At 49.9% G+C, this 127,779-nt stretch overlaps 20 protein-coding genes across 20 annotated transcripts; 8 read left to right on the top strand and 12 right to left on the bottom strand.

Annotated features, from left to right (window-relative positions):
* Nucleotides 1-9,920: 9,920 nt before the first annotated feature.
* EI90DRAFT_3086803 (uncharacterized protein) lies at nt 9,921-10,662 on the top strand (the record flags this gene model as incomplete). Its single annotated transcript, XM_039062211.1, has 2 exons — nt 9,921-10,283; nt 10,337-10,662. Coding segments are annotated over 2 exons (579 nt in total), but the record flags the coding sequence as incomplete, so codon positions are not given.
* Nucleotides 10,663-12,054: 1,392 nt separating this feature from the next.
* On the bottom strand, nt 12,055-13,734 carry EI90DRAFT_3086796 (uncharacterized protein). The gene is made up of 6 exons (XM_039062210.1): nt 13,683-13,734; nt 13,272-13,566; nt 13,048-13,147; nt 12,898-12,968; nt 12,767-12,822; nt 12,055-12,552 (listed from the first exon to the last, which is right to left on the bottom strand). The coding sequence occupies exons 2-6, from the start codon at nt 13,422-13,424 to the stop codon at nt 12,297-12,299; spliced, it is 636 nt and encodes a 211-aa protein (XP_038909116.1). The 5' UTR covers nt 13,425-13,566; nt 13,683-13,734; the 3' UTR covers nt 12,055-12,296.
* A 3,006-nt stretch (nt 13,735-16,740) lies between these two features.
* Nucleotides 16,741-18,471, bottom strand: EI90DRAFT_3086789 (uncharacterized protein). The gene is made up of 6 exons (XM_039062209.1): nt 17,906-18,471; nt 17,698-17,780; nt 17,553-17,643; nt 17,443-17,475; nt 17,355-17,384; nt 16,741-17,277 (listed from the first exon to the last, which is right to left on the bottom strand). Exons 1-6 carry the CDS (start codon nt 18,056-18,058, stop codon nt 17,020-17,022), a joined length of 648 nt encoding a protein of 215 aa, XP_038909115.1. The 5' UTR covers nt 18,059-18,471; the 3' UTR covers nt 16,741-17,019.
* Nucleotides 18,472-21,754: 3,283 nt separating this feature from the next.
* EI90DRAFT_3021643 (uncharacterized protein) lies at nt 21,755-23,108 on the bottom strand (the record flags this gene model as incomplete). Its single annotated transcript, XM_039057684.1, has 5 exons — nt 21,755-22,206; nt 22,358-22,413; nt 22,479-22,707; nt 22,749-22,886; nt 23,042-23,108. 5 exons carry the CDS (start codon nt 23,106-23,108, stop codon nt 21,755-21,757), a joined length of 942 nt encoding a protein of 313 aa, XP_038909114.1.
* A 1,605-nt stretch (nt 23,109-24,713) lies between these two features.
* On the top strand, nt 24,714-26,069 carry EI90DRAFT_3086780 (uncharacterized protein; the record flags this gene model as incomplete). Its single annotated transcript, XM_039062208.1, has 1 exon — nt 24,714-26,069. A coding segment is annotated over exon 1 (1,109 nt), but the record flags the coding sequence as incomplete, so codon positions are not given.
* A 934-nt stretch (nt 26,070-27,003) lies between these two features.
* Nucleotides 27,004-27,763, bottom strand: EI90DRAFT_3086777 (uncharacterized protein). The gene is made up of 2 exons (XM_039062207.1): nt 27,675-27,763; nt 27,004-27,607 (listed from the first exon to the last, which is right to left on the bottom strand). The coding sequence occupies exon 2, from the start codon at nt 27,563-27,565 to the stop codon at nt 27,086-27,088; it is 480 nt and encodes a 159-aa protein (XP_038909112.1). The 5' UTR covers nt 27,566-27,607; nt 27,675-27,763; the 3' UTR covers nt 27,004-27,085.
* A 3,492-nt stretch (nt 27,764-31,255) lies between these two features.
* EI90DRAFT_3086771 (uncharacterized protein) lies at nt 31,256-32,303 on the bottom strand. Its single transcript, XM_039062206.1, has 5 exons — nt 32,144-32,303; nt 31,857-32,060; nt 31,641-31,723; nt 31,467-31,557; nt 31,256-31,379 (listed from the first exon to the last, which is right to left on the bottom strand). The coding sequence occupies exons 2-5, from the start codon at nt 32,007-32,009 to the stop codon at nt 31,308-31,310; spliced, it is 399 nt and encodes a 132-aa protein (XP_038909111.1). The 5' UTR covers nt 32,010-32,060; nt 32,144-32,303; the 3' UTR covers nt 31,256-31,307.
* Nucleotides 32,304-32,699: 396 nt separating this feature from the next.
* EI90DRAFT_3158943 (uncharacterized protein) lies at nt 32,700-34,035 on the top strand (the record flags this gene model as incomplete). The annotated part of the gene is made up of 9 exons (XM_039066207.1): nt 32,700-32,720; nt 32,789-32,817; nt 32,878-33,015; nt 33,091-33,113; nt 33,169-33,186; nt 33,259-33,345; nt 33,447-33,711; nt 33,786-33,852; nt 33,926-34,035. 9 exons carry the CDS (start codon nt 32,700-32,702, stop codon nt 33,992-33,994), a joined length of 717 nt encoding a protein of 238 aa, XP_038909110.1. The 3' UTR covers nt 33,995-34,035.
* Nucleotides 34,036-35,006: 971 nt separating this feature from the next.
* On the bottom strand, nt 35,007-36,404 carry EI90DRAFT_3134546 (uncharacterized protein; the record flags this gene model as incomplete). The annotated part of the gene is made up of 1 exon (XM_039064676.1): nt 35,007-36,404. One exon carries the CDS (start codon nt 36,402-36,404, stop codon nt 35,007-35,009), a length of 1,398 nt encoding a protein of 465 aa, XP_038909109.1.
* Nucleotides 36,405-49,841: 13,437 nt separating this feature from the next.
* Nucleotides 49,842-50,907, top strand: EI90DRAFT_3134542 (uncharacterized protein; the record flags this gene model as incomplete). The annotated part of the gene is made up of 2 exons (XM_039064675.1): nt 49,842-50,819; nt 50,878-50,907. 2 exons carry the CDS (start codon nt 49,842-49,844, stop codon nt 50,905-50,907), a joined length of 1,008 nt encoding a protein of 335 aa, XP_038909108.1.
* A 14,318-nt stretch (nt 50,908-65,225) lies between these two features.
* Nucleotides 65,226-66,248, bottom strand: EI90DRAFT_3086753 (uncharacterized protein). Its single transcript, XM_039062205.1, has one exon. The coding sequence runs from the start codon at nt 66,146-66,148 to the stop codon at nt 65,630-65,632; it is 519 nt and encodes a 172-aa protein (XP_038909107.1). The 5' UTR covers nt 66,149-66,248; the 3' UTR covers nt 65,226-65,629.
* A 151-nt stretch (nt 66,249-66,399) lies between these two features.
* On the bottom strand, nt 66,400-68,309 carry EI90DRAFT_3086752 (uncharacterized protein). Its single transcript, XM_039062204.1, has one exon. It carries the CDS (start codon nt 68,137-68,139, stop codon nt 66,589-66,591), a length of 1,551 nt encoding a protein of 516 aa, XP_038909106.1. The 5' UTR covers nt 68,140-68,309; the 3' UTR covers nt 66,400-66,588.
* A 2,045-nt stretch (nt 68,310-70,354) lies between these two features.
* Nucleotides 70,355-72,177, top strand: EI90DRAFT_287665 (uncharacterized protein). The gene is made up of 4 exons (XM_039053886.1): nt 70,355-70,423; nt 70,656-70,746; nt 70,804-70,851; nt 71,198-72,177. The coding sequence occupies exons 2-4, from the start codon at nt 70,682-70,684 to the stop codon at nt 71,739-71,741; spliced, it is 657 nt and encodes a 218-aa protein (XP_038909105.1). The 5' UTR covers nt 70,355-70,423; nt 70,656-70,681; the 3' UTR covers nt 71,742-72,177.
* A 1,149-nt stretch (nt 72,178-73,326) lies between these two features.
* Nucleotides 73,327-77,423, bottom strand: EI90DRAFT_3021635 (uncharacterized protein; the record flags this gene model as incomplete). The annotated part of the gene is made up of 4 exons (XM_039057683.1): nt 73,327-76,812; nt 76,875-77,025; nt 77,079-77,218; nt 77,274-77,423. The coding sequence occupies 4 exons, from the start codon at nt 77,421-77,423 to the stop codon at nt 73,327-73,329; spliced, it is 3,927 nt and encodes a 1,308-aa protein (XP_038909104.1).
* A 2,741-nt stretch (nt 77,424-80,164) lies between these two features.
* On the bottom strand, nt 80,165-84,360 carry EI90DRAFT_287362 (uncharacterized protein). Its single transcript, XM_039053865.1, has 6 exons — nt 84,233-84,360; nt 84,037-84,176; nt 83,956-83,984; nt 83,834-83,866; nt 82,185-83,771; nt 80,165-82,130 (listed from the first exon to the last, which is right to left on the bottom strand). Exons 2-6 carry the CDS (start codon nt 84,086-84,088, stop codon nt 80,616-80,618), a joined length of 3,216 nt encoding a protein of 1,071 aa, XP_038909103.1. The 5' UTR covers nt 84,089-84,176; nt 84,233-84,360; the 3' UTR covers nt 80,165-80,615.
* A 533-nt stretch (nt 84,361-84,893) lies between these two features.
* Nucleotides 84,894-85,493, top strand: EI90DRAFT_3086740 (uncharacterized protein; the record flags this gene model as incomplete). The annotated part of the gene is made up of 3 exons (XM_039062203.1): nt 84,894-84,918; nt 84,941-85,199; nt 85,221-85,493. Coding segments are annotated over 2 exons (258 nt in total), but the record flags the coding sequence as incomplete, so codon positions are not given.
* A 4,673-nt stretch (nt 85,494-90,166) lies between these two features.
* Nucleotides 90,167-91,786, top strand: EI90DRAFT_3134536 (uncharacterized protein; the record flags this gene model as incomplete). The annotated part of the gene is made up of 2 exons (XM_039064674.1): nt 90,167-90,765; nt 90,826-91,786. The coding sequence occupies 2 exons, from the start codon at nt 90,167-90,169 to the stop codon at nt 91,784-91,786; spliced, it is 1,560 nt and encodes a 519-aa protein (XP_038909101.1).
* A 1,333-nt stretch (nt 91,787-93,119) lies between these two features.
* Nucleotides 93,120-93,725, top strand: EI90DRAFT_3086727 (uncharacterized protein; the record flags this gene model as incomplete). Its single annotated transcript, XM_039062202.1, has 1 exon — nt 93,120-93,725. A coding segment is annotated over exon 1 (277 nt), but the record flags the coding sequence as incomplete, so codon positions are not given.
* Nucleotides 93,726-94,918: 1,193 nt separating this feature from the next.
* On the bottom strand, nt 94,919-98,701 carry EI90DRAFT_3134535 (uncharacterized protein; the record flags this gene model as incomplete). Its single annotated transcript, XM_039064673.1, has 5 exons — nt 94,919-96,442; nt 96,499-98,088; nt 98,151-98,301; nt 98,356-98,495; nt 98,552-98,701. The coding sequence occupies 5 exons, from the start codon at nt 98,699-98,701 to the stop codon at nt 94,919-94,921; spliced, it is 3,555 nt and encodes a 1,184-aa protein (XP_038909099.1).
* A 24,220-nt stretch (nt 98,702-122,921) lies between these two features.
* EI90DRAFT_3134529 (uncharacterized protein) lies at nt 122,922-123,832 on the bottom strand (the record flags this gene model as incomplete). The annotated part of the gene is made up of 3 exons (XM_039064672.1): nt 122,922-123,274; nt 123,312-123,420; nt 123,599-123,832. 3 exons carry the CDS (start codon nt 123,830-123,832, stop codon nt 122,922-122,924), a joined length of 696 nt encoding a protein of 231 aa, XP_038909098.1.
* Between the last annotated feature and the right edge of the window lie 3,947 nt (nt 123,833-127,779).

Below are 127,779 nucleotides of genomic sequence, written 5' to 3'. Positions count from 1 at the left end.
TCGGACTTTCAACCCCGCCTCCGTAACCTCCGTAAGCTCCGCAACCCCGAGCTTCGCGGATCGCCTTCGGCACCCTCGCCGCTTGTAATGTATTTCTCGCGTTTTCCCCCTCATCCCTATTTGGACTACTGCTTCTTCCTATTCTAGCCAGTTAGTCATCATCCCCACTTCCCCTCATCTCCTGCCCCTCGGGCCTCGCCCTCCCTATCCTTTCGGACGTATCACAGGTCCTGCCTTATGACCTTCGGTACCGCTCCGCTCCTTCTACCCTTTGTTCCCGTTCGGACGTCTTCGTTCCGATTCGGTTACCCTTTGTTCTCCTTGTGCTTTTGCCCCTTCCATTATATATATCGGCGCTTGTACATACTCGTTTTGGTTTAGTCCGAAATCGACCTGAAATGCCCCCTAGAGACTTCCTGCTCACCTACTGTGAAATTAAGGACCAAATGGACAAACAGCAATGGCACAGCGCTCCGCTTGAGTCGCTGAGGCCAAGGTCCCTCCACGCTAAGTCTCCGATTCCACTCCGGAGTCGTCTGTTTCCGCCCGGTTCTAACATTGAGGATGTAGTTTGATGTCTCTGGAAATGTTTCCAGAATTTCATAAGGCCCTATGTATAAGGGCTTTAGTTTTCCTGCCCTCCCTTTGGGTAGGTTCAGCTTATCCGTGGATAAGTATGCAAGCTCGCTGTCAGAGACCAGACTTGAGACGAAAGAATGTCTCCGTAACGGAGGGCTTCGGCCTCAGCGACTTCTGCCAGGAGCGCTGTGCCTAGTGACGTCCGTGCCCTAACTTACTGACTGGCAATTAGAACCTAGGGGGAACTCTAGTTGATTTTTCTACTGGGGCATAACCTATGTACAAGTGGGATATATATATGGTTACAGCGGAGACGGTTCCGCAATTGGCGGAGCCGAACGGAGCGGAGCTAACGGGGTTTAACCATTAGCCAACTGAATATTACCGACGAGTCGGTTCACAGGGTTAGCGGAAAGGCAGGCGATAACCCAGAAATGGAAAGGAGGGATAAGCCCAAAGGTGGACTCTGCAGGGCAGGCGAGTGTATTGCTCAGCGGAGGCGGGGGTGCGCTAGCGGACGTCGGAGCTGTCCGGAAGTCTTCGGGGCTCCGTACTTAGGGAGGCGTAGGTAATAAATTGGAATGGGGGGGTGGTGACCATCGAGGGGTACCGAGAGGATTGCGGAATAACGGGGACTCCGAGGTTAGTGAGGGAGGAGCGGAGTTGGAAGGAGGAATCGGAGGGACCGGAAGTCGATGGCCGGGGATGGATATGACACTCGCCTTTTCTCAAAGGCGGGTCCGGGCGTCTTTTCTTATTCGCCTGGATTGTTTGAGCAGCGCGATTGTGTATTATCGCGTCGTGTGCTGCCATGAGGTTTTCCTTCGCTTTTTGGGCAAAGTCATTTACTCCCAGGTAGTCCGAGAGTGGTGCTGTTAGGCACATCTTTAGCATATGGCTGTAGATTAATTTGAACGGGGCAAATCCTGTCGATGTGTTCGAGCTCGCATTGATCGCGAATTCCGCCATCGACAGTTTCGCTGCCCAGTCGCGTTGGTCTGGTCTAAACCATCATGTGTAGTATTTGTACTACTTTTTGTATCATTCTTTCCACTTGGCCGTCGCCTTGCAGGTGGAATGCAGTTGTGAATTTCAACTGCACACCGAGTATTCGGTGTAATTCGTGCCAAAATTTTGACGTGAATTTCGAGTCTCGATCTGATATGATCGAGTGTGGTAGACCATGGAGTCTTACAACTTCACGAAGAAATACGAATGCTAGTTCTAGTGCATTCATTGTTGTCTTTATTGGAATTAGGTGGACGTTGGACGTCAACCTACAAATGATTACCCAGAGGTAATCATATCCCAAGCTTGTTGGGAATGGACCTGTGAAGTCCATGGCTATTGACAACCATGGTGTCTCTGGGTCGGGAGTGGGTGAAGCATTCCGGGATTTCTCCTGGTGCTTTTCTTTGTCATTTGACAAGTTCCGCAAGACCTACAGAACTTGTGGGTATCCTTCCTCATCGACTTCCACCAGAAGTGTCGACGGAGGGTTTCCACTGTTTTCTTGGATCCTAGGTGTCCAAGTGTTTTGTGGATGTTCTCGAGGATTATTCCTCAAATGGACTTCCTTTCGTAGTTCCCTTTCGGGACTACTATTTGGGTCGTTCCTCCTCCAAGTCGGGTTATCAGCCATCTTTTATGGAGAAGTTTTTGAAATTTCCCGGGTTCTCTAGGATTTCCTGGTGGATCTGGCTTTCGAGTATCCAGATTTTATTGCCTCAATGAGGTCTTTCTCTTTGAATTGTTTTCGAAGGTTCTCTTCTGGAATTATGATTTCTTCCAGATTTTGGGCGCTCCCCCCTAGAGTTTCCTCTAGGTTATCGCTCCCCCTAGAGCTTCCTCTAGGGTATTTCTCATGCGTATCGCTGCGAGTCTCTTTCTCTCTGAGTTTTTACTCAGGGTACTGCTTAGTAGCAGTTCTTCGTATTCCTCGATTCTGTCGGGATAATGTCTTCTGCATTTTTGTCCAGGTGGATGTCCGCTGACACATAGTCGTCGAAATGCAGATCCTCGTCCGTTGACAAGTCGTAGTATCGTGAGAGTGCATCTGCCACTTTGTTCTTGTGGCCTTCCACGTATTTTATTTCGCAATTGAAGCTTGCAAAAAAGGCTTGCCATCTCAGGTGTCTACCTGAGTTGTGGTTTTTCGCTTTGAAATATTCCAAAGCTTTGTGGTCTGTGATTACTGTGAATTCACGGCCTCCCATGAGGTCGTCTTGCCATCTCATGAGTGCTTCAAGGACACCCAGTGCCTCGAGCTCGTAGGCGAAGTACCTATGTTGTGTGTTGGTGAACTTTTTGGACATGAATGCAGCCGGGCGGCAAGTCTGCCACCTTTTGCCTTGTCCAATTAATGCACCCATGCCTGCTGGGCATGCATCTGTTATGACCCAGACGTGGAGTTTGGTCCTCTCTTCTTCTGAGAGGCTTTCTGGTGGGTTCCACTGGACAGGCTTCAGGATCGGAGCCCTGCATGCTAGACGTTTGATCTCGTCGAAGCATTTCTGGTGGAGTGGTGTCCACCTGAATGTCTGCTTGTTTGAGCAGATTGTTTGCAGTGGTCCTGTGTAACCGCTGACATTTGGCATGAATATCGATAGATATTCTACCATTCCCAGGAATCTTAGGGCTCCTGTGTGGTCTACTGGCTCTCGCCAGTTGCGGATTTTTTCCATTTTATCCGCTTGAGCGTGGATGCCCTGTTCGTCCACACAGCTTCCTAGAACGTCTAGGATTGGGGCAAATGGCTGGAATTTTTCCGGCTTATGTAGAATTTCGCCCCTTTTAGGCGAGTGAACAACCACAATAGTGCTTTATTGTGGTTTTCCACCGAGCTTGTGCTGGTGAATATATCGTCGAACCAGACATGTAGGCGTCTGCCTACTTCTCCTCGTAGTTCCCAGGTCAGTGCACGCTGGAAGGTGCAGGGAGCGTTGCAGTCTCCTTGCTGCATCGTGTTCGAGTTGTACGTCCCATGGGGCATAGAGAATGTCATCCTATGGACGTCGTCTGGGTCCACGCGTATTTGTTCGTACACGTCCGACATATCGATCTTGGATCGGTATGTTGCTCTGGCGACTGATTCTTGGATCAGTCGCATGTCTGGCATTGGTGTGACGTTGAGGATCGTGTTTGAGTTATGATTCCTCGCGTCTATTACCATGCGCAAAGATCCATCTGCTTTGCAGATGCACAGTAGCGGGCATGCTCACTCGCTGTTTGCAGGATACCACCATCCTGCTTTTACATAGCGATCTATTTTGGTCGCTAGTGCTTCCTGCAGTGCTGCAGGACATCTCGGGGTGTTTTCCCGAAATTTCTTGTTCGGATCCTTCAACGGGATTCGATGGTTCACCTCCCTCAAGGGAGGCATTTCTAATGGTGCTGGTGCCATTACGGTTTCGAATTTTTCTCTCCACCACTCCCTGAGTGTTTCGAACTCGGGGTTGTTCATGGAGAGACTGTCAGGGCATGCTGCCGCCGCCACCGCTGCCACCACCTCCTTTTCCTTTTGTCTCATCCCCTCATTCTCTCTTCTTTCCTTCTTCTCTTTTTCTATCTTTATACAGATGACCTCTCTTTCTTTCCTACCCTTGTAGCACGGATGTGTCCGACGCTGAGCACCCCATAGGGGCACCGCAATGCCGGATGCGCCGCGCACTTCTACTTGTACTTCCCCTCCAACACTCGGGATCGACCGCGGAACCACCCGCGGTAACCCGGCTTCGTCCGAGGGTGACGTGGCAACCCCACGTGACCCATTCACACATGTATATAAACTAAGCCGAAGCAGGACCGAAGAAGTAACCTTCTTCTCATTTCCCGCTTCAGGCAAGTACCCTAGTTTAGTCTGGCTTCCCACCCTAATAACATTACATTTCCCGCTTCAGCCTAAGAAGCCACACAGGGATGTAAGCCCGAGTAAGGGCTATCCACTATACGGTCTCACCGCCCCGCCGCCGTCCGGGCCGCTAGCGCCGAGCGTTACGCTGCTACCTCTGCCTTCCTCGAGCCATCCCTGACAGAGACCTTCCAGGTGTGGTACGTCTGGAAGTTCTAGTCCTTCCGGACTAGGATTGGGCCAACCTTCAGGGTATTTTCTTTTGATTACCCTGAGGTGTGTTTCAATCCCGCCTCCCTGTCAGGGGGCTTCTTTTTTGGTTGTTCTCAAGCTCTTGCTCGAGTTTTCCATCCATGTGATCTCGTCACACGGTCTTCACTTATTCCAAGGGTGTCTATGTTACCCTTGTTCACTGTTTGTTAGAACGTGCGGATTCGGACGACTCCGGAATGGAATCGGAGACTTAGCATGGAAGGACCTTGGCCTCAGCGACTCAGGCGGAGCGCTGTGCCATTGCTGGTTGTCCTAGGGGTCCCTAATTTCGGATCTAGCAGAGGGAAAGTCTCTTGGGGGAATTCATGTCAATTTCGGACTGAGGTTACAAGTTACTAGGTACATTGTATATAAGGTGGGGTCCGGAATCAAAAGGAACAAGGGTAGGACGAAAGGAGACAAAGGGAGATGGAAAGAGTAACAACTCCGAGGGTCAAGTGTTTGACTCAATGGTGTTTCCCAAAGGAGGAATGAAGGGCCAAGGCCCAAGAAGGAAGGAAGGAGGATGGGAGTCGGGAATGGCTAGCTGACTGAATAGAAAGGAAGCAGCAGCCCAAATAGGAATGAGGGAGAATAGCGGAATTGAAATGGACAATGCAATAGTTGCAAGGTCCGGAGTAAGTCCGGAAAGTCCGAACTCGGAGGTTAAACTCCGGAATATTGGCAAAGGTAATTAAATGGAATGAGCTAACCAATACAATGGGTATAAGCGGAGGTGGGGTCAAAGTCCGAGGTCGGAGCTAAGACCGGAGGTTCCGGAGACGAGACGTGAACGGGATACCGGAGCGGAGGTCCGGAGTCGGGAGCATAGGGTTTGCGTACTCGTCTGGAAGGTGTCGAGGTTGGGGTCGGACCCGGAATGTTCCGGAGTCGGACCGAAGGTGGTGTTGGAGCCGGAGGTGGGGTAACCTCTTGGGAGTCGGCAAGGAGAAAGTGACGGAAGGGAAGTAGGGCTCCGGAAGTCGGAGTTCGGAGTTCCAGGAGCCCGGAGTGGAGGTCGGGATTGTATGGATATGACACCGTTCTCACTTTGTGAGACCGGAAGTCTAAGCTTACCTGGTTTTTGTTGAACCAGGGGGCGCCGAAGATGGTGTCGTATCTGTCGATGTTGATTACATCGAAGTAGTGTTTTTCTACGTGGCCGTTGATCTCAACGTCCACGTTTGTTCCGAACAGGATCTGTGATCTTGTTCCTTTCATCCCCATTTGAAGGACAACTGGGTTCTCCAATTGGAGAATTGGGATGTGGACCGCGCGGACAAAGTCCGGCGATAAAGCGTCCGTTTCGGCTCCACTATCGAATAGCGCATAGGCTTTTATGCCTGCTATTTTTATGTGAGCTGTTAGCGTTCTCTTCGTTGAGAGCAGTCTGTTTGCAGGGTATTTTCCCGCGTCTTTTGAGATGCGGAATTTCGCATCAAACAAGGGGGACTGGGTTTCGATGGACTTTTGGTCCTTCTTCCCTTTGTCCTTGTTTTCCTTGGGTACTTTGGTGTATTTCCCCAAGGTGTCTTTTCTTGGTGCTTCCACCAAGGCTTCGGCGACTTTTTCGTCTGCCATGTTTTCTAGCTGGCGTGCTACAGCCAGTTTGATTTTGTAATTTATGTCATCGTGGTCGACGACTGACATTGGGCCCATCCTTATGGTCCCAACGTTGACTTCCTCACCCTCTGAGTCAGGTGAGTATTGAGGTCCTTCGTATGGGTCCTCTACTTCAAAGCTTGATGCTTCGGAGTCACCAGGGTTGTTCTCTGGTTTCTCATCTGATGAGCTTTTCGACTCTTCATCCGTTGAGGTCACGATCTCCATGGCAGCTATGCGCCTTGGTTTTTCATCGCTTGTTACATTGTGTCTTGGGCAATCTTTCGTTTGCCCTATTTTGCCGCATTTGCCGCAAATTGGAATTGACTTTTGGTCAGTTTTCCTCGAGTTTTTCGAGGATGTATCCTCTTTCCATCTGGGTTTCAGCTCTTCAGCCTTCTTTCCTGATGGGAGGGCTCTACCGTGGCTCATGGTTGCCATGGTAGTTGTTCGGGTATAGTAACCTGATTTGTAGGCTGAAGACATCTTCAGCCCGTCGATTATCTCGTCTACATGAGATATTGCTTTTAACATCTCCTCATTTGAGGAGAAGTCTGCTCTGATTCTATCATGAGCAATCATTTCCCTCTTCCATTCGAGGGGAATGTAGTTTAGGAATCTGGCGTTGAAGGACGCCTGGTCTGGTGGCGTCACCATCTGGGACGCTGCTTTGGACAGTTCTAGGTAGAACTGTTTTAGGCCTTTTTCCGCTTCATATTTGACGTTGCAGTACTTCTTTGTCGCATTCAGCGCGGCAGAGGCTTTAATGAAAGTTCTCATCAATATGTTGAGAACTTCGAGGAACATGCCCTCGTCTCCTCTGAGGAGAGTTTCGTCTCGGAGTCTAATTCCAAGGTCGAACGTGGGCCCCCCTAATCCACAAATCAAGCAGTCCAGGTGGACTTCGTCGAATTGGGGACCTTTGCATCCTCGCGAGGCGAGGAATCCCAGTAGTTCTGTGAACCACTGCCAGAACGATTCCATGTCGTTCTCCCCTGACCATTTCTTGTCAGGGAATGCCAGCCCATTCTTTAGGGCTTCAGGCTTCACTCCTTCCGGGTAGGGAGTGAGTATTCTCACTTCGGCCATTCTTATGGCCTTTTCGTACCATTTCTCCAGGTACTCTTCTTGCTCCCCTGCCTTTGCGGGGTCGCTATCCAATGGAGATCTCTCCTTTGGGGGGTTTTTGCTGGGGGAAATCTTCCTTGCAGCATTTCTTTGGTTTCAGGCGAATTCGCCTGAAGTTGTATTTGTATTCTCTCATTGTTTTGAGAGGGTGCAATTGAGTTACCTCTCTGTTCGAGAGGTCCGTCATAAGTGGATGTTTGGCCAAACCTTTGGTACGTGCCAATTCTCCTCCTAATCTCTGAACGATGCCTTCTTTCGGCATCGTCTTCTCCTATCCTTGGGAGAAGGATCTCCTTAGCGTCTCTGTCAAGTCACTGATGATATTCCAGTGTGCTTTCACTGGTGGTTCTTTTCATGAATTTTTCACGAGTTCTATTTATGTCCTGGACCGTGGTCCAGGGGTGTTTATTTGTTTCCTCACTCTTCTGTGAGAAATTTATTTCCTTCAGCAAGTTTGTTTGTTCGCTGATTTTTTCAGTCAATGCATCGATTGCGTTGGCCATTCTTTCTAGAGTTATCTCTAGACGAGCCGTACTATTATGGTTCGTTTCCTCGATCTTTTTTTGGATCGAGTTTATCGCGTTTATTATGCGTGATTCCTGGTTTTCCAGGAGGAAGTTTGGTTGGGCGAGCAGAGACTCTCCCCAGTTGACATTTCCGCTTCTGGGGGTTCCAGAATGGGTTCTTGGAGTGAACACTCCACACTCGCTTTGTTTAGGCGAGGCCGTTGCGGAGGGTGCTTCCCTTTCATAGAGGGGTCTGTTCGCTGGTTTTTCCTTACTTTTGCGTAAGGCTTCCTCAGCAAACTCCCTCATTTCAGTTCGCCTCCTCTTCATTATCTCGGAGACCTCCTCCGAGGTTGGCAACCTTGCCTTGTCTGGCATGGTGTGTGGGAGTGTAAACAGCGGAAGTTCTTTTGGAGCTTCCGCGCTCTGGGAGATCCTGCTCTCAGGGCGTATCTTCGCACCTTCTCGGGCTTTTAGCCTGAGAAGAAGTTGGTCTTCACTTTCCGTCCTCCATTCAGACGGAACCTGGAACAAGTCCAGTAGTTTTTTGGATAGCCGACACAGGGGCTCTTCCCTTTGTTTCCCTTTGTCTGCCTTTGGGGCTTGACTTGGGGACGTGAGGGGGACTCCAGGGGATAGTGGGGCCCTGGAGTTTCCTGCAACTCTATCCGATCAGCTTTTTGGGCTGATCGTTTGGCGCTTACGCGTTTTTCATGCAAGTCGATCACCTCGTGAGGAGGTGAGGGATCTTCCCCAGCTTGGGTTAGATCGGTATTTCATGGAGTTCTGGGGGTATTTGGCCCCGCACTTACTCCACGTAAGTTTCTAAAACCTTCAGGGACCAGCCCTGAGGTGGTTGCTAATGCCGGATCATGTTGATTGTTAGACACTGATCCGGGGTCGGCACCGAAGGTCGCCGATGCGGGCCGCTATTGGCCGCGATGGCCGCGATGCCTCAGACAAGGCCCAAGGGTAGGGCATTTGGCCTCAGCAACTCTAAAGGGAGTGCTGTGCCCCCTAGCTGTCTCTTGGCCCTCATTTCGGACTCACTGGGGTTGCCTTGTTGGGGTCAGGACTTAGGGGTCGTGGTCACATCGATATTAGAGCTGAGGTACTATAATGTAGTATACAGGATATATATATGAAGATAGAATGAATAGAAGCGGACCCGGGCCGAAGGCCGAAGGGTCCGGAAGCAAATAGGAACAAAGAGCGGGTTTGGCCGCGCAGTGGCCGGCAATGACCGAGGGTCAAAACAAACAATAACAGATAAATAAAAGAAGGGGTGTAGGGCCGCGATAGCGGCGATGGTATCATAGCAGAGGAGGCGATGTCGCAGAGTCACGCTAGGTTGGTGCCAGAGGCGGACTCAGGGCAGGGAGGTCGGTGTGGCTGTGGGGGAGTCGGCCAGGTGCAGGGGAGCCTAGGGGCAAGCGGGGAAGTGAGCAGGGAGTCCTCATGGAGGATAGGGCTGAGGTCGGGGCTCGCGCTCGCGCTCGCATAGCGGGAATGGGCTCGGGCGGCATCGGGACGGGCGGCTAACGGGCTGGGATGCATGGTCGTGACATTGATCCTCGTCGTCGTCTGACGACAGCTTTTGGTTTGAATCTCCCATGATGGGAGATTGCGGTTTCTTAATGAACCGCTCATTTCTTTTTAGTGTCGCTGCAGATGCGACTTTGCCCTTGCAGGCGTGTTTAGGCGCCATAGGCGCTTCCGAGTCAGATGTTAAGATTATGTAGTTGTTGTGGGTTGTGTTGTAAAACACACCTCATACACTTAAAAAAGTGTGAGGTCTTTGGGTAGCTCAGCACACAAAGCCGTAAGTGATACAAGTATGTGTATTTTACGGTGGTGTGTAAGCAGTTACCCGGAGGTTTCCGCTTACCCACGTGACTATATGTATCTAATTTACATATGACTCGGGGTTCGGGGCTATTGCCCTGACAGACCCACTGGCATGACTCGCTATTCTCATCTTCTCATTTGTTTGTAATTCAGCTGATTCGGAGTGCTTCTTCTCTATCACTGGGGACACAAAGAACCCCGCACGCAATCGACTATCTGTTGAGAAGATGGTGAAAATCTCATCTATCAAACTAGACCTCAACCACCAACATGCAGTCGATGGTTCACATAGGAAGAGAATCCGTCGTTCATTCGGACTTGCTCCTTCCACTAGCGACCGTGACCCCTCTGGGGGCCATTTGGAGCCCGAGCATGGACATCCCTCCTGCATTCCTGATGACATAAACCATGGCTACCATCCTTTCCGTGCCAATCTTCTTCAAGACCTCACCAGTGACTACAATGCAGAACAATCTGAAATGAATTTTGCGCGGAGTCTACCATCAAGATCCCCCCAAGTAAGTTATATTTTCCATTCCTCCCAAAGTATCTATTTACAGCCTGCCGTTAGGGTGTAAGTTTGCAGGGGAAAAGGGTACGAGATATTTTCAACTTGACGCGAGATTCAATGTGGGACCTTTACTGGATCCAGGGTGAGCGGAACTTAGTGCTAGAAACAGAGATGGAAGACCTCTTAACACGAGAGAGGAACTTAGACCTAGATGGGAGCTTAGAGACGGTGGCAGGGTGGAATGTTTGCGGTGACACGTTAAGCGCTTGTAGCTAAATCCGTTAGTCCGTTATAAGTCCGTTAGTTCAGACCTGACGGACCGAGACACCCAGTCCGGACTCAATCTGACTCAGAGTCCCCGTGACCACGAGTCTGACTTGGTCTTGTGCAACACTGTTTGAGACAATGGCACAAACACAGGGAAAACAGCCCACGGGCCTGCACCACCGTTGGGCCACTTGTCACTTTGGACCCAGAACTGCCTAGCATTTGTGTTAGTACCGATCCCATGACGTAAGCAAAACGTAATAGAGGCTGGTCATCTGAAGCTTATAAGAACTGTCTGCGAGAGGGGAGAGCAGCTTGTCGGGGAGGTGCCGTGCTACTGGGCAATCGGATGATACAGCATGCAACAGGCATCACGAAGCGCCGAGGCCAGGTGCACCTCTGCTCAATCCCATAGTGGTAGAGGCAACCTAAGACTAGCAACTTGCAGTAATGCCTTCACGGCGGAACCCCGGAGAGTTCCGCTCTACAATTAGTTGCCTGTTTCTTTAACCCCTCTCCCTTCCTTCGATCTACGGCTGCTTCCTTTGGAACGATCGGCACTGATGATCGATAGAGCGCGCCCTTGACCAGATCTCATCTGTCCGTAAAGTGAACAGCGGCAGACGTCCAGGTTGTTATCAACGCAGGCACCACCGAATCGGTGGATATGGTCGGACGGCCATCCCATCGCAAGGAGCTAGTCACTACCGTTTTGCAGCCAAGTAGCACCCTACCATCCATTCAGTCAGCCCTCTTATTCTGAGTGTTGCTGTAAGTTGTTTCTACCCACCTGTTGGCTAAGGCGGGACTTCGCTTGCCGTCTTAGGGTTCAGTAGAAGTGATCCATCACCATTTGGGGCGCCGTCAACGAAAGTCGGTCTACAAAAAGTGAACGAGCTTGTGTTTATTCGGCCATTGGGGACTTAAGGTGGTGGATTGACGAACCCTCAACATTCAATGCACACCTCTGGTTACACCTTTGGGGGGGGGGGGCGTCCCGTGATTGAGCCTAACGCTGCGATGACGTTTGGAAATGGCCAAAGTTCACTGCGGTCTCACATAGTCCCACTTGCTGCAAATGTCACCACAGAGTCTGGTCTTAAAGCGAGATGTTTCTGTTTGTCGGCTTATCTCCCCTACCTCCAGGTGGTGTGAATTTAGCCTCTATCCGTTCTTATCTCTCGCCTACCGGATGATGTTTCTGCCTGCCCCAACCGCTTCGCTACGCTCATGATGCATGTTGACTCTCCATTCTGCATGTCCTGCGCTCTGGGGAAGGATGTTGGTGGGCCCCACTCAGAGCTTGCCATCACCCATTCCCGAAATTACTCGCGAGCAAAGTGGACGGCGATCCATCCACCCCCTGGTCCAAATCATATACAAAACGGTCCAATGAATGTTGCCTTCACCTCAAATCCACAAGCCTTGCTGCTCCTTCAAGGCTACTGCCTCCTGTGAATGATTATGTTGGTCTTGCTTTGTGCTGTCAAACTTTTCATGAGCCTGTTATTCCCCATCCCTTCAATAAGTGGCATTCCCACGCTCTGCTGTTGACGATCGAGAATGAGTTGCCCCTCGGTCAAAGGAAATCGGAAAATCGGTCGACAAGTATCAATGGATCAAATACCACCCACTTCCGGTGAAAACAAGACAAGAGAAAAGAAAAATTAATAAAGGGGCACAAGCAAAACACATCGCTGCCCTAAGTCTGAATGACACAGTGCAGGGTTCATTGCGAGCAACACAGTTTACTTCAGTTACCACAATGAATGAGATTAAAAGTGATGTCCCCGCCACCCTTAACAGTCCGAACGAGGATAGCTACCACCGCGGCTAGTGCAGAGACCGCTCCAATAACAATACCGACTATAGCTCCTGTGGAAAGAGGGCTGCTGTGTGAAGGAGGTGGAGATGAGGATGAGGATGAGGATGAAGATGTAGATGTAGATGTAGATGTAGATGAGGATGAGGATGAGGATGTAGATGTAGATGTAGATGACGGAGGCGAACTGGAAGTGGTGCTTATGTATGAGCTGGATGCAAAATGGGTTGTGGATGAGCTTGTTGTGGTAGTCACAGACTATTTCAAACGCAAGAAAGGCGGGAAACCCAACGGTGTAAGCCCCATCGAAGAAAACGAAGCTGAGAACTACTAACCAACAGGGATTGAAGAGAAAGCGAAGAAATCTAGAGGACAGATCGTTAAAAATGCTGTGGCTTCACCGGCCCCGGGTCTTAATACGCACGGAAGCAATCGCGAGAGTATCAGTTGGGTTCGGCTATGGTATCGAGTTAGAAAAAAAAACGCTTTGTCAGACAACGGCGGGAAAGTGGGACACGTGTAGCTTGCGAACCAGGACTATATATGTAGGGCTTGTCACACTCGACCCGGCAGCGTCAGTTAGAAATATGTACACCCCGCGTCCTGCACAATGATTGACATAGCTAGCGATGCGAGTAGCATAAGTATGGTATCCGATTGTGGATATCATCCGGGATGATACCAGGACCCATCACGCACAAGCTCAGATCGGCTACCGAGCCTTGATACACCGCCAATATCTTGCTACCTGGTAGCAATAAAACTTGAACCGTAACGGGGGTCTGCACCAGAGAACAAAACGTGTTGCGTGCCACCGGTTTGGGACACGGTAATGCGCCCATACGGTATATGGTTTGGAAGAGCCAGAGTCAGTCGAACTCCCTGCAGCCGACACACGGGACTCACGACACAGCCTGTCCAGGAAATTGGGAAGTAAAGGTTATCCGTAATCCCATCCGGCGCACTTGGGTAAGTCATTGAACACGCCAAACTAACCCAAGCGCTGGCCGCGAAGAGAAGGGCGCGAAGGGCCCAGAGGAAGAACAAGTGTTTCGCCATCGGTGTGTTTGTTATTTGCTTGCCCCTGAGGGGGATGATAGTTAAAGTCCACAACAGAAGTTATGGAGGTGGGGGGGGGGGAGGAAAGTCAAGGGCAGGCAGCGCAAAGTTGAAGGGGAAAGACGTTCTTGAAGATTCCAAAATTCAAATCCAGCACATTCTCAGACACTAGAATGGCGCCGCCCTGACCTTGGAAGCGAGGAGCAAGAGCCAGCTTCCAGACATTTTAGGAAACATCTAGTTAATTCTGTGTTGATAACCTGCGGCCTCGCGATGATCGTGGCAGTTCCATCTATACACCGGGGGATGGAGGTGGTCACTGCATGAGAAGTAAGGAAAATGTCGGGTCAATGGGATGGCTCAGGATTTGTACGCGCCGCTCGATTTGGATGAATTGCCCCGAAGACCATGTAATCATCCGACATTGAAGCGCCCACTGATTTTCTAAATAGTCAATTAGCTGGGCCATTCATCCAATTCGGACGCACGTCGTTTTTTTTGACGCTTGCTGTATTGCCAGTAAATTGATCATCCAACGTCTCACTGCAGGTCCACTCTCGGGCATCAACTGAGGGGAAATGTGCGATTACTTATATTAGGGAGTTCAACAGACCAGAAGCAGGGAACATGCACCGCTTTGCGTTCGGACGCTTTGGGAAACCTCTGGCTGCCGAGCCAGTCCCCCTTCCAGCGATAGGCTGAGGCAGCCTCCGTATGGCATATATATAGTTTCTGGTGAGAGATTTACATATGTACTGTCACGCGCGCGCGCGGAAATGTATCATAAGTACTTTCGTTCCACGTTAAGCAGGACTCCTGCCTCTATGACAAATAAATAATATATAGAGTTCCACGTGTGGAAGCACTGTCAGAAAAATAAAAAAACACAAGCCACAGGGGGGTTGATTCATCAAGCTACTGGCGTCATGCTACTCTCAAACAGGGCAACTCGAGAACCAGCCTCGAAATTCGACTTGGACCACATCCCATTATCAGAGTCTGGGATTGAGAGCAAACGCACTGTGAAGGCGTCTGACACCGCGCTCAATTTGAGTTATGCAATTCACAAGACTCATCCCCCGCCTTGCGTTCCTCCCATGCTCCGGTCGATCCGATATATTGCATATCACCACCACCACCTGTGGTTTGTGTTCTCAAATCCCCTCTGGCTCATGCGCTTGCAATATCCCCGTCATTCGTTACAAGACCATATATGTGTCCCACTTCCACTCCGGTAATCTGTGTGGCACATGAGTTCGTTACGGGTCCCTCCTTGAAGCGCTCATTCTGACCCCTGGGTTTTCGGGCTCGGAGTGGGTTGCTATGCACCAGCTGTTTGCTAAAGCAAGTCTTCAGTCTTCGCTTGCCGTCTTAGAACATGTCAGGGTTCAGTAGAAGTGATCCATTACCATTTGGGGCGCCGTCAACGAAAGTCGGTCTACGAAGAGCGAAATCCAATGCACACCTGGTTACATCTTTGGGGACGTCCCGTGATTGAGCCTAACGCTGCGATGACGTTTGGAAATGACTACGGTCTCATATGGTCACTGTAGTACTGCCGTTTTCCATTCAATAGTCCACGTGACGAATTTCGGTTCCGCGCTCGCTCGTTGCGCGAAGGCAAGCCCGGCAAAGAACAGCTCATATCTCTGCAACCAGATGAGCTAGGGACTTGTGGTTTCTTTTAAAATGCATGTATTTTACTCCTACAGATTAATTAGCCACCGATAATCCTAATTCTCGTTTTTTATAAATTCACATTTGTCACAATCCCCCCCATTTTTCTCAACAACGGCTGGATGGAAAGAGGTGAAAATTAGGCAGTAGGTAGTTCTTGTAAATATCTCGAACCCATTTTTTTTTCTAATTGATAGGACTTTTTCTCGTTTCTTAATCAGGTTATGTGCCATTCCGGTGACTCACACAGTCCCCCCCACTTTCCTCAACAACTACTGAGTGAAACAGGATAAAAGTCACGCAGTGAGTAGTTCTTCCATATGTCTCAAACACCTTTTTTTTTCTAATTGATAAGATTTTTTTTCGTTTTTTAATTAGGGTGGGTGTTCAAGACCATGCTCAATGTAGCTTGACACTGTCCCCCCTGATTTCCTCGACAACGGGAGGGTGCAGTGCAGTGAAAGTCAGACAGTAAGTTCTTCTGGTATTTATCTCAAACCCATTTTTTTTTTTTAATCGATAGGATTTTTTTTCGTTTTTTAACTTTCATCCCATTCCACCATCCATTGTTGAGGAAAAGCCATCAAACCTGAGGTGAGCCCGCAATGAAGACAGAACCCAATTAAAAAACGAAAAAAAATCCTATCGATTAGAAAAAAAAAAAAGGGTTTGAGATAAATACCAGAAGAACTTACTGTCTGACTTTCACTGCGCTGCACCCTCCCGTTGTCGAGGAAATCAGGGGGGACGGTGTCAAGCTACATTGAGCATGGTCTTGAACACCCACCCTAATTAAAAAACGAAAAAAATCTTATCAATCAGAAAAAAAAAATGTGTTTGAGACATATGGAAGAACTACTCACTGCGCGACTTTTATCCTGTTTCACTCAGTAGTTGTTGAGGAAAGTGGGGGGGACTGTGTGAGTCACCGGAATGGCACATAACCTGATTAAGAAACGAGAAAAAGTCCTATCAATTAGAAAAAAAATGGGTTCGAGATATTTACAAGAACTACCTACTGCCTAATTTTCACCTCTTTCCATCCAGCCGTTGTTGAGAAAAATGGGGGGGATTGTGACAAATGTGAATTTATAAAAAACGAGAATTAGGATTATCGGTGGCTAATTAATCTGTAGGAGTAAAATACATGCATTTTAAAAGAAACCGCAAGTCCCTAGCTCATCTGGTTGCAGAGATATGAGCTGTTCTTCGCCGGGCTTGCCTTCGCGCAACGAGCGAGCGCGGAACCGAAATTCGTCACGTGGACTATTGAATGGAAAACGGCAGTATAACGACCGTTAGTTCATTCCCACGGCCTCCGGGAGTTGCCGGAGGCAACTAATCAATTCAATCCAGTGCGACATGCGACGAACTTATGGTTAGTACAGTATGCTGACTCTTCATTCTGCATGTCCTGCGCTCCGGGGACGGATGTAGGCGGACCCCCACCCAGAGCTTGCCATCACCCATTCCCGAAAATACTTGCGAGCAAGGTGGATGACATCATCGGCGATCCGTCCAACCCCCTGGTCGAAATCATAAATACAAAACGGTTTAAAGATGTTGCCTTCACCTCAAATCCACGAGCTTCGCCGCTCCTTCAAGGCTACTGCCTCCAGTAAATGATTATGTTGGTCTTGCCTTGTGACATGTTGTTCGTATTGATGTCCCCTCCCCCATCCCTTCAATAAGTGGCATCCCTACGCTCTGCTATTGACGATCGAGAATGAGTTGCCCTCGGTCAAGAAATCGGAAAATCGTTCGACAAGTACCAATGGACCGAATACCACCTACCTTCGGTCAGAATAAAATGAGAGAAAAATAAGAGGCAAGAAAAATAAAGGGGCACATGCAAAATACATCGCTACCCTAAGTCCGAATGACACAGTCCAGGGTCCATGCGAGCAACGCAGTTACTTCAGTTGCCACAATGAATGAGATTTAAAGTGATGTCCCCGCCATTCTTAACATTCCGAATGATAGCTATCACCGCGGCTAGTGCAGATACCCCTCCAACAATACCGACTATAACTCCGGTGGAAAGAGAGCTGCTGTGTGAAGGTGATGGAGATGGAGAGGTAGATGACGGAGGTGAACTGGAAGTGGTGTTTGTATCTGAGCTGGATGGAAAAGGGGTTGTGAACGAGCGTGTTGTCGTGGTCTCGCTGGTCACAGGCTATTTCAAACGTGAGAAAGGTGGGGAACCCAACGGTGTAAACTCCATCGAAGAAAACGAAGCTGAGAGCTACTAACCGATGGGGGTCGAGGAGAAGGCGAAGAAATCTAGAGGACGAATCGTTAAAATGCTGTGGCTTCACCCGCCCCGGGTCTTCATACGCACGGAAGCAATCGCGGAAGTATCAGTTGGGTTCGGCTATGGTATCGAGTTAGAGAGAGAAAAAACGTCTTGTCAGACAAGGCGCGAATGTGGGACATGTGCAGCTTACGAACCCGGACTAGATATGTTGAGCTTGTCAGACTCGACCCGTCAGCGTCAGTTAGAAATATGTACACCTCGCGTCCTGTAAAACCATAGACATTGCTAGCGATGCGAGTAGCATAAGTACCCGGAATGATACTAGGACCCATCACGCACAAGCGAATATTGGGTGCCGAGCCTTGATACACCATCAATATCTTACTCCCTGGTAGCAATAAAACTTGGACCGTAATGGGGGTCTGCACCAGAAAAACAAAACGTGTTGCGTGCCACCGGTTCGGGACACGGTAACGCGCCCATACGGTGTATGGTTTGAAAGAGCCAGGGTCATTTGAACTCCCCGAAGCCGAGACATGCAACTCACGACACAGCCTGTCCAGGAGATTGGGAAATCAACGTCATCCGTAATCCCATCCGCCACACTTGGGCAGTCCATCGAACACGCCAAACTAACCCGAGCGCTGGTCGCGAAGAAAAGGGCACGAAGGGCCCAGAGAAAGAACAAGTGTTTCGCCATCGGCGTTTTTGTTCTCTGCTTGCCCCTGAGGGGGTAAAGTCCGCAACAGAAGTTATGGAGGTGAGGAGGTAAAGTCAAGGGCTGGCAGCACAAAGTTGGGGGTACGTTCTTGAGGGTTCCAAATTCAAATCTAACTATTCTCAGCCATCGTAATGGCACTGCCCTGATTTTTCAAGTAATGTAATTGCTCATAAACGTCTTAGAAAACATCGATCTTGATAACCGCCGACCGGCGGTCTCGCAATGATCGTAGCAGTTCCATCTATACACCAGGGGATGGCCACTACATGATAAGGGACATTGGTCGGTAACGTTGGGTTAATGGGATGCTCGAGATTTGTACGAGCTGCTGTCCCTCGGGCTTGCCTCGAACTGGGGCCGGCGTCAAAGACAAAAAACCACGCCGATTTGGATGAATGGCCCAGAAGACCATGTGATCATCTGACATAGCGTCAGCGCACTAATTTCCTAAATAGTCAATTATGTAGCTGGGATATTCATCCAAATCGGGCGCACGTTTTTTGTTTTGACGCTTGCTGTAATATTACCAGTAGTTGATCATTTGTTCAACATCTCACTCTCGGGCATTAACTGACGGGAAATGTGCGATTAGCGAGTTCAACAGACCAGAAGTTCTGAGCAGAGAACACGCACGGCTTTGCATCTGGATTCTATATATTATTACGAAGTCATAGAGGCTGGAGTCCTGCCTACATCTGGATGCTGGCTGCGGAGCCAGTCCCTTCCGCTGACGTATGGAGATGACTCTTACATACTGTAATCCACAAAATTACTGCGCGCGCAGAAACGAAATGAAATGCAGTACGTATTTTCGTTTCATCATGTGAAAACACTGTCAAACCAGGCTACAATTGTTACAAGTCTTCCCCTTGGCCGAGCTTGCAGCGCCTTCGGCGTGAAGTGACGACGCGCAACTCCACGACGCGCTTTCCCACGTAAAAAAAGAGGAACCCCCACTGTAAACAAATGCCTCGCAAGCTCGGCCAAACACTCAAGCCACACCTTATCAGAGAGATGAAGGACACCTTATTTATCTCGACCCCTGCCCTTGGCGCTCTCAAGCCTGTAGGTTAAATATCCAGAATAAACAACTACAACAACAACACTCAAGGGACAGGAGCAGCGTGGGCAACTCGAGACGCAAGCACTGACTGACTACGAGGAATTAACCAGCCTCGAAATTCGACTTAAACCACACCCAACTGGGATTGAGATAGGCCTGCTGATAGTCTCGGTCTACTGGACTGAACAACATTGTTCTCGCATTAAAATCTATCCATCCATCAAGCAGTACTTTACGCTTTGATTTAATTCTGAAATCTGCATCCGCACATCACCTACTTGTTATACATCTATTCTTTAACGTCACGACAGAGGCGACTAGTCCGACTATCCCCCACAAGCCCAAGCAGGTCAAGTCTTCCAAACAATAAAGGCTACCGCGACGTAATTGCAGCCGTGCCTCCAACAGCGTACCTGCGAATAAGTCCTGCGGGAGTGCTAGAGCTAGAAAGTAGAGGGAGTGGATGTAAAGCTTATCCTGGAATTGCGGATCTATGCGGTGAACTTGTGATAGCGATTGTTGCGCCACTTGGTTTGCTATTCACAGACTATTTAAAGCGCGAGAAAATTAAAAGTGGGGAGCCCACTGGCGTAAACTTTATCGAAATCTTCGCCGAAGACGGGGTCGAGGACTACTGGCCACAGACGAGGGTGAAGCGATGTTCGTGGTAACCAGCTGAGATTCATACCGTCACGTACGTTATCGAGCAGATAGACGCTAACCGAGAGCGAAGCGAGTGAACTAACTCTTAACATCCGGATTCAGTCATTGTATCAGGGAGAACGGCGCAAACGCGAGGCGATCGGAACGAAGTATGCTGTGATATTGGTACTAGCGCTGATCCCACTGTCGTGCGACGTAAGCAAGACGTAATAGAGGCTGGTCACCTGCCTAAGCAAGGCCATGTGTACTGACTTGGAAGGTAGAATAATCAATGCACAAAGTGATAGGGGGCGTTTGGCAGCGAGTTAGTACTCACCAACATCCTATTGTCATCCTGAACCTAACACGGGATCGTAACACACCACAGACTACAAAGGTGTTGCACGGGTACCGATTCGAGACACAGTAGTGTGCCCATACAGTTATGGTTTCGACAAGTTGGCGCCAGTCGAACTCGACCCTGCGGTCAATGCATGGACAGGACTCCCAGAACACTTGGAACCAGACTCCAAACGTAATCTCTTCAGGGAGGGCTCATCGTACGCGCCCGAATACAGAGCATGAAAAGATGGGCAGAAAGGGCCCGGGGGAAGGATAAGAGCTTTGATATCGCTATGTCCGCCTGCTTTGTTCATTGCTCACTTCTGTGGGGCAATGCGATAGACAGACCCAGCAAAACGAAGGCTGTGGATGGGGGACCGGGCGGGGGGGGGACCGAGATGCAGCTTGTAGGAGTATGGCGTTTACGCGGTTTCTAGTGTCCGATTAGTAAAGAAGTGTTTTTATGTATGGATTTCGAAAATCAAATTCAACGGATACTATGCACGAGTAAAGAAGCGGCCTCATTGCAAGGAGTGCGGTTGATGAAAGTCGAAACTCCACCGATCAGGGAGCGTGCGATCGGCAAATGCAATATATATATAGACTAGAACATTTGGGCGAGGAACAAGAACCCGGCTCCAATTTGCGCCGGCGCTCGAACCCCGCGCAAATGAAACGCTGTATGTCATTCGTTGGGCTCAAGGGTAACATGCGGCAAGATATTGAAGTTCTCCGAGAACTGTCTGTCAGAGGGGACTCAAGCCAGGGGACAGCAACTCGTCAAGGTACTAGTGCCATGCTACGCTCAAGCAGGTACAGTATTGCGAAACGCTGAAGCTAGTGTACCTTTGCCAATCCCAGAGTGGTCCATGGAAGCATTGAATGACCGTTCACTTCTCCGAACTGAGCGAATCCAGTTCCTTTCTTCCTTGCTTACATACTCGGGAGATTCTGTCCTTTAGATGGTTCATTTCTGTTTGAATCGAAAAATGCCACCCATGATGGAAACACATGGAGTCGAGTCTGGCGTAGTCTGGTTGGTATACGGGTGTCAGTGGTTCTCGAGTGGGAGTAGCTACGACTAAGCGCCGGACATGCACAATATCAACTTTAATAGACAAATAGATTCGGCCAACTCGACTACACCGATCAGACGAGTGGCACGTGAGTCAGGAACAACCTTCTAATTTGAGCAAATCAGACTCTCGCTTTCCCCTTGCTATCAGTACTTTTCTCTGGTGCAGCGATTCATTCTCATTGCCTTTAAAGTTTATAGTGTTGCTCCGTTCTGAACGGTCTCCCAGTGAACACCATCCCACACGCTCAAGTTCAAAGTTGACATCATTTGATTCACTGATAGCACGGCGGCGGCGTCGTATATGATATCCGACAGGCACGGTTACGTACTACTTAAATTAAACCATCCATTGACATTCCATCATGATTCATCCGTCCGCCGAAAGGGGCCGGCTCATGGCACTTGCTCTGGCACTCGTTCCTTGCTCAAGAGTTCTGGTCTATTGAACTTGCTGGCGGACCAACTTTTCTGTCAACGACATAGACTCCTTTACAAAGAGGGCTGCTGCTTTGTTCGTAGTGTTCAACAATGAACCGAATTTGACTAAGTGCTATCTTCTTTCGTTATGTAATACGGGAGTTTGTTCGCGGGGATCTGCCACTGTCAGGATGGAATTTGATTTTCGTTTGAGAAAGCCTTTAATCTCTCCTACCTCCATAACGTTTCTTTGGCTGCCGAGTCCTGACGGTGACAAGCAAAGAACAAAGCTACTGGACACAGCAATGGCAAGGCTTCCTTCCTCGCCCTGGGCCCTTCGCTCCCTTCTTTTTGCGCTCTGTGCTCGGATTAGTTTAGCGTATACGGTGTACACCCCGAGCACAGTGGAAGTGATTACGGACGGACTCCATTTCCATGCCCCTTGCACCGTGAGTCCTGCGTATCGACCCCTCAGGATCAGTTTGACTAATCCTAATACTTTCGAATCGTATCTTGTATGGGCGCATTGCTGTCTCCCGAACCGGTCGCGTGCGTCGCGTTTGTGTCCTTTGGTACAGATTCCCGCTACCATCCAATTGGTTATTAAGGTTCGTGGGAGGCGCCTCCGCCTATTTGTTCCGTTTTCGCGCCGCTGTCTAAAATGATTTTTTTTTTCTCATAGCTGGATCTGGATCTTGGATGTTCACCGCCAGCTCCGCGCTCGGTCAGCTCTCACCTGGCCAATCCCCAGGCAGAACATTGTTGACGTATGATCCTTTTCCTATCAGACGACTACGTGTGTAGACATAGACACAGCAACCACAACTAGTACAAGCTCGTCGCGCACATCCACGCACCTTTTTCCTTCCAGCACACACTCCTCACATACTAGCACCTTCATCTCTTCTTCCACCACAACAACCCCACAACCCGTGCTTCCAGGGCCTCCAACTTTCACCAGCACCTCCTCCAGTTCAATTCCGTCACCTTCGAACCACAAATCCACTCCCGCAGGACTTATAGCGGGTGCTACTGTAGGAGGGATTGCTGCGCTAGGCTTGTTGGCAACCTCCCTTGTTGGGCTTGCTAAGAGGGGTGCTCAGGGGGGACTCGAGGGCCTTACGGACCACGAAGTTGGCCCTTCTGCTCTCTTTCAGGATCCCCCAGGACCCGAACCCACACTTCCTCAACCTGTGAGTGCCGGAGCAGCATTCCTCCGCCCTGGTCAGAATGATCGTATTTCACCTGCTCGGGGACTGCGCTCCCTTCGAGGTCAACCAACTAATCCCCAGCCGGCGTCGACGCTACCGTCCAGTCCTTCCCCCAGTATCACTTCACCCACTCAGGCTACACTTCCCGGTCAGGGTCAACCATCTGATTTCCAATCTGCTCCGACGACGGCATCGAGTCCGGCACCTACCGTAGACCAACAGCATGGCCCTTCTCAGGTTTCCGCTATGCTTCAGCTCCCTCGAAGTATACTTCATGGCACTCGGGATAAGCTCAAGGATACTCGTGATATGCTCCATGCTCCTCGTGATATGCTCCATGCTCCTCGCGATATGCTTCAGCACACTCGTGAGATGCTTCAGGCTCCTCGTGGTATGCTCCAAGAGACCCGCGATACGCTTCGGGATGCCCGTGGTGTACTTCGGGCACCTCAGAGCATGCTTCAGGATACTCGTGATATGCTTCAAGATGCCCGTCATAGTATGCTTCAGGATACTCGCGATATGCTTCAGGATGCCCGTGGTATGCTTCAGGCGCCTCATAGTGTGCTTCAGGATGCCCGTGATACGCTTCAAGATGCCCGCCATATGCTTCAAGTCCCCCATGACATGCTTCAGGACGCTCGTGATACGCTTCAGGATGCCCGCCATATGCTTCAAGTCCCCCATGACATGCTTCAGGACGCTCGTGATAAGCTTCACGATGCCCCTGATATGCTTCAAATCCCTCGCGACTTCCTTGAGGACACTCGCGATACGCTTCGAGGTGCCCATGACAAGCTCCAAGATGCTCGCGATACACTCGCTCATAATGTACTTCAAGATGCCCGTAAGACGCTCCAAGTCCCTCACGACATGCTTCAGGGCACTCGTGATACGCTTCGAGACGTCTATGATACGCTTCAAGATGCCCGCGATACGCTTCCAGTCCCTCGCGATATGCTTCAGGACACTCATAATGTGCTTCAAGGCGCACTCCAAGCCTCTCGCGACATGCTTCAGGACGGTCGTGATAAGCTTCATGATGCCCCTGAAATGCTGCAAGTCCCTCACGACGTCATTGAGGACACTCACGATACGCTTCGAGGTGCCCGCGACAAGCTCCAAGATGCTCATGATACGCTCGCTCATAATGTGCTTCAAGATGCCCATAAGACGCTCCAAATCCCTCACGACATCATTGAGGACACTCACGATACGCTTCGAGGTGCCCGCGACAAGCTCCAAGATGCTCGTGATACGCTCGCTCATAATGTTCTTCAAGATGCTCATAAGACGCTCCAAGTCCCTCACGACTTGCTTCAGGGCACTCGTGATACGCTTCAGGACACTCATTATGTGCTTCAAGATGCGCTCCAAGTCTCTCGCGACATGCTTCAGGATGCTCGTGATAAGCTTCATAATTCCCCTGATATGCTTCGAGTCCCTCACGATATCCTTGAGGACACTCGCGATACGCTTCGAGATGCCCGTGACACGGCCTTCCAAGATGCTCGTGATACGCTCGCTTATAATGTGCTTCAAGACGCCCGTAATACGCTCCAAGTCCCTCGCGACATGCTTCAGGGCACTCGTGATACGCTTCGAGACGTCTATGATACGCTTCAAGATACCCGTGATACGCTTCCAGTCCCTCGCGATATGCTTCAGGACACTCATAATGTGCTTCAAGATGCGCTCCAGGTCTCTCGCGACATGCTTCAGGACACTCGTGATAAGCTTCATGATGCCTCTGATATGCTTCAAGTCCCTCACGACATCCTTGAAGACACTCGCGATGCGCTTCGAGATGCACGTGACATGGCCCTCCATGATACGCTCGTTCACAATGTGCTTCAAGACGCCCGTAATACGCTCCAAGTCCCTCGCGACATGCTTCAGGACACTCGTAATACGCTTCAAGACGTCGTCCATGATGGGCTTCAAGTCCCTCGCGACATGCTTCAGGATGCTCACGATACGCTTCGAGATGCCCGTGACACGCTCCAAGATGCGCTCGAAGTCACTCCCGGCATACTTCAGGATACTCGTGATACGCTTCGAGATGCCAGAGGCGCGCTTCCAGTTCCTCGCGACATGCTTCAGGACGCTCGCGACACACTTGAAGATGCCCGTGACACGCTCCAAGATGCTCGTGATACACTAGAAGATGCTCGTGATATGCTTGAAGTCCCTCCCAGCATACTTCAGGATACGCTTCGAGATGCTGGAGATGCGCTTCAAATCCCTCGCGATATGCTTCAGGACGCTCGCAATGCGCTTCGAGAGGTCCCTCGCGACGTACTTCAGGACACTCGTGATACGCTTCATGATGCCCGTGATATGCTCCACGTCCCTCGCAACATGCTTCAGGATGCTCGCGATACGCTTCGAGAGGTCCCTCACGACGTGCTTCAGGACACTCGTGACGTGCTTCACGATACCCGTGATATGCTCCAAGTCCCTCACGACATGCTTCGGGACGCTCGCGATACGCTTCGAGATGTCCGTGATACGCTCGAAGTCCCCCACGGCATACTTCAGGATACTCGTGATACGCTTCGTGATGCCGGAGATACGCTCCAAGTCCCTCGCGACATGCTTCAGGACACTCGTGATACGCTTCAAGATGTCGTCCATGATGGGCTTCAAGTCCCTCGCGACATGCTTCAGGATGCTCGCGGTACGCTTCGAGATGCCCGTGACACGCTCCAAGATGCTCGTGATACGCTTGAAGTCCCTCCCAGCATACTTCAGGATACGCTTCGAGATGCTGGAGATGCGCTTCAAATCCCTCGCGACATGCTCCAGGACACTCGTGATACGCTTCAAGACGTCGTCCATGATGGGCTCCAAGTCACTCGCGACATGCTTCAGGACACTCGCGATACCCTTCAAGATGTCGTCCGTGATGTGCTTCAAGTCCCTCGCGACATACTTCAGGACATTGGTGATACGGTTCAAGATTCCCGTGATACGCCACAAGAAGTCCCTCGCGATAATTAGGACGTTGGTGATACGTTTTCAAGATTCCCGCGATATGCTTCAAGTCCCTTACGGTATGCTTTAGGATTTTTGTGACATGCTTATGGACCTACTTCAGGTTCCTGTTAAAGTGGCACAACCGAGGTCTAAGCAGCGCGATATCGACGTTCAGTGAGATATCGTGCTCTTAGTAAAATTCTTGTTATCTATATATATATATCTGGGTGGGGTGCTGTACATAATGATCACAACGTGGAAAAAGAACAAAGGCAAAGCAAACACAAAGCTGTGAGCAGTAAGTACAACGTGCATGAAGTTACCCGTGAGCATTTGGCGTCGGACTGCAAGCTCTAACGGTTTCCTCCTGCTACGACGAACGACGGTGATGGCAGGACGCTCGGTACTCCCGGGTTGGATGATGCTCCTCTGGATCTGGAAGCTCCCAATGCGACGGAGCCACACGATCTGCCGTCATATATATCGTCCACGGAGTGGTGACAGTGTCACAACGGGAGTTTAATTAGCGTTGACTCAGGTACTCAGTTTTAACCTAGCCCCAGGCCTGGGTATGGATTCCCTCAACCAGTGGACGCGGAAGCAACCCAACCTGATGAGGATACTAGCACTTCACCTACTTGAGGCACCGTGCCCCCCCGTCGGAATCAACCACAGCCTGCTTCGACGCCAGCGTTGGGTTCTCCTCCCAGTAGCACTTCGCCTGCAGCTCCTCCCCGTGAGGATCCCCAGCCTGCTTTTGACGTTAGCACCAAGTCCTCCATCCCAGTAGTAGGCGTGGGATTAACCCCATGATTCCTAGCCTGCTTCGACGCCAGTGTCGGGTCCTCGTTCCATAGGCAGGTGACCAGCCTCTCTTTAACGGGAAGAGATCATTCCAGCGTTTCAGATCATTCCGAGTGACCAGATAGATATATATGAAAGTGCAAGGGCAAGCGTACCACACAGGAGGGCTAGAATGGATTATCTGAAGTATAATAAAGTATAGTCGTGATGCTTTTCCAAATCCTTTGCTTGGGTTTCTTGCCTCTAAAGTAATTTGGCCCAAGGGGACTGATGCGTGTTAAACTATTTCTAATCTCTTCATGGGTTGTCCTTGATATGTTTCCTTTTTTTGTGTTCTTGGAGGGCTCGCCCGCATCACACATCCTAGTTCCTACCGTAGACCCCGAAAGTCTGTTTGACTGCATGCATCATTTCCAAATCGGAGGTGTTGGGTACTCGTATATATACTTACTACAAGACAAGAGGAGTAATTACATGTTAAAACGAAAGGACGGCGGTACTGGCAGCAATGTCGTCCGCTCGATCTTCGATCCTCCTTCCATCCCGTTGTCTTGGTCCTCAGACAGCTGATCAACCATCGCGTTCGCCTCCGCCTCCTCCTCCGCGGTTCCCCCGGCGTCCGTCCTGCTGGTATCTTCCACGCGTGTGGCTGGAGCCAGGATTGGCCCCAACAGGGCAACCAGCGAGCGAGTTGCCTCGCTGATCTCGGCGAGCGAGCCTGCGATGTGCGCAACCAAACGCCCCATTTCTGCCTCCTCCTGAGGCACCCCCGATCCCTCAGACTCCATCCTTACTCGTTTCCTCGCAGGCACGGGCGACTCCATCTCCACGCGTTTGTTTGGGCGCACGCAGCGTACCCTCGCCCCCCTACACACCATACATGACGTGGATCTTCCGGAAGCCGGGACGCACCTCAGGCCGCGCGAGATACATCGGGCACACGGGGGCATCTTTGCCGGCGCTGTCGGTAGCACCGACGCGACAGAGTTGTGCTATGACCAAACGATCAGCTTCCTCATTCCTGATCCCCTGGTGATGTTGGTAAAACGCCCTATTCACCTGCCTTGCCGCAGCTGCCTTTTCCTCTCGCTCCCTCCGCTTCCGCTCCTCGGCAGCTCGTCGCGCTGCCGCCGCTTCCTCCCGCTTCCTCTGCTCTTCCGCCTTCCTCTCCTGTCGGCGTCGCTTGCGCTCCACCAACTTTGCGACCCCGAGTGACTCCTCGTCCTCGGAGTCTTCGACCAGTTGGTCACCAGACCAAGTTGATAGATCAAGGGTGGGCGACATTGTCGTTGGAATGATCCAAGTGGTTGAAGTCGCGTTTGAACGGGGGAACTAAAAAAAACCGTTTTCGGGTTTCGCCGAAGATTTCGTTTTAGGCCTTTAAGGGTTCAGGCCTAATGAAGTGCTTACGGTTGGGGACGATGTTGTTCCGTTCCCCCGTTCGCCCCGTGCCTCAAGTGTCCATCTAATTATATCAATGGGGTAGAGGTAAAAGGCTGCCTTTACAACTACTCCAAGGTGTATATAAAATCTCGGCACAAACAAATAAATAGACAACAGCAAATCGCTATAATGGGAATCGCGACACAAACAATGAATCTATTTCTTCGCTCGTTCTTGGGGCTTACTGAAATCGGGATGGTCGTCTGATTCAGCCAAATCATTGTCGTAGGTAGAAGAGAGATTCACAAAGGAAGTATCGGGCTCTGAACTGGTCGCAGCGTGTTTAGATCCTGCCGTAACAGAAGGAGCCACACTAGTGGAGGCAATCGGTTCGGATGGCTCTGCGGCGGTCTGCTTGGGATTCATCTGCCGATTAAACAGGCTGTGTTTTTTAGTGTTCCCAAGAGAGCTGAGAGGATCGGGCGAGTGAAGATTACCCAAGTCCTTGAGGTCAAATTGAAGTACATTGGAGTGTGTGTCTCGATATCAGAATCGAAACGGGAAATTGAATGACGCGATGGATTTTGTCAGTTAAATGTATTGGATCGTTGATAAAACTAACCGCAGTGTCGAAGGAACAGGCAGTCAAGGTGAACGCGCGGATTTCAACTGCAGAAATGTTACCAGTAATGTCGAAGATGACGTTGATCTCGGAATCGGGATGCATGCTTTCCTCCGGTTGACCCGTGAACATACACTTCGAAGGGGACGGCGAGAGCATCAGTGATATCCGTTGCTGAGATAAGTTAGTAATGAGGACAAGACAGTAGGAAGGAACCTATGAGTAGCTCGCTGTGCAGTCGACCATTCCTTAAATCAGGAACTGTGTTCACCCAGCAAAATTGGCACGTAAGGTCAGAGCCTGAGCCATGTTGGAGGGGGATGCGAAGACGAAGAACGAACGAGCATTTAAGGTGTACACATCCTGATAGGGTTATCGCAGACTTTGCGGGAAACCTAAGTGACTCAAGAACTGGAAACGGTACTAAACGCGGATCCAGCTGCGCGAAGCCATTGCACAACGCATGTGAGTGAGGATGATTGGAGCGACGGAAGAGGATGATATCTAGTGACAGAATCCAAGCAGCCTGGAGGAAGTTACACTAGAGATCAGCGGTCCGAGAGCGGTCCAATGAGACAGGTTCGAAACCGGGAAACGACTTGCACCCGAACGATAATGAAGTGAGAGAAAGACCAACACGATATTGAAACCGAACGACTCATGTGGAATGGTTTAGAGTGCATAGGCGCGCGCGTTGGACATCGACATCTCTGTCATAGCTAAAAACTCTCCGCTTTTCCAGAAACACCGATCGGGATTAATCGATTAAGAACGCGAAGGTGAAACATGGTGTTAACGTAACCAGGAAACGTGCATGCGATCGTGCATGCGACAGTCAGAGGGGCCACATAAAAGGTCAAGGCCGGGGGGCGGCATGTGAAGAAGTTGCGCAAACCGGATGAGTTGGATAACGCATGTGATGAAATAACCATTTTTGGTCGTTTTTAAACTGTAACGCAGCTCTTTTTTAGACCCAATTACTTGTAAAACCACCTCAGCAAAGTATGTAGTTACTTAGCACTGAGAGCAACTCAATTCCTGACATTGTCATTGTCCAATTATGTGAGTAATGTGCAAACCGAACATTAAGGTAATGATGTGAGCACATGATTCAAGAGCCGACGGCAATCGCAGACAGTACTGGCACGGTTAAGTAGACCGTGTAACGCTGGTACCAAACACACACACCAGGGAAGGACAGGCGATTATGTGAGCCAAAAAAAAACTAGCCAAAAAAAGGTAAAAAAGAAACAGTAAAGAATGACAGTATATTGAAGAACAACTAACTGGTGGAGAAATGAGAAAAATGGGGTCGGACAAGCATCAGTGGGGCCAAAATAACCACCACCCAACCCTCCTTCCAACCGAAATAATAAAAGAAGTCCCAGGAGAAACAACATGAATACATAAGTATCATTTTTTCCCCCTTCCAACCTATCAACCTATCAACCCTTATACCTCAGGTAACCCACTGTAGCTCCCCTGCACAGTGTGATCGACCGGACCGGGTCTCACCTGTCCCTGCCCTTCATATCCAGCCGGTTGATCTGACACTCCAGCACCAGCACCACCAGCGCCATGACGAGGCTGACCACTGCCCACCGCGGCGTTCAATCTCTCCTCAGGATTGAGTGGAATGCTAGGCGGAGGACTCGACGCTATCGTCGGGGGTTGACTATGACGGGGGAACGTCGTCCCAGTGGGTGAAGTGTTATCATTGAGGAACGCTACTCCAATCGCCGCTCCTGCATCCGCTGGTTGATGTTGAGGGAATCCAGACCCATAGCCTCCTGCAACCCCAGCAGCTCCAACCCCAGCTGCATTCCAACCCTCCGCACTACCACCGCTCGTTGGACGATATGCCTGTGGGTTATACGCCCCGGTCGTAACGGGAGCATACGGATCCAAAGGAGCAGCATACAATCCTGGAGTCCCGACCGATCCGCCATTACCACCGCCAACGTTCCCACCCGTACCGGGAGGGACTCGAAGGATAGGGGCGGGATCACCTTGTTGATCCATGTAGTCTTCAAGATTATCTTGGTTCTTCTTCTTAATAAGGAGGGCGATGAGGGATCCCACAATAACAAGTGCAACGGCACCTCCGGCGGAAGCACCCGCTATAAGTCCTACGTGGGAAGAGCCGCCGCCCGAAGATGTCGTAGTTGAACTGGAAGAGGAGCTTGTAGAAGTGCTGGACCCTGGAGGAATGGATCGTGTGGGCACTGATTGAGATGTACTCCTACCAGGAGCGGAAGAAGAAGAAGTGGGTGAGGAACCTGTGTTCGAAGGAAATGGGTTTGTGTATGTAGGTGATGAGCTTGTGGTTGGGGTTGTCGTGCTATCGGGTGACGTCGTCTCGGGCGTCGTCGTCTGGCTGTTCACAGACTATTTGAAGTGCAGCATGGAACAGAAAACCCAACGGTGTGAGCTCAGCTATATTCTTTTCGCCAGAAACGGGGCTGAGAACCACTGACCTCAGAAGAAACTGAAGCGACGCTGTTCACTGAAAGAATGGAGACAGATTGTAGCGAAAGCTAAGGGCCAGATCGTCAGAATGTTATCTATCCCTTCATCCACACTGGGACTGGGGAACGGAATACGCACCAAAGCAATGTCCGAAGTCGAGATCACCCGGGTACTCTAATGAGAGAATGACCGATAACGTCAACAAGGTTTCACCCAAGCTATTGGCCAAAAAAAAATAGGCTAACCGGGGGAAAAGTTGGCGATGAAGTTGAACTCAGACTTAGATTAGGCTACAGCATCGTGATAAAAAAAAAAACAAGTTTATCAGATAACTGCACAAGAACGGGACAAACAAGTAGGAAGTGCTGCTAACGAACCTTGACTACGTATGAGATACTTGTCGCTTTCAACCCTGCAGAGTCTATCAAGACAAAGTACACCGTTACACCTGCACCATTATGGATGGTGCTGTTGTGCGATATGACATGGAATAAGTAAGATGTGCGGCTATGGGCATCACCCCAAAGTGATAACAGAGCTGATTAACGCACAAGTAGACCGTTGACGCTGAACCACTATAACTCGTCAACAATGTGTTGGTATCTTTATCCCAAAATTGGATCGTAACGGGAGGCTAAACCAGAGCACAACACGAACGTGTTGGGAATTCCGAAAACACAGCAATATGCGCACGCACCGTATGGATTGGAAAAGTGAGATCAGTCGAACTCGTCCCGCAAGGTTGATGACACAAGTAGAACACTCACGGTGCACGCCGTCCAGGAGGTTTGGAACTGGACTTCATCTGTAATCCCCTGCGACGTACTTGGGGTGTAGAGCGTACATGCTAAACTGACCCGAGCACAGAGAGCGAGCAAAAGAGCACGAAGCGCCCAGGGAAAGGAAAAGATCCTTGCCATCACTTTTGTCCACACACCCTTTACTCGCCTCTGTCAGGCAAATATGATAAACTATGCGGAAGAAGGGAGGTTAGGTTAGGTTAGGCGGGGGAGGTTGGAGAAGGGAAAAGCGCGGAGGGGGCAAGATAACTCACGGCAAGCGAGGCGGAAGGGAAGGATGCGGATGGTCGCCGAAAAAGGAAGTACTATTCAACTCGGAAGAAGAGCCCTTGTACCTTGGCACGAGGTTACATAATGGTATTGTGGCTGTAGGGCGCTTCTCATTTGTTCCACGTATCCCAGAACTAGTCAGGTCCACCAACCGCATCTTGTGCCGCTGAATCAGCACCCCAGGCTTAACCCTGAATTTCTGATTATTTTCTTCGTTGTCTGCTCTCACTTGTGTGATTTGAAAATGGGGCTGTGTTCATGCTAAAAATGGCAATTGTATCAAAATGGGTTCACTGCCACTGCAATTCAATCCCAATCCCCATACTGAATTGTCCCTGACCTTGGCGAAACATCTTCCCACCCATCAAACAAGCCGGGGATTCAAATCCGAACCCGCACGCGGAACGAGGAGGCTGTGGGACGTACTAGATTGCTCTTGAAGTTAGACAAACACTGCCAGTCCCTTTACCGAACGGAAGCAAGTCCAGTCAATCAACCAGAAGAAGTGCCATCAAGAACGAGATCACTTTGACTTGATTGATGAGCACTATCATTCGAGAGGTATATTTCGTTTCCTGGCTCAACGTGCTTGAGAACCCACTGTCAGCGTGCTCAGTGTCAACTTGTAGATCGCTCCAGGATTGGTTACCTTTTCTAGGTGAGATAGTCTACGTTTCAGCCTGTGTTGCTGGCGCTTGAACCCCCCATTCCCTTCAAGGCCTTTTCGTCGTTTTGGAGCCCCCATTGGTGGACGCTCGACAGCTATTAGATTGAGCTCGGGAGATGTTTTCTTGATTGCGTCTACGCAACTTGACCAGGCTACCAAGGAAACGATTGAGAGTTTGGGAAAGGTCAAGTACGTGTCCTGATTCGCATGAGAGGGCTATCGATCGCTATTGACACTCAACGTCGAAACGGACGTTATTCGTAGATACATCATAGCCATTGACGCTGGTGTGTTGTCTGTTATTCTTTGAAATTGAAATGAATACGATTGAGTTTTTTCAAGAGCACACTATTTTCGTCGGTGCGTCATCGCTCCTTCGCACCGCCTTACATTAGGCCTATTAGACCACCCTTGGTCTCCCTTTAAAACTAGAATCGTACCAAAATGCCTACCCAGAGGCGAAACTAATAGGCGTCGAAACCCTCGACAAGCGGAAACCTCACCTCCGCTGGGACCATCGTAAGTCAACCATTTACCTATCCCTTCGCCAAATAAAACGAAATCCTTACACACATCTCTTAAAACTCCCCACCATGCAACACTCTCGATCATATTATAAGTATACACCTCCAACAATCCACCTCCCTTTAGCCAACTTCCTCCCGACATCTCCACCCAATTCTTCCCTTCTTTCATCAACAAGGATCTAGCCATCCTCCACAAACCATCACGCACGCTCCTCGTAGCAGACCTCCTTTGGAACCTCCCCGCTGGAGAACAGAACGGTTTACCCACCGACTACGAGAATTGGTTCCATAGCCTCATGAGCCCCGGAACAAGATTTCAACGAGCGTTTCTTTGGCTTGCTTCGATCAAGGATGGAAAGTAAGAATCAAATAATTAATTAATTAATTAGCAGAGCTTAGACTAACGAGCGCCTTTTTTTTTACACCGTACAGAGCCATGAGCCGAGATGCGAAAGTCGTTGATGGCTGGGATTTCAATAGGATAATACCATGTCATGGAGTGAGTAAATTGTTAGCTAAAGTACCGTTTGCTGGATATGTGGATTGATGCGAATGTTCGTTGATCATGACAGGACGTCATCGAGACAGGAGGGAAGGAAGCGTGGCGGTCGACGTATACCGGTTTTTTGAAGGGAACATAGTGACAGTCGGTTTTTAATCGGGAACCAGAATTAGAAATGGGGGAGAGAGAGAGAGAAAATAAAAGGAACGCCTTGGTTGGATTTTCTTTTCTTCTTTCTCAACTTTCGAACATGAATATACTATGTACATACTGTCCAGTAACAATCCCAAGAAGGGTTTAATTTTTACAATCATTCGGTGTTATGACAGGAAAAGTGGGCCTAGCTCGGAGTAACATCGATATCGCGCACGCATGGAGAAGCGACGGCTCAACACTTAAGTTGTATCGGGGGGGTTATTCATGGGGTTCTAAAAAAAGATTGGCTGCCTGAACGCGAGAAATCCCATACCGTAATCCACAGCTTCTAGTTGGAGACGCCTCCAGAAGATCCTTAGTAAAGGGGGGAAATAAATCTAGCGCCGTGCCCTCTCGCGTTCATTGTGATTTCAGCCTTTGAGAAGCCCGCCGTTCGGATGGAAAGCAGTTTAAGTAAGCAGTTAGGGAGTTATGCTCTACGGGGGACAAGGTACACTTAAAGATGTGGGAGATCTAAATCTGGCCGACTCGCAGCGAAATAAGCAGGAACTCCAGCAACTTGATGCTCTCCTTCGCTTATGGCAATGAATAAGGCAATCCTGGTCGAATGCCCCTTTGCGGGTCATAGACCCGTCCTGCGTCCTCAATCTCTAAAGAGCTGAGGCCCTTCAAAATGACCTTCTTCTGATATCAGCGATTGCACTGTGCTAGTTCCGTAACAAACCGTGCCGTTGACGTGGTTATCAACAGCAAAGTCGATTTGAGGGGAAAAGCGAAGATAGGAGATTCTTAGTCCAAGCCGAAATGTAGGGGAACCCCTGAGATGGAAACCTCTGCTGCTGGGAATGGCTGTTGACTTGGATGAAATTCCTCTTCCAACTTGATGTATAAGCACAGTTACAAGAAGGCGATCAGCAGTCTACAATCATTAACATTGAGCGTTATGTGGTAACTCGTGAAGGTGTTGGCATCTCGCGCACGATGAAACCACGCGCTCAACGCTGAACCAGAAGGGTGTGGGGATATCCATTCATGTGGTTTAAAAAGATTGGCGGGCCGAAGCGGCGAAATGTTGTATCAGGGCCCCAAACAACCACTCTGGCTGGGAATGCTTCCGGAAGATCCATAGTAAGGGGAGATAGATCCAACGCGTCCTGCATTTCTATGCGGATCCTGATTTCAACCATTGAGAGACGCGGTCGGAGGGCAAGCAGTTCAACGATGCAATTAGAAATGCGTTCAACTGCTTGAGGATCAGGTCTTAGATAGATCGAGAACATTATTCTCTGGAGATTGGGGCAGTGATATGCCGAGAGATGTGGGAGATCTGGACCTGGCGGTTTCGCAATTGAAAGTAGGGATTCCAGCATCCTAATACTCTCGTCCACTGTGACGTAAACTCCTAGGCATTCCAGCGCGTGACAGTGAACAAGGTAATCCCGCGGTAGGTTAGATGCTCTAACCTCTAAGGAGACGAGGCCCTTCAGAATATCCTTCTTTATTGTGTTATCGAGTGAAGAGAGGCAATATAGGTGTTTGAGACGCGGGGCCACGATGGGAAAGGAAACCCTCCCACCACGGAGGATGAGATTCTCAAGCTGGGGAAATGAATAAGGTAAAATGTCCAGGTTTTGGGAAGTCACAGGCTCTAATTCCAGAGTCTTCAAAGGCTCAACATCGCGTAGGAGATTGGTGATATTCTTTTCGTTCAACGACACCGATAGATGTTCCATCACGGAATTCAAAGTGAATGCTGGAAGGTATCGACTCGGGGCATAAAGTTTGAGATAGCGAAAGTGCTTTGGTAAGCCCAAATCCAGGTTTTGGTGAGGAGGCTGTGGGGACCAGTGGAGCGCAGGATCCAAAGCTATCGCTGCATCCCTCAGCGATTTCAGTTCGTTGGGAAGTGGGATCCAGTCGTTTGGAAGGCGAAAGTCGTAATCGATGATGTACAAGGAGGTGCAACGATTAAGATGGGGTGTTGCGATCTCCTTGACACGTCTGCGAAACTCCGGACTGGGACATCTCTTGCCGCCCGTGAAGTTCACCATTAGTTCCAGGTGCACATCTTTGGATCTCTTCAAGCACTCTGAAAACCGCTGCAACCTCCCTTCTTCACTCCCACCTTCGGATCTAATGATGGATGTTGCCCATAGTCGAGGTTCGCTCAGTGCCACGAAGCGCCAGAAGTGGCAAGTCTTTGTTATCACATGAGCCACGGTGCAGCCATCAGAAGAATAGTGCCCATTCCAGTCGGCTTTCAAGGTAACGAATATTTCCCGCAAGAGTTCTACAGGCAAATCATTGATATGGAAATATTTGCGGTTCTCCAAGCTGATCTCATCCTTCGAGTCCTCCGAGTGTGTTGGGATTGCTTGGTGATTGGGTTCCATGGGAACTGACAGGAGACGACTTTGGCAACGAGGAACGCTGTGCGGCGGGACTGTCGCGCCTCGGGTCGGTTCTGGACTTCAGGACGGGTGATGACTTGAATAATATTGTTGAGGGGAAACTAATTCAGTTTGCCCAAAAAAGGGTTCACTCTGGCCACTCCATACATAACGAAATCCTCGCTCCATTTCTGAACTAGAGTGCGTGCCTTCGCACGCGCTGACCTGCACTGCTTTTCAACACCCTAGTCAGTTGTACAGAAAAAAGTGAACCATGATTAAATCATTATTCCACACAAAAAGAGTGCATAGATGTTCTATGCTCAGGAGAGATCCCGAATCATGGCATCGGGCTATGTCAAGTGTGTGGAGACAATAGCGGAAGTGTTCCGGATAATAGGAAACAAATAGGAAAATGGGGAGCAGAAAGAGGACATCAGGACAGCGACTTGGGGAGGGGACAAGTGTACAAATGAGGATAAGACAAGCGCACTGAAAATTGGTCAATAGTATCGACTAATAAATCTCCTTCCCTTGCCCAAAGCGCCCATGCGGCAGGGCAAGCGGGGGTGCAGCAGCAGTGGGGGGGTTGGACCAAGAGCTGCGCAGTTGGGCATGTGTCTGCTGCATCCCTTCAAGAATGGGCTGCATCGCAGGCTGACATGCCAATTCATGAGTACGACACAGTATTTTAGCAGATGCAGGCTGTGGCTGTGTCATCGGACGCAGCCTAGCACGATGAGTAAGGCAGGTAGAGGTGCAGATACAAGTAAGGGGAATTTTGGCCAGGTAAGCGCTGGGCACGCATTCAGGTGTGCTTGGACTAAGTGCTGACATTGCGAAGGGCAGAGTTCTTCATATTAACTCCTGAAGTAGTTGGGCATTTACCCCTAAACTCGGTACGTGGATAGATCTAATTCTCCTCTACCAAAAGAGCCCAAAATCAAGCCTCAGAGATTCATAGGTGACGCTCACGTTGGGTTTTGCCAATCTCACTGGATTTTCAGCATGACTCACTTGATTTGTCTACCAATTGTACGTTATAAATATAAAAGTCACAAGGTCATGAAACCTAAATGGAAAATGAACATGTCAGCACAAGTGGCAGAAATGGCGTAATTTCACCTGGATGGCTGTGCAGGTAATACAATGCGGAATACAACACGTAAGCAAAAGTGGCACGTTTTACATAATTATGGGGGAGGCAGAGTGACCTGCAGTGCAGGTAATACCCCTGATGCGGCAGTTGGGATTTCCCCAGGATCCTTGTAGGGAATGGATGTGTGGTGATGCATGCTGTGCACGCTTTCTTTATTCATTGTTTATTACTCTTTATTTCTCGATGTAAACAATGTATATAAATTGCGGGGAAGGGTGAAACAGGTTTTCACTCTTCTCCTCCCCTGTTGAAATTACAGCTCTATACTGCCTAATTCCTGACAGCTTGAGGATAGCAGGAGTCAACACCAAGGTCGGAACCTCAACCGACCTTACAATCCTCTTGTTGTGTAGTGCTAAACTTGAACCTATCGCTGAATCAAACTGAAGGACTAATGCACACCAACAAAGTAGCGCCGTGACAGTGTAAGCGGTGTGCTTACATAAGTAGTCTGATGGATATATATACCCGTCCAAGTTTTGTTAGTTAGAACCTCTTGTATTTACCCCGTAAATCAAGCCCTCTTGGACCTGTGACTCTCTCAGTGACCTAGTGAGTTCATTAATCCTTAAGGACTTAGCCATCGGCGACAGCCGATCTTGAGGTTCCTCACATTTTTTCACATCCCTACACTCTTGATTTACCTTGTGTCAGGGCCCGGCCCTCGTTCTGTGACGGGCCCAGGGGGGTCCTCCTAGTCGCTGGGGTATCTAGTCCCAGTCCAAGATCTCTGAACTCACTGAGGGGGCTAGCCCCAGCCTTCACAGGAAATGAGTTGCTGCGCATTTAGGGAGAAGGTAGTTACACTTGCCTTCACAGGAAATGAGTTGAGAAGAAGGGTAACCTTCTCAACCTCCTGTGAAGCTGCTACAAATGGGAGTTGGGAACTATACAGTCTTCGGCTCTTTGCCGACTTTCCATAATTGGCACCCCCCCGTGGGAAGATTCTGGGTGAGCTGCTCGCCCAGAAAGTTCCCACGGTTGTGGCTGTGATGGTTTCTGGGCTAGTAACTCGCCCAGAACGTTCCCACGGGTCTGCATGCATGCGGGATTGTGGAACAGTGAAGGGAAAAATAGGAGAAAATGGGGGGAGGGTACCTGAGGGTGTGTGGGGTCAGGGGCTGTGCCCTGACACCTTGATCTAACCTTTAACGCCAAGTTCAAAGCTTGAGGCTGGCCACCTCAAGTTTACCCTTACCTCCACATACAACACAACCTAGCTGCAGCTAAAGATGATGAGACTGAGAAGTGGAAAGGGTTACGTACCCATGGTGAGTCGTCGTGACCGTTCCTTCTCAGTAGACACATTGGCTCCTGAGCCAATGATGACTGATGAACAACTTGTACACACTGGGAGTTCATTGACAGATGCTGTCAAGCTTACTCTTGAGACAGAAAACGAACAAGGTGACCTAGCTACGATGCCGGGAAGCATGCTAGGTGCCAGACAGACCGAAGAGAATGACGAACAAGTCATAGATCCAGTGAGTGATTCTTCAGATTCAGAGAGCGAAGAACATACCGCTCTGGGGACTAGCCCTGTAATTCCCTCCCATACATTGGTAGAGGATGCCCACGAGGCAGATGAGATTATTCCCTCCCATATTATGGTAGAGGATGCCCACTATGCGGAAGTCAATTTTCTCTCCCTGCAGGTAGAGGATGATATGTCTATAGTTAGTGAACAAGACCTAAGTACAGAACGACAGTTGTCACCAGAGACCCCTATTGCCCCCCTAGATCCCTTGTCTTACCTGAACTCATACGCGGAGTTTGACAAGAAATCTCTCTCACTATCTGATATACTGTCAATGCCAGACCATGCACTCAATAAGATCTTATGTTTCAGAGAACTTGTTGTGAAGCATGAATCTAAACCACAAATGCTGGACCTATGGACAGATACACTTTCAGATGAAGGTGGCGCACAACTGTATTCAGCTACAAAGACTAAAGCCACAGAAGCTTCCACCTCTACCAAGAAGGGTAAAGAGCATGAAACTGTTTCAGTATCACCCACCCTGATTGCCAGACCACAAAGTAGTACAGAATTGGATAACAATAGCGAGTCTGATGAACTGAAGATACAGACCCGGAGGATTCTACAAGAGAGATCTAGCACAGAGACCACTGTTAATGCATTGGCATCTCGTAGGCTAGCTAGACATAAAGCTGCGAGATGGGAATCAATGACACCCAAGGAGCAGGAAAGGAAATCCAAGACTGAATCTATGGTACAGAACCATGTGACAATGAAGGTACCCAAAGCTTCAATGTTTGTACCTCTGTCATCATTCCTAGCGAAACACTTGACTCCGTTGGACCCTTCCGATGACAGCAGCAATGACGGCTCCTCATCATCAAATTCATCAAAGAGAACTAGTACCATCCACACTGATGACTCGGACCTACTAAAACTAGGGAAACTGAACAGGATGGGCTCAAGGAACGAGCTCAGTCTCCTATTAACTTTACTCAAAAAGGAAAAACATACGAGTTCGCAAGTAAAAGTCAAAGGTCCAGAACCATACAATGGTGACGCAAACTACAATAAATTCGAAGTCTGGTTTGCTGGAATGAAGACCTACTTTGAGTTGAACAAAGTTCGGAAAAGGGATGAAGTGAAGCATCTTCAAAACATGCTAAGTGGCAAAGCCGCATCTTGGTATGTATCGGCCATTGCATTAAGACCACAAGACTGGAACTTGACCACAGCTGTTAAAGCACTATTTGACGAGTGCTTTCCCCCAGAATTCAGACAGATACAACGTGACCGTTTTGAACGTTGGACACAACGGAACTCAACTGTCCAGGAATACGTACGGGACATGGATCGCATTAGAAAAAGGATAGATGACATTACGGATCGTCAATTTGTACAAAGGGTGTTCAATGGCCTAGACCAATATTACCGTATCAAACTGTTGGACTATGGGTTTAGTCCTGACACTGGTTCAATAGATGAGTTAAAGGTTATCACCATGAATGCAGAGCGTTCAAAGAAGATGGTCAAATATGAGGAAAGTCGTAAACGAACCCAGAATCGCCAGAATGAGCGCGAGAAGGGTAAGCAGGTTCCTGAAAGCGTGAAAGGACAAAAGAAACACAGCGAAAATCAGGATAGAGCTGACAAACAGATTGATGATAAGAAAGGAAAGGATCCCGACAAAAAGAATGGAGGGCATAACCCAGATCTTCATGGACTAGACTGTCCAAGGAAGAAAGCGAGGAGCTACGGGCTAAAGGCTTATGCTTCAACTGTAAACAGTCAGGCCACCTGGTGAAAGACTGCCCTGTGTCTAAAGAGAATCCTAGTGTAAGTGCTCATGCAGTAAACATCAGAAACCTAGAGGACATGATTGAAGATGAGCTCACTCAACACATATATGCCTTAAGCGCTAGCGCTTCAATTCCTAGAACGGCTTATATCAAAGCCAACGTTGCCAAGTCTAGAGGGGATAAACTCCGAAAGGAGGGCACGAAACTGACCAATAGCCTGGAGCGTACAACAGCCATCCCTAAAGACATCATGCAAATCCTACCGAAAGGGATGGTTATAAAAACCCACATTAATGGTAGTATCTGTAGAACGTTAGTGGACTCCAGATCACTAGCTGACTTTATATCCACCACTTGTGTGGACCAACTGAAGATCCTGAGTACGAAACTATCTACGGTCCTTCCAGTACAACTTGCAGTCACAGGATCTAGAGTGAACGTCCAACTCAAAGCAATTGTAGACTTCAAGTACGAGGACATTGATTGTAAGAAACGATTTGACATCATGAACATTCATGACTATGATGTGATCTTAGGCACTCCATTCCTATATCAACATTCAGTGCTGTTAGGCCTGAACCTGCCATGCCTACATGTCAGATCTGAAAACCCACTATCCCTAAAGAAAGAAGACTCCGTGGTGATTCCTTCCGTGAGATCAGCGATAATTAGCCAAGATTTGGAAAAGTTATGAGAGATGTTGAGGAACGAAGCAATACACCTCTGTAAAGCATTTGATGAAACCCCACTGCCTCCTTTACGAGATATCAATCACCGAATCCCACTCAAGGATGATAAGAAGATCTATAGATTCCGCCGAGCAATGTGCCTGGAACCACTGAGACCGCTATGGGAGAAGAAGTGTGATGTAATTGTCAGGGCACACCCGCCTGACCCAGGCCCACCCGGGCCCACCCAGCCACACCACACCCGCTCCCCGCTGTCTATCCCCCTCCTTCCTCCCTCTCCTCCCCCTTCTTTTCCCTTTTCTTTCCCCTTTCTTTATTTCATTCTTCTCATCTTCTTCTTCCTGTTTATTTCTTTCTATCTACATGGACCACCTTCCCTTGTATCGATGTACTATTGACCCGTCCGGCCCACACACCCCGGACGGCTTCCCGCTGTGCCCAGCACGCGCGCATGTAGCGGACGCTCTCGGGATCCCCCACGGGGACACCCGGATGCCTGCAGCTGCCTCCGAGGATGACGTGGCACCTGTCATGTGACTCAAGCCGCATGTACATAAATGTACCTGAAGTGGGAACCGAAGAAGTAACCTTCTTCTCACATTCTCCACTTCAGGTAAGTAGTATAGTTTTCCTCTTTAATAATAATAACACATTCTCCACTTCAGTCTGAGTGGCCAGGGACCACTGTCCCGGATCGGGCCCGCCAGTACGCACGCCCGCTCCACACCCCGCGACGGCCTCAGTGCCGGGCATTACCCCTGGGCCCTCTCGACCCCGGACGCGTCCCTGACAGCAGAAGAAGGTTTTAACCTTATTTCCCCCGCCTCACCCATCTCCCCAGCCATGGTGTCAGAAGAACAGTATGACGACCTGCTGGCCCGCTTCCAGGAGCTCCAAGCCATTGTGGAGAGCCAAACCTGCAACCACCCCCCACCCGCACCTGCACCCGCACCCGCCCCTGCACCCGCGCCTGTACCCACACTCGCGCCCAGACCCAAACCACCGAAGGTCGCTGCCCCCACTCCCTTCTCAGGAGCCAGTGAAGACCTCGATCGCTTCAAAGCCGAGTGCGGGATCTACTTCCATGTCCGCGCAGCCGAGTTCCCTACCGAACTATCCCAGATCCTCTTCGTCCTCTCCTACATGAAGGGAGGACCTGCAGGGGCGTGGGCGACACAATGGACGATCACCCTGTTGACAGCCACCTCCCCCACCATAACCATGGACGAGTTCAACACGGAACTCGATGCCATGTTTCAAGACCCGAACCGGGAGGCCACAGCTCGGCAGAAGTTGGCAGTCATCCGCCAAGGGACTGACTCCGTGGATAAGGTCATCCAGGAGTTCGAGATATTGGGACCCGCCTCGAGGCTAGGCGATGTCGGGCTGGTCGACCGGTTTGAGCAAGCGATTAACTCGCGGCTCAGGGAGAGTATATACCGCCTCCGCCCCATGCCCACCACTTGGACTGAGTGGAAGTGCGAAGCCACGCTTCTGGACAACCAGTGGCGACGTTTCCAAGCCACCCAACCATGCGCACCCCCACCTAGACCCCCATTCCCGCCAGCCCGACCTCCGCTGACCGTGACCCCATCCCAGACCCGACCCGCGCAGACCCCCCCACGACCTGCTCCAGCACCTCCGCCCCCCACCCCAGCAGCCCGTCCTACACCAGGGACAGGCCCCCAGCCGATGGATCTCGACGGGTCAAGGACTGACCAGAGACAGTGCTACAACTGTAACACCCCGGGTCATCTCGCACAAGAATGCCCACACCCCAGGGTCAGCCGAGTACGACGTCTCCACCCGGAAGACCTGAGGACGTTGATGGAAGGGCTGAAGAGGCAGTTGACCGAAGGGACAGAGACGGTGGAGGGGGAACCAGAGGAAGAACCTCAGAGGGATTTTCAGGCAGGCGGCCGGTAAGGGATGCGTCCCGGCCACCCGTAGAAGATAGCTCGTGTAAATACTGCAGCACACGTAAGCCAACGCCAATGCCAAAGTTTCACCGAGTCATCGCGAAGAAAAAGAGGAGAAACGCATCCTCCACCCGTGAGAACGAGAAGACCCCAAGGGCAGCAACGCCCGAGGTAGCAGTCTCCCCCCCCGCCATTTACGTCCTTTCCAAGCAGTCCCCCAGATCTCTTAACCTCACAGTGAAACTGACTGCCCTAACCTCCCTCGCGTCGGTATCTGTGTCAGCCCTCCTGGACTCAGGAGCCACCGGGAACTTCGTAAGCCCCGAGTTTGTCCGAAAGCACAACCTAGAGACAACCCCCCTTCCCCAACCCATTCCCGTCCGTAATGTCGATGGAACCCCGAACGAAAATGGAGCTATAACAGAAGAGCTAGAAGCCCTCCTGACCTTCGGGCGACACACAGAGCGGGCACGCTTCGCGGTTGCAAACCTCGGGCGCCAGTCCCTCATCATAGGACACTCGTGGTTGCTGCACCACAACCCAGAAGTGGACTGGGTACGACAGAGAGTCGTCATGTCCCGCTGCCCGTCCTCCTGCAGACAACCGCGAATACAAAATGATCAGGACCCGGTACTGGAGCCTGGGGATGGGATCTACGCTGCTATCATTCCCCCAAGCTGGGGCCATGACCTGAGAGCCACCACGACCCCCTCGCAGCGGATGGCCCAAGAGGCCCGCGACCCGGAGGCTGAGCCTGCGTCGTTTGAGACGCTAGTACCAGAGCACTACCAGGACTTCCGGGATGTGTTCTCCAAAGAAGCCTTTGACCAATTGCCCCCCGGAAGCCCTGGGACCACGCTATAGACCTGGTACCGGACGCCAAACTGCCCAGGGGGAAGACCTTCCCACTCTCGCGTCCGGAACAGAAAGAACTAGACGAGTTCCTACGCGAGAACCTACAGAACGGGCGCATACGGCTGTCCAAATCCCCCATGGGAGCACCAGTCTTCTTCGTCAAGAAGAAGGACGGGTCCCTACGCCTGGTCCAGGACTACAGGAAGCTGAATGAGATTACGGTGAAGAACTCGTACCCGCTCCCCCTCATCTCAGATGTCCTCGCCCGCCTCCGCAACGCCAAATACTTCTCAGCCTTGGACCTATGCTGGGGGTTTAACAACATCCGGATCAAGGACGGAGACGAGTGGAAGGCGGCATTCGCGACCAACCGGGGGCTGTTCGAGCCCATGGTGATGTTCTTCGGCCTGTGTAACTCCCCGGCAACCTTCCAGACCATGATGAACGACATCCTGAGGGATTTCATCGACCGGGAGGTTGTCATCTGTTACATGGACGACATCCTGATCTTCACGGCCACCCTGGAGGAACACCGAAGGGTCGTCCGAGAAGTCCTAGAGACGCTGAGGAGAAGGAGGCTCTTCCTCAAGCCAGAGAAGTGTAAGTTTGAGCGAACCCGGATCGAGTACCTGGGCCTCGTTATCTCGGAGGGTAACGTCGCGATGGACCTGGTGAAGATCCAGGGTGTCCTCGACTGGCCCCCCCCAACCAAGGTGAAAGAAGTACAATCCTTCCTAGGATTCGTAAACTTCTATCGCCGGTTCATCAGAGACTTCTCTGAGAAGGCCCACCCCCTTCACAGGCTGACCCGGAAGACCCAAACCTGGAACTGGGGCCCGGATGAAGACGATGCCTTCCGTGCCCTCAAGGAAGCCGTCACCACAGCCCCTGTCCTCTGTTTCCCTACCGACCACGGCCGCTTCAGGCTCGAGTGCGACGCATCCAACTTTGCAACCGGCGCGGTCCTCTCCCAGCTCCAACCGGATGGAGAGTTCCACCCGGTAGCGTTCATGTCCAAAAGTTTCACGGATGTAGAGCGCAACTACGAAGTGTACGATAAAGAGATGCTTGCAATCGTCCGAGCCCTCGAGGAATGGCGACACTTCGTGGAAGGTGCTGAGGAGAAAGTCGAGATCTACACCGACCACCGTAACCTGGGCTACTTCCGGACGGCCCAGAGGTTAAATCGACGCCAGGCCAGATGGTCCCTTTTCCTCTCCCGCTTCCATTTCACCCTCGTCCACCGCCCAGGGAAGCTCATGGGGAAACCAGACGCACTCTCCCGCCGCGCTGACCACCTGAAGGGAAGGGACGACAATGAGGGGCTGACCCTCCTCCAACCGGCCTGGTTCGAGGCCCGTGCGATGGAAGCAGTCTCAGTGGAGGGTGAGGAGGCGGATATCCTAGAGAGGGTACGAGGAGCGAGAGATCATGACGAACAGGTGGTAAAGGCCATGAGGGAACTGGGAGAAGGAACGTTGAGGTCGGACGAGTGGGAGAGACAGGGAGAGTTGGTCCTCTACCGGGGCAGGGTGTACGTTCCAAAAGACCCACAACTCCGCCACGATCTGGTACGGCTACATCACGACGCGCGGGTGACGGGACATCCAGGGTGATGGAAAACCCTAGAGCTCGTCTCCCGCGACTACTGGTGGCCTCGGATGGCAGAATATGTCGGGCGATACGTACGTGGATGCGACACCTGTAACCACGTCAAACCCTTCCCCGCACGGAAGGTTGGGAAGCTCACCCCAAATAAAGTTCCCACCCACCATTGGCAGGTGATCTCGGTAGACATGGTGGGAGAGCTCCCAGAGTCGAAAGGTTATAACGCCATCCTAGTTGTAGTGGACCGTCTGTCCAAACGCATCCACGCGATCCCCACCATGACATCCGTGGACTCGGCTGGTATCGCCCAGCTCTTCCTAGAGCACGTCTGGAAGCACCACGGGCTCCCGGAAGAGATTCTTAGCGACAGAGGGAGCACCTTCGTCTCGCGCTTCTCGAAAGAACTTGCAGATCTCCTGGGGGTCAAGCTAACCCCCTCAACACCCTACCACCCCCAGACTGACGGACAGACAGAGCGGGTTAACCAGGAAATCGAGGCCTACCTTCGGGTGTTTGTCAACCACCGCCAGGATGACTGGGCGGACTGGCTCCCACTGGCAGAATTTGCCTACAACAACCGCGTCCACTCGTCCACCCGTCAAACCCCCTTCGAGCTTGACACTGGGCAGCATCCCAGGATGGGGACGGAGCCCACACGTACGTCCGAGGTAGAAGCCGCCGACGCCTTCTCATCCAGGATGATGAAGATGCAGGAAGAGGCGAAGGCGGCCCTGGAACACGCAGCGGACGAGATGGCCCGCTACTACGACCGAGGTCGAGAGACAGCCCCCAAGTACCAGGAGGGTGACCGAGTCTGGCTCAGCGCCCAAAACTATACGACTGACCGCCTGACCAAGAAGCTAGACCATAAGTGGCTAGGCCCCTTCAAAGTTGTCAAGGTCGTCTCCCCGGCAGCCGTCAAGCTCCAACTCACCGCACAGCAAAAGGGAATTCACCCAGTCGTATCTGTGACGAACGTAAGACCCTACCGCCCGGACGAGATCGCAGAACGACCCCCTGACCCCCACCCGGGCCCAGAACTCGTAGATGGAGAGGAGGAATATGAAGTGGAAAAAATACTGGACTCTAAGTGGTTACGCCGGAAGCTCTGGTATTTAGTAAAGTTCGCAGGTTGGCCGAACTCAGAGAATGAATGGCTCCCCCGAGACCAACTAATCCATGCCCCTGACCGGATCGAGGAGTTCCACCAAACACACCCCCACGCCCCAGGAAGGGAGAGAACGAACCCCCTGGCCGCTTCGAGGCGAAGCGGCTTAAGGAGGGGGTGATGTCAGGGCACACCCGCCTGACCCGGGCCCACCCGGGCCCACCCGGCCACACCACACCCGCTCCCCGCTGTCTATCCCCCTCCTTCCTCCCTCTCCTCCCCCTTCTTTTCCCTTTTCTTTCCCCTATCTTTATTTCATTCTTCTCATCTTCTTCTTCCTGTTTATTTCTTTCTATCTACACGGACCACCTTCCTTTGTATCGATGTACTATTGACCCGTCCGGCCCACACACCCCGGACGGCTTCCCGCTGTGCCCAGCACGCGCGCATGTAGCGGACGCTCTCGGGATCCCCCACGGGGACACCCGGATGCCTGCGGCTGCCTCCGAGGATGACGTGGCACCTGTCATGTGACTCAAGCCGCATGTACATAAATGTACCTGAAGTGGGAACCGAAGAAGTAACCTTCTTCTCACATTCTCCACTTCAGGTAAGTAGTATAGTTTTCCTCTTTAATAATAATAACACATTCTCCACTTCAGTCTGAGTGGCCAGGGACCACTGTCCCGGATCGGGCCCGCCAGTACGCATGCCCGCTCCACACCCCGCGACAGCCTCAGTGCCGGGCATTACCCCCGGGCCCTCTCGACCCCGGACGCATCCCTGACAGTAATGCTGAAATCCAGTTGTTGGGTCTACTATAATGGCACTAATGGAATGCCGTTGTTAGTACTCAAGAAGAAACCTGGACCCAATGGAGAAGTCCGCATCCGCACAGTCATAGACAAATGGGAAATCAATGAGAACACGGTGCCGATGTCTTCACCACTTCCAGACATTAAAGCTATACTGGATCGAGTTGCTCGCCATAAGTTCATATCCCTAGTGGATGGTCGAGATGCATATGAACAGATGAGAGTTGAGCCAGCCGATGAGGAGAAGAACTTGATCATTACGCCAGATGGTGTGATGAAGAGCCGGGTTATGTGCCAAGGTGACAAAAATGCCGCCGCAACATGGCAGATGACCATGTGTCACACGTTCGGTCTGTACATTGGAAAATGGATAGACCCATACCTCAGTGACATAATAATTTACTCAAATTCAATCAGTGAACATATTGAACACTGCTGTACTGTGTTCCAACTATTGTGAGAACAAAAGTTCTATTTGTCGACACAAGATAAATTACAGTTCTTTGCGGATGAACTAAAAATTTTGGGTCATGTGATTAACAGGAAAGGGATCAAGATGGATCCAAACAAAGTTGACAGTATTGGGAACTGGAAAATCCCCACAAATGCATCCTTGCACAGATTTTTGGGAGCCATAGGGTACCTAGCACCAAATTGCAGAGGAATCCGCATTCCTATGGGTGTACTAACCCCATTGACGAGTGCCAATAGGATTTGGAAATGGGACAAAAGACACCAATGAGCGTTTGAACAAATTAAAGAGATTGTTCAGAATCACCGCGAGATACACAGAAAGCCACTGGATTACTCCAAGAACGCACCTCCAATAAACCTAATTACAGATGCCTCCCTGACTGGAGCAGGAGGAGTGCTAAGTCAAGGAGAAGACCTGGAAACGGCCCAGATAGCCTGCTTCTGGTCTGGGAAGTTTACACCAACACAACAGAATTACCCTGTCCACGAGCGAGAATTGCTGGCAGTAATTGAATCACTAAAGCACCTGCGTAACCAATTACTCGGTTGCAAGTTTAGACTATTTACGGACCACAAACCACTGGAATTCCTTAAGTCCCAATGGAATTTGTCTCAGCGCCAAGCTCATTGGCTAGATGCACTAAGTGATTTTGATTTCACCATCAATTACTTACCAGGAAAAGAGAATTCATTTTCAGATTCCCTGTCTTGCATATACAGCAGCGAGCCTCCGGGGACAGTACGTGTGTCTTCTGAATTCGTGTCAGAAACATTATCCGAAAATGAGAGTGACAAGGATGTTCCTGGGCAGGCATTTTACACAGCTCCTGTGGTCACGGGGCCTGCTGCAATACAAACACGGAAACTACAAGCCCGGCCTCTACCCAAAGGAAAGGCTAGGAAGGATCCCAGTATCGCAAATGGTCGGAACGACCCAGAGGAATCATCAGCCATCACACAAGAGAGCCTACAGGAGAGTCCTGAAGAGAAAGTGAAAATCCGAATCAAAGTTCCAAAGCACATGCAAAAGAATCGCGAAACGGAGCCTGTACGATCAATGAACTCAAGACTGGATCAAATCCACTCAGAATTACAATCCGACGACCGCAAAGTCGTTAAACTAGGAAACAAACGCAACCTAAGTAGAACAAGAAAACAGGGGAGACTGCCAGTAACAGGAAGAGAGGCAACTTGGGCAAACTAGTACAAACCTGCCGGCCCCGCAAAAGCGGGACCACCCTCACTACACCATAGTGAGCCGAAAGGACCCCGCTCACCTGCCGGGGTGGTCGAAGCCTAGAACAACCTTCCAGCAGTCCCTGAAACTTAGGACCCCCCCTAACCAATAAGACCACGAAAAAAAGAAAAAAAAAGAAAAAAGATTTAAAAAATTAGACACACCCAGCTACTACCGGTCAATCCCCCCCCAAAAAACTATACAGCTGAAACCGGAGCAAACCAGACCCACACGTGCCCTGACAAACCCCTTAAGAAGCAAAGCCCCACCATATAACCACCGACCACGTAAGCCCCTATGCCGACTGCACACCAGCAACCTAACCACACCGCAACCCCAGTGACCAGCACAGGCCACAAACGCAACAGAGAGGACTCCATCACCTCCGAAACACCAGTCCCCCCCAGAAAAGAGCGAAAAATGGCACAGACTGACCAAAGCCAAATGCCCGAAACCAATAGGGACGGCCCCTTCACGCCCACCCCCCCAGTCAAACCTGCAATCAGAGTCCTAGCGACACAGACTCCCCCAGCAACCCCAAATCTGACTGTAAACAGAACCCCCTCTCCGGAAGCCATGGAGCTGTCTCAACCCCGCAGAATCACGTACATACCCTCGACCTCTCCTGAACCCGAACCAGCCCATGCCATGAACATCACCCCCGCACCCGGACCCTTTGACATGCCAAATGACACCCTGGTCGAATACAACACCTGTCCCCTCCCGGTTAACTTCGACTACAAAGTCCTAGGAATGCACAGCTCACACCTCTGCCTCAACGTCACGGATGAGGCCCTTGAAGCCTGGAAACAGATTAACAACCACGCGGTAATCATCATACCCACCTACATGGCATTCTCCCTCACGAAAATGCAAGAGGCGAAAGACCACGCCTCTACCTTCATTAAAAGGGCCTTCCCCGACTCAGCAAACTCCATTAGCACCATACCGGCTGCCAATGCAATTGACGCGCAAGGTGACGACCCGCTCCCCTGGGGAATACTGGTAGATGGCCTAACGCTCCGTGACACCGCCACCATCCTACACCACCAATTCTGGCTCTCTAAAGCCTTTAGCTTCATTGCATACCCCGCTTCCGACTTCACATCTGATTGGTTGGGGAACTGGGCTTTCGCAGCCACAACCAAAGACAAAGAAGCAGTCCAAACGTGCTTAAAGACCACCCTCAGCCACCCCTACTCGAAAATAGGAAGGTACCTCATTGAAAATGTCCCCGACGAACTTGAAAGACAAGCCATAATAGAATCGGCCCGAGTAAGACCCCTCAGCGTCACCACCCACAGCACCACAGCAACCCACTGGACATTCCTAGTCAAGTCCCCGCACCCCAAAGACGTCATAAAACATGGCTACTGGATCGATGCGGCAGAAGCCACGGTGTGGTACCACCCGGCCATCTCGAAGGGTGCCAAAAGAAATCCCCCCAAACCCTGCAGGTGCTGCAAAGGACGCGACCACTCAACCCTCCAATGCCCCCTAACGGAACTACCTTTCTGGCAAGAGATCATCACCCCGGACAAACCGAATGACGCCGTCAGGGCCAACGCCGACATCGCCTTGGCAGCTGAACAAATCGGTAACCAGAACCCGGAGAACATGGAAACCCACACATACTACAGGGGCAGAGGTAGCGCACGTGGAACACACAGAGGAAGAGCCACAAGACACAGGGGATACCGTGGTAGACACCCTACTGGAACGAGAGGTAGATACGCTATGTAAATACCACCCCGTTAACCCCCAAAAAAAAAGTTAACCCAATCGCTACTAATACCAATCCCAACCCTCACGACTCAAGAACCTAGTCAGGTTCTCAAACTGACTAAAACCCCAACATGACGAAGCACAATAAATCCAACACAACACCGGCCCCTCTGGATCCCCACGGAATCCCGGAGGGGAGAGTGGTGAAACCGGCACCACCTGATAGTGCTGGCCGGCATATCAGCCCCAAACCACAAGGTCCCCCTTCATCCAAGCTTGGAGGCGAAGGGGCCGCAAAGGCAATCCAGCCTCTCCCCCGTGCCTTGGCCACAGTGGGTAGGGGGGCGAGTACCACGCAAGCTGTGGCACAAACACAAACAGGAACATATGACTCCCCGGACCAAATGAACAACCCAGACCCCAAAGTAAAAACCACCCCAGTAAACAGCCCTCTAAGACTCAGAGGTGGGAGGGACCCCCCGCCACAAATTGGGCAGATTACAATAGGCGCCCTAAACATCAAAGGTGCCAATAGCCGCAACACCAGAAACAAATGGAACCTAATCACGAACAAAATGAAAAAAGATAAAATTGCAATACTATGCCTATCTGAAACTCATACAGACGAAACCCAAGAAGAATACCTAAATAATAGATATAAGACAACCCACCACATACTACACTCCTACAACCCAGAACACCCCAGAGCTGGCAGTGTAGCAATAATAGTAAACAAAGACATCATTAAAAGCGACCCTACCCTCACGGTAAACCTGATACCAGGCCGAGCACTCCTGACAAACCTAAAATGGACGCAGGAAAACCAATTAAACATTCTAGCAATCTACACACCAAACATGACATACGCCGGACACGAGAATACCGAGTTCTGGAACAGAATTGACAGCCTCACAACCCACTTGGAAATCAACCTAATGCTAGGAGACTTTAACATGGTTGAAGACGCAATTGACCGACTCCCCCAACACTCCGATGCCGAGGAAGCAATAGAGGCCCTCAGGAAAGTTACTAGCGCCCACAACCTCAGTGACGGATGGAGGAAAACAAACCCGGCTCCCACACAGAACTTCACATTTGGCCACACATCGGCAAACTACCTGTCAAGAATCGATAGAATATACACGACAAACGACATCTTAGAGAGATCCTCCACTTGGGAAATAACAGACCCCGAGATCCCCACAACGGACCACCAACTAGTAACAACAAGCATTTACAACCCCTACACCCCAGTGATTGGACGAGGCCGATGGGCAATGCCTAAATACCTGATAAATGACAAAACATTTATAACAGAAGTCGAAAAACTCGGGAACGAGACCCTCACCCAGATAGATAACCAAAGCACCACGAACACCCAACAGCACCTCCAACATTTCACCCAGACCGTTGCAAGCCTAGCAAGAAAACTCGGTAAGATAAAATCAGGAAAAATGAACTCCACAATCAAGAAACTCACGAGAAGAAGAGACAAGATCATTACAAACCTCAACCCCCAAAACCAAACCAAACTCCAGATAGATCAAAAACGTATCCAAACGCTAACGGAAAAAATTAATGAAACAGAAAAACAAAGACACGAGAAAATAAAATCCCACTCCAATGCCAACAAACGGCTCCTAGCAGAATCCATCAATAAATACTGGTGCCGCTGGGGCAACGAAACAAAACCAAGAGACACCATAACAGAACTAGAAAGAGACACTGTCCCACAAACCTTCACCTCGGACCCCAAAGAAATGACCGAACTAGCTGCGTCCCACTACAACTCAATCCAACAAAAAGACCTCAACATCCCCGAACACACCAGAGAAAACTGCATCAGAAAAATGCTAGAAAATGTCACGAAACTCACCAACCAGGAGGCAAGGGAACTAGGAAAACCCCTAAACCACGACGACATAAGCTTAGCACTAAGACAATCACCGAACGGGAAAGCCCCCGGCCTAAACGGTATACCAATGGAGCTATATAAAAAACTAGACAATAGGTGGAGGTCCAAGAAACACAATGATAAGGGAAGACTCGACATCGTAAAACTACTCCTTAAAACCGCAAATGATATAGAGGAGCATGGAATCCAGGCACCGGAAATCCTAGAAGGCTGGATATGCCCCATCTATAAAAAGAAAGACAGAAGATCAATAGTAAACTACAGACCAGTCACGGTACTTAACGCAGAATATAAAATAATAACAACGGCCTTGATGAACAAACTACAACCCGTAGCCCCCAAACTCATAAACAAATGCCAAGCGGCATTCATCAAAAATAGAAGTATTTTTGACCAGATAGACCTGGTAAATAGGATGATAGAACTGTGTGAGATCATCAGCCAAGACGGAGCCATCATAGCACTAGACCAAGAAAAAGCCTATGACCGCATCAGACACGACTACTTATGGAGAACCCTAAGAGCCATGAACATACCAAACAACCTCACGAACACCATTAAAGCGCTGTACAGCGAAGCCAACACAAGGGTTATCCTGAATGGCCACACAAGCGAAAAATTCCAAGTCATAAGAGGGGTACGCCAAGGAGACCCCCTCTCCTGCCTATTATTCAACATCGCAATTGAGCCGCTATCGGGAGCAATCCGAAATGCAACGAACCTTAAAGGCCTAAAGATCCCAACACCCACAACAACCCAAAGAGCTATCCTCTCCCTCTTCGCTGATGACGCCGCAGTCTTCCTCTCCAGAGATGACAGCCTAGAAGATCTACACACCATCTTGGAAGAATGGTGCATAGCATCAGGGGCGAAATTCAATAAAGACAAATCAGTAATAATCCCAGTAGGATCCATAGATTACAGGGAAAACCTCATTACCCACCGGAAGATTAACGAAAACCACCCAACACAAATAGACCAGGAAACCCTGATCCTAAGAGATGGACAATCCACACGCTACCTCGGGGCCCAATGTGGCAACAAAGTGACCAACAATAACCCGTGGCCTGACATCCTAGAAAAGATAAACAAAAAACTAAACACCTGGGAAAAAGCATACCCAACCCTCGAAGGGAGAAAACTGATTGCCCAGATGATCATAGGGGGAATGACGCAATTCCACACTGTAGCCCAAGGAATGCCAGCGAATATAGAAAGAAAACTCGACAAACTTACCAGAACCTTTATATGGGGATCGGAAGCCCCCCCACCAATAAACACAATCCGCATGATGAGCCCAATAGAGGAAGGTGGCAGAAACATCCTACACATCCCCTCTAGAAACGAAGCCATAGATATAATGAAACTGAAATGTATCCTAGAGAACACCAACATAAGACCCCTTGCAAGCACAGCTGCGGAAACGATAATCACCCTAGCCACCCCCTGGGAAATCCTATCAAAAGAGGAACAGGACCCTAGTATCACAAACATATTCTCCCAACGCTTATTCCCTAAAGAGAGATACACAAGCAAGTCTATCCCCAGAGATCTAAAGAGAATCCTTAACACCGGCTCAAAATACAACCTAAAATTAGAGGCCCCATACTTCACCGACGAAATGAAACTAGACCTACCCGCATGGCACCATATAGGGAAAAGGGACGACTCAGCCTACAGAGAAAGAGGCCCAATGGAAAAATGCCTAAGAAAACACCATGAATGCTACAAAACAGGCGACTTAGTCATACAAGTGAGCTACGCAGAAAAAAGAACCCACAAACCGAAAAACAAGAACTGCCCCTGCTCAAAATGTGTAAGCCTCAGAACGAAAGGATGCAAGAACCCGGACTCCTGCTACACGAGAGCTGAGAAAATCCTAAGTAATATAAAATCGAAGTTCAACCCGTACGACCTGGAAACCCCAAAGTTAACGATAGACAACGTAGACAGAGAAAGCATAAAAAGATACGCCATAGGAAAACCCGAAGAAATAAAAATATTCGACAACACCCCATCAAATAACAACGACACCTTAGCAAACTTCAGGATCTTCATAAACAAGAAAGAAAGACAAAAGAACAACTCACCACCCCAAAAACTAAAATTCAGCAGACAACCCCAAGACACAACTGTATACACAGACGGATCCTGCATAAACAATGGCGAAGCGACAGCCAAAGCCGGGTATGGGGTCTGGTTTGGAACAAATGACCACCGCAACCAAGGAGAAGCCGTAGACGCTAGCCTAACCCAATCAAACAACATTGCAGAAATGGTCGCGATTCTCCACGCAATTAAATCCACCCCCAGCAACGCGCGCCTCCACATAAAATCGGACTCAGAGTGGTGTATCAAAACCCTAGGCCCCGATCTCCCTGGCATAGAGGACCATGACTATGTGAGAAAAAAGAACATCAACCTAATAAAAGAAGTCGTGAGCCTCCTAAGAAATAGATCAGCCATCACCACCCTCGAATGGATAAAGGGACACTCAGGTATCCCCGGAAATACCGAAGCAGATAGACTAGCCGCAATAGGCGCAACAAAAAGGCCTGCAGCAAGCAACACTGTAATATCGACCCACCCCAACCACCCCCGCTGCCCAAAAGGGGCCAGGCTAAGATCCCTAACCCAAGCGGCGGCCCTAAAACTCATAAAAAGAGAATTAATGAAAAAACACAACAAAACCAACAATACCGCCACAAGAAACCTGAATAAGATCAGATCCACGCTCTGCGAGCTAGAAAACGGGGAACCCACTGACGAAAGAATATGGCAGGCCACCCTCAAGAACAAAAGGGACATACCCACCAACATCCGCAACTTCCTCTGGAAAGCAATCCACAGCGGCCATAAGATCGGCGATTACTGGAGGAAAATCCAAAACTACGAACACAGAGGTGAATGCTCAAAATGCTCAAAAACCGAGAACCTTGACCACATACTTTTCGAATGCAAGCACAACCAAAGCCAGACCATCTGGAATATAATCGAAAACCTATGCACAAAGAAAAGAATCAAGTGGCCGAGAAACCTAAACGCCTCACACATAATGGCAGCACCGCTTTGGAACATAAAAAACGAAGAGGGACTCACCAAAAAAGGAGACACCAGAGCCCTAAAAACCCTCCTACTCGAGGGAGCATGGCAAATATGGAAAATACGCTGCCACAGAGTAATAAACAGCACTGAAGATCATGAAATCAAAATATCCGCGAAAGAAGCCCACAACAGAATAAAGTCAGCCCTAAATGACAGACTTCAAAACAACAAAATCCTCACCAACACCAAAAAGTACGGAACCAAAGCCCTGCCCGAAAAACTTGGCCTCGAAACCTGGAAGCACCTAATAGTCGAAAACGAAAACACTCCTGCTAACTGGCTAAAGGCCAGTGGGGTTTTAGTGGGTATTCCCGATCCCCCGGATCGGTGCGAGCCCCACACTCACGTGATGTATAGTGCGTAAATGCATTTCCCCACGGTGGAGTTACAGGATAAGGACCAAGCGCAAAGAGCACCAAACAAGGCGAGACCAAAACGAAACCAACTACCATAACCACCCAGGGGACACCCCCTACTCCCAAACCCCCGGTAGTAAAATCTACCCAGCGCAAGCTACGGAGGGTTCCACCAAAAAAAAAAAAAAAAAAAAAAAAAAAAAAGAATTACAATCCGAAAATGCCGAAACACCACCAGGACTCATACCTCTGGTATCAGATTTGGAACCGGGTCTCAAATTACCAGAATTCATTGCAGATAAGTACAGACAAGACATCTTCTTTGCCAAAATCCTAGAAAATCCAACGCACTTCCCGAATTTCTCAGTTATGAAGAATGCCGACAACGAAGCTTTGATTTTTATGAGAAACAGCCAATTTACGGTATTGTGTATTCCAAATGTGACGTTTGGTTCTCGTTCTTTGTGCGAGATCATCATATCGCATGCACATTTGATTCTAGCACACTTAGGTGCTGAGAAGACTCAGCTCTACCTGCGACAACATGTCTGGTGGAAAAATTTGCTACAGAGCACCCGAAAATTTTGTGCTTCATGCCCAACCTGCGCCAGAACAAAATCACGTACAACCGCTCCATTTGGTCTCCTGAAAACATTGCCAATCCCTTCTCAACCATGGGAATCCATTGGGATCGACTTTGTCGGGCCAATGCCACTCTCAAAGATGCGGCATGGTGCCTTTGACATGATCTGCACAATCATCAATCACTTTAGTGGGATGGTACATCTGGTACCCACAGTTCAAACCTATACAGCACACGACATGGCAGAGGTCTTCTTTGATTCAGTGTATAAGTTGCACAGACTGCCACAACGGGTTGTGAGTGATCATGACAGCCTATTTACTTCAATGTTCTGGACAGAATTGCATAAATTAATAGGTGTAGAACTCCGGCTGCCTAGCGCTTACCACCCTGAAACAGACGGCGCCACAGAACGAGCCCACCGGACGATAGGCCAGATGCTGAGACAGGCAGTGTCTCATCGCCAGAAAGACTGGGCTTCTAAATTACCGGTAATCGAACTAGCAATCAACATGTTGACTTCCAATAGTACAGGTTATTCACCATTTGAATTGAATGGGATCCGACAACCAAACCCATTGCTCATATCACATGAATCACTGTATCCTGGTATCCAGACGGTAGCAAGAAAAATGGCATCAGTCACTCTTGATGCACACGACGCTCTGATCGACTCAAGAACAAATCAGACTTGGATTACCAACAAACATTGAAAAGAGGTGCCATTTAAAGTAGGCGACCTCGTGTATTTGTCCACAGAGAACCTTAACTTAGGTAAAGGGAAATCATGGAAACTGACGATGAAGTTCATTGGCCCACTGAAGATCATCAGAGAGGTGTCACCGGGTGTGAGCTTCGAATTAGAATTATCAGACGAGTTGAAAGAACGAGGAATACACCCGGTATTTCATTCAAAATTGTTGCGACCTCATATTCCTAATGATGATATCTTATTCCCAAGCAGGAAAATTGATAACTACATGGGGCTAGGAGCATCTGAAAATTCATTTGTCAGGCAAGTCATGCGACATGATGGACAAGGAAAAAACGCCAAGTTTTTCGTGCAGTGGTCAAACAGCTCAAGCAGCTGGGAACCATACTTAGTGCTATGCGGAAGAGCAGCACTGGATGATTACTTAAACATATTGGGAGTGAGCATTTCGAATTTGAAACAGGATGATTTACCGATATCAGACATCACTAAAAGTATAAAAGGACTATCACTTGCGATGATATCCTCAGGACCTGTTACCCACTCGTCCACCCCCCGACACTCTGCACCACCGAACTCAGTTACTCAGAACTTCTCACCAATGTACATGCCATATTCGCACTTCATTGTTCCCCCCGTCGATTGCAATAATGACAGAGGTATCAGGCCAAGATTCAAACTCGTACCAAGCATGACTGCAAAGGAATACGCTGCAGTCTGTCGCTATCTAGCCTTGATAGAAGCAGGTAACAGCGAACCCGGACCTGAGCCAAAGTACTGGCAGGACTGGGTCAAGATTAATGGACTCGCGAACGTCATCCTGAGTGCCATTGAGAGCCATGCCTTGCATTCCCCATTCTTGGAAGCGCAAGCTATCTTGAATTCCGGAACAGTGATCAGAGCCACCGACAGATACACATGCCCACCAGGTCCTGGATCGACTGGCCGCTGGGGCCAAGGCAGACCTCGCCAGGGTCCATCAGGTCCTTATGGCCCTTATGAATGTCGTGGTTGAGGATGCGGCCGTTACATGAAGTATGGACCAAGGTTCAATATGGAGATACTTTTCCTGGTAAGTAATTGATGGTGAAATCAAAATCACTTAGTGCATCTAGCCAACGAGCTTGGCGCTGAGACAAATTCCATTGGGACTTAAGGAATTCCAGTGGTTTGTGGTCCGTAAATAGTCTAAACTTGCAACCGAGTAATTGGTTACGCAGGTGCTTTAGTGATTCAATTACTGCCAGCAATTCTCGCTCGTGGACAGGGTAATTCTGTTGTGTTGGTGTAAACTTCCCAGACCAGAAGCAGGCTATCTGGGCCGTTTCCAGGTCTTCTCCTTGACTTAGCACTCCTCCTGCTCCAGTCAGGGAGGCATCTGTAATTAGGTTTATTGGAGGTGCGTTCTTGGAGTAATCCAGTGGCTTTCTGTGTATCTCGCGGTGATTCTGAACAATCTCTTTAATTTGTTCAAACGCTCATTGGTGTCTTTTGTCCCATTTCCAAATCCTATTGGCACTCGTCAATGGGGTTAGTACACCCATAGGAATGCGGATTCCTCTGCAATTTGGTGCTAGGTACCCTATGGCTCCCAAAAATCTGTGCAAGGATGCATTTGTGGGGATTTTCCAGTTCCCAATACTGTCAACTTTGTTTGGATCCATCTTGATCCCTTTCCTGTTAATCACATGACCCAAAATTTTTAGTTCATCCGCAAAGAACTGTAATTTATCTTGTGTTGACAAATAGAACTTTTGTTCTCACAATAGTTGGAACACAGTACAGCAGTGTTCAATATGTTCACTGATTGAATTTGAGTAAATTATTATGTCACTGAGGTATGGGTCTATCCATTTTCCAATGTACAGACCGAACGTGTGACACATGGTCATCTGCCATGTTGCGGCGGCATTTTTGTCACCTTGGCACATAACCCGGCTCTTCATCACACCATCTGGTGTAATGATCAAGTTCTTCTCCTCATCGGCTGGCTCAACTCTCATCTGTTCATATGCATCTCGACCATCCACTAGGGATATGAACTTATGGCGAGCAACTCGATCCAGTATAGCTTTAATGTCTGGAAGTGTGTCAGGGTTCAGCACCCTGCCTTAGGGTGCCCCGGACTCCCCACCTACTTTACCCCCTTTTATTCTTTGACTGTTGCCTTGTTGTTGCCTTTGTGTGTTGTGTACATGCGTGCACGGGATAGCGTGGGAACTTTCTGAGCGAGCAGCTCGCCCAGAATGTTCCCACGGGTCACAGCCACAGTTCTGGGCAAGCAACTCGCCCAGAACGTTCCCACGCTTGGCACTGCCACCTGGATGTTCCCTCTGGGTCACACTACACAACTCTAAGAGCTGTATAGTTGTGGGCATGTGACCCATTCCTTTATATAGCAACCATGCGGGGAGATGAGACCTTTACCCTTCTTCTCATCTCATGCCCCGCATAGGCAAGTGTATATATTCCCTTTCTTTTACTATACATCTCATGCCCCGCATAGTGTGAGGACAGGCCAGATGGGGGTTGAGGTCAGGGAGCCTCCGAGTCCGAGGCCGAGCCCTGACAAAGTGGTGAAGACATCGGCACCGTGTTCTCATTGATTTCCCGTTTGTCTATGACTGTGCGGATGCGGACTTCTCCATTGGGTCCAGGTTTCTTCTTGAGTACTAACAACGGCATTCCATTAGTGCCATTATAGTAGACCCAACAACTGGATTTCAGCATTACATCACACTTCTTCTCCCATAGCGGTCTCAGTGGTTCCAGGCACATTGCTCGGCGGAATCTATAGATCTTCTTATCATCCTTGAGTGGGATTCGGTGATTGATATCTCATAAAGGAGGCAGTGGGGTTTCATCAAATGCTTTACAGAGGTGTATTGCTTCGTTCCTCAACATCTCTCATAACTTTTCCAAATCTTGGCTAATTATCGCTGATCTCACGGAAGGAATCACCACGGAGTCTTCTTTCTTTAGGGATAGTGGGTTTTCAGATCTGACATGTAGGCGTGGCAGGTTCAGGCCTAACAGCACTGAATGTTGATATAGGAATGGAGTGCCTAAGATCACATCATAGTCATGAATGTTCATGATGTCAAATCGTTTCTTACAATCAATGTCCTTGTACTTGAAGTCTACAATTGCTTTGAGTTGGACGTTCACTCTAGATCCTGTGACTGCAAGTTGTACTGGAAGGACCGTAGATAGTTTCGTACTCAGGATCTTCAGTTGGTCCACACAAGTGGTGGATATAAAGTCAGCTAGTGATCTGGAGTCCACTAACGTTCTACAGATACTACCATTAATGTGGGTTTTTATAACCATCCCTTTCGGTAGGATTTGCATGATGTCTTTAGGGATGGCTGTTGTACGCTCCAGGCTATTGGTCAGTTTCGTGCCCTCCTTTCGGAGTTTATCCCCTCTAGACTTGGCAACGTTGGCTTTGATATAAGCCGTTCTAGGAATTGAAGCGCTAGCGCTTAAGGCATATATGTGTTGAGTGAGCTCATCTTCAATCATGTCCTCTAGGTTTCTGATGTTTACTGCATGAGCACTTACACTAGGATTCTCTTTAGACACAGGGCAGTCTTTCACCAGGTGGCCTGACTGTTTACAGTTGAAGCATAAGCCTTTAGCCCGTAGCTCCTCGCTTTCTTCCTTGGACAGTCTAGTCCATGAAGATCTGGGTTATGCCCTCCATTCTTTTTGTCGGGATCCTTTCCTTTCTTATCATCAATCTGTTTGTCAGCTCTATCCTGATTTTCGCTGTGTTTCTTTTGTCCTTTCACGCTTTCAGGAACCTGCTTACCCTTCTCGCGCTCATTCTGGCGATTCTGGGTTCGTTTACGACTTTCCTCATATTTGACCATCTTCTTTGAACGCTCTGCATTCATGGTGATAACCTTTAACTCATCTATTGAACCAGTGTCAGGACTAAACCCATAGTCCAACAGTTTGATACGGTAATATTGGTCTAGGCCATTGAACACCCTTTGTACAAATTGACGATCCGTAATGTCATCTATCCTTTTTCTAATGCGATCCATGTCCCGTACGTATTCCTGGACAGTTGAGTTCCGTTGTGTCCAACGTTCAAAACGGTCACGTTGTATCTGTCTGAATTCTGGGGGAAAGCACTCGTCAAATAGTGCTTTAACAGCTGTGGTCAAGTTCCAGTCTTGTGGTCTTAATGCAATGGCCGATACATACCAAGATGCGGCTTTGCCACTTAGCATGTTTTGAAGATGCTTCACTTCATCCCTTTTCCGAACTTTGTTCAACTCAAAGTAGGTCTTCATTCCAGCAAACCAGACTTCGAATTTATTGTAGTTTGCGTCACCATTGTATGGTTCTGGACCTTTGACTTTTACTTGCGAACTCGTATGTTTTTCCTTTTTGAGTAAAGTTAATAGGAGACTGAGCTCGTTCCTTGAGCCCATCCTGTTCAGTTTCCCTAGTTTTAGTAGGTCCGAGTCATCAGTGTGGATGGTACTAGTTCTCTTTGATGAATTTGATGATGAGGAGCCGTCATTGCTGCTGTCATCGGAAGGGTCCAATGGAGTCAAGTGTTTCGCTAGGAATGATGACAGAGGTACAAACATTGAAGCTTTGGGTACCTTCATTGTCACATGGTTCTGTACCATAGATTCAGTCTTGGATTTCCTTTCCTGCTCCTTGGGTGTCATTGATTCCCATCTCGCAGCTTTATGTCTAGCTAGCCTACGAGATGCCAATGCATTAACAGTGGTCTCTGTGCTAGATCTCTCTTGTAGAATCCTCCGGGTCTGTATCTTCAGTTCATCAGACTCGCTATTGTTATCCAATTCTGTACTACTTTGTGGTCTGGCAATCAGGGTGGGTGATACTGAAACAGTTTCATGCTCTTTACCCTTCTTGGTAGAGGTGGAAGCTTCTGTGGCTTTAGTCTTTGTAGCTGAATACAGTTGTGCGCCACCTTCATCTGAAAGTGTATCTGTCCATAGGTCCAGCATTTGTGGTTTAGATTCATGCTTCACAACAAGTTCTCTGAAACATAAGATCTTATTGAGTGCATGGTCTGGCATTGACAGTATATCAGATAGTGAGAGAGATTTCTTGTCAAACTCCGCGTATGAGTTCAGGTAAGACAAGGGATCTAGGGGGGCAATAGGGGTCTCTGGTGACAACTGTCGTTCTGTACTTAGGTCTTGTTCACTAACTATAGACATATCATCCTCTACCTGCAGGGAGAGAAAATTGACTTCCGCATAGTGGGCATCCTCTACCATAATATGGGAGGGAATAATCTCATCTGCCTCGTGGGCATCCTCTACCAATGTATGGGAGGGAATTACAGGGCTAGTCCCCAGAGCGGTATGTTCTTCGCTCTCTGAATCTGAAGAATCACTCACTGGATCTATGACTTGTTCGTCATTCTCTTCGGTCTGTCTGGCACCTAGCATGCTTCCCGGCATCGTAGCTAGGTCACCTTGTTCGTTTTCTGTCTCAAGAGTAAGCTTGACAGCATCTGTCAATGAACTCCCAGTGTGTACAAGTTGTTCATCAGTCATCATTGGCTCAGGAGCCAATGTGTCTACTGAGAAGGAACGGTCACGACGACTCACCATGGGTACGTAACCCTTTCCACTTCTCAGTCTCATCATCTTTAGCTGCAGCTAGGTTGTGTTGTATGTGGAGGTAAGGGTAAACTTGAGGTGGCCGGCCTCAAGCTTTGAACTCGGCGTTAAAGGTTAGATCAAGGTAATCTTAAGTCTATATATCCGATCATTTGACTAACACCAGTTCTTAGATACGAGTAGCCAGTCCTCGCAGGAGGGCGAATGTAAGCGGTGTGCTTACATAAGTAGTCTGATGGATATATGTACCCGTCCAAGTTTTGTTAGTTAGACAGAACCTCTTGTATTTACCCCGTAAATCAAGCCCTTTTGGACCTGTGACTCTCTCAGTGACCTAGTGAGTTCGTTAATCCTTAAGGACTTAGCCATCGGCGACAGCCGATCTTGAGGTTCCTCACAGACAGGCCTAATGTAACAGAACTCACTCAACCGTCTCCAGAGATATCCCCTTGGCACTTACAGGAAAGCCTGGCTGAATCCCCGCACTGCCTACTAGTGGAGTCGCGAGCTAACTTCAACACAATGGACGTTACGTGAGGCAATCCAAGTCATCAGGCACATATATATAGGACTAACATTAATACGAGGGATAGTAGTACGGCGATGGAAACATGTTAAGTAGCTCCCTGACAAGTCGTTAACATGTTGTCGGAAACAACAAAGTTCCAAAGGCAGATTAGGAACAACTTGGGAGGAGAAAGTTTTCAAGTTGATCCCACATGTATCTGCGTCAAGCGAGCAGGCCATTTTTTTGACATACAACCCCTCCTGAACGTCCACTGTCAACTTCCTAAGGAACATGGTGTGCCACCACCAAGCGCAGGTCCGTGGTGAACCACTTGAACTTGGCGGAAGGAAACATTTCATGACGGAGCAGCTTGGGTGGGCCGGAGCATACGGAGGCAACTGGCTTCGTGTAAGCATACAAATGGGCTGGAGTGCCGCACAATCGAGAGGTGAAGAATAAACATGGGGAAGCCTCGGGAAGATCCATAATCATCATGGAGATGCGCCGAGCATGTAGACAGGACGCTACTTATATATACACGGATAGAGATTTCCTTAAGAGACACAGGCGGGCTTTGTGGGGCTCAATTAATAATGCAATGAGGAAGGGGTTCAACGGCACGAGGCTCGTGTAGTGGGAATATTGCGAGGATTATTGGAGATTGAGATAGTACAGTAGAGCGTCCCCATTCGGGAACAAAACAGTTTGCCCCCCGAGTTGCGAAGTCCGATAAACCCTGGGTCGAAATTCAAAGGGGTTTCCTCTGGCTCGCTCTGATTAGGGATGGGAAGTGAACAGAGGAATTTAGTGGAGTTGGTTTCCCCTCTTAAACGGGGACTTTTCATTTTATTATTTATTTATTGTTCGCATGGTTGTAAAGCTAGCCATGAGTCGAAATACCAAGGTCGTCGCCAGTGGGTGGGATTCCGATACCCTTGCTATAGAGTGAGTGACTCAAAGCACCTGTTGGATCCGTAGCCACAATAGATTAAAGCAATGTCAGTGATGATAGGAAGTCATCGAAGAGGAAAGGGGAAATGATTCGAAAGTTCAATTTGGACGAAATTTCCCTTCGATTCCCGAACATGAAAAGTTCGGATTTCAGGTACAGCACAAGTCACAAGAGGACCTCAATTTGCAATCATTGAAAGCACTCCAATAAAGGCTGGTATCCCAACATCTGTTAGCTAGAATGCCGGTAACAAAGAATGAGTGCACGACTCCTCATCGGGCTATACATACAAACAAAAATTAGGACTGGAACCACACCACCGTAGATCCCAGTTGGCTTTTAACATGCGCGGATAACTACTGTCGGGGAGCCTGGATCAAGCTCAACATCTATCAGCAATGTCAGGCACCAGCACTGCGCCCAAGCCGCCTCAACTGACAATAAGGTGGAGTGATCAAATGGCTGCCACGGGGAAGATACGAGGAACGGGAGCACGGTAATCAACACATGCTAGAAGTTCCATGACATGTTGCTGCAAGGTATCATGCAAAGACAATAAAGTTCCGAAGACGGGTTCGAAGGGAGAACGAAAGGAGGGATCTTCCACATCACCAAGTCCAAAAAAGTCCAAAAATCCCGACTAGATTTTTGCTGCCAGGAATGGCTATAAGTTGGTCGCACACATACCCGTATCGGACAAATGTTGAACGCGAGCCATGGGTTTCGACATTTGGATCCCACAAACGATCCACTGCGCGGAGCTCGATCTCATAGGTAACATTACTACAATTGTACGGGCATCCCTGAGATTTAGGATCTAGCGTTGGCCTGACAGGCGCAGGTCCGTACCACACATTTGTTGAAAGAAAGGACACTTCGCAAGGCAACATGGTGGGGGCAAGCGATTTATTTAGTGCTACGAAACGCCAGAAGCGGCAGACCCCTGATATCAGCCGAGCTGTAGGGCAACCGTCATGAGAATATAGCTTGTCTCGATCACCTTGATCCAATGTAACGAAGATTTCCCGTATGAGTTCCATAGGCAAATCATTGATATGGGAGTTTTTGAGGTCCTCTTGGGTCTCATCCTCCGAGTGTGTTAAGACTGCTTGGTGATTGGAATCCATGAGGAGAGCGTTGCGAGACGATCACACTTCAAGCTATGGAGTCCACTGAAGCAGAGTCGGGGCGGATAGATACGAAAAATGACAAGCGCGAACTGGCGCGAGAACTGAGAAACAACGGAATTTCCCGACCCTAATTCGAAGCGTTGGATATTCTCCCTTCTGCATCGGAGGAATGTTGAGCGTGGGCCATCTGTTCTTATCGACACACACAAATCCCGCTGTCCACTGCGTAGAGTCCAATTTCACAAATAACATGATTACGATTAGACAGGTATAGAATTCATCCTGCCAAGTGCAGATCTAGTGTGGATATTTTACATTTGGCGAGAGAGAAATGAAAGATTTCGTGAGGGAAATAACTGGCTCCGTGCAAGCATAGGGGCGTTACGGGCAAAGCAAGATGCGACCCATGGGGCTTGGAGCACTTTGCCATCAAGATGTTAAGAATAAACGATCACTCTGCTCGGAAATGCCTTTGGGAGATCCTCAGTGATCATGAGCGTACTCCGAGTGTGCGGATCAGACTCTACCGTTCCGACACGGATGAAGATTTCGACCTTTAAGAGACACGGACGAGTCATAAGGAGCTCAGTGATGCACTGAGAGAGGCGTTCAATGGCCTGGGGCTCGTGTAGTAGGGAAATCGAAAGGAACATGTTCCGGAGATTGGGACAGTGGGTTTCTGAAGGCGGCTGGGCATTTGAGTGTAGTGGCTCAGAGGTCGAGGTCGACAGCAGAAACTCCAGAATTTCGATATGGCCGCCTTGCCTGATTGGGATCGACAAGCGTTCCAGCATGGAGCAATGAACAAGGCACCTCTGTTTGAAGAATTCTGAACTTTGGATCATCCCGATTTTTAAGGAGATGAGACCCCTCAGAATGCCCTTCCAATGATACCATGCCAAACCCACGCCATCGGACCAGGATAGGTCTGGATGTAGCACCTGTGATAAAAGGCATTCAAGGTGCTTGAGGCGTGGAGCCATCTTGCATGGCAACTTGCCTTGGCCGGGGATGACCAGACTTTCAAGCTGTGGCAATGAAGCGGGGAATATGTGTGATAGGTTTACACTAGGGGAATACATAACAGCGTAATCGAGAGCCTTGAGATGGTCGACGTTACGCAGGAGACCCGCTGCCGCACTATCGGTGTACACGAATAGCGACAGATGCTCGATCTCGGAATCCGACGTGAAAACGGGAAGGGTTTCATGTGAGGCGTGAAGACTGAGATAGCGAATGCGCTTCGGTAAGCGCAAGTCCACAGATTGGGACTGGGTAGACCTGGTCAACGACCCCAAGACTATCTCAACATACTCTAGCGATCGAAATTCGCTCGGGAAAGGGATCCACTCGTTCGGTAGGTTGAAATCAGAGTCCTTAAGGTAGAAGGAACCGCAACGACAAAGATGTGGCCTTGCGATCTCTTTGACACGTTGACGAAACTCCTTAGTGGACGTTTTGTCAAAGACCAGCCTAAGTGCCAAACGTACGCTCTTAGATCTCCCTAAGTATTCCGAAAACCATCGCAATTTCTCCTCCACACCCTCACTCCTGGGGCCAAGTCGGATTTTTGCCCATAGACGAGGCTCGTTGAATGCTACGAAACGCCAGAAACGGCACACACTCGAAACCAATCGAGCAGCGTGACAGCCGTCGGACTCTGAGCGGATTTTGTTCACCGCTTCACTGTGCGCGACCTCGACGAATATCTCGCGTACGATATCGATAGGGAGATCATTGACCCGGAAATATTCAAGAGGTGAGCTGACCCCGTCGGCATGGCGCTCAGGTTCCATAGGAAAAACAGAGCAATGCTGTAAGGAAAGGTAGTCTAAGTCAGGCTTCCATTTCGAGGGGGTAGGAGTTGCACCTGACAATATAGCAGATTTGGGGGAAACTACGAGCAGGGCCGTAACCTGCTGTGATGAGAGTGCCCACCGGTTCAGGTTATATGTACGAGAATCGCTGGAAGAAAGGGGCATCGACATGCATCCTGGAGCACAGGCTGGGATCTATATAATGATACGCAGGCGCAGAAGCCGAAGTCCTGCCTGCTGGACTCGCGCACGCGAGTTGATCATGGCGGATCAATTCACAGCACTAAGTCCGCACGTGACTACAAAAACGTCCTGCATGTCGAAATTGTGGTGAAACACTCTCCTTCCTATCTCACGGCCCCGATTGAGGGAACAAAGGTGCAGACTGCGAAGTCTGAGGCAAATTGGTTCATCCTGAAATGCCAATTTGCCATAATACCTTGTATTGTTGTCACCCCGACCATGTGTCCGATGTGACCGGTTTCAGCAGAAAACGAATCATTGCGGGCGGTTCATATGGAAGCTCGAATTCTGCTCACTAACATACGCCCAACGCGTCAAGGAGCCCGTTTGCGAGGTCAGCCCGACGTCCGCGTTATCGGTCCCATGGCGGCGACGACTGCGATGAGGTGTCGAACTTCGTGGTGAGATAACCTTCGTAGGGAACAAGCATATATACATCTGGCCACCAACCGACACTGCGCATCGAATTGACTCTCAAGTTCGAACAGGAAAACTCTAGACATAGGATCAAGAAGGTGCATCAGGATCTGAATCAAGTCAAACCCTGGCATCGTTGCCAAGCCCAAGGACCCTCTCTATTCGGCATGGTGATCCAAATCCGGTGTCATCTCGGTTTTGGCTGTTATTTTCGATCCTCACTGCCACAGATATCGATTCTCGGCGAAAGAGACCGATCAAGAAGTGGTAGGGTTTGGGACCAGACTACTAGTAGATGGAATCAGGGACCCCAACGGTGAGACATGGAGGGGGACGTTGGTGCGGTCTGGCCACTATAACAGCTGTAACTTCTGTTGGTAAACAAGGAGCTTCTAACCAGACGGGTGTAGATCAGAATTCACACCAACATCCCCCTTAGAAAGAATAGCTACTTGGTACGTTCAATCTGCGGCTGGGAGCATGTGGTGGTAGTTGATACTCTCGCCCAAGCGCGGTTGCGGAGGATTGCAGGCTTCAGCGCCTAGCGGGGTGGATCCGGTATTCCTCAGAGGGAATGGCGATCCTGTTGCTAGCGCTAGTGGTGTCACTTTCTACTGTACTCGCGTGTCTTATACTTAGCATGAAACTCATAGCCGTCTGTTTGTTTAGCTTTGGAGTGGGGGGCTTTTGTTCGAAAATAAGGTGGGCCTTTGTTTTTTGAGGCAGTGTGAACACAGCCAGGGACGCGGGTTTGTGGCAAAATCTCGGAACATCTCAAAGAAGATGTGCCCCGAGCCGCCATATCCAGAATAAACAACAACAACAACAACAGCCCCGAGCCGCCTTGTTTCTGACAGCCCAGTATCACTTTGTCCAAAGAAATTAAAGTTGGAGTCAAGCGATTGAGCAGCGTGTGGAAGGAGGCCCGCGAGCTTGTAGGGAACAAAACACTTGATAAGTTGTAGTCATAGGCGCCGAATTCAATCGGACATTGCCGGATGTCCATTGCCAAATTTAGAATTACCTTCAATGTTTCCTCAAAAGACGTTTGCCGGCCTCAAGTTTTTCATCTATTTGGCTGGGTTAGGTGTAAAGTGAATGCGTTCCACTTTGCGTCGTGGTGCCAGACCAGCAACGAGTCAATATATTCCAGGTGACTGTTGCCACTTGCATAGCCCCATGCGCGCGTCCAATCTAAATTAGCTTCTCGGGTACCTTATTGCACTGCTCAAGCCTTTCCGGGCCGTTTCGGCTCAAATGTTTTTACAACATCGCATTTCCGTTCACCAGTCTGGTTTACATAGACTCTAGAGCAGGTTGCGGGTGCATTTGAACCAGCGGAGAAACAACCTGTAAGTACTTGAACTTGAAGTGCGGACCCCCCCATTCAATTGCGGAGCCGATTACGGCAATTAATGAATGTTGTTCCTCGACGGGCACAGCCTCTCTGACCCAAGAATAAACCACGGAAGTAAATTTCAAGTTGACGTTCAAGAAATGGACACGGGGCTTCCATCAAGTTTCCCTTGTCTCTTTCCCCCTCTTTTAAACGCCTAAACGCCAACCCCTCGTTCGCTCTTTTTTTCCCCTGATTTTCGTCCTCCATCCTCGACCTCGAGAACATTTGCATTGGGGGGTCGAAACAATGGCTAAAATCACACTCTTTTCGACTTTGACTACAATTATTTTCCTTTTCGTCGCCAAGATACGAGCCGAATGTATCCTTTACACTCCCAACCTGGGAGTAGGCATCACAGATGGACAACCCTTCCAAGTTTACTGGCTGGGGTGTACTGTAAGTATCAACTCACCTCTCGCGGTCTCATTACTTTCCCTCCCATGATCCCGGTTCTGACTACCACCAACAGCCCCCATATGTTGTTAGCTTGTGGGACCAAGACACCAGCAACATCCTGACGACCTACAGGGGAAGCGGGACCAGCGTCTCCTTGTAAACTTTTCACTTTTTTTTTCTTTGGGCGCTTATGGTTACTGAATAAGAACTTTTTCACAACCCCCGTTGCTAGCACTGTGAATCATGGTGTTGGTGTAAATGTATACGTTACACTATCAGATGGTATTGGCGACAAGATCACTAGTGTCCCATACCTTGTCAAGGTACGTTGACATGTTGCTTCATAGTCAAGAGTCCTCCATTCAATTGCTGTTTTCCAGGCTGCCACGGGAGGTGGCGGATCAACCAGAATCTTGTCATCAAATACCGTATGTTTCCTCCCTCCTTCCCCTTCCTCCTTGAACGCACCTCCAATAATTCGATTTACTAAATTATCCATTTCCTCCCATTGTTCTCCGCCATTCCATAGCTCCTTCCATCGGTTAGTGTTGCTGCTCGTCGCATATGCTCGCCATTTGACTGATATTTGGCCCGCTTTACCATTCATCAGCCGACACAAACGTTTACAAACACATTTACCAACACCTTCACCAACACCTTTACCGACACCTTTACCGATACATTCACAGATACCTTTACCGACACCAATTGGCCTTCCTTCTCATTTCCGACAAACACTGACTGGCTGTCGTCTTACTCCTTCCCCACTGACAGCGCTTACTTGAGCTCTATCCTCAGCCACCTACATTCCCTCCCAACCAATTTTCCCACCAGCAGACCTACGGATGGTGGTTCGTCCAAGAAGAAAACGCCCATCGCTGCGATCGTTGGAGGAGCAGCGGGTGGAGTGGTTGGTTTGGCGCTTATCGCAGGGCTGATCTTCTTCATCGTCAATCAATCCAAGAAACAGCAGCGCGATAATGAAGGACTTATGGGTCAGCCTACAGGTCCAGGTGTGCTCGGTTCGCCGCAGATGTCCCAAACCCCTGGAATGTACGGCGCCACTCCTATGGATCCCAATAATTACAATCAGGGTTATCACCCTCAGGGGATAGTCCCTCCGTCCACTCCCTCTGTCCAAGGGTCATCTCCCTTACCGACGAACAATTTTAATGGAGCGTATAATCCTCAGGCCTACGCTCCAACCCAAGGAGGTTCAGACACACAAACTACCTATACTCAGCCTCAGTCATTTGCTAGCCAACCTCAGCAGCAGTACTACGGTGGCGATCCCTTCCCCAGACCTCCGCAAGTATAGTGGCCTGTGTGACCTGTTTTTTTTTTCTTTTGGTCGTCACCATTCTCTTGCCCTACGCGATGGTCTTGCCGATCGGTGGTTGATTTCTCCTAGATTCTTTTCTATTTTGTCTTCCTTCTTTGCTTGCTTGTTTACCAGTTTCTTCCCTCTTAACCTTCAAGCTGGTGTTTTTGCCTCTTAACTATTTTGTCATTCCTTTTCTGCGCGCCCGCTTCTTTGCTTGTCGCTCGTTTACAATAATCAAAGCCAACTTTATTTTATGTACCCTTCCAATGTCAAAGTCTCGACATTGTTTTCTTACGACGTCGTTTCCTCTTGGACAATGAGACTCTGTTGTGTTACATTATCCCTACATACGCTTACCTAAATCGACGAGCCTCACAAATGACGTTGAATCGGGGAGCATAAGCGAGCTGCGCAAAGGAGGAGGCGTCTGGGTGGTCTTGAACGTCTTTTTCTGCCATATTGTCTCACCCTGCAGCATATATTATGAAGTACGGATAGGAAGCGGCATGATATTCATGCAAGAAAAGAGAAATTGTTTTCATTTTCTGATGCTTATCACTAAGAACATCAAGAGGCGACCTGACTGGTCACCAGGCCAAGTCATCAACATGTTTATGGTGCCGGAGCATATATCGTTTCCAGGATCAGAACCGGTCAGTGTATCTGTCAGCTCTCCCCGCTCTACATTGCACGTACGTGTAGATCTATATCTGGCCTAGGATTGGTGGGGACCGCTACGTGAAAATGTTTCGGGGTACGTATAACAGGTGTTGGGTATGGTATATGATTGGTCCCTAGTCCTTGGGAATCTAGCAGGAGGGTCCATCCATGCGCTGTCATCGTGTCTTCCGGGACCTCTGATACAAGCAACAGAGGAACATGATAAAGCTCATCGTCTTTGGTGTCGGGCCGGTGCTCATAATGTGATTAGCGAAGCTATGGTAATTATCCTTTCGAGATAGTGCTGGAACAGGAATGAATAATGAATGAATGATGTCAAATCCTTGCAAGGCTCGAGCACGATGGCCAAGGTTGCAGGTTAGGCTACCATGATGCGGAGTGATTACACCATACGCCGTGTGAATGATGTTGGATACGTGGTATTTACTGGGGCAGGAGTTTGGTGCTTTCTCCATCCATGCGGAGTGCATCGGGATGCTGACCGAGTCCGAATTTCTGGGCTGATTGGGCCAAATCAGGGATGAATAATGTCAGACGAACGACAATCAGCTGGAGGGCTGAAACCAAATCTGAGATGCATGATGCCGATGAACGGCAACTAGTTGGCGCCAAAATTTTGACAACGTGTGCGATGGGCGGGCCAAACCAGATGCATATGTTGTTGGCTGAGTAATACATAGCACACAGAAAGTAGAAGCGCATTGTTCAATGAAACGTAGCGTATTGGCATGCCAACTGGAGTTCGTGAAAGAGCTACGGAAACAGCGGAGTGATGGTGGCAAAGACATCGGAGGGGTGGCAACTACTGGGGAAACAGTTCGATCCTTTTTTCGTTCACAAGGAGGCCCTCGGGATACCGCCCAACATTGTTGAGTGATATATCAAGATTCCAGAGCGCTCAAGTCAAATCAGGGGGGTACGAGGTCGGATGGACGGCAATTGGCTCGCGCCGGAGTTTGATACCTTCTTCGTTCGATGAGAGCGCGTCGGGATGCCGTCCAAGATTGGTGAGTGATGTTTCGAGATTCCGGAGCGCTCTCGCCAAATCAGAGGTGTATGAAGTCGGATGGACTGCAATGAGCTCGCGCCACAATTTGATGCTTTCTTCAATCGCCTGGAGGGCCTCGGAATACCGTCCGAGCTTGAGCAATGACCAATTAAGATCATGAAGCGCTCGAGCCAAATCGGGGGTGTATGAGGTAGGATGGACGGCAACTAGCTCGCGCCATAGTTGAACGCTCTCTTCGATCACCGGGAGTGACTCAGAATACCGCCCGAGATGATGGAGTGACGAGTTGAGATTCCGGAGAGCTCGAGCCAAATCAGAGCTGTATGAGGTCGGATGAATCGCCACTAGCTCGCGCCAGAGTTTGACGCTTTCCTCGATCATCGGGAGCGCCTCGTACTGTCCGAGCTCGAGCAATGTCCAGTTAAGATGGTGAAGCGCTCGAGCCAAATGCGGGGTGTATGAGGTCGGATGGACGGCAACCAGCTCGTGCCAGAGTTTGACACTTTCTTCGATCACCGGGAGCGCCTCGGAATGCCGCCCGAGATAGTTGAGTGATGCTTCAAGACTCTGGAGTGCTAGAGCCAAATCAGGGGTGTAGGAGGCTGGATGGACAGCAACTAGCTCGCGCCAAAGTGTGATGCTTTCTTCGATCACTGGGAGCGCATCGGAATGCCGTCCAAGATTGGAGAACGATATTCTAAGATTCAGGAGGGCTCGAGCCAGATCAGGGGTGTATGGGGTTGGATGGACGGCAACTAGGTCGCGCCAGAGTTTGATGCTTTCTTCGATCGCTAAGAGCGCCTCGGAATGCCGTCCAAGGTTGGTGAGTGATGCTTCAAGATTCCGGAGTGCTCGAGCCAAATCAGAGTTGAATGAGGTCGAATGGACAGCAATAAGCCCGCGCCAGAATTTGATGCTCTCTTCGATCACCGGGAGCGCTTCGGAATAGCGTCCAAGCTCAAGCAATGACCAGTTAAGATCGTGAAGTGCTCGAGCCAAATCAGGAATGTATGAGGTCGGATGGACGGCAACTAGCTCGCGCCAGAGTTTGACGCTTTCCTCGATCACCGGGAGCGCCTCAGAGTACTGTCCGAGCTCAAGCAATGACCAGTTAAGATCATGAAGTGCTCGAGCCAAATCAGGGATGTATGAGGTCGGGTGGACGGCAACTAGCTCGCGCCAAAGTTTGACACTTTCCCCGATCACCGGGAGCGCTGCGGAATGCCGTCCAAGATAGTTGAGTGATACTTCAAGACTATTGAGTCCTCGAGCCAAATCAGGGGTGTATGAGGTCGGGTGGGCAGCAACCAGCTCGCGCCAGAGTGTGATGCTTTCTTCGATCACTGGGAGCGCCTCGGAATGCCGTCCGAGATTGGTGAGTGATGTTTTAAGACTCACGAGTGATCGAGCCAAATCAGGGGTGTATGAAGTCTGATGGACGGCAACTACCTTGCGGAAGAGTTCGACACTTTCTTCATTCGCAGAGAGTGACTCGGAATGCCATCCAAGGTTGGCAAGCGATGCACCGAGATGTCCAAGTGATCGAGCCAAATAAGTAGTGTAGGAATCAGGGTCCGCGGACACAAGGCAACGACAGAGCTCAACAGAGTCATTTGCCAACTCATATGCTTCCTGCAATCTCAAAAAGAATGCAAGATTACGGCGCACATCTCCAAAAACTTTGACCAGCATCTGAATGACTTCTTTTGAAGTTTGATCTATACCCAACTGAAGGAACATGCGACTGGATAAGAATCGGTTATGAATGCAGTTGATCATCCATACCTTGGCCCACTCGGGGAATGATGATATACTAATATACCCTCCGGTCCTCACGCAGACTTCCACCCAGCGCACTATCTGCTGACCGAGGAATGCGCGAACCGACTCATTGAGCACTTCCAGTGGCTCCTGAACTTGATTGAGGTGATGCGCGATGTACCGACATGCATAATACATCTGTTCCGATAGGATCCCTTTCGGAATAGGTGGTAGCTCAGCCTCGTTCGACAAATCCCCCTCAATCAACCCCAAACCTTTCACAGAGGAAAGATCATTCTTCAGGATTTCGATACAGCATAGAGCTACTTTGGCATTCTCCCTCCTCACATCCACTGCAAAGCGGCGAAGTGTTGGTGATTGTAGACCGACCCGCTCCGTGAGAAAATCGCGGAAGGATTGATGCAGGACACGAATCGGTATGCGAGAATCCCCAACTCCCGAGACAAGCGGAGAGAGTTCTGCTAGCGTATAGCGGACGGGAGACTTCAGGTGCGGTGACAGGACGGCATCCCAAGCCACGATGGATAGCGGCTGTTGCGCGATTAGGATTGCTCCCATCACAATTGGGTAGTCGTGGACAAAATCGTCGTTCCTCCAGTCGCACTTCTCCAGAACTCTTGTATATAGCCTATCCATCTCACCCTCAGCGGGAACCTTCGATCGATTCGCACCAGTATCAAGAAGCTCCTCCAGCATCCTCATAGGAGGACGACTAGTGTTCTGCATATAGCGGAACACAGTACTGATCCAAATGAACAACCCACCTGCTCGTCTCAATATGTCTTGAACCAATTTATCTTCTTCATTGAGTTCGTCTTTCAAATGGGGATGCACATCCTTCAGCTCACGTAGCTGCATACGGATGTAGATATCGCAGTCCTGAACATTGGCATCGTCCGAGAGATTAATGCTGAGCCGATCAATGATGGAATAATTCGAGAGATAGGGGCCAAGAAGGCCAAACTGCCTCGAGGTGACAAGGAATTTGATGTTTGAGGGCAGCTTGGAAACCTGTTCCCAAAGTATTTTGGCAAGGTACTTGAATGCTTGTTCATCGCATTCATCCAAGGCATCAATAATGACCATCCCAGGGCTATCGGAAGGCGCTACCTTCAGACGGAAAGGCTCCGCCACTAATTTCTCGAATTGCATTGGGAAGGAGGCAGTTGCGAGAGTCGGGTCTTTCAGGATGGTGGATATAAGGTAGGAACGATACGTCGGGTCATGCGTTGCGAGCGATCGGGCCATGCCGCTGAACAAATGATCTGGGCGCGATTGCTCTCCAGCTTTGAAGAAGAAACTGAGCAGCAACATCCCTCCTTTGCTGCACTCCTCAGCGATCGAGTGAGCAAGAGATGTCTTGCCGGCGCCGGCCACGGCTGTCACCAGTAAGACACGCTTCTCGCTATTCCCCGTGTTACGACACCAGGACATAATGTCCTCAATCAAACCAGTCCTCGTGCCTTCCAAGCATGCCTGAGTTAAATCGTGATGGGCGACGGCAGGATATCGGAGTTTGTCCAGAACTGAGGAATTCTCGATGACACGATTTAATCGATCTTGATTATTTCCTATTGTCAAGTTCGTCCCCAGCTGCGCGGTTAGGATAATGAGATCAAAGTGGTAACGTAACCGCGAGGGTCAAGCATAATTACCTGAAATAATGCTAAGGCTTCGTCAAGATTTCGTTTCAAATCGCCAATTCTGCCGGGCTTCTTCATATGAGAGAAGAAATTGCGGATGCCTGACCGCCTTTCCATCTTTTCGCGCAGCCTACTGATTTCGGTTTGAATGCGCTGCAGAGCCCTTTGAAACACCTATGTTATTCACGGCGAGAACTAAGAGCAAATGCTACTTACTGATCTAGCTTTCTAATGTTCCCCACCCATGCTCCTTCGCTGGATGCATCATATGAGTCAAGGGCCACCACCACACGAGCCGTGGCGGAGGTGACATATCTCCCAAAAAGCTCCCAGTCCTCCTTGTTCTCCTTAAACTTCTACACATTGCAAACTTTCAACTTCCACCTCAACTCAGTGTAAATCGCTACTTACTTTGACCTCATTCAGGATACCGAGTGCGGCAGCAGCGGTAGCCTGCAAGGGAGGGAGCACCCCTGACGCAGCATTAACAGCAGTGAGAACTGGAACTGCGACGTCGCCTCCCGCCGCAATGATGCCATGAAGCTTTTGCTTCAGCGACATGGCGGATAAATGACGAAACGATGGACGCGAAACTAAGGTGACGATAATTAAGCGAACACTGTGCAGGTCACAGCCATGCGATCGCAACGAAAGACAATTTGTTCCATTATGGAAAGTCCTGCGGCAGATTCCATCCATTCTCGCAGAATCAACTGCTATCTATTCGACTGCATAGATGTATGAACACTATCTTAGAGTTTGTTATATGAGGCTTGCCAGTGGTATGAGATTTAGTAATAGGAATACAAGCGCCTTGAACCCGGGCGAAGGTTGGCCCGTGCAGTGATCAGCGAGTGCTAATGTCGCCGTGTTGGTAACAGGAGCAAACGAGAAGGCGGCGGATGGAAGGAATTGGCATTGCGGCCGAGGCGATTTTAGAATGACGTCCTGAGACCGGCGAATGAAGTTAGATGCATGTTCGCTCCGACATAGACTTCAAATGAGTCGGCTGTAAACGTGGGGCAACCAACGGCACCCGAAAGAGCGCGATCTGAGGAGAAAAGAAGCGAAATGAATCGATGGGCTCGACGCTGCTTGCCACTAATTATTCTGCGTCCGAACTGAATTCCGAGGCAGGACTCCAGCCTCTATGACTTCGCTGAATTTCGACCTTGATGCATGGACACCCACAACTCAATACCCAGATATCTGCTGTCAATGGAATATGATCTGAGGCCCAGCTACCCGGACGAATACACTCAGATCGAACCGTACGGTACTTTATTTATTCCGAAGACCCCTGCCTTGAGACACGCGCGCGCGCGCACTTCCCCCATGGCTCAATCATCCTCAGAGACTAGCTACATCGGTACACCCAGACTTCCGTAAATCCAAGAATCATTCAAATGAGCCTCGGGCTCGTTGATTTACTCAATTTTCTCCGCCTCAGGCAGCTCACATTCGCTCTACATCCTTAGCTTCTCACATTCTTTACACCTACCCGTGTTGCGCGAATAAGAAGAATATTCGTGACGACTGAGAGGCGATGGTCGTACTCGTCGATCCGGACTCACGTCGTTTGGTGCTTATATGAATAAGCATACTAACGTTGCTGAAACTGCTGCGATTTTAGGTACTAATACCTTTCTTGTATTTTAATTTTCTAGGATATGGCCCTGGGGTTTCAGCCAGCTATCAATGGGATGCAACTCAACCAGAATATCATACTATATGCGGCGAGAATACTTTTCGATATATCAGTGGCTTTCTTAGAGATGCAGGAATAAGGCAGTTGAGCCTAGTGTGCATTGAAGAGTTACAATGCCACTGTGACATGACCTTAAGGGTGGACAGGCACCTCCCACTCTTCTCCTTCCTCAAAACTGGTACCCAATCTTCGTTCGCTCTTTTTCCCGATTTCCACCTGGTTCCGGTGGAATCGACGGTTGGAATCACATTCTCTTCGACTTTAATTGCGACTCTTTACTTTCCGTGAACGAGATACACGCGCCAAGTTATCTTTTTGACCTTGGCCTGGAGATGCACCCGTTTTGTGTAACAACTATTTTTTTCTTCCAGATCACCAGCAACAAGCCCGCTTGTGGACCCAAGACGCCAACAATATCCCCACGACCTACAGGGGAATCAGAACCAGCGCTTCCTGTACGCTTGTCGCTTCTCGACGCCCTTGGCTTTCGTTACCTCTGTTTCCAGCATGATGCTGGTTAAATGTGTTTGCCACACTTTCCGATGGCGCTGGTGACAATATCACTAACATTCCTTACACTTTCAAGGCACTGAGTACATTACTTCGTGCTACTAGTCGAGAGTTTTGCATTGCTCTCAAACATTTTTGCTCTCTCTCTGGGGGTCATGGTTCAACTAATCCAGTCCTGGCAACAGATGCGATATGTATCTTCCCTCTATTGTCCTTTCCTTGCAACCAGCTCCCAGATCCGGATATTTGATTTATTAAATCACCCGTCTCCCCTCATGGCTTCGGTCTGGATGTCCATTATCCCGGAGCTCCTTCCAATGGTTAATGATGCTCTCCACGTAGGCCCACTGTTTGACGGGGATTTGGCCCGCTTCATTAGCCGAAAGATACTGAAACGTTTATAGACACCTTGACCGACACATTCACGGATACCTTTGCCAAAGCCTTTACCGGCCTTCCGACAGGTACTAAATGGCGGTCTTCCTACGCAAACACCAACTGGCTGTTTTCTTATGAGTCGTTCCCGTTACTCAACTCATCAGCGGCCTAGGCACACTTCGTCCTTTCCCCACCAGTCGACTTACGAACACCTGGTTGTCCAATGAGGAAAAAAATTATTCATCGCTGCCATCGTTGGGGTGGCGCGGTTGGCCTACCCTCATTGACGGACTCACCTTCTTCATCGTCAACCATTTGAAGCAACAGCAACGCGATAACGAGGGACTTATGGGTCAGCCTACAGGTCCAGGAGTACTGGGGTCGTCGCAGATGTCCCAAACGCCTAGGATGTAGGGTGCCGATCCCAATAATATAGTAGGGCTAGGGGGGTGCTGTGAGGCGTCTGGGGTGAACCCCGGTGAAAGCGGTCTTGGATAAGGCTAAATCAAATGCATATGATGTTAGTTGAGCAATACATAGCACATAAAAAATAAATGCGAATCCTTCAGTGAAACGTAGGACATTGGGAAGATGACGAGAGTTTGAGGAAGAGCTATTGAAACTGCAAAGTGATGTGCTGTGGATGATATCGGGTGGCGGCGGTTACGAGAAGGGCTTCGGAATGGCGCCCGAGTTTATCGAGTGATAGTTTAAAACACCAGAGCTCGGGGTGTATGAGGTCGGACGGTCGGCAACTAGTTCACACCACTTTCTTTAATTTCCAGGGGCGCCTCCGAATCCCGTCCAAGATTGGCGAGTGATTGAGCAAGATCCCGGAGCACTCCAGCCAATTAAGGGTGTATGAGGTTGAATGGATGGCAACTAGCTCATGCCAAAGCTTTACACATTCTTGAATTACCAGGAGCACCCATCCGAGATTTGAAAGTGATAGTGTAAGATCCCCGAGTGCTCCAGCCAAACAAGGCATGTATGAGGTTGGATGGACAACAACTAGCTCACGCCAGAGCTTGACACTTTCTTCGATCTGCCTCCGGATGTCGTCCCTGATTGAAGGATTGAAGAGTGATGTAAAAGGATGCCAGAGGTCCCGAGCCAATTTAGGTATGTGAGGTTGGATGGACAGTAACCAGCCCATGCTAGAGTTTGACACTTTCTTCGTTCACCGAAAGTGCCTCAGAATGCTTTCCAAGGCTGGTGAGTGAGATGTCAAGATCCCCTAGCGCTCGAGCCAAATCAGGGGTGTATGAGGTTGGATGGATGGCAACTAGTTCATGCCAGAGTTTGACACTTTCTTCGATTGCCGGGAGTGACTCAGAATACCGTCCGAGATTGACGAGTGATGAGTTGAGATTCCGGAGCGCTCGAGCCAAATCAGCGCTGTATGAGGTCGGGTGGATGACAACTAGCTCGCGCCAGAGTTTCACGCATTCTTCGATCACCGGGAGCGCCTCGGAATACTGTCTGAGCTCAAGCAATGACCAGTTAAGATCGTGAAGCGCTCGAGCCAAATCCGGGGTGTAAGAGGTCGGATGGAGGGCAACTAGCTCGCACCAGAGTTTGACACTTTCTTGGATCACCAGGAGCGCTTCGGAATGCCGCCCAAGATCGTTGAGTACAACCTGAAGGCTCTTGAGCGCTCGAGCCAAGAAGGGAGTATATGAGGTTGGGTGGATGGTAACTAGCTCGCGCCAGAGTGTGATGCTTTCTTCGATCACTGGGAGCGCCTCCGAATGCCGTCCAAGGTTGGAGAGTGATATGTTAAGATTCATGAGCGCTCGAGCCAAATCAGGGGTGTATGAGGTTGGATGGACGGCAACTAGCTCACGCCAAAGTTTGACGCTTTTTTCACTCACTGAGAGTGCCTCGGAATGCCGTCCAAGGTTGATAAGTGATGCTTCAAGATTTCGGTGCGCTCGAGCTAAATCAGAGGTGTATGAGGTCGGATGGATAGCAATGAGCTCCTGCCACAATTTGATGCTTTCTTCAATAACTAGGAGCGCCTCGGAATATCGTCCGAGCTCGAGCAATGACCAGTTAAGATCATGAAGTGCTCCAGCCAAATAAGGGGTGTATGAGGTTGGATGGATGGCAACTAGCTCACGCCAGAGTTTGACGCTTTCTTCGATCACCGGGAGTGCTACGGAATGCTGTCCGAGATAGTTCAGCGATACTTCAAGACTATTGAGCGCCCCAGCCAAATCAGGGGTGTATGAGGTTGGGTGGGCAGCAACCAGCTCGCGCCAGAGTGTGATACTTTCTTCGATCACTGGGAGCGCCTCGGAATGCCGTCCGAGATCGGAGAGCGATATTTTAAGACTCACGAGCGCTCGAGCCAAATCGGGGGTAAATGAAGTCGGATCGACGGTAACTACCTTGCGGAAGAGTTCGACACTTTCTTCATTCGCAGAGAGTGACTCGGAATGCCGTCCAAGGTTGGCAAGTGATGCACCGAGATGTCCAAGTGATCGAGCCAAATCAGTAGTGTAGGAATCAGGGTCCGCGGACACAAGGCAACGACAGAGCCCAACAGAGTCATTTGCCAACTCATATGCTTCCTGCAATCTCAAAAAGAATGCAAGATTACGGAACACATTGCCAAATACTTTGACCAACATTTGAATGACTCCCTTTGAAGTTTGATCTACACCCAACTGGAACATGCGACTGGGTAAGAATGGGTTATGAATGCTGCTGATAATCCACACCTTGGCCCACTTGGGGAATGATGATATACTAATATACCCTCCGGTCCTCACGCAGACTTCCACCCAGCGCACTATTTGCTGACCAAGAAATGCGCGAACCGACCCATTGAGCACTTCCAGTGGCTTCTGGACTTGTTTGAGGTGATACACGATATACCGACATGCATAATGCAGCTGTTCCGACAGCGTCCCTTCTGCAGTAGGTGGCAGCTCGGCCTTTTCCGACAAACCCTCCTCAATCAACCCCAAACCTTCCACAGAGGAAAGATCCTTATTCATGATATCGATACAGCACAGAGCCACTTTTGCATTCTCCCTCCTCACATCCACTGCAAACCGATGAAGGGTTGGTGATTGTGGTCCGACTCGCTCTGTGAGAAAATCGCGGAAGGATTGATGTAACACACGAATCGGTATGTGAGAATCCCCAACTCCCGAGACGAGCGGAGAAAGGTCTTCTAACGTATAGTGGACAGGAGACTTCAGGTGTGGTGACAGGATCGCATCCCAAGCCGCTACGGATAATGGCTGTTGCACGATTAGGATCGCTCCCATCACAATCGGATAGTCATGCACAAAATCATCGTTCCCCCAATCGCACTTCTCCAAAACTCTCGCATACAGCCTATCCATCTCACCCTCAGCGGGAGCCTTCAATCGGTTCGCACCAGTATCAAGAAGCTCCTGCAGCATCCTCATAGGAGGACGACGGGTGTTCTGCATATAGCGGAACACAGTACTGATCCAAATGAACAACCCACCCGCTCGTCCCAATATGTCTTGGACCAATGTATCCTCATCATTAAGTTCGTCTTTCAAATGGGGATGCACATCCTTCAGCTCAGGTAGCTGGTTACGGATGTAGATATCGCAGTCTCGAACGTTGGTATCATCCGAGAGATCAATGCTGAGATGATCAATGACGGAATGGTTCGAGAGATAAGGACCAAGAAGGCCAAATTGCCTTGAGGTGACAAAGAATTTAATGCTTGGGGGCAACTTGGGAACCTGTTCCCGAAGTATTTTGGCAAGGTATTTGAAAGCTTGTTCCTCACATTCATCCAAGGCATCAATAATGACCGTCCCAGGGCCATCGGAAGGCAATGCCTTCAGGCGGAAAGGCTCCACCACTAATTTCTCGAATTGCATTGGGAAAGAGGCAGTAGCGAGAGTCGGGTCCTCCTGGATGGAGATGAGGTAGAAACGATACGCTGGGTTGTGTGTTGCGAGCGATCGGGCTATTCCGCTGAACAAATGGTCCGGGCGCGATTGCTCCCCGGCTTTGAAGAAGAAACTGAGCAGCAACATCCCTTCTTTGCTGCATTCCTCTGCGATCGAGTGAGCAAGAGATGTCTTGCCGGCGCCAGCCACCGCTGTCATCAGTAGGACGCGCTTCTCACTATTCTCTGTGTTACGATACCAGGCCATAATGTGCTCAATCAAGCCAGTCCTGGTGCCTTCCAAACATGCCTGGGTTGAATCGTGATGGGCGACGGCAGGATATTGGAGCTTATCCAGAACAGAAGAATTCTCGATTGCACGATTTAACCGGTCTTGATAGTTTCCTATTGTCAGGTTCGTCCCCAGCTGCGCGATTGCGATAATGAGTCCAGAGTCGCAATATAACCATAAGGATCAAGCGTAATTACCTGGAATGATGTCAAGGCCTCGTCAAGATCCCTCTTCAAATCGTCAATCCTGCCAAGATTCTTCACATGAGAGAGGAAATTGTGGATGCCGGACCGCCTTTCCATCTTTCCACGCAGCCTACCGATTTCAGTTTGAATGCGCTCCAACGCCCTTTAAAACACATGTTACACGACGACGAGGACCTAGAACAAATACTACTTACTGGTCAAGTTTTGTGATGTTCCCCATCCACGCTCCTTTACTAGACGCATCATATGAGTCGAGGGCCGCCACCACACGGGCCATTGCGTCTACAACATATCTACCGAAACGCTCCCATTCCTCCTTACTCTCTTTGAATTTCTACACATTCCAGACTGTCAACTTTCGTCCCAAACTCGGCGTAAATCGCTACGAACTTTGACCTCATCGAGGATAAGGAGTGCTGCCCCGGTGGCAGCCTGTAAGGGAGGGAGCACACCTGACGCAGAATTGACCGCGGTGAGAACTGGAACAGCCACGTCACCTCCCTGAACAAGGAGATCATGAATCTTTTGCTTTAGCGACATGGTAGCGGGAAAATCGATGGATGGGGAGAGAGATCGGACGCGCGGCTGAGGTGGTGAGGATCAAAGCAAACGCTCTCTAATTCATAGCGATGCGATCGCAGGCAACTCATGCCCTTGCCCACTTATGGAAAGCCCTGCGGCAGATTCCATGCATCCCCCCCCGAATCAGCTTGTCGTTCGCAGCTGGCTATTCCTTTAAATTACTCCTATCATAGGGTTCGCTATGTAAGGCTTGGTATAAAGTTTTGGTAACAGGATTACACGCACCTTGAACCCGCGAAGTTTGGGTGTGCGTACACTGATCTGTCGCCGTGCCAGTGACAGGAGGAAAACACAAAGGCAGTGGATGGCAGAATTCGGCATTGCAGCTGCGACTAACCACTTGGTCATATCGCTATGATCCAAACGAAGTAGCCGAGATAGTCTAAGAACAGTGCCCCGAATGAATTTAAATGCGCGTCCTTTGGCCAGGCTCCGGTATGACTTGAAGTCGGCTGCAAGTATGTGTTTACGATTGTTTTGCGTTTGTCGAACCTCATCAGATTTTTAGGACACCTCAATCGTTCGCGTCAGAGGCTACATACGTGCACACCTGGACTTCAGAAATCCAAGAATCGTCCCTCATTATTCAAATCCCCTCCTTCGCCCGACCACAATTGCTTCAGGCAGGCCTCTTCCACATCTCCCAGCTTCCCAACTGCTTTTTACATCCAGTACTTGTATTGTGCGAATGAGGACAATATCTGTGACAGCGGAAAGGAGGTGACGACCGCACTCGGCTCCTCAGTGGCTAGTGCTTATTGGGTGATTGTGCCTTGCCTGTATTCTCTAGGATATAGCTATGGAGTCTCAACCAGGTTCCGCACAGGCTCAGGTCAGTCAATCAGAGTATACTGCCCCCATATATTCCGGCCGTCTAGGTGTATATATCAACTCATGTCTATAATCTCCTCAATGAATGGGCATCGCCCCTTTCCCTGCATCCAGCTTCCAGTTCACGCCGACCAGTCCTCGATTATCCGATTACTTGTCCTACCTGCTTAGATGATGCCAGGCATGGCCCACAGTATCACCACGCTATGCGTCGATGGGTACCGTGACTCCCAGTTGCACGGAGGTCGAATATTCGCATATGGGCTTACTCCTATACAGGCTGCAAAATTGAACGTTTGAATGTCACTGATCAACACCCACTCGTTCTTAGATCTGTACTCATCGGTCCGTTCGGTAACTGGCGCTTTACCAGTAAAGCTATCAATATCAGCGCAGCCTCCTACACATCCTATGGGCGGCCGGAGATTTCTGAACGTGCTAATAAAAATATCTTCATGGCAGCTTGTGCATGCATTACTTTGTCTGGAGTTTTGAAAAGTGCAACATTAAACATGCTAGCTACTGGTTAGGTTCCGCAAGACTTGAGCTGAGGAATGCACTGGCTGGATGCCTTGTACGGTCTATAGATTTGATGTTCAGCTTTCTGTTGGATTCGCTTGCTTTGGGGGATCGCAATCCGTGAGCTCCCTTTGAGTCCACATTTCATGCCGCTGCCAATCTCGCTAGCCGTGCTATTTCTTCAGCGCTAATACGTACAGTAGAGAAGTGCCTTCAATTGGAGGAACGATAGCTTCGCTGAAGCCATTGTCTTCACAAGCTCTCAATCGAACTTACCACACTCGGCTTCGAACGGAGGTTGTTCTCTCCGTTCACAAGGCTGTACGATCGCTAAGATTCATGGCAGAACCGGCAAACAGTTGGAGGGAAAGATGAGGTTTGTGCGGAGTGGTTCTGCAGCAGACAATTTATGGCTTGTTTCCCGTGGTTGGCTTCGGCTATTCTTCTGGATAAGGTTCTTAAGTTGTAGCCAAACGAGTATCTCACTACTAAATGATTGACTTTGGCAGTTCCGAGCCCGCGTAGCTCGGAATTCCCCCGTTTTCGGATGGTGTCTCCCAACAGGAAACCTTCTGTGTCTTTGAACAGTCTCTTGCTCATGAGTTTAGGGTCAGCATCGGCGGGCATCTCAACCTTTCGCCACAGCCTTAAGTCTCTCTCTCTGCCGCAACTCAACGCGGAACACAAAGATCGCCATCGTTCCGCCCCGTTCACATGCTGGTTTTTTCGCCTTGTTATGAAGAGCTGGTCCTGTTATCATTGTAATTCCGACTTTTCTTTGCCTCGGTTTATTGTGGATATACGGAGTGGACATTGCGGGCTCGGGTGACGCCAAATCATGCCCAGAGTGTTGGTGTGGCAGGTGTTCCGAAATTGGTGGGACTACTTGATCTACTAGCAAGCTCCAATTGCAATTCTATTGGCAAGAATATCTCCGAAACTCGGCCATCTGTGGTGTCTGTCATGTTACACTGCGTAGAATATTATTTCTTCTGTCACGCACTACCTGATACTTCTTTGCCACGAGTGGATCAGAGCTTCACAACCCATCTGATCTCCCCGCAGCATCCAAGTAGTTCTTTGTTGGTCTGCCGGCGGAATCCTTTTTCTGTAGAACGGTCAGGATATGAAATGAAGGAAGTCTGGCCCCGTGGGTCTGGTGGAAAGTGGGAGGCTGCTATGAATAGTTTCGAGGTTTCGAGATACAAAGTTCGCGTAGGAGCGCATGCATGCGCCGGCTTCTCATGGTCTTCCGAGTAGGGCTCCTAACAATTCGGTTTTGGTTAGAAACCGAGCCGTCACTGACAAAATTACCGGTTCCATTTGAAGCATTTTATTGCATGTGCCTTCATTCTGTGGTATTCAAACTGTTGCAAACCATGGTTTGCAGTACAACTTTGAGTTGGAGCACAAGGCAATCATTAGGCTCGGTTTCTAACCGAAACCGAACTGTTAGGAGCCCTACTTCCGAAGCAATCCAATGGCGCGAGCGATGCAGTCGGGATTTGTGGATAAACGAACGTCGGTTGAAGTGGCAAGCACTCGGCAGACTGACAAAGGTTCCTTGACTCAAACTCTGCATGTCGGAGTCGAATGAATGGGAATCCAATTACCGAACCGACCACAGCACACCCCGGAATGCCGATCTGAATATGTTCCTCGGGACCAATTCACATCCATCGTGATGACGTGGCAGTGCGGCTATCCCGTCATCACACACTTACTTGAGGGAGTTCCGTCAAACGTTCGTGTGTCATGCGCGCTAGCTTCGCATCTGAACAAGGGACAGACCAATGGTGACGCCAGACGCATCCAAGAAACCATGCGAAGAGTCGCAGAATAGCGAATCCAATCAATCGCGATCTTCAGAAGTTCGCTAGATGGGGTTCGTTTCTCGATGGGCATTGAGGTTGAACTAGACACTAAGCAGTGCTGAGCGGAGCGAGCATCACACCTTGCCGAGTCATAGCATTAGACCTATCAGGGTCCTGGAACTTGCCCATGGTCGGGCCAAGACCTCTCCCTCTGTCCTTGGCTGCACGGCAAAAGAGTTGGCCGAATGTATTGTGTGAATTGCATGTACTTCACTGCCTTGCCCTCCGTCCAATTAGTTCCCTTCTGACCTTGCGTGCGTTTATCAAGTCTCAGGTGCGTTGCCTCACCTTATTGGTTTGTACCTAACCCCTTTATCCCCACTGTCCACAGTGTCCAGGACCAGTGTCCGTTTTAGAGTGGCCACATCCCCTTTCCCTCTCATTACCTGACTGAAATGTTTCTGCTTTGGGTTGCCTTTCTTTAGCCCACTCGACGGCGGCGAGAATTGGTGAGCCTGAGAACCTAGGGGTTCATCCACCATCTGTTATTTCTGCTTGGATTTATATTTCTATCCTTTCTCGCATTTCACGCGTTCGTCCCAATCTTGGGATTTCGCCTTGGAGGAGTCTAGCGGGAATGGCTACTTAGACCATCCCAAGGCGGAGTTCGCCGAACCTGCCTATCCCCTTTTTTGCCGTCGTGCTCGCGCTAATCTGAACTAGTAAGTCTTGCATAAGGCGGGCACTGTGGGTATGCCATTAGACTCCGCTTTGTCTACACAGTAGACTGCGGCAACGTTACGCGACTTGCCTTAGCTTCTCGGGTTCTTCCGCTTTTTCGCGGCCCCTTCCGACCTTGCATTGATGCTGCGTTCTGCTGCGATCTCGATAGCCTTCACCGACCGTTCCTCAATGTCTACAACTTCCGTAAATGTGGGTCGAACTTGGGGAACCCATTAATAAGCCACATGGAGGCAAGGAGAACTCCCATGTTGCGGCTCAATAACAGGAAGGTGATTTTCGCATTGTTGAAGATAGGAAAGGGGTATACTTAGGTGTGCCTTATTCTGTTCACCGTGGCCCTGGCACCCTTGGCAACCAAACTGGCCGTGTGGTAACTGGTGGGGATAGCGGTCTCCGCCATTCGCTTAAGGTCTCGGCTGGGCATGATGGATGCCCATTAAGCGCTTAATAGTGCTTCTCATCTTCCTTATGGAATTGGGCGTTGTAATTTGATATGGGTATTTACACGCGCAGTGGAGTTGATCGAACCATCAGAATCTCGGGTGCTTCGTGTTTCGTGGTATGGCTTGAGTTGACCTACCCAATTTCGGAGCGAACGAGGGCCAACCACGTATGTGTCCTATGAGGGACTAGAACCAGGCGCAAAGCTGGCCTACGATATTGTGGATTTTACAGTGAAGAAACACCATTTGTGCTGATAAATATCTCCCATTATTGCAGTAGCAGCAACGTCATGAGCGAATGTAGTCCCCACACCAGCTTACGCTAGTGCTGGGATGACTTGTATCCCAGGAGCTACTCAACGTCAATAGTATCTCTGACCCCCCTGATTTCAGTCGACATCTTCCCCTTGTGGCTAAGTGAGAGAACATTAGAAAGACGGCATGCACTCCTGTCGCCAAGGGTCCCTTCACCACTATTCAGATGTCCCCGTTACTCCGGCACCAAGATCCAGTGCAATGAGCCTTTTACCAGAGACGTAGGCGCCATGTGTTGACCCGCCTGTGAACCTCTTTTCATATCCTTTAGTACTTGCCAATGTTCCGGGCACAAGCTGCTTCCGCCGGACATGGTGTCCCCCGCGTTTACGAGTGGGCGCATATAAGAGGCAACACTATGGATTTATATCGCTTCTGGCAATGTTGTCCTCACACTGCATGCATCGCGCTGATCGATGCAAATCTCAGCCTTTTGCTTGCGTCGCGGCTGTGTTCATGGAAGGCGGAAGAGTCACAAAACATTACTGCGGCTGTCACGACCAGGCACCGAAGGGAGCTTTGCTTGCTAGTCTATTTCAATAGAGGTTGATTACCCGCCTAGCGGATACCTTGCTCGTGTACCGGTACAAATGGCAAATGATCCTCTCCATCTTGGCTGTTCATTATGCATCTGACGTCGTGCCAAACCACTCCAATGCAACCAACACATGTTTCCGCTCAGTGCGCAGCATCCAGCCTTCGCTCAGTTCCTTTATCTGATGTCTTGTGATACAGACTCGGCTATGGATGAATGGCAATGGTCTTTTTTTAATTATAGGGTCAAGGTACGCGGTTATAACTCCCGATCAAACCTCGACTAGATAACAGAAAACGGACTTTCTAATATATTCCATTTTTCGCACGTTTGTAATGCTGAGGCCACTTACTTCGTATGTGAGAACCCAGGGCACGTCCTCGGCCTTGGCGCTTGGACTGTACGCGAGTCCTGTATGTGGAGATGATAGACATTTGAGCTTTGCATATAAGGAGTCGTGTCGGAGTTAGGCACTTCATCATCACCTTGCCGTCTGCTGCTCTCCGCTTCCCTCTTCTCCCACCAACCTTGCTCCTTCAGCATGACTTCTGCGAGCGAAGTGAGGCGCATCCTGGCGCTTTACGACGCTACCGAGAAGCGCAACATTTCCACCTATATTCTCGGCATTATGCTGTACAAGTTTGGTCTCGAGCAGTTCAACGGTTCAGTCGTGACGATGGCTACCGATCGCTTCAAAGCTGATCATACCTTTGGCAAATTGGCCGTCTTGACCGGTCTGAACTATGCCATGCAATGTGTTGGCGCCATCCTCATTGCCCCCCTTGTTAAGAAAGCGCCCACACGTACGGTGCTCTCTGCCGCGATCTTCATATTCTCCATCATGTCCGCTGTCCTCCTCGTTGTCGATGCTGCCACCGGTGGTAAGATCAAAGCCAACAACAACGACCAAGTCGAGTACGGTAGTTGGAATCCCAACGGTCTCTTCCCTATCTATATCATCTCGGGTATCGCCTACGGCATGGTTGAACTCATTCGCCGGGTTATCCCCAGAGACATTGTGGGTGCAAACCCGGAGAAGTTGAGGAGGATGGACGCTTTGGTGCACATCATGTATGAATTGTCTGGTACAGGAGGCGCCTTTGCCAGCACGCAACTTATTGCCAAGCTGGGCAACAACTAGTGAGTTACGACTAGGACTAGGGAGGGTGAAGTCGAAAACTGACATGAGTATCATTTGAGCTCCTTCATCATCACACCTCCTCTCTTTGCGCTGGCGGCCATCGTTTGGTACCAAATCTCTGCCCTCTCCTTCGGGGTTAGGGACTTTCAAGCAGGCGGCCCCGTTGTAATCGGGCGCGAGCAACGTAACCCCTTCATCGGCTACACTCTCGCTGTCATCGAAGGTTTCCGACTCTTCATCCTTTCGATCATCAAGGGGGCCCAACTGGTCCTCTTACATCGTAAATATGTATGGTTATTCTTTTCGTACAGTGTAGCGCTTCATTGCCACCGCTATCTTGAAAACGCCATCGCCCCCATTTACGCCCGTCGTACCCTCAACAATTCGAGCCTTTCTCAAGCCCTCGTGGCGTTTTCCAACTTGGGTGAATTGTTCGGTGCCCTTTTCGTCTTTATTTTTGCCAGCAATGTCAAGACCCCAATTCCCTGGCTTCGCCTGGACGCTTTACTCCTGATGATCATTTGGGTCGTTCCGTTCTTCAAGCGTGAGCAACACGGGACTATCATCGCATACCAACTGGGTGCCTGTTTCATCCCTATCTCATTCGGGTGGGCCACTGGTGACGTTTCATTAGCCGCATATATCCAGTCATCTCTCACCCACTCGGACGACGAGGACGACTCCCAGGTTTCTTCCCTCGGGAGTATCATGGCTTTCCTCTACTCGGCATACATCATTATTTACGCTGTCATCTCGAAAGTCCTCGGAGACTACGTTGACCGAGTCATCGTCCGCAAGGGCAGCGTGTACGACGCCCTCATTCACGTCGGCGGCATCCACTTCAGTGTGTTAGCATTCATCATCTTGGTCTCCACTTTTGTTCCCAAGGGCGCCTTCGCTTTCAACCCCGAGATCATTCACATGAATGAGAGGCCTGGCGTATCCGACCGGTACAACGTTGAAGCCCGCAAGGCACAACCCAGTGATGATGAAGGGAGTGAAGAGAAGCTCGCACCCTAAGATATGCTAGCTTGGATAACACAGGTGTTCTCGCGCCTACCCTTCTTAATACCGCGAACGAAAAGGCTCAATAAAGGCCCTATGCTAGTTAACATATCTCATCTCCCGCTTAGCCCTTTTCGCTCCTTGCTTCGCGTTTCTCTCTCTCTCGGGTTACACCTCGTGTTTACATTGATGGGACGACGGTTTGTTGACACCCTCGTATTCGATGCCGCGATTCCTGTATGATAACAATGGGTTCTTCTGACGCATTTGTATCGCCCCTGAGATCCCTTTGTGCATATCCTTACGTTTCTTTTGTCAACGGGTTGTTGTTGGGTTACTTGCGGTGGTAGGGATATGATGAAATGAAGTGAAGTTTGGCCCCGTGGGTTTATTCGGGCTGGTGGAAGGTCGCTGTGAATATTTTCGAGATATATGTGATGCGCCATGCAGAGACTCAGGTGGGTTGATGTCCATGGTCATCACAAAGTTTGGGTCGCATGCGATGCAGTCAAGACTCGTGGGTGTTAGGCTCGAACTAATAAAGTCCACGATTCCAAGGATAACTCGAGTGCACATGATGTTGATTGAAGCGACACCACAATTAATTAAAGGTGCAACTCGGCAGAATGACAAGGTAGGCACGAATGAATAGTAACTCAATTACTGAATTGATTACGGGACTTCCTCGGGACCATTTACTTCGAGGCATCTCCGGTTCAATTGGAACCCAAACCCGTTTGCTCTTTTTCTCCGATTTTGACCCTCCCTATTCGATCCCGAGAACATTTCCTGATCCCCCGAGGTTGAAACGAAGGTTAGAAAATCACATTCTTCCCCACCCTCATTATGGCTATCTGCGAACGAGATACACGCGTGATGCAACATTTGCACTCATAGTAGTACTACTATCTGCATCCATTCTGGCTTGGAGCTGTGTCCATTTCGTGGATCAACTATCTTTTTTCTTTTGCGTCCCACGATCTTGGTCCTGACCGCTGGCACCAACAGGCTCCATGTTTTACCAGCTTTGTGGAGCAAAGATGCCAACAATGTCCCTAATGAGGAAGTGAGACTAGCGTTCCTTGTACGCTTCTCGCTTTCGATGCCCACAGCCACTGAATATAATGTTTCCCGTTGCTTGCATGATTCATAATGGTGATGATGTCAATATGTGTATCTCGCGCTTGCGGATGGCATCGATGACGAGATCACTAGCATTGCCTGGACCGTCAAGGTATGTTGACATGCCGCTTCACTGTTCTTGAGCCCTTCATTGAATTTGCCAGTCTGGAGGCGGTTGTTCACCAAGTTCAGTCTTCCTAACAAATACGGTATATATCTTCCCTTCTGACGGTTAGTGATGCTGTTCGTCGCACAAACCCACAGTTTGACTGAGATTTGGCCCGCTTCATTAGCCAACAGACACATCTACGGACATATTCACCGACACCCTTTCCGGTATGGATTTGGTTGTTTTCTTACTTGTTCTCGACTGATACCAGTTACTCCTCTGTGGACAAGTACCACTCATTCTCCACCAATCCACCAACCAGTTGAACTACAAACACCGGGTTGTCCGACCGCCGCGATCATTGGGGGAGGAGTGGCTGGCCTGGCCCTCATCGTTGGATTCATGAAATAACAGCAGCCTGGGATTACGGCGCCTCTCCGATGGATGCCAACAATTTCAATCAAAGATGTAGCCCTCAGGATAGTCCCTCCGCCTCCGGGCGTATAATCCTCACGCTCATGCGATGCGATGCCCCATCAATGAGTGATTTCTATCTCTTGTCACTCGTCCATAATGGTAAAAGCATTTTTATTCTATGCATCCTTCCGATGTCAACGTTAACGTCTTGGCATCGTCTTTCTCCTTTCTCGTTTTCTTGGTCAAAAATGGCTCTGCTGTCACTACATACTCTTTGAACCATTGGTGGCAGTGGTTGGTTGGTTGGTTGTGTGGGCGTGGTACGTGCTCAGCTTAGACTTGAGGAGCCACGAAGGTGGATGAATGCCAAGTGGATGTGAAGGAAATAGAGTCCTATTTCTATTGAGGGCTAGTGTCTCTGCACGTAAATAGACTAGCTACATAAGTAGGGGACATGGCAAAGAGTCGTAGGAGGCGTCGGGGCAGGCTCCCAAAGCAAAGCAGTCTTGAATCACTTTTCACTTCTCGCCACGAATTCCAGGCTGTGGTTGATAGGCCAATATGTCAAGGCAGAACAATGTCGTTCCTTTTCGTGCAGTAGAATTAGAACTCGTCAACGGTTCCGTCGGCTCCCCCTGCTCCGCGCATAGCGGCGGACGATCACTCTGGTTCTAGGCGAGAAGAGGGACAGGGGACATTGCACCCTGAGTGAAGTTAAACGTCGATCTTGTGGATTCAATTTTGAGGTAAGATGGTGTGGGGGGAGGGGGGGGGGGAATTGCTGTGTGAAAAGGTTTCGTGGTATAGATAACATGTTGGGTCCCTTGGTGGTCTTCACGAATTTGGCAGGAGGGGTCCGTATACGCGCTGGCTCGTCGTATCTTCCGATACCTCTAATGCGCAAGCAATGCAGGAATATGACAGCCGAAGCCCATAGACGCAAGCATCAGAGCACTCATAATAAAACTAGCGATGATATGGTAACTATCCTTCTACATAGCGCTGGGATGAGCAACGAATGACGGGCGCCAAAGAGAAACGGGTTGTTCGATGGAAGGTTGGACTCTAGGATGATGATCAATGCCGTACAATGAGCTACCGTGACCGCAGATTGATCACGCCATCCCGGGCAGGAGCTTGGTTTCACAGAGTGCATCGAGATGCCGGTCGAGTTGGAGTGTTAGGGGCCGAATCGGGATGTGGAATGTCAGGTAAACGGCAGCCAAACACTCGCATCACCAGGGGCGCCTCGGAATTTTGTCCCAGATTGGAAAGTGATATCTCAAGACTCTGAGCCGAATTTGGAATGTATGGTGTTGGCGGGCAGGCGCTAGAGCTTGTTCATTCAGGGGGAATATGACAGAGTTTGCAATGTGAAAGCAAAATCAGATGCAGTTAGGTGATATGTGGTAGATGGAAATAGAAGCGAACTCCTCCAATGAAATGTAGAAAGAGCAACTATGGCAAATGCGGCATGGGTGGTATCGAATGAACGGCAACTACTCATGCCAAAATTTGTGTCTTTCCTCATTTACAAGGAGGGCTTCAGAATGCTGTCCGAGATGGTCGAGGGATGTTTCAAGATTGCCAAGCGCTGCAGTCAAATCAGAGGCATATGAGGCCGGATGGACAGCAACGAGCTCGCGCCATAATTTGGTGCTTTCTTCAATCGCCGGGAGTGCCTCAGAATACCGTCCGAGATCGAGAAATGACCAGTTAAGATCGTGAAGCGCTCGAGCCAAATTAGGGGTGTGTGAGGTTGGATGGACTGTGACTAGCTCACGCCAGAGTTTGACGCTTTCTTTGATCACAGGAAGCGCCTCGGAGTACTGTCCGAGTTCGAGCAATACCCAGTTAAAATCGCGAAGTGCTCGAGCCAAATCAGGGGTGTATGAGGTTGGATGGACGGCAACTAGCTCACGCCAGAGTCTGATACCTTCTTCAATCACCGGGAGCGCCTCAGAATGCCGCCCGAGATAGCTCATTGATACTCCAAGACTCAGGAGCGCTTGAGCTAAATCAGGGGTGTATGAGGTCGGATGGACAGCAACTAGTTTTCGCCAGAGTTTGGTGCTTTCTTCGCTCGCTGAGAACGCCTCGGAATACCTTCCAAGGTTGATGAGTGATGTTTCAAGATTCTGGAGGGCTCGAGCCAAATAGGAGGTATACGAGGCCGGATGGACAGCAATGAGCTCGCGCCACAATTTGATGCTTTCTTCGATCGACAGGAGTGCCTCAGAAAACCGTCCAAGCTCGAGCAATGACCAGTTAAGACCGTGAAGCACTCGAGCCAAATAAGGGGTGTATGAGGTCGGATGGACGGCAACTAGCTCACGCCAGAGTCTGACACTCTCTTCGATCACTGGGAGTGCCTCGGAATGCCGTCCGAGATAGTTGAGTGATACTTGAAGACGCAGGAGCGCTTGAGCTAAATCAGGGGTGTATGAGGTCGGATGGACCGCAACTAGTTCACGCCAGAGTTTGATGCTTTCTTCGATCGCTGAGAGCGCCTCAGAATGCCGTCCAAGGTAAGTGAATGATGGTTCAAGATGCCGGAGCGCCCGAGCCAAATCAGGGGTGTATGAGGTCGGATGGATGGCAACTAGCTTGCGCCAGAGTGTGATGCTCTCTTCGATCACTGACAGTGCCTCGGAATGTCGTTCGAGATTGGAGAGCGATCTTCTAAGACTCACGAGCGCTCGAGCCAAATTAGGGGTGTATGAAGTCGGATGGACGGCAACTGCCTTGCGGAAGAGTTCGACACTTTCTTCATTCGCAGAGAGTGACTCGGAATACCGTCCAAGGTTGGCAAGTGATACACCAAGATCTCCAAGTGACCGAGCCAAATCAGCAGTGTAGGAATCAGGGTCCGCGGACACAAGGCAACGACAGAGCCCAACAGAGTCATTTGCCAACTCATATGCCTCCTGCAATCTCGAAAAGAATGCAAGATTACTGTGCACATTCCCAAATACTTTGACCAGCATTTGAATGACTTCTTTTGAAGTTTGATCTACACTCAACTGAAGGAACATGCGACTGAATAAGGATGAGTTATGAATGCTGTTATAATCCATACCTTGGCCCACTCAGGGAATGATGATATACTAATATACCCGCCTGTCCTCACACAGACTTCCACCCAGTGCACCATTTGTTGATCGAGGAATGCGTGAAATGACCCATTGAGTACTTCCAGTGGCTCCCGAACTTGATTGAGGTGATGCGCGATATACCGACATGCGTAATACAGCTGTTCCGACAGCGTCCCTTCCGCAATAGATGGCAGCTCAGCCTTTTCCGACAAACCCTCTTCAATCAACCCCAAACCTTTCACAGAGGAAAGATCCTTGTTCATGATATCGATACAGCGTAGAGTCACTTTGGCATTCTCCCTCCTCACATCCACTGCAAACCGATGATGTGTTGGTGATTGTGAACCGACTCGCTCTGTGGGAAAATCACGGAAGGATTGATGTAACACACGAATCGGTATGTGAGAATCCCCAACTCCCGAGACGAGCGGAGAGAGTTCTTCTAACGTATAGTGGACAGGAGACTTCAGGTGTGGTGACAGGATCGCATCCCAAGCCGCTACGGATAATGGCTGTTGCACGATTAGGATCGAGCCCATCACAATTGGATAGTCGTGCATAAAATCGTCGTTCCCCCAGTCGCACTGCTCTAAAACTCTTGTATACAGCCTATCCATCTCACCCTCAGCGGGAGCCTTCGATCGATTCGCACCAGTATCGAGAAGCTCCTCCAGCATCCTCATAAGAGGACGACGTGTGTTCTGCATATAGCGGAACACAGTACTGATCCAAATGAACAACCCGCCTGCACGTCCCAAAATGTCTTGGACCAATTTATCCTCGTCATTGAGTTCGCCTTTCAAATGGGGATGCATATTCATCAGCTCACGTAGCTGCATACGGACGTAGATATCGCAGTCCCGAACATTGGCATCGTCCGAGAGATCAATGCTGAGCCGATCAATGACGGAATAGTTCGAGAGACAGGGACCAAGAAGGCCAAATTGCCTTGAGGTGACAAAGAATTTGATGTTTGAGGGTAACTTGGGAACCTGTTCCCAAAGTATTTTGGCAAGGTACTTGAATGCTTGTTCATCGCATTCATCCAAGGCATCAATAATGACCATCCCAGGGCTATCGGAAGGCGGCGCCTTCGGACGGAAAGGCTCCGCCACTAATTTCTCGAATTGCATCGGGAAGGAGGCAGTTGCGAGAGTCGGGTCTTTCTGGATGGTGGATATGAGATAGGAACGATACGTTGGGTCGTGCGTTGCGAGCGATCGGGCCATTCCGCTGAACAAATGATCCGGGCGCGATTGCTCCCCGGCTTTGAAGAAGAAACTGAGCAGCAACATCCCTCCTTTGCTGCACTCCTCAGCGATCGAGTGAGCAAGAGATGTCTTGCCGGCGCCGGCCACGGCTGTCACCAGTAGGACACGGTTCTCGCTATTTCCCTCGTTACGACACCAGGTCATAATGTCCTCGATCAAACCAGTCCTCGTGCCTTCCAAGCATGCCTGAGTCAAATCGTGATGGGCGACAGCAGGGTATCGGAGTTTGTCCAGAACTGAGGAATTCTCGATTTCACGATTTAATCGATCTTGATTATTTCCTAGTTCCAAGTTCGTCCCCAGCTGCGCAGTTAGGATAATGAGATCAAAGTAGTAACATAACCGTGAGGGCCAAGCGTAATTACCTGAAATAATGCTAAGGCTTCGTCAAGATGTCGCTTCAAATCGTTAATTCTGCCAGGCTTCTTCATATGAGAGAAGAAATTGCGGATGCCTGACCGCTTTCCCATCTTTTCACTCAGCCTGCCGATTTCGGTTTGAATGCGCTGCAGCGCCCTTTGAAACACCTATGTTATACGAGGGCGAGAACAAAGAGCAAATGCTACATACTGATTTAGCTTTCTGATGTTCCCCACCCACGCTCCTTCGCTGGATGCATCATATGAGTCAAGGGCCGCGACCACACGGGCCGTTGCGTCTACAACATATCTTCCGAAACGCTCCCATTCCTCCTTACTCTCTTTGAACTTCTACACATTCCAGATTATCAAATTTCGTCCCAAACTCGGTGCAAATCGCTACGAACTTTGACCTCATCGAGGATAAAGAGTGCTGCCCCGGTGGCAGCTTGTAAGGGAGGGAGCACACCTGACGCAGAATTGACCGCATTGAGAACTGGAACCGCAACGTCACCTCCCGCGGAAATGATGTCATGGAGCCTTTGCTTCAGAGACATGGCGGATAACGGACGAAGCGATTGGACGCGGACGATGATGATGATCAAGCGCAGATCACAGCCCAGTTTGTCCCATTATGGGAAGTCCTGCGGCAGATTCCATTAATCCTTGGCTACTCGCAACTATCCATTCCACTGTCATCTTATATAGATGGGGCTTGGTATGAAATTCAGTACAACACCTTGGGCCAGGGCGAAGTTTGGCCCATACAGTGATTTCCCTGTGTCATCCAGCTTCTATCTCTCCGGGACCGAACAAAGTAGCCACGATGGTTAGGAATGGCGCCTCGAGATCAGTGAATGAATTTGGTCAAGGCTCCAATATAGACTGTGAACGAGTCAGGTGCAAGTGTGAGGCGACGAGCGACATTTGAGAGAGTAGGATCCAAGGAGAAAAGAATCGGTCAATGCTCTGGAGCCCCCGTCCGCCTCCGACTCTGTTTGGCATTGTTCCGCATTTGAATTGAACCGTGAATCTTGGCATCATCCAAGGATCCCATCGTTCTTCAAATGTCCCTCATACCTTGATGTTTAGCATGCAATTGAAACGGTCAAGCATGACCTGTAATCTCACCCCACTGACCGCTGATTGATTGTCCTGAAACGAGCAACTTATAGTTTGATTCAATTTCCTCCAGCTTTTTCGCAGGGACTTTCATTGGAATCTCCCTGATCTCCTGGCTATTGCTTTCGGGAAATGTATCGTACTACCGTAAAGTCAAAAGACCAACTTCCTCAAGCGAGGCCTACGCTGCTTGAAATCCCCTCGCTTCAGATGGCGTCTCCCAAGAGGGAACACCTTAAGACTGGATTAATCCAATGGCAATTGTTCCAATGCACATCGGCACGAACGCACCCTCTTCAAAACTCAGTCGTCTGCAAGGTACAGTGATCGATGTCTGTGACGTTTACACTGCATTAGAACTTGACAGATCTGCTCTCCCTGTTATACTCACAGCGGCGGACGATTGTTCGTTCTCTGTAGATCTGCTGGCAGTGCCTCCCGTACGTACATCTCAGAAGTGCGGCGGGGACATGTTGAGATGAAGTGAGGATTGGTCTCACGAGTTTTCCATTCAGGCTAGTATGTAGAAGATGGGGAATTGCTATGGATATACACTGTATGTGATGCACAGGAGACTTAATTATGGGGTTGGTGTCCATCATTATTGCCACAACGTTTGGACTAGCCTCTCGTGCTTTCCGCGACAACCCAATGCGAACGATCAGGGTAGTAAAGACTAGGTATTCGGAACAGTGGCAGCATGAGGGCCAGATAAGGCGCGCCAAGCGCAGCGTCCGGGCTGACAAAGGTCCCGGAGAAAACTCCGGAGCGACCATGAATGGCAACTCATTCACTGAATTGATTATGGCACTCCGAAATAAATGTAAGTAGGTGGGACCAATTCACTTCGGGGCTTCTCCCGTTCAACTGGAACCCATCCCCGTTCGCTCTTTCTCTCCGATTTTGGTCCTCACTATTTGATCTTGATTCCCTGAGGCTGAAACGATGACCCAAAATCAAATTCTTTTCGCCCTCACCACGGTTCTTGGCTTTTCGCGAACGAGATACACAATGTTTGCACTCACAATACTGCTGTCTGCATCCATTCTGGCTTGGTGTTTCGTTAATCAACTATCTCTTTTTTATGCTTCCCACGGTCTTGGTCCTGACCAACAGACTCCATATTTTGCCGGCATTGTGGTGCAACGATGCCAATTTGAATATCCCTACCATCTACTGAGGAAGCGAGATTAGCGCATGTAAGGAGTGGTACTGTACTCACACGAGCAACTACCTGTCACGCGTCACACGAGCGGGGGTGTCGGCATTTCCCGGTTGAAAGGTATGCCGGGGGGGCCCGGACATGTAACTTCATGTACTTACATGCAAGGTCTAAAACAACATTGGGGTGACCAAATTCAAGTAAATAGGCTATTGAGGTCATGTTTGCGGGTCTGGCCAATGGGGGAATGCTTGTTATGTCAAAACCCTGAACCAACTGATGCTTGCAGAGTGTCCCCTCCCTATTATCCCCAAACCCAACCCATTTAATGAGCCCAGAGTTATTCCCACCTAGTTGATACTGTTGGAAATGCGAGTCACCGGAGATATCCACGGGCATGTGGAGGATAATGTGGAGGATTTTACTAAGCATGCAGCCTGCACAGGAGTTGCCTTACGTAGATTTTCCTCTTTATTCATTCCTTTGTATATATATATGCACGGACATTATCCCCAAATCACGAGTTATATTCCCGCTTCTATCTTACATCTGTGCTATGAGTGAGCCGCTAGGAACCGGGTTGCCTTATCCGGAACGCCATTTCCAACGGATACCTCATCCCATCCCATCGAATGGGACTGATTATGATTTAACATCTCCCTAGTTATCAGCAACGGAACTAAGCATGGTATTGATGTGTGGTAGAAATAGTGGTAAATACATGGGTTGAAGCCCAACGTATCATTGACAGCAAAGGGAGCCAATGACACTGTGCCACCTCAAAAGTTTGTTTTGGTTCAAAAACAGGACCAATTTGGAGTTTGGAGCTGGGTTAGGCTGGGTAATAGCCTTTGGCCTATAGCTGGGTTGGGTTGGGGAATAGTGGGGAGGGAAGGTTGGCAATGAATGATGAAAAATGTGACCATACCATTTCATGGCACAAGTCATGATTGTGCGGTGCTGTAGGGAATGGATGTGTGGTGATGCGTGCTGTGCATGCTTTCTTTATTCATTGTTTATTACTCTTTATTTCTCGATGTAAACAATGTATATAAATTGCGGGGAAGGGTGAAACAGGTTTTCACTCTTCTCCTCCCCTGTCGAATGTCAGAGACGGGATTTATTGTCAGAGACTGGATTATTGTCGGAGTTGGAGGTGATGCAGAGGTCTGTTGGAGCGGGCACGCGCGGATATGCGGGCGGAACTATGCGGCGCGTCCGGAAGCGCTGTTCAAGGTTAGCAGAGTGGGATCGCGGCCTCAGCGACTCAGGTGGAGCGCTGTGCCCTGAGCTTGACATTTGGGGGAGATCCCGTATTTACGGATTGACACTCACAGTGGACTTCAAACAAGACTTGCGGGCGGAGCGGACCTGTAGGAGGAGCGTGGACTCCGTGAGCACGGACTCAGAGGGGGGGAAGCCCCCTTTGCAGAAGGAGAGACTCAGACCAGACAGGGGGGGTACTCTAGTTGATTTCAGACTAAGGTCCCCGAAAGTATCTACAGGATATAAATAGGCAGGAGGGAAACACAGAAGGACCGGTCAGTCCGGCGTGGTCCGGCGCGGAAATAAGCGGGGATTGTCAAACTGAATGAAGGACAAGAGCCCGGGAAATGGGAGGCAATGAACTAAACAAAAGCGGATCAAGTACCAATATTGACAGGTAATAAGAAGTGCATCAGCACATGGATCAAGTGCCAATATTGGCAAGTTAAGCGAATGAATGGATGAACAATATAGGCACTCGGCAAGGAATGAATGGTATGCTGCCGAGTGACAAGATGGCCAGAGAAAAGCGGAGGTCAGCGCGCAGCGCCGATACAAGTCCGCAAATAAGCGGGGTCGGTGCGGTGCCGACACAGGTCCATGAAGGGACATGGAAATCAGCATGGTGCTGACAAGTCCGCAACAGAGGGTGGTCCGTCAGTGCCGTCACAAACAAGGGCAGCATGATGGCCAGCAAGGTTGGAGGGGAGTGTTGGCCTGACCACAGGGTGTGGAGGGCAACCAGGAGTGGCAGAGGTCCAGAAGGTGTGGAGGTGGGCAGAGGTACAGATGCGGGTGGGGGTCCGGATGCGGGCAGAAGTCCAGATGTGGGTGGAGGTCTGGATGCAGTGCATGGTTGATAGGGCAGGGGGCCAGACATCGGATTGGGGGCTGGTTAGATTGGGTTTTGGGTCGGCGGATTCACCTATCGGCATTGATTCGCCGCTGACGGAGCCCCAGGATTTGTTGGTCGTGACATCGAAATAAAGCTCTATACTGCCTAACTTCTGACAGCTTGAGGATAGCAAGAGTCAACACCAAGGTCGGAACCTCAACCGACCTTACAGGTGCCTGCTTGGGTTGGGTTGGGTAATAACCAGGTGGGAACAATGGGTAATGTTGCCAAATATGGGCAAGGCAACTGCCAAAGTCTGTGGCATTCTCTGATTGAATTGGGGGGGGGGTTTCCCAAGGTTGGGGAAAACATGTAACTGGCATACCTTTTGTGACTGCATTACCGACACCCCCTTGGCCAGGAGGTCTGGCTCAAAACACAGCCATGTCACATGTCACATGAAGGAAAAGGCTGGCCAACTTATGTCATGCCCCAACAGCGCTTGGCTGCCCAGTGGCTGTGTGAATGTATTTAAAATTGCCTTTTAAAGTAATTACATTTAAAAACGAAAAATTGCCATTTCTTCATCCAAATTGCATGTCTGCCTGGCTTGCATTCCATGGCCTTGAGGCTCGCAGCCCTGGGGATCAGAAGGGGAAAGTAAGCTAGTCTCACCAAGAGTATCTGGCTCAGCCTCCTCAGCACAAGTGGATGCCACCAGGCTCAGTCCATTGTTGACTGCCTCAATGTCAGGGCACACACCCTGACTAGCCTGGACCCGGACCTGCATGCGTGCTCCGCCCCACATGCTCTGCATGCCGCATGCTCCGGGCCTGGTTCCCACTTCTCATGTGACTTCCGGGTATCCCCAGAAGTTTTTGCCATATTGGGCCACTGTGGGAAGGTGAGGAGTTAACCTTCTTCTCACTTTCTTACCCACAGTAGGCAAGTGTATCTTACTTGCCTTCTATCTTTTATACACTTTCTTACCCACAGTAGGTTGTGCCTTAGGATAGGCTGTTTACACACAGGGCTGTGGGCTATAGAGAGAGGGGTCATGGGGACCCGGGGTCCGTCCCCTGACACTCAAGCCTTTCAGGTACCACATCCCCTACCATATACTCAAAAACTTCCTCCACCATCACATCCCGTCATCTTCTGGAGTACCTGTGAACCCGACCTCATGTGCAATACAATCAGAGCCAGGGTGGACATCAGTGTCATTGAGGGGTTGCCTTTGTGGTGTGGTTATCACCTTTGAAAGATCTGGATCAGTTTTGTGAAGGGAATTGAGGATTAAGGATAGTGGACAGGGAGTTAGACTGTGATGGGAAAGGTTGAAATCGCCTGAGTGTCACAGTTCAAAAGCCTAGATCTAGTTAGCACTCCACATACTTATAAGTAGTTTAAGTATTGCAATCGACTCACTTTTTGAATCCTATCCTGATGATTCATGGCTTGAAAAGCATACACTAAAGTCTCGGGGACACAGTCCCTCAGTATGCCAAGCTTGGTGTCAAGTTTTATGTGGCATGAGTCAACCCCGCTTTGCAATACTGGTGAGTGAGAAAATTTTTACAGGGACAGCAAACATGTTTCAAATTTTTGTATTTACTGGTTGCCAAATATGGCTTGAGATCAATATAAAATAAATCCAGCTTGGCCAACTCCAGGCACTGCAAGTCATGCCTTTCTGGTTGGGTGTCATGCATAAAAATGGGATGGTGGCTGGGAATTTTGTGTCATGCTTGGGACCATGCCGGTAGTTGGTCATGTGAGTACAGTAACCCCACCCTTTATTCATTATCTTTGTTAGAGATGGGCGGAAACGGACGACTCCGGAGTGGAATCGGAGACTTAGCGTGGAGGGACCTTGGCCTCAGCGACTCAAGCGGAGCGCTGTGCCATTGCTGTTTGTCCATTTGGTCCTTAATTTCACAGTAGGTGAGCAGGAAGTCTCTTGGGGGCATTTCAGGTCGATTTCGGACTGAAACCAGACGAGTATGTACAAGCGCCGATATATATAAGGAAGGGGCAAAAGCACAAGGAGAAACAAAGGGTGACCGAATCGGAACGAAGACGTCCGAACGGGAACAAAGGGTTAGAGGGAGCGGAGCGGTACTGAAGGTCATAGGGCAAGACCTGTGATACATCCGAAAGGAGGTAGAGTGGGCGAGGCCCAGAGGGGCAGGAGGATGAGGGGAAGTGGGGGTGATGACTAACTGGCTAGAATAGAAGGAAGCAGTAGTCCAAATAGGGATGAGGGGGAATTGCGAGAAATACATTACAAACGGCGAGAGTGCCGGAGGCGGTCCGCGAAGCTCGGGGGTTGCGGAGCTTACGGAGGTTACGGAGGTGGGGTTGGAAGTCCGAGGAATATTGGCAATGGTGTTTACGTAGTATGAGGTCACCAATGCAATGGACTAAGACCGAGGTGGAGTCAAAGTCCGAGGTATGGACTATGACGGAGGCTCGGAGTAAGGTACGAACGGTGTCCGAGTGTGAAGTACGGAACAGTGGTGGATGGTCGTAACTTGGCGGAAGGGTGGTGGAGGAGTGACGGAGGAAGGAGAGAGGGGACAGGTAAGGAAGAGTAGTCAGGTCCGAAGGTGGATATCGGAACGGACAGAGAAAGCGTAGGGGATGACGGGAGGGTGGAGGTGTGGTGAGGGGGGAGCGGAGTTGTAGGAAGGGTGGCGAGTAGGGCGATGTTCGGTCCGAGATGAGTATCGGAACGGACGGAGAAGGGGTCGGAGAGGTAAGAGGAGGGGTGTGTTGCCAAGACCGAAGGTGAGTATCGGAAAGGCAGCAGTAGGTTATGACTCCGGAGGTGAAGAGGGTGGAGGTCCGGAAGTCAGGTCGGGGTCGGGTATGCACGGATATGACAATCTTATTGCATATTTGTCTCAATTTAAACATGTATAAACAATGTATATATATATATATATATACAATAACATGGGAATTTGGGAGAAGGAACAGAACTCCTTTTCCTCCCCATTGTTGATAATTGTCAAAAACCCTGAATGTAGGGGAAAGTGCGTGAGTCCAAATGCAGGTGGGGCTTAACTAGAGGGGGTCCGAGAGCTCCAGTAGCTTCTCCAGGAAGCCCAGGTCTGCTGGGTGGTACAAGAGGCTCTAAGAAGGACACGGCCTCAGCGACTCGGAGGGAGCACTGTGCCTCCGTTACATCTCAGTTAGTCCTTATATTTTCATGTGTCTGAGGTATCTTGTAGGAAGGGGTCAGGATTCACTCATAGAGGGACTTGGGGTAACTTTTAGTCGAGATTAGAACTGGCTTACAATGGGTTCTAATCTACATGTATATATAGAGGAATGGGGAGAAGGACTTTAGTCAAAGTCCGAGTGATATCAACAAACACTGAAAGGTTCCGAACGATATCTGTTAACAGGGAACTGAGGTGTTGGGTCGAGGAGGGTGGAGTAGAAGGCCGGAGGATAGAATGGAAACGAGAAATGGGTAAGGGGAAGTTAGCCAACTGAATGGAAAGAAGACAACAGTTGTACTACAAATGGAAGGTGACTAATTTAAGATGACATGCATGGGATCACTGGAGGATGTGGGTAGTTCTGAGGGCGGAGTTATGTATCCGAAGGATGTTGGGTGACTCCAATAAATGAAATGGGAGAGGGAATGATTTAGAGGTATGTCACAGGATGTTGGAGATCCGTTAGGAGGTTGGAGCAAATCCGGAGTCTCTGAATGTTCCGACTTGGGACCGAGCTTCCAGGATGGGAGTGGCCAAGGTAAGGTGTGTGTCAGGGGACGGACCCTGGGTCCCCATGACCCCTCTCTCTATAGCCCACAGCCTAATCTGTAACAGCCTAGTCTCAAGGCACAACTACTGTGGGTAAGAAAGTGTATAGATAAATAGAAAGTAGGCTACACTTGCCTACTGTGGGTAAGAAAGTGAGAAGAAGGTTAACTTCTCACTTTCCCACAGTGGCCCCAATATGGCGAAAACTTCCGGGGATACCCGGAAGTCACATGAAGGTAGGATCCGGGGACCGGAGCATGTGGCGCACGGATCATGCGGCGTGGGAAGCGCATGCGGGAAGTGGAGCAGGTCCGGACACGGGTCCGGGTCCGGGCTAAGTCAGGGTATGTGCCCTGACAGTGTGCCACCAACCAGGCCAGAGCTGAGACAGTTGGGAAGGAAGGTGACTTGGGAAGTGGGGAGTTATGGTGTAGGGGATGATGAAGTGGAAGGTGTGATGAGGTGGGAGAGTGTGGGGTCGGGATTCCAGGATATGACAATAATTAAAGCTCCATACAGCTCAACTTTATTGACAACCTGAGGATTGAGGAGAACTGGGGTTGGAACCTACACCAACCCCTTACAGTGTGCCTTGTACGCTTCTCATTTTCAGTGCCCACAGTCACTGAATGTGATGTTTCCTGTTGCCTGTACGATTCATAATGTAAATGCCTATTTCATGCTTGCAGATGGCATTGATGACAAGATTACCAGCATTGCTGGACCATCAAGGTATGTTGACATGCCACTTCACTGTTCTTGAGTTCTGCATTGAATTTCCCAGTCTGGAGGTGATGGTTCAACTGGCCCAATATTCCCAACAAATACAGTATATGTCAAGAAGACTGTAAGGGATTAACCTTACTTCACTATAATTCCGATTATAGTGATATCATTATGTTGCATCGCTATAATTCCCATTATAGTGATGCTATTATTTCTTTATTGATTTGTGCTGAGATATGTAAATTACATATATATACCTTGGAGTAGTTGTAAAGGCCCGGTAGCCTTTACCTCTACCCCGTTGAATATACAGCTCATCAAAGCTTATGTTTAGATGGACCTACTGAGGCCTGAGGTGAATGGGGGAATGGAACATACCATCCCCAAAACAAGTAAGATAACCTTTCAAAGACGTTGTAACAGGGAATTTATCCCAATGTCACACAGGCTCACAGGGGGGACAGTAATCTTCTGCCTCTCTCAATCTCACCAAAGGTCCTTGTAGTACGGTGCTGTATAGTTGTGGCTGTGCAGTCATGGGACTACCCCAACTACACTCACCAATGTATATACATGAAAGAATGAAAGAGCAGTGTTTTGTAGTGCAAGGGTTTATCCCTGCAACAACGTTCCTTGGTGTAAGGAGTGGGCACCCCACCCTTCATTCATTATCTTATTGTATATTTGTCTCAACTTAAACATGTATAAACAATGTATATACAATAATGTGGGAATTTGGGAAAAGGAATGGAACTCCTTTTCCTCCCCATTGTTGATAATTAAAGCTCCATACAGCTCAACTTTATCGACGACCTGAGGATTGAGGAGAACTGGGTGTCAGGGACTCGCCCAGGGACTCGGGGGCCCGGGTGTAGCATCCAGGGCTGAGAGCCTGGCAGGGGGCGGATCGGGCGTGCATACTGACAAGCCTGATGCGGGACAGTGGTCCCTGGCCACTTAGACTGAAGTGGAAAGTTGAGAAGAAGGCTAGTTCTTCGGTTCCCACTTCAGGTTCGTTTATATACATGCGGCTTAGATCACATGACAGGTGCCACGTCACCCTCGCACACAGCCGTAACCACCCGGGTGTCTCTGTGGGAGATCCCGAGGGCATCCAGTGCAGGCGCGCATACTGGGCACAGCAGGAAGTCGCCCAAGGTGCCCGGGCCGGGTACATGGTGGGCGCACTGCAGATGGGTCAATGGTACATTGATACAAAGAAGGTCGTCCATGTAGAATAAAGAGAGAATAAAGAAGAAGTAAGATAGGAAGGAAGTGAGAAGAGGGAGGAATGAGGAGGGAGGAAGGGAAAAGGGGAGGAGGTAAGGAAGGGTGGACAGCAGGGTACCAGGTCAGGTTGGGCTGGGTGGAGCCGGGTCAGGTGGGTGTGCCCTGACATCACCCCCTCCTTAAGCTGCTTCGCCTTGAAGCGGCTAGGTGGTTCTCCCTTTCTCTCCCTGGGGCTTGGGGGTGCATCCTGTGAAATTCCTCAATCCAGTCAGGGGCATGGGCTAGGTGGTCCTGCTGGAGCCATTGGTTTTCAGAGTTCAGCCCGCCAGTGAACTTTACCAGATACCAGAGTTTCTGGCATAGCCACTTAGAGTTCAATATCTTCTCGACCTCATACTCTTCTTCTCCTTCTACTAGTTCCGGGCCTGGGCATGGGTCAGCAGGTCTTTCTGCGATACCATCCAGGAGGTGTGACCTGACATTCATCATGGACACGACTGGGTGGATTCCCTTCTGTCGGGCGGTGAGCTGGAGCTTAATGGCGGCTGGGGAGATGACTTGAGTGATCCTAAAGGGGCCAAGCCACTTGTGGTCCAGTTTTTTAGTCAGATGGTTGGTCGTGTAGTTTTGGGCATTGAGCCAGACTTGGTCACCCTCTCGATACTTAGGGGCTGGGTCACGGTTCCGGTCGTAATATCGTGCCATCTCGTCTGCTGTGTGCTCTAGGGCTGCCTTTGCCTTCTCCTGCATTGTCATCATCCTTGATGAGAATGCATTGGCGGCTTCCACCTCAGATGTGTGCATGGGTTCTGTCCCTATCCTAGGATGTTGGCCGGTGTCGAGTTCAAAGGGGGTTCAGTGGGTGGAGGAATGGATGTGGTTGTTGTAGGAAAATTCTGCTAGCAGGAGCCAGTCCGCCCAGTCGTCTTGGCAGTGGTTGACAAACACCCGGAGGTAGGCCTCAATCTCTTGGTTGACCCGTTCCATCTGTCCATCCATCTGGGGGTGGTAGGGCGTCGAAGGGGTCAGCTTGACACCTAGGAGGTCTGCAAGCTCCTTTGAGAAGTGGGAGACGAAGGCACTCCCCCTATCGCTGAGGATTTCCTCAGGGAGGCCATGGTGTCTCCAGACATGCTCTAAGAAGAGTTGTGTGATACCCTCCGAATCCACAGTCGTCACGGTGGGGACCGTGTGGATGCGTTTGGACAGCCAGTCCACTATGACCAGGATGGCATTGTATCCCCTAGACTCTGGGAGCTCCCCTATCATGTCCACTGAGATGACCTGCCAACGATGGGTGGGGACCTTATTTGGGGTAAGCTTCCCGACCTTTCGTGAGGGGAAGGACTTGACGCAATTGCAGGTGTCGCACCGCGTACATATCGCCCGACATACTCAGCCATCCAGGGCCACCAGTAGTCACGGGAGACGAGTTCCAGGGTTTTCCATCGCCCTGGGTGCCCCGTCGCCCATGAGTCATGGTGTAGCCGTACCAGATCATGGTGGAGTTGGGGGTCTTTCGGGACATACACCCTTCCCCGTACAGGATCAGGTCACCCTGCTTCTCCCATTCATCCGACCTTAACATCCCTTCTCCCAGCTCTCACATGGCCTTCACTACCCTCTCGTCATGGTCCTTTGCTTCACGTATCCTTCCTAGAATACCTGCCTCTTCACCTTCCACCGAAACTGCTTCTGTCGTGTGGGCTTTGAACCAGGCAGGTTGGAGAAGGGTTAGCCCCTCATTGCCATCTCTCCCCTTCAGGTGGTCAGCACAATGGGAGAGTGCATCCGGCTTCCCCATGAGCTTCCCAGGATGGTGGACGAGGGTGAAGTGGAAGCAGGAGAGGAAGAGGGTCCACCTAGCTTGGTGTCGATTCAGCCTCTGGGCCATCCGGAAATAGCTCAGGTTGCGGTGATCAGTGTAGATCTCAACCTTCTCTCCAGTACCCTCTAGGAAGTGCTGCCACTCTTCAAGGGCTTGGACAATCGCCAGCATTTCCTTGTCGTACACTTTGTAGTTGCGTTCTACGTCCGTGAAACTTTTGGACATGAACGCTACCGGATGGAACTCCCCATCCGATTGGAGCTGGGAGAGGACTGCACCGGTTGTGAAGTTCGAAGTGTCGCATTCGAGCCTGAAGTGGCCAGAGTCTGAAGGGAAAGAGAGGACAGGTGCAGTGGTGATGGCTTCTTTAAGGGCTAGGAAGGCACCGTCCTCATCCAGGCCCCAATTCCAGGCTTGAGTCTTCCGGGTCAGCTTATGGAGGGGGTGTGCTTTCTCTGAGAAGTCCTTGATGAACTGTCAGGGTCATGTGTGCTTGCAGTGAAGGATGCCCCAGAAACCTAATTGATATCAAAGCTGGGGGACATGCCCATCCCAGCACACGGTCATATATACACGATAGAGGTGGCAACTAGTCAACTAGCTAATAACCGGTAGTATCAGATCAAGGATGATAGAAGATCATGCGGTGTCATAGCTGACAGCCACAGATCAGATCAGATCGGAGATGAAGAGGAAGAAGTAGAAGCTGATGGAGATACGGGTCATGTGGCAATGTGCTACTTACGCTAGCGACCCGAAGGCATGCCCTGACATGAACCGGCGATAGAAATTCATGAACCCTAGGAAGGACTGCACCTCCTTCACTTTGGTCGGGACCAGCCAGTCAAGAACTCCACGGACCTTCACGGGATCCATCGCCACATTTCCCTCAGAGATGACAAGGCCCAAGTACTCGATCTGTGTTCGCTCGAGTTTACATTTCTCAGGCTTCAGGAAGAGCTTCCTCCTTCGCAGCATCTCCAGGACCTCTCATACTGCCCTCCGGTGTTCCTCCAGGGTCGTGGTGAAGATGAGGATGTCATCCATGTAGCAAATGACAACTTCCCAGTCGATGAAATCCCAAAGGATGTCATTCATCATGGTCTGGAAGGTCGTGGGGGAGTTGCACAGGCCGAAAAACATCACCATGGGTTTGAATAACCCCCAGTTGGTTGCAAACGCTGCCTTCCACTCGTCCCCATCTTTGATCCGGACGTTGTTGAACCCCCAACGTAGGTCCAGGGCCGAAAAGTACTTGGCATTGCGAAGGCGGGCGAGAACATCTGAGATGAGGGGGAGCGGATATGAGTTCTTGACTGTGATCTCGTTCAATTTCTGATAGTCTTGGACTAAGCACAGCGACCCGTCCTTCTTCTTGACAAAGAAGACTGGCACCCCCATCAGGGATTTGGATGGGCGTATACACCCGTTCTGCAGGTTCTCCCGTAAGAACTCATCCAGTTCTTTCTGCTCGGGTCGCAAGAGAGGAAAGGTCTTTCCTCTGGGTAGCTTCGCGTCTGGCACCAGGTCTATGGTGTGGTCCCAGGGCTTTCGGGGGGGTAGCTGATCAAAGGCTTCCTTGGAGAACACGTCCCGGAAGTCCTGGTAGTGCTCTGGTACCAACGTCTCGAACGGCATGGGCTCTGCCCCTGGGTTGTGGGCCTCCTGGGCCATCCGCTGAGATGGCATCGTGGTCGCTCTCAGGTCGTGTCCCCACCCCGGGGGGATGATTGCAGCATAGATCCTGTCCTGGGGCTCTACCGTGAGGTCTCGGTCATCTCCCACTCATGGCCCCCTGCAGGAGGATGGGCAGTGGGACATGACGACTTTCTGTTGTGCCCAATCCACCTCTGGGCTGTGATGCAGCAACCACGAGTGCCCTATGATGAGGGATTGGCATCCCAGGTTGGCAACTGCGAAGCGGGCCCGTTCTGTATGTCGTCCAGTGTCTCTGTGGGAGATCCCGAGGGCATCCGGTGCAGGCGCACATACTGGGCACAGCAGGAAGTCGCCCAAGGTGCCCAGGCTGGGTACATGGTGGGCGCGCTGCAGATGGGTCAATGGTACATTGATACAAAGAAGGTTGTCCATGTAGAATAAAGAGAGAATAAAGAAGAAGTAAGATAGGAAGGGAGTGAGAAGAGGGAGGAATGAGGAGGGAGGAAGGGAAAAGGGGAGGAGGTAAGGAAGGGTGGACAGTGGGGTACCGGGTCAGGTTGGGCCGGGTGGAGCCGGGTCAGGCGGGTGTGCCCTGACAAGCACTCACCATGGACGAGTTCAACATGGAACTCGATGACATGTTCCAGGACCCAAATTGGGAAGCCACCACCTGGCAGAAGCTGGCAGCTATCCAACAGGGAAGCGACTCCGTGGACAAGGTCATCCAGGAGTTCGAGATATTAGGGCCTGCCTCAAGACTGGGTGACGTAGGGCTGGTCGACTGCTTCAAGCAAGCAATCAACGCCCGGCTCCACGAGAGCATTTACCATCTCTGCCCTATGCCCACCACCTGGGCTGAATGGAAACGCGAGGCCACCCTCCTCGACAACCAATGGCAATGTTTCCAAGCCACTCAGCTGCGAGCACCCCCACCTAGACCCCCACTCCTACCAACCAGGCCCCCTCCAGCCACCACCCCCCCCTACGCGTGGCCCACACCCACCACCTTGCGACCTGTGCCCACACCCGCACCCCCAACCCCCACGACCTGTCCCACATCGGGAACAGGTCCACAACCAATGGACCCTGACCGATCGAGGACTGACCAAAGACAGAAGGGGTTGTGTTACAATTGCAACGCCCTGGGCCATGTCGCACGAGAGTGCCCACACCCTAAGGTCCACCGAGTCTGATGCCTGCATCCAGAGGACCTACGAGCTTTGATGGAAGGGCTGAAGAGGCAGCTGGGTGAAGGACCAGAGGCAGAAGAGGGAGAGACAGGGCCAGACCCCCAGGAAGAGGATTTTCAGGAAGGCGACCAGTGAGGGATGCGCCCCAGCCGCCTGTAGAAGATAACCCATGTAAATACCGCAACATGCGCAAGTCAATGCCACTGCAGAAATTCCATCGAGTTATTGCAAAGAAAAAGAGGAAAAGCACATCCTCTACCCACAGAAGTGAGAGATGCCCAGAGCTAACACCCGAAGTAGCAGTGTCTCCACCCGCCATTTACGTCCTTTCCAAACAATCCCCCAGATCACTCAACCTCACGGTGACGTTGACCGCCCTGACCTCTCTCGCCCCCATATCAGTGTCAGCCCTCCTGGATTCAGGGGCCACCGGGAACTTCGTGAGCCCTGAGTTCGTCCGGAAGCACAGGCTTGAGACCACCCCGCTCCCACAGCCCATACCCGTCTGTAATGTTGATGGCACCCCGAACGAGAACGGAGCCATAACCGAAGAACTTGACATTTGGACGACATACAGAACGGGCCCGCTTCGCAGTTGCCAACCTGGGACGCCGATCCCTCATCATAGGGCACTCATGGTTGCTGCATCACAACCCAGAGGTGGATTGGGCACAACAGAAAGTCGTCATGTCCCACTGCCCATCCTCCTGCAGGGGGCCATGAGTGGGAGATGACCGAGACCTCACGGTAGAGCCCCGGGACAGGATCTATGCTGCAATCATCCCCCCGGGGTGGGGACACGACCTGAGAGCGACCACGATGCCATCTCAGCGGATGGCCCAGGAGGCCCACAACCTGGGGGCAGAGCCCATGCCGTTCGAGACGTTGGTACCAGAGCACTACCAGGACTTCCGGGACGTGTTCTCCAAGGAAGCCTTTGATCAGCTACCCCCCCGAAAGCCCTGGGACCACACCATAGACCTGGTGCCAGACGCGAAGCTACCCAGAGGAAAGACCTTCCCTCTCTCGCGACCCGAGCAGAAAGAACTGGATGAGTTCTTACAGGAGAACCTGCAGAACGGGTGTATACGCCCATCCAAATCCCCGATGGGGGTGCCAGTCTTCTTTGTCAAGAAGAAGGACGGGTCGCTGTGCTTAGTCCAAGACTATCAGAAATTGAATGAGATCACAGTCAAGAACTCATATCCGCTCCCCCTCATCTCAGATGTTCTCGCCCGCCTTCGCAATGCCAAGTACTTTTCGGCCCTGGACCTACGTTGGGGGTTCAACAACGTCCGGATCAAAGATGGGGACGAGTGGAAGGCAGCATTTGCAACCAACTGGGGGTTATTCGAACCCATGGTGATGTTTTTCGGCCTGTGCAACTCCCCCACAACCTTCCAGACCATGATGAATGACATCCTTTGGGATTTCATCGACTGGGAAGTTGTCATTTGCTACATGGATGACATCCTCATCTTCACCGTGACCCTGGAGGAACACCGGAGGGTAGTATGAGAGGTCCTGGAGACGCTGCGAAGGAGGAAGCTCTTCCTGAAGCCTGAGAAATGTAAACTCGAGCGAACACAGATCGAGTACTTGGGCCTTGTCATCTCTGAGGGCAACGTGGTGATGGATCCTGTGAAGGTCCGTGGAGTTCTTGACTGGCTGGTCCCGACCAAAGTGAAGGAGGTGCAGTCCTTCCTAGGGTTCATGAATTTCTATCGCCGGTTCATGTCAGGGCACGCCTTCGGGTCGCTAGCGTAAGTAGCGTGTTGCCACATGACCCGTATCTCCATCAGCTTCTACTTCTTTTCTTCCTCTTCATCTCCGATCTGTGGCTGTCAGCTATGACGCCGCATGATCTTCTATCATCCTTGATCTGATACTACCGGTTATTAGCTAGTTGACTAGTTGCTGCCTCTATCGTGTATATATGACCATGTGCTGGGATGGGCATGTCCCCCAGCTTTGATATCAATTAGGTTTCTGGGGCATCCTTCACTGCGAGCACGCACGACCCTGACAGTTCATCAAGGACTTCTCAGAGAAAGCATGCCCCCTCCATAAGCTGACCCAGAAGACTCAAGCCTGGAATTGGGGCCTGGATGAGGACGGTGCCTTCCTAGCCCTTAAAGAAGCCGTCACCACTGCACCCATCCTCTCTTTCCCTTCAGACTCTGGCCACTTCAGGCTCGAATGCGACACTTCGAACTTCGCAACCGGTGCAGTCCTCTCCCAGCTCCAATTGGATGGGGAGTTCCACCCAGTAGCGTTCATGTCCAAAAGTTTCACGGATGTAGAATGCAACTACGAAGTGTACGACAAGGAAATGCTGGCGATCGTCCAAGCCCTTGAAGAGTGGCAGCACTTCCTAGAGGGTGCCGGAGAGAAGGTTGAGATCTACACCGATCACCGCAACCTGAGCTATTTCCGGACGGTGTAACGGGTCTATCGCCTAGACTCGAGACAGAGAGAAGGGGGAGGGTGGTAGTGTGTGCGGGTGTGGTTCGTTGGGCCGGGTTTTGGTCCGTGGGTGCTACTGAGTCTGCAAAAACCTCAAACAAACACTCACCTACGTCTCTCTTGGACGTCAAGGCTGAGTATTATGATGTGAGGGGTCTTAGACGTGAGCAACTAGCTCAGAGGGGGCGTTAGGGTCGTGGATGGCATCTTTGCCACTTGATGCAACTTCTGCTTGTCCCTTCACGGGTCTATTCAATGCTAACTTGTTATGTACAAGCTGTTATCTAGTTTATATATGTTTGAAATGGAATGAATGGCATGGGGGAATGTAAACGGGCCGTTAGGCAACCGTAAATGATGAATATCCAATTGGGAACAAAGAAACAATAAAAGAAAAATGAATGAATGGGGAATATGTGATAACGGGTCCGAAATGGAAATTGTGAAGGTTAACTCCGCAACACTTCGCCGCAGCGCCCGCCTATCCTCCCGTCAGCAATCTCCTCGTCTCCAGCTTTCCAACGAGCCCCTATTCGTCCCATTTGGTGCAGTAGTTGTTGAGATGTGGCCATTGACAGGTGCTGTCAAGACCACATGAGACTCTACTCCGTGCTGAACCATCCAGGCATGGGATTGCCATTCTGGGAAATGCTCCGGGGGTGAAGAAGGAAGGTAGAGCATCACTATCGGGTGGAAAAACGGCTGGGTTGTATGTGTAGGTATGGAGATCTGGAGAGGGGGTGAAATTGGCGGCGTGGTTGGGCGTGGGAATTTTGCTTGGGGTTGTCGGGAATGATGGGGAAAATAGGGAGAAATAAGGAATGAGTTTGTGGAGTGTTGGATAGTGTTAGAATGAACATCGGGAGCGTCAGAGGGTATGTGGTATATGTTGGTGGCCAAATTCCACAGAATCCGACTTTTTACGGTACACGGAGTTGTCCCCACAACAACAGCCCAGAGGCTGAATTGACACCAAGCTAGGTGGACCCTCTTCCTCTCCCGCTTCCACTTCACCCTCGTCCACTGTCCTGGGAAGCTCATGGGGAAGCCGGACGCACTCTCCCATTGTGCTGACCACCCGAAGGGGAGAGATGGCAACGAGGGGCTAACCCTTCTCCAACCCGCCTGGTTCAAAGCCCACACGACAGAGGCAGTTTTGGTGGAAGGTGAAGAGGCAGGTATTCTAGGAAGGATACGTGAAGCAAAGGACCATGACGAGAGGGTAGTGAAGGCCATGCGAGAGCTGGGAGAAGGGATGTTAAGGTCGGATGAATGGGAGAAGCATGGTGACCTGATCCTGTACTGGGGAAGGGTGTATGTCCTGAAAGACCCCCAACTCCACCATGATCTGGTATGGCTACACCACAACTCACGGGCGATGGGGCACCCAGGGCGATGGAAAACCCTGGAACTCGTCTCCCGTGACTACTGGTGGCCCCAGATGGCTGAGTATGTCGGGTGATACATACGCGGATGCGACACCTGCAATCACGTCAAGTCCTTCCCCTCATGAAAGGTTGGGAAGCTTACCCCAAATAAGGTCCCCACCCATCGTTGGCAGGTCATCTCAGTGGATATGATAGGGGAGCTCCCAGAGTCTAGGGGATACAATGCCATCCTGGTTGTAGTGGACCGGCTGTCCAAACGCATCCATGCGGTGAAGGAGAGAACAAAGGAAGGTCAGTTGGGAGGTTCAAACGAGACCACCACCAAGCTGTTCCCTGGTTCTTTAGTTAGGATGGGGAAGTGTACTAGTGTTATTTATTGTAAATATAGTACCAATCCGAGTGTTTTGGCTAATTCTATTTTTATGGGTTAGTTTTAAAGTTCCTGGGAATTGACTTACAGATAAACCGAGCCCTGTGGAGCTGTTTCTTTATTGAAATTTCTTAATTTGTCTAGTGTAATTCTGTGTAGCGTTGTTTTAATTTGGAATTTAACTTGAATTTAATCTTCTACTTGGTGAAGTTTCAAAGATTCTATTCAGTTAATGGATTTGGATTGTGTCTGGAGTGTCCCTTGGGTTTGTTTTATTTTTGTCTTATTTTATTGCTTGTTTTAACAGTAGCAAGATAACTGTTTTGTGTTTACACTTTGAAATCTGGAGTGTTAACCAGCTCTCCTGTTGAAATATTTACTTAATATTTCTCTCCTTAATTGCTGCCTTTTACTACAGTGGCAATCTTAACTGTATATCACTTTTTCGCACTGGAGTGACAACCAGAAATGCTTGAGAAAAATAATACTCTATTTTCTTACTTCTCTAAGGGGGGCGAAAAGTCGCAGAAAGGGTCTCCCTTTTATACCCCTTGGGTCGCCTTCCTTTTTCACGCTCTACCTTCTATTTACAGGATTTATTTACAGTGTATTTTTCTCAAACTGAATAAAAAATGAAATTTTCACGCTATAGTTCTACTGCGCTTTTGCTGCGCTGAGCTGCAGTTCTACTGCGGTCAGACTGCGCCTAGAATCCTTATTGTCCTCCCTTGCCTAAGCTATTTTAATGGTTAATTAGAACTTGGCTGCGCTGCATTTGTTGCAGTTACCTATTTCAAATTCCCTATATATACCATTAAATTTGCTATGACTCGATGATTCTGAATTCAAACTTCGCATTACTATGCGTACGGCTGTGCTGAGACCTTCAGCTGATTTATTCCATTTTTATTTAGTGACATTTAGTTAAAATGAGACTGAAATGGTAAATGAGTGAATTATTCAGGTTTAAACTGAAAGAAAAAGTTGCTAGTAGTCAAGAATTACTCAAATGAATGTGTTATAGCTCTCCACCTCATTAGAATATCGTTCCCTAAAATTCCCGCCATGGTCCATCGTAGTTTAGTGGTTTTCGTGAATTTCGTTCATATTCCCTGATTCCCCTTTGTATTATCACATCCTAATCCTCCATATGTATTATTCGTTGTTATAGTAGGTCGTGTCAGAGACCAGATTCGAGACGAAGGAATGTCTCCGTAGTGGAGGGCTTCGGCCTCAGCGACTTCTGCCAAGAGTGCTGTGCCTAGTGACACATCCGTGCCCTAACTTACTGACTGGCAATTAGAACCTAGGGGGGTAACTCTAGTTGATTTTACTACTGGGGTGTAACCTATGTACAAGTGGGATATATATATGGTTACAGCGGAGACAGGTCCGCAATTGGCGGAGCCGAACGGAGCGGAGCTAACGGGGTTTAACATTAGCCGACTGAATATTACCGATGAGTCAGTTCGCAGGGTTAGCGGAAAGGCAGGCGATAACCCAGAAACGGAAAGGAGGGATAGGCCCGAAGGTGGGCTCTGCAGGGCAGGCGAGTGTATTGCCCAGTGGAGGCGGGGGTGCGCTAGCGGACGTCGGAGCTGTCTGGAAGTCTTCGGGGCTCCGTACTTAGGGAGGCGTAGGTAATAAATTGAAATGAGGGGGTGGTGACCATCGAGGGGTGCCGAGAGGATTGCGGAATAATGGGGGCTCCGAGGTTAGTGAGGGAGGAGCGGAGTTGGAACGGAGGGATCGGAGGGACCGGAAGTCAATGGCCAGGGATGGATATGACAGGTCATCCTTGAAGATATCATATTTTGATGTATTTTATTTAGGACTCTGGACCTCTTGAAGCTGTCTTCCCACGTGTTTTCAGGTTTCTAACTTCATGTCCTTGTATCTCATTCATTTCTGGATGTTTTCTCACGTTCTTGGTATCATAAATTTTTATTTATTCCCACCTTTCCAATGGTACTAAGGTTGTGTCCTATTTCCTGGTATTCGTTGAGTTAGCAAAGGTTCGCACGCACATTCGGTAATCACGTGCGTCGTTCCCATAGTCGTTCGTATGCGGGCGCCGTTTCCATTTAATTGTTCGGGATTTATGATATGCCTGGGTGTTTATTTCTTTCATATGGGCTTCTGTGATTTATTTCAGATTTTTCCCTCATGATCTAAGGTTGTTTTGCACTTTCCGTGCTTTGTTTTGACCGGGCTCTTCCTTATTTGGACGGAAATTGTTCCTCGCGATCTGCCGAAGTGTGGATCTCGGTTCCGACAGCCAGTTCCCTGCGCATTGCCACCCTCATGTGTCATTACACATGATGCGGATTTCTATATTCCCGTCATGGGTATAACTTCACAATGGCTGGACCGTTTGGGCTGAAAATTTGCATAACTATAGTTCCCCATTTTTCATAATTCTCGTGTAAATTTCGTTGTATGTTTTAATTATGGATCCTATGCAAACATCGTCTTTTCCCTGAGCTCGGACTTTTGATGTCGCTATTCCCGTTATTGGATATCACATTAATGCATGATCCTTTTATTATGAAAATTTGGGAGGATTAAGATTAGATCCCTTCCTTTCTAATGGGCCATCAAGCTTGTCTCGGTCGTTACTGGTTAATCTTCGTGCTTGCCTTTTAGATGTTGTCCTCATTTTGCAGGAGTTTTAGTCATATCTCCGTCGTTTATGGGTAGTTTCCCCTGTAATTACTTTCATTGGGTCCGTTTGGGGGACATCTACATTTCCTATTATAAACACGACTTTGAATTTTGCATTAGTTCCTGAGGAATCCTTGTTCCATGGTACTTCCATCCTTGGCTACGTGTGCGGACGTGGGAAAGTAGTTTCCGTGGAGGTTCTCTGATTGTTTTTATAGTCAAATCTTGGTCGATTGTCCTAATTCTTGGTTTAATATTTGCTATAAATTCCCCTGAGAATTCCGTCTCGTTGATGGTGAGCTTGAAGTATTTTTGCTATTTTTCTTTCTTTCGATTTATCGCGTATAGTCATAATAATTCGTAAAAATTCGTAAAAATTCGTTAAAATTCAGGTCCTTCTATTTTCTCATATCTACTTGTCGTATGAGGTTTTGTGATTTATCTGGCATATTTCCATAATGGGTTTCCATAGTGTGACCGTTATTTCTCCTACAGCGGTCCCCACTGTGACGACTGTGGATTCAGAGGGTACCGCACGACTCTTCTTAGAGCATGTCTGGAGACACCACGGCCTCCCTGAGGAAATCCTCAGCGATAGGGGGAGTGCCTTCGTCTCCCGCTTCTCGAAGGAGCTCGCAGACCTCCTAGGTGTCAAGCTGACCCCTTTGACACCCTACCACCCCCAGATGGATGGACAGATGGAACAGGTCAACCAAGAGATCGAGGCCTACCTTCGGGTGTTCATCAACCACTGCCAAGACAACTGGGCGGACTGGCTCCCGCTAGCAGAATTTTCCTACAACAACTGCATCCATTCCTCCACCCACTGAACCCCCTTTGAACTCGACACCGGCCAACATCCTAGGATAGGGACAGAACCCACGCACACATCTGAGGTGGAAGCCGCTGATGCATTCTCATCAAGGATGATGACAATGCAGGAGAAGGCAAAGGCAGCCCTAGAGCACACAGCGGTGTAATGGGTCTATCGCCTAGACTCAAGACAGAGAAAGGGGGGAGGGTGGTAGTGAATGCGTGTGTGATGGAGGTTCGGGTTTTTGGGTCCTGGGGTGCTAGCGGGTCTGTTAGAGCCTCAACTCAACACTCACCTACGTCTCTCTTGGACGTCAAGGCCGAGGGTTATGAGGAAAGGGGTCTCAGATGTAAGCAAGTAACTCAGGGGAGGCGTTAGAGTCGTGGATGGCGTCTTTGCCACTTGGATGCAACTTCTGCTTTCTCTTTCACGGGTCTATTCAATACTAACTTGTTATGTACAAGCTGTTATCTAGTTTATATATGTTTGAAATGGAATGAATGGCATGGGGGAATGTAAATGGGCCGTTAGGCAACCGTAAATGATGAATATCCAATTGGGAACAAAGAAACAATAAAAGAAAAATGAATGAATGGGGAATATGTGATAACGGGTCCGAAATGGAAATTGTGAAGGTTAACTCCGCAACACTTCGCCACAGCGCCCGCCTATCCTCCCGCCAGCAACCTCCTCGTCTCCAGCTTTCCAACGAGCCCCTATTCGTCCTATTTGGTGCAGTACTTCTTGAGATGTGGCCATTGACAGGTGCTGTCAAGACCACGTGAGACTCTACTCCGTGCTGAACCATCTGGGCATGGGATTGCCATTCTGGGAAATGCTCCGGGGGTGAAGAAGGAAGGTAGGGCATCACTATCGGGTGGAAAAACGGCTGGGTTGTATGTGTAGGTATGGAGATCTGGAGAGGGGGTGAAATTGGCTGCGTGGTTGGGCGTGGGAATTTTGCTTGGGGTTGTCGGGAATGATGGGGAAAATAGGGAAAAATAAGGAATGAGTTTATGGAGTGTTGGATAGTGATAGAATGAACATCGGGAGCGTCAGAGGGTATGTGGTATATGTTGGTGGCCAAATTCCGCAGAATCCGACTTTTTGCGGTACACGGAGTTGTCCCCACAACAGCGGACGAGATGGCACGATATTATGACCGGAACCGTGACCCGGCCCCTAAGTATCGAGAGGGTGACCAAGTCTGGCTCAATGCCCAAAACTACATGACCAACCGTCTGACTAAAAAACTGGACCACAAGTGGCTTGGCCCCTTTAGGATCACTCAAGTCATCTCCCCAGCCGCCATTAAGCTCCAGCTCACCGCCTGACAGAAGGGAATCCACCCAGTCGTGTCCGTGATGAACATCAGGTCACACCTCCTGGACGGTATCGCAGAAAGACCCGCTGACCCATGCCCAGGCCCGGAACTAGTAGAAGGAGAAGAAGAGTATGAGGTTGAGAAGATATTGAACTCTAAGTGGCTATGCCGGAAACTCTGGTATCTGGTAAAGTTCACTGGCTGGCTGAACTCTGAAAACCAATGGCTCCAGCAGGACCACCTAGCCCATGCCCCTGACTGGATTGAGGAATTTCACAGGATGCACCCCCAAGCCCCAGGGAGAGAAAGGGAGAACCACCTAGCCGCTTCGAGGCGAAGCGGCTTAAGGAGGGGTGATGTCAGGGCAAACCTGCCTGACCCGGCTCCACCTGGCCCAACCTGACCTGGTACCCCGCTGTCCACCCTTCCTTACCTCCTCCCCTTTTCCCTTCCTCCCTCCCTCTTCTCACTTCCTTCCTATCTTACTTCTTCTTTATTCTCTCTTTATTCTACATGGATGACCTTCTTTGTATCAATGTACCATTGACCCATCTGCAGTGCGCGCCCACCATGTACCCGGCCCAGGCACCTTGGGCGACTTCCTGCTGTGCCCAGTACGCGTGCCTGCACCGGATGCCCTCGGGATCTCCCATGGAGACACCCAGGTGGTTACGGCTGTGTGCGAGGGTGACGTGGCACCTGTCATGTGATCTAAGCTGCATGTATATAAACGAACCTGAAGTGGGAACCGAAGAACTAGCCTTCTTCTCAACTTTCCACTTCAGTCTAAGTGGCCAGGGACCGCTGTCCCACATCAGGCTTGTCAGTACGCATGCCCGATCCACCCCCTGCCAGGCTCTCAACCCTGGACGAGTCCCTGACAGTCCCTTACGTTCACACAGTAAAGCATGAGCAGGAGGGGGGGGAATGCATTTGGAAACGATAATACAACAATTATGAAGGAGATGAGGCCTCGGCAGTACTGATCGACAGATCGGGTATGCCTTCAGGATCGCCCAACTCCAACACCTCTTCCAACTCGTCCTCGAGTTTCTCCTCCACCTCGACAACAGGATGAGCCTGCAACTTCCCATTCGCCACATCACCACTTGCCTTCTCCACCTTCACCTCCCCATCACCACTGACCGCCTCCTCGAACCCCCCATTGGATGCAGGAGTCTGTAGATTCTCCACCAGGGTAATCAACGACAATACAGCCATGGCAAGAGCAGACAGGGATCGAAGCTCCTCCTGGATCCCAAGAAGGGATTCTGCGATGGAATCTTGGGTTGTCATGCACTCCTTGCCTGCCTGGGATGACCCTCAGCTCTCTGACTCCTCTACCCTCTGCTTCTTTGACAGTCAACTCGACTCTGATGTTCCAGTTGTAGTCGCAGGTTGTTTGCAATGAGCCCGCGCCTTTTTGCAGGTCCTGCACAATGTCAACTTCCCCCTGGGAAAGGTGCACATCAGTCCATAACTCTGGCACCTCATGCATGAGGGCCTCCATTCAGGCGAAGCTGGTAATAAGATGGTAACGGAATGACGCTACACACAAAATATTAATGAAAGAAAAAGAAATCAGTCCTCCCCATCCCATCCTGAGATCGTTGCAGACCCTCTCTACTCACCTTCTGGGCGTTTTCCTTCACCCTAACCTCTCTCTCTCTCTTCCGCCACTCCTCAGCCTCCCTCTTGGCAGACTCCTCTGCCTTGTGCTGACAAGCCTCCTCTTCCACCATCAGACACAGATGACGTCTGCATTCCTGGGACTTGGCGTCCCAGAGCGCCTCCCCATCTCCAGCGTTTTCGGCCAGTTTTTCATCTGGCCAAGATGTGAGATCGAGTTTGGAGTTGGCTGGCATTTGAGTTGCCTTATCATTGATGAACAATGGCTTGATGGAACGTGGGAAATGGAAAAACGTTTTCGGCTCCAGCCACAAACTCATCCACCTGACCGAAAAGGCCTTCAAGGGTTCAGGCCTAAGAAGGGGATACTGTCATATCCCGGATCTTCCACCTCCCTCTGCTCTATTCCTATACAACTCCTATGACCTCCCCAGCACTTCCAATCTCTCTCTGCTGCCTCCAGTCGATGCCAACAGCCCTAGGACTACCTCCTCCTTCGACTCTCTCCCACTCTGCCTCCCATCTACGTCCACATCACCTCCGGACCTCCACTACCATACCTCCACCTCCTCAGACCCCTTGTTCAAAGGAGATGGACCTGCTCATTGTTGATAAACCTCAACTTGCCTATCCACCCTCCTTCCTACCTCCAGTCTCCGCACCTCCGGTACCTCCCCATTCCTACCTTACCTCCGGTCTTGTGTCAGGATCCGGACCCCAACTGGGAGTGGCTGGAGGGTGAGGCCGGGTGTGGAAGCTGGGGTACTCTCCCCAGCTGCTAACTCCTTGAAGTCGCTGAGGGGACTAGCCTCAGCCTTCACAGGGAATGAGCTGAGAAGAAGGGTAAGCTTCTCAGCCCCCTGTGAGGCCGACACAAAAGGACCCTAGGAACTATACAGTTCCCACTTGTTGCCGACTTTCCATAACAGGTGTGACCCATGGGAAAGTTCTGGGCAAGCTGCTTGCCCAGAATGTTCCCACAGTCACGTGTCCTAGGCGAGTTACTCTCCCAGAAAGTTCCCACGGCTGTGGCTGTGCATTTCTGGGCAAGTCACTCACCCAGAACGTTCCCACGGGTCCATGTGCGTGCATCATTGTGTGAAACAGTGGGGGGAAGGATAGGGGGAATGGGGAAATGTGGGGAGAGGGTGGTTAGGGAAAGGGTGAGGGTGTCTGAGGGTGAGTGGGGTCAAGGGCTGTGCCCTGACATCTTGATAATCTTTATTGTTTTATCATTTGATATTTTCTACAACCCCAATCTTCCGGACTACAACTTCTGGGCTCCGGACCTTTCTGGACATCTTTCTCTGTAATCCCCTGCTTATTCTTAAATGGTTCCAGACCTTGCCATTCAGTTGGCTTTTAATTCTCTCACTCCACAAACCTCAGACGTAATTTGGGCTTTTCGCCTATTCCTTATTTGTCCTGTGGATTCTTTTCTATTTACTTCCCCTTCCCCTTGGTAACCTTTGTTTACCTTCTGTTAGAACTGGGCAAGGGCAGACAATTCCGGAGGGGAACCGGAGACTTAGCAAGGAGGGACCTTGGCCTCAGCGACTCAAGTGGAGCACTGTGCCATTGCTGTTTGTCCATTTGGTCCTTAATTTCATAGGAGGTGAGCAGGAAGTCTCTAGGGGGCATTTCAGGTCGATTTTAGACTAAGGCCTAAAACGAGAATGTACAAGTGCCGATATATATATGGAGAGGGCGAAAGCACAAGGAAACAAAGGGGGTCCGAATCGGAACGAAGGGGTCCAAACAGGAACAGAGGGATGACAGAAGCGGAGTGGTACCGAAGGTCATAGGGCTGAACCTGTAGTACATCCAAAAGGAGATAAGGAGGGTGAAGCCCAGAGGGGCAGGAGGATGTGGGGAAGTGGGGATGATGACTAACTGGCTAGAATGGGAAGAAGCAGCAGCCCAAATAGGGATGAGGGGGAAATGCGAAAGATACATTACAAGCGGCGAAAGTGCTGAAGATGATCCGTGGAGCTCGGAGGTTGCGGAGCTTACAGAGGTTATGGAGGCGGGGTTGAAAGTCTGAGGAATATTGGCAATGGTGTTTACATAGTATGAGGTCACCAATGCAATGGACTAAGGCCGAGGTGGGGTCAAAGTCCAAGGTAGGGGCTATGACAGAGTCTCGGAGTGAAGGTATGAGGGGTGTCCGAGTATGAGGTACAGGACAGCAGCGGAAGGTTGCAACTTGGCGGAAGGTCGGCGGAAGAGGGCCAGAGGGAAGAGAGATGAAAGATGAAAAGGGGAGAGGATGTCAGGGACTCGTCCGGGGTCGAGGGGGTCCGGGTATAACATCCGGGACCGAGAGCCTGGCGGGGGGCGGATCAGGCGTGCGTACTGACAGGCCCGATGTGGGACAGCGGTCCCTGGCCACTTAGACTGAAGTGGAAAGTTGTTATTATTATTAAAGGAGAAATATTGTACTACTTACCTGAAGTGGAAAGTTGAGAAGAAGGCTACTTCTTCGGTTCCCACTTCAGGTTCGTTTATATACATGCGGCTTGGATCACATGACGGGTGCCACGTCACCCTCGCACACAGCCGTAACCACCCGGGTGTCTCCGTGGGAGATCCCGAGGGTATCCGGTGCAGGCGCGCGTGCTGGGCACAGCGGGAAGTCGCCCGAGGTGCCTGGGCCAGGTGCATGGTGGGCGCGCTGCAGATGGGTCAGTTGTACATTGATACAGAGAAAGTCGTCCGTGTAGAATAAAGAGAGAATAAAGGAGAAGTAAGATAAGGGAGAAACTGAGGAAGGGAGGATGAGGGGGAAGAAGGGAAAGGGGGAGGAGGTAAGGAGGGGTGGACCGGCGGGGTACCGGGTCAGGTTGGGCCGGGTGGAGCCGGGTCAGGCGGGTGTGCCCTGACAGAGGAAAGGTGTCAGGTCCGAAGGTAAGTATCGGAGCAGATAGGCGAAGGGTAGGAGAATGGCGGAAGGGTGGAGGTGTTGTGAGGAGGAAGAGGAGGAGTGGGAGGAGGAGTAGGAGGAGGGTGGCGAGAGGAGTGGTGTTCGGTCCAAGGTGAGTATCGGAGCGGACAGAGATAGGACAGGAGAAGGATGGAGGAGTGGAGGTGGCATGAGGGTGAGAGGAGGTGTGGTGTCAGGACCGAAGGTGAATATCGGAATGGACAGCAGTAGGGTAGGACTCCGGAGGTGGTGAAGATGGAGGTCCGGGAGTCGGGTTGGGATTGGGTATGCACGGATATGACACCTTCGGATCCAATTGTTTCCACTTGTCAGGGCACACCCGCCTGACCCCACACTGCACCCCACGCCGCACTGCACTACTCCGCTTCCCCTGCTATCACTCCCCATCCCTCCTTTCCCATTTTCCCCCTTTCTCTCTATTTCTATTCTACAGTCAATTTCCCTTTTCTCCATTACTTACCTAACCCCGCTCCCCTGATTGCCGCACATGCTGTGCACACTCCCACCTACTGAGCGGCCACCTCTGGGATCTCCTGCGGAGACACCCAGGGAAGTGCGGCTGTGTGCGGAGATGACATGGCTTCCTACACGTGACCCTAGCCACATGTATATAATAGTGCCTGGGGTGGGAACAGAAGAAGCAGCCTTCTTCTCAACTTCCCACTTCAGGTAAGTACCGTAGCTTTTCCCCTTTAATGATAATCCAACTTCCCACTTCAGTGGTCAGGGACGCTCACCCTGCGACAGGATTGCTGCTATGCACAGCTGACATCTGTCCCACTGAGTCCGTTGCGCCGGGACTTCGCCGCTTTCGGAGCTGTCCCTGACAGCAGAAGAAGGCTTCAACCTCATTTCCCCTGCCTCCCCCACCTCTCCTGCCATGGTGACCGAAGAGCAGTATGTGTCAGAACCGTGCGAATCTTTGCCGATGGTAGCCATAGGCGACCGAACGTTGCCCGCTAGTGGTAAAGGCGTCCTACACATGACCGAGCTTTAGCAAGGGATAAACCCCACCGATCTCGAGGCTGAGGCTACTTAGGCGAGTGAGCCAGGATTTCGGCTTCAATGACTCTAGGAGGAGCGTTGCACCTCGTTCTTGACGCAGTCCCGATACTTCAGAAGGTCGGAGGTCTCACAGGGACAGAGGTAAGCTTTAGGGGGTAATTCTAGTTGATTTCGAACTACAGTACAAGCATTAGTTACAAGCTGTATATAAGCGCTAGGGAACTGAATAGGGAA

Source organism: Cantharellus anzutake, assembly GCF_015039405.1.
Source record: "Cantharellus anzutake strain C23 chromosome Unknown EI90scaffold_120, whole genome shotgun sequence".
NCBI lineage: Eukaryota > Fungi > Basidiomycota > Agaricomycetes > Cantharellales > Hydnaceae > Cantharellus > Cantharellus anzutake.
Note: the sequence above shows the minus strand (reverse complement) of the source record. Positions and strands in the feature narration are given on the sequence as shown.

Coding starts and splice junctions, on each gene's coding strand:
- EI90DRAFT_3086796 (XM_039062210.1), bottom strand. CDS start 13,424: ATGGCGAAACACTTGTTCTTCCTCTGGGCCCTTCGCGCCCTTCTCTTC. Junction 13,148..13,271: donor TTTCCTGGACAGGCTGTGTC/GTGAGTCCCGTG, acceptor TCTCTGGTGCAG/ACCCCCGTTACGGTTCAAGT. Junction 12,969..13,047: donor CTTGTGCGTGATGGGTCCTG/GTATCATCCCGG, acceptor ATCATTGTGCAG/GACGCGGGGTGTACATATTT.
- EI90DRAFT_3086789 (XM_039062209.1), bottom strand. CDS start 18,058: ATGGCGAAACACTTGTTCTTTCTCTGGGCCCTTCGTGCCCTTTTCTTC. Junction 17,476..17,552: donor GCTCAACATATCTAGTCCGG/GTTCGTAAGCTG, acceptor TCGATACCATAG/CCGAACCCAACTGATACTTC. Junction 17,278..17,354: donor CTTCTCCTCGACCCCCATCG/GTTAGTAGCTCT, acceptor CGTTTGAAATAG/CCTGTGACCAGCGAGACCAC.
- EI90DRAFT_3086777 (XM_039062207.1), bottom strand. CDS start 27,565: ATGCCCCCGTGTGCCCGATGTATCTCGCGCGGCCTGAGGTGCGTCCCG.
- EI90DRAFT_3086771 (XM_039062206.1), bottom strand. CDS start 32,009: ATGGCAAGGATCTTTTCCTTTCCCTGGGCGCTTCGTGCTCTTTTGCTC. Junction 31,724..31,856: donor CCTCCTGGACGGCGTGCACC/GTGAGTGTTCTA, acceptor GCTCTGGTTTAG/CCTCCCGTTACGATCCAATT. Junction 31,558..31,640: donor TCAGCGTCAACGGTCTACTT/GTGCGTTAATCA, acceptor ATCGCACAACAG/CACCATCCATAATGGTGCAG.
- EI90DRAFT_3086753 (XM_039062205.1), bottom strand. CDS start 66,148: ATGGATTCCAATCACCAAGCAGTCTTAACACACTCGGAGGATGAGACC.
- EI90DRAFT_3086752 (XM_039062204.1), bottom strand. CDS start 68,139: ATGTCGATGCCCCTTTCTTCCAGCGATTCTCGTACATATAACCTGAAC.
- EI90DRAFT_287665 (XM_039053886.1), top strand. CDS start 70,682: ATGTATACGTTACACTATCAGATGGTATTGGCGACAAGATCACTAGTG. Junction 70,747..70,803: donor GTGTCCCATACCTTGTCAAG/GTACGTTGACAT, acceptor GCTGTTTTCCAG/GCTGCCACGGGAGGTGGCGG. Junction 70,852..71,197: donor GAATCTTGTCATCAAATACC/GTATGTTTCCTC, acceptor CCCCACTGACAG/CGCTTACTTGAGCTCTATCC.
- EI90DRAFT_287362 (XM_039053865.1), bottom strand. CDS start 84,088: ATGATGCGTCTAGTAAAGGAGCGTGGATGGGGAACATCACAAAACTTG. Junction 83,867..83,955: donor GCGCATTCAAACTGAAATCG/GTAGGCTGCGTG, acceptor GACGATTTGAAG/AGGGATCTTGACGAGGCCTT. Junction 82,131..82,184: donor CATTCCCCAAGTGGGCCAAG/GTGTGGATTATC, acceptor CGCATGTTCCAG/TTGGGTGTAGATCAAACTTC.